A 142648-nucleotide genomic window follows, 5' to 3' on the forward strand; every position below is an offset into this window, starting at 1 on the left:
TTTGAATCCTCGGTTCCAAAGTGTGACAAAATATCTATCGCAAAACCTGCACGTTCCCTGGGGTTTTTCTCACTGCTGTTCATAAAGGTTATACGCGAAGACGGCGACATGTAAAGCGGTTGGCAGAATGGTACTTAAATCAGTCTTAGTCTCATTGAGTCTCAATAAACACTTGCGCACGGCCCTCACAAAGCTGTCATCAAACGCTTAAGCACATGACAAGGCAAAACATGCACTTTGTCCTTAAATGTGTTCATTTAGTTAGGCGGGAGTACTTCGTTGCGTTGAAAATGCATGTGAAGCACAGCCAACCAGCGCCCCCTAGTGTCAGGACTGACAAACTTACTATAATAAACGTGTCAGACGATTCACCAGAGGCTTGCAGAGGTCTCCCTAGGCAGTCCTGGCTTTTGAAAGCCAAAACCTATAGAGTCACATAATACTAACACAATTACCCCCAGCTAAACCTGCCATATGATCACAGTACGGTCACCATATGCGGGTCTTCCAGGCCTGTGGCCCAGTTGAAGTATCTGACCCACTTCACACCGGAATAGTGGCATTAAGGTCTTTCAGACAGAAAGATGAAGGTGTGTTGATGATTGATGAGGTTTCCTGCGGCTTTCTCTCTGCACAGCCTTCTCAAGAGAAGCAAAGCAGAATGACTTTGTCCTGATATCTCAGGGAGCATGGACTATCCTACTAATGCTGCTACACTAATATTAAGCAATCTAATAACGTGTTGATTTACCAATTGGTTATATAAAGCTATCGCCGCTATAGATCATAGTTGGCCATGCACATCTCTGCTGTCTAAGCAGGGCTGGAGGAAGGGGGTGTCCCTTACGGCTGTTTACACCCATTATCCAACATAACAGACTCTTTTTCTTCTTCTACTGCTGCAGGTCTCAGCAATTTAGCTGCCACGTGACGCTGGTAGTGCCCCCCTGGATTGGAGGTTGGACCCTGCTTTTAAATAAGCAAAAGCTGCATTTACAGCAATGCAATTACAATGGATGTCTATGGGGCATTATGTAATGTGTAATGTTGCATTGATAAAGCATAATTAATGCAGCCAAACTGCTATGAGAGAGTATTTAAACAGCTTCAAAGGTCAAATAATACATTATGACAATATGGTTTTTAAAGTGCCATAACAATTAAATATAACACATAGACTATCGTTCAAAAGTTTGGAGTAAGATATTTGGGATTTTTTTATAATAATAATGACATTATCAAGGATAGCTAACTTTTTTTTTACACCGTTACAAAACAATTCTATTTCGAATTAATTCTGTTATAAAATGAACCTTTTGTTGTTATTCAAAGACTCACAGAATCACAGTTACTGCAGAAATATGATGCAGCATAACCATTTCAACACTGATAATAATAATAATAATAATAAATATTTCTTGAGAAGCAAATCAGAGTTTTTTTTCTGAAGGATTATGTAACACTGAAGCCTGGACTAATGATGCTAAAACTTCAGCTTCAGCATCTTAGGAATAAAAATATATTCAAATATAAGTGTATTTATTTAACTTACATTTTAATAATATTTAAAATTGTTACTGCATCAAATAAATGCAGCCTTGGTGTCCTTAAAAGGCAATAAAACTTAAATATCCAAAAATTTTTACGTAATGTAACTGACATTAGCAGTTAACTATGTATTATTAATAGAACTAAGTAGACAGTAAATGAGATATCATGCATAAAAGTGACAAAATTAAATCTTATTGTACACCACCTTAAATCAAAATTCATAAAGCTCAGTACGATGTATGATGAGAAACACCACCTTTTCTCGTCCAAATGGACATAGTACAATCTTGAAATGGCTAAATTGCAGCCTATTAACAAGCCTGGTCAACATATACAAGTCTGTATTTTTAAACTGAGGTTTGAGGCAGAAGTAGTTTCAGTGATAATCAACAACAGGCGGTGTTGTGTTTGCATGTTTTAAACCTTAAAACCTACAGTAAAACCTATTTATTTCATAGCAAGAAGCTTTCACGTTAACTGACGTAATCATCGGATTTGTGGGCAACCTTAAGCATTCAGCTCAATTCATAATATATATATAAAAAATAAGAAACAAAAAAATAAGAAAAATGTTACAGCAGCAAATTGGTGCCATCAAGGCTAATAAAACAATTTCCAGTGAAAACAAAACACAAGCAGCCAACTTTATTTTATCTATTTAATAATCCTTGTCATTACTGTGAACAGCCAAGAATCGTGTGTCCTAAAACTCTTTGTATATAACAGCGAATATGCACTGTACATGAGAAGCTACTAAAATCTACCATCTGCCATGGGCTCTGGTTCTGCGTTCTTGGAATAACAGTGAACAGCAGCTTAAAACGCTTCAAGGAAAGATGGTATACAGTACAAGTTGAGGGAAACAAACATACAGAAAATGCAAAACTTGATTCGAATTTGGATTTTGTTCATAAATATAACACTGATGGCCTCGATCTCATCTTAAACCCACCTAAAAGCACGCCACTGAGTGATTCCATTCTGTACACTAATGCTGTAACAAATTCTCATTGTGAACCGACATTATGCAATGTAAAAAAAAAAACAGTCTTAAAGCATTGCTGAGGAAAAATACAAAAGGGTGCAAACACTGATTTAACGACAACCCGACTTTTCCAGCATAACGAGGTGAAAATAAAACGACAGGGACATATACTGGTTGGACTCACTTTGATATCGATGTGTGCAGGTCTCCGTTTGGGAACGCATGTACATGAGACCATCGGTTTGCGGGAGAACGTACACACATCCCTGAGCGGACTGAACGTCCTGAATGCGATATGTGAGGTCAGTCGATTATCTAAACTGTTAAAAGACACCGTCGGTCAGGGAAAACTCAAGGGGTGATGGTCATGCAGAGGTGACGGGCACGTAAGTGGTCAGAAGTGACCGGATCATGCTTTTGGCTAGCACATTAAAAATGACCATGTTTATGAAAGGCCCTGAACAAAACATTCAGATTTATGTTTTTTAGGAACACACACACACTCACACACAAATCATTTTATAAATAGACAGCATGGCATAAAAGAAAACAGCATTGATGTTTAAGAAATGTACAAAAAGAAAAGTTTATAATATCAATTTCTAAAGGGTCAGAGCTATTTTACTTTTTTTTTTTTTTTTTTTTAGTGTAAAGAAGGTTATCTGGTGTTTGGCACATGCTGTAACATAAAAGGTTAGCATTACACACACAATAACAGCTATTTCCTCGTGGCTTCCCTTTATTGGATGCGTTAACCGTTAATTATTATTACCGCACACCAACCAGTGCTGGTGTTTTAACTGTGTTTTATGTGAAATCAGCTCTGTGAGGAAGAGCGAACCATCGCTACACATTTCAAACCTAAAAATCACGTCTTCAGAAGGCTTTAGAAGTTCAGACGAAGCAAACAGAGAGGACTTAAAACCGAGAAAATGAATCAATAAGCTACATAGCAAAAGGCACACACAGAAGGAACGGGGGTTCAAAATAAAGGCATTAAAAATACGGCATGCTTTGAAAAGTGCTGATGAATAAAGTGGTATTAGGATTATCAAATAATTGAAAAACAAAATAAGTTGTTTAAAAATGTACAAGAAAGCTGAGATGAAGGGTTAGAACACATCTGAAAGCACCCAAATTGGTAGAAATTTAGAAAACCTCAATGTACGACCCGCCTGGCGAAACCCCCCCCAAAGTGACGTTTAGTCTCAGAAACAAACCCGCGAGGAGAACCGCTTGAAAACCTTCCCCAGACCCAACGAAAAAAAAAAAAAGAAAAAAAAAAAAGGTGAATAAGAGAGAGCAGATACACACAAAATGCTTTCTGTGAACTTCTCCCGGTTGCTTCTCTCAGGTTTTAGTGTCTCGTGTGGTGCGTACGCAGCGCTAACGTGAGTTTCAGGAGCAGGTTGGATCGCGTACCATTTACAGCCGCAGGATGTGGCCTTTTTTTAAAGTTGGAACAAGGTTATAAGTTTATTGCGGATGCACTCAGCAGTCTGGCACGTAGAGCTGTAAAGGTGCGGGGCATGCGGGGAGTCGTGGGGTCACCAGTAAAATGAGCGGGACAGGAAGTTGGCGGCCGTGCTCAGCCAGCTCACGCCATCCTGCATGGAGCCCAGTCGTGTGACGGCCTTGTGCTGCTCCTGAGACGGACTCTCGTCCTCAGGCAGATAATCCGGCAAATTTATGTTCTGCTCGACCACCACATCTGAGTCCTCTTGGAATGGGATTACAATCTGGATGGGAGGGAAAGAGAGCAATGGGAATAACCCATTTTGTTATCGTTTTTAAGCTTGCAAACAGAATTTAGTTATTTACAGGTTATATACGCATATTTTTTTTATTATTTAAACGAAAAAAAAAAACATTTGCTGCCAAAACAACAACCTAAGCATCTTTATGATACAGTAAAAAGGAACTATTAGGGCAAAGCAACATATCGGAGACATAAATTACTTACTTTTACTATTAGTCTAGCCCTACTAACTCTTTTGCTGTTTTTCTTAATACAGAGAATACAGTAATACAGTTTTCTTTATTTGTGTCTGTTCAATGCAAAACAGTGGTATCATTAAGACCATTAATCAATTGTGCCACCTGCTGGTTAAAGAAGAGAAGTGCACAGTAAAGACCTTCCGGCATGACCGCCACCGGAGGTCATGACTGTGCTGCTGCAAGTAGACATTGCCCTTCCAGAGAGGACTTGTCTTTCTTTAATTACCACATAGCGCCTATTTGCACTGCATGCAAAAGTGTGTGTGTGTGTGTGTGTGTGTGTGTGTGTGTGTGTGTCGGTCTCCAGGGTCCTCTGACACAAGGTTTCAGGGCAGAGGGACATCCTGAGTGATCATGTGATGAGAGAACATGAGTAAGTCTCTTGATGGGGCGGGTGTAGGAGGGTTCAGCCTCAAAATGCAGAACTGCATTTCTCTCTGCTTTGAGGACAGATGCAAATATCACACCACTGGAAACAAAATTAAACAGCACCTGATTTGAAATAATAGCTCACCTGGCCAGTTTGACAAGATTGAAATTCATAAGATTTTGCATGGAAAAAATAAAAAAATAAAAAAAATGACACGGAGTAGAAGACCATTTTCATGCTTGGTTCAACGGTCCGTTTATTGTGTGCATTCTGCTGATTTGATTTACTCACCTCACCTCCATCTTCCCCCTTCACTACTTGCTGTGCCTTCATGACTTTGGTTGAAGCTATAGCAGTCCCCAAGGCCTGAAGAAAAAGAATGAAGAAACGGTATCAAACCCCTGAAACAGATTCTTATCTCATATCTCTGATCTGTGTGATCGGCGTGATTCATTTCTTACGAATTTTTTAAATCTTTAAAAATCGTTTGTTTGGTGTTTTTTTTCTTCTTTTCACATCACTCAAAGATATTCAGGTGTCAAAACCTCACATTTTACATGTATTAATATTTTTCTTTTTGTACTACTCTTCAAAGGTTTGTGGTTAATATGATTTTTTTATGTTTTGGAGATAAGTCTATTATGCTCACCAAAGCTGTCTTTTTGCATGCACAGCTTAATTTTCTACAGCCATTACTATATACATTACTACTATATAGTCCTCAGTCTCACATGACCCCTACAGAAATAATTTTCACATGTAGATTTGGTGCTCATGAATGATTTTTTTTTATTATTATCAATGTTGAAAGCAGTTGTGTTGCTAACATTTTCGTGAAAACAGTGATACTTTTTTTTCCAGGATTCCATGACAAATAGAAAGTTAAAAATAACTGCATTTAATGAAAAAATATATATATTTTATAGGAACATAAATGCTGTTAGTGTCCCTTTTGAATGCATCCATCATAAAAATAACTACATACACACACTAACATACTAATCAGTGCACCATTAGCTAATGTTAACTCTATGGTCATATGGATTGTATTAAAATGTAAACTCACCTCAGCCTTCAAGTCTGAACGGATCCTCACCACACATCTCTTCACAGCCATCTGGAAGGTAAAGCTGATGACACCTTTGATCTTTAGCAGGGCTTCTTCACAAAGACTCCTCCGAGCCTGACATACACGGAGACAGAGTGTCAAATCGAGCAGAACCAAACATCTGAATCTCCATACGCTCCCATTAAACAGGTTCCATTACAAGCTGTTTGACTGCAGTTACCGAATCATCAAGCCCGTCGATCTGAAGCACCACTGTTTTGGCCCGTTTGTTCGTTGCGCCCAGGAAAAACTGGGCTTTTCTTCTGCAAGAGGCGGCTGCTTCCGCCTGTTCGGCCTCCGCGCTGCTGGAGTTCTGTAGGATCTCGTAGATCTCAGATGCTAACAGCTTGGTCTCGCCTGGCGACGTGCCCCTAGTGAAACACATCACAGATCACTGTACGATTCACAACAGATGACAAAACAAAAAAAAAAAAAAAAAAAAAAAAGGGACAATAACAGCCACTGTTGATGAACAAAGAAATAATTGAGCAAATATGCTCATCTAGTCTGATTAAAAGATTGTGTACTGTAAATTTCAGCACTGATATTTGAAAAGGTCATCTCTCCAGCAGACAACGGGAGACAACAAAGATCTGACAAGAGAGCTGGAGAAAAGTCAGCCTGATGGAGCTTGAACCAACTAACCTTTAGCACATACAATATTGTGATTCATCTAGTGTCGTATGCATATGCATATAAATGTGAATTAAAAAAAATGAAGAGTTTGTTGCATCATAGTACAAAAAAAAAAAAAAAAAAAAAAAAAGCACACACACATATACATAGATATGGGGAATAAAAACACACACATACACATACGATACGTATACGTGTGTGTGTGTGTGTGTGTATATATATATATATATATATATATATATATATATATATATATATATATATATATATATATATATATATATATATATATATATATATATATATATATATATATATACACACACACACGTGTATGTTTTTATTCCCCATACCTGTGCGTGTGTATGTGTGCATGTTTATATCACATACATACGTTTTTCTTCTAGCTTTATTGTGCAGCACATTTTCTAAAAGACATCCACGAACGCACTAGTAAACTGTCTTACTTATAAAATATTTAGTTTTTCTGTTTTTTTTTTTATACTCTAAATAAAATATACCAGGATATTGTCTTTAAAAAAGGCAAGTTTACTTGTGCATTTTACAATAACAGACAGGTGTAGATGACTGGCTCTTGCTAAATGCGATCACAAAACAAAAATTATGCACACAGGTTACCCACCAGCACATATAAAACCACTCTCCCATTCTGAAGGGGAAAAAAAGTCTGTAATCAGCTAATCAAAAGTTTGATTTAGCCAATAAGTGACCTGTTCATTTAATAGGGTTAAAAAAAGACAGCAGTTCATTGACATCAGCATTTGAGGTCAGGCGTGACATCAGGATCTTGATATGCCCTACAGGCGCTAATGGGGGAGATGCAACGCTGCCATCACTCATGCAGAGTTACAGGAACGGACATCTGCTCGCTGGCATATCTGAGCTGCCAGACCTCCGAGCTTCCCATGAACACCTGAGGGAATGCTGATGGCATCTATATCCTCCATTAACACAACAAAAAAATTATATAACAACCTAAGAAATTATATTAAAAATGCAATCTGAGAAAACACTGAACATTCATTTAAAAAAAATAAATAAAAAAAATTCCTAATTCGAGCCTTAGCACAGCTTATTTCCGAGCTCTACGGTGTCATAAGAGGTGATGAAGGATTCCTTCACTTCCTCTAGCCATATAATTTCACAGACTGGGGCAACACACGACCTCTACCCAAAGTCGTCGTGCCGGAAATAGTGACGGGCAGCTTGTGGAACTGCAGGGCACTCCTTGATGGCGTCTGTGCTAACTGAAGTGACTGGTGATTCGAAGGGGGCGGGCAGGGAGTCGCCCTGAGAGAAGGATACGCAGCTCTCTGCCAACCATTGGCACTTCTGTCTGTGAGGCTCCATGTAAACAGAAGGCACTCGCTGTCTAAAAGCCTGCAGACTTTCGCACTCAAAATAAGCTTCAACTGCAGCGAATACACACACATACGTGGATCCTTGATTCCTGCGCCTCTATACTTAGCCAAAGGGGTGTCAAAAACAAGCAGTTGTATGAATATTTAAAGAATCAGTTGGCATCTACAGTGCTGTCTGACATATGAGGTAAAAGAAACACGGTTCTATGTTTACTGAAGCACAAACAGGAGGCTCATCAATAAGTTTTTTTCCCCCCTGCAGTAAATCAGATTTGCGTTGAAACTATTTGCTCCACACAAAAAACGCCCCCAAAAATATATATTATTGTTAACGTATTATGTTATGTCAAACTGCTGTTAAAATTATTATTATTATTACTACTACATTTATTTAAATTGATGTTAGCGTTAATTTTGTTAGGTGGCTTATGCTAAGCTTCTACAAAATCTTCATTACCCGACTAAACATCATAATTTGTAATTTTTTTAAATAAGTTATTTTATCTCAAAAAAGAAATTTATACATGTACATATAAACAATTGTAAATCTTAATTTTTTTATTAATAATTATTTTTTCTTTTATTTATGAATTGTAATATTGTCACTCCAATATATTGATTTGGTTATTAATGTTGTTTAAAACAGTTAATGATTTAGAGCTTAATCATTTTGTGATTCATCAATCTTTGATGAACAAAAGAGCAAACAAATCTTTTTAACACAATGTAACATTATAAATGTCTTTACTGTCACTTTTAAATAATTGTATGTATCTTTGTATTTTCTTTACACACAAAAAATAAATAAAAATTAAATTTAAAAAAATTGAATTAAAATAAATTTCTTCCTTGTCATTGTATATGCATACAACCTTCACTGTACAAGCAAACAAAATTTCACATGCAACTTCCCTACTAGACGCAATTTATAAAAAAAACAAAAAAACAAAAACATTACTTTGGCTTGGCTTGGAATTAAATTAATTTTGAATACAAATTGTGAATATGAACTCTTCCATAGCTATACTGGTATGATATCCTCTCTGGCATCTTAGACTGACCTCTGCTGGACATTAACCCATGGCGAGCAAACAAACGCAATCGTGCACCACATCAGGTTGCTTGACAGTTCACATTATGCTTCAACAGCAAGCCTGCATCATCACTCCCATTTAGCTTCAAAACAGACAAATCTGCTTATGACAGGACGACCTTTGTCGTGCGCTTAAAATCTGCCCACCACACACATTCACTTCAACTAAAGCAGCAGGACGAGGTTTTCTGCAGGAAAGTGCAAAGCGAGCTCGTGCTGCCTTCATGTTTTGTGGCAGCGTGACGAGAACAACTTACTTCTGCATGACGTTCTGCAGGCTCAGCATCATTCCCAGCTCGTCCTTCATCTTCTCCCTGTTGGCGCGGCATTCTGCCAGGTAGCGCACCGCCTGGAAGGACACAATGCCATTAAGGGTCACGCAGGGCCATTACAGAGGCAAACCGCCAGGCACCGCTGTGATAACAAATCCACCAAGAACTACTCTGTGTGTGTGTGTGTGTGTGTGTGTGTGTGTGTGTGTGTGTGTGTGTGTGTGTGTGTGTGTGTGTGTGTGTGTGTGTGTGTGTGTGTGTGTGTGTGTGTGTGTGTGTGAGAGAAAGTGAGTTATTCCAGCATTGTCCAAATGTCTCCACAGGTGTGCTGTCCTTCTAAAGGAGATAAAAAATAAGGTTGGGACCTCTCTGAAGCAACATTCAAAATTTGGGGCTCAAAGTCTAATTTTAAAGTGGGATTATAGATTTAGGATTTAAAAACATTGACATTATAAAAAGTCACTATTTCTCATCAATCAAATAAGGACATTTGTGACATGACCATATCACAGGATGCCAGTTCTTGCTTCCACATTCTCAAAACATACTGGGGAACATAGATATCTGTGTCCAACTTACAGAAGAAGAGGAAAGACATCGGTCTGGACAGAAAAGGTTAGGATAAGCGTTGTTAAGATACTAGACAGCAGGTGGCAGTCATGTAATGTGTCTAAGGACAGCTGGGTAGGCAAAGAATGACCTGATTGGTTGAAACAAATGCCTCAATATCTAACAAATAATATCAAACAATTTAATAACAAAAACAAAGTAACAATAATTAAATATCAATAATAAGAAGAATGAGTTACAAATTACTATTAATAATAATAACAATAGCATTAAATATTTTTGCTATTATCATTTATCCGTATTATCACTATTATTTTATTATCTTTGTTATTATTTTTATATATTACCATTGAAACCTAATCAATAGTAATTAATAAAGAGGATTTATTACAAATGCAGTGGCTGGGTAGGCTTTGAGTGATATGGTTGGTTTATACGTTCGATATAAAACAACTTAGAAATGTAAAAATTTGACAGGCTGATGGCATAGCTTTTGAATCTCTTCTTGCTACAAGCACCTCCCCTCAACCCCCAGCTATACTAGTTTGGTTCAAAGATTTTTTTTTTTTTTTTTTATTAAGTACAAGAACAGAGTTTACAAGTCTTAGGAGTGGAGAGATATGTATACCTCTTCTTTTATTATTATTATTATTATTATTATATTTTTCTTAATTATTATATGTATGTACTTATGCATGTTCTAATTGGGGATTGCTTTGTTGGAGCTGGGTAGAATTGTATATGGTGGACGGGGTGGTAAAAAGTAAAAATGCAAATTGCAACAATAAAAATTCCATAACAGGAAATTTTTTAAATGTCTAAAAGGTATAACTTCAATTCAGAGTTTGTTAAAAAGAAAAATTGCTTACAGTAAACTGTAGACAAAAACCAAATAATCATGTTTGAGAAAATCAACATACACCACTGAATATTACAGCATAAATGTTCTTACTGGAACCCTAACATCATCTTCTATTTCTGAGTTAATAAAGGTTCCTAATTTGAATCCTTAACCAACACTATGCTAATATGCTAGTAAACAAATTTATAGGTCACTACAGAAAAACACGTCTGCACAAGTCTGACTGCAGATGTCTCACAAACAAAATCTTACCAATAGAGCAGAGTAAACGACTTGTGGGTTGGGATGGTCGAAAAAGAGAATGAGGCCTGACAAACAGCCTTGATCTTCAACAATAGCTCGCCTGTTGAGGGGGTCAGCAGCTAAGTCCCTCAGCTGATTCACCACAGCCAAGGCATCAGGCTCCCCGCTCATGGTGCTCCCACACCAAGGGCCATGCACATGAAATACACAGGTCTTAGCTGAGGGAAAATAAAAATAAGAACCAGATTACTTCTGATATCACAGAACGGGTTGTCAATAAAAGGAAACACTTTAAGGCTTATAATAAAAACAACATAAAAGTCGGTTTAAGCTTGATAATATTAAGCTGATTTAAAAAAATACCTCTGATATTAGTTGATATTTGTGTGTGTGTGTGTGTATATATATATATATATATATATATATATATATATATATATATATATATATATATATATATATAAACACGAACTTGAGGTTTATTGACTGACGTCACTCAGTCAATAGACATTGCCGTCGCGCGTGCGTCATTTTGCGTTGATTTATAGAAAATCTCTATACACGTGGCTTATTATTGGCTTTCATAGTGAACTGAATGACCCGTGATGGTCATGTCTGATTCACATAGCACAACATAGCATTGCGAGGCCTTTAAATGGGGCCTGTGCTAACCGGCTAGCACTAACACGGCATCACAAGGCAATGACAATCTGAATTCTCAAGCGAATCATAAAACTGCACGTAGAAGCAAACGTTTGGAGCTTATTTCTCATTCGTATTCAGCCTACATCAATACGTGCGAATCTTATTGCCTTTTGTGAACAAAACAATGCCAGCACGCAAAAAAGAGGAAGGCAGAATCTATTTCTATCAGGACGCGTAGAAACTGACGCCCGTATGAAGCCAAACAACAGTAATAAATGTGTAATCAGAGTTTTTGATTGTTATCCGTGTTGTATCTGTCTTGTTAACCTTGTGTGTGTTGTGGCACTGTTGTCCACGCATAACCTTACAGCAAACACGCCCAGGACGACTCCTCGCTTCTGATGATCCTGTCCAGTCAAAGAATCAAACCCGCCGACAAATGAACTGCTGATGGATACGCAACTGGATGTAGCTCGTGTAATAACGGCGACAGTAAATATGCTTAAAAGTCTCTATGACAGCTGTTCTGGTCAGGTATATTTGGCCATTATCTGCGGAGCTTTTAGCACCCTTTACAACACCTCCTGGATTTAGACCGACTGATTGGAAGATGTGGGTTATGACGCAATGCGTTCTTGGCCAATTAGAAAGGGTTTTACTAAGATACAGCGCGATACATACAAAATAAATGAGTATTAAAGCAAATGATAGAATTATTATTATAGAATAAATCAAGCACGAACCAAAACCCACTAAAATATTTTATTATTTTTTGCTATTGTTATTGTTTTGATTGTAACTCATACCAAAGGAAGCAAGTAAAATACTTTATTTAAAGTAGCCTTTATTATGTATTGGGTCCTTACTAAAATACAAGACAATACATGTATTGTCAATACATGAAAAACAAATGTAATTGATGTAGGCAGAGAAGAAACATTTTGCATTTTTCGTATACGAACTATGTAGTCTAGTATAGAAACGTGAGTTACAATTTCTTATAGTATATTATTATTTTCTTCAGACAGTACTATACATAAATTAATAAAAGGGCAAAACAAAAATAACTACATGCTGCATACTTTTTTTATTTAGACAAATATTTTAAATGATTTTCACATAACCAACGCTTTACATCTTTTTTGTTGTTGTAAGTGTGAGTATTCAGTAGCCTATTGTACATTATTATCTTTTATAAAACGTCGATTTTACGATGGAAAATTGTTATTTATGATTGTAAAACTAAACACAATTAAATTAATAACATAAAAATTGTCTTCTTTTAAAACCGGTCATAATCATCCAACTACCACTCATTACCGAAATCCAGTAAATTCATTCCTTGGATGCATTCCTGCTCGCCTCGTGTATGTGAGTCATGTGTCACTCATGACTGGACAGTTAAGTTGTCAATCAACTACTCAAAACCAGTGGTTGACTCCATACTCATAGAACCCACCCATTGTTGGAATATTCTCAAAATCCATTGGCCAATACGGCTAAGTCCCGCCCTTCTTCCCAAATGTCTGTTCCAACACTGTGGAAAAACACAGGTAACCGCTGGACAGCGTTAGCCTAGCACAACTAAGATCACAAGTCTATTACACTGCATTTTACACGGTAAGATAGCAATATTTTATTATTAGAAATCGCGACAACTTCTTTTAACAACTAACAGCGATTTCAGCACAACACTAAAAACAACGACTCTTGGGTTTTAACGACTTTAACCTTTGTGTAAAGTTTGTAGACAGTTCACTAACAGTTAACTGTATGCGGTATGCGGTATCTATTAGTGACAAACGCTCAGCGTTACGAAGCAACGACTAGAAAATGTTTAGTAGCCTACCTCAGACTTTTATGGTAAATGTCATGGTGAGCATCACGTTGACCAGTGGCTGTTTGAAATATAGTAAGTGTTTAGGAAAGTAGGAGTGGAGGAGACACGTTTGTACAAGATGCTCTTCTGGTATGTGAGAATGACAGTTTACAGGGATCATAGCTTTTTGATGTGGAAAACCAGGGTCCTCTAAAAGATTAAACGTTGAATAAAACATGTAAGCGTGAATGTGATTGTAACAAGTTTTTTAGGCTTTGATCTGAAGATGACTTAGCGCAGATCCTTCGTGATGATGAGACCGATCTTCTTCGAGTGAAGTTACAAGATGAGTGGAAATCATAGTCGGATAGAAATGGACCTGGTAAGTTCATATACAGAATTATATGTGCAGGTCATGCTGTGATTAGAAGAATGATTATCTTTCTTTCTCTCTTAGGCTGTAGGATCATCATCAAAGCCTTATGGATCATCTAGGAGTATTGTCAGAAGAATTGCCACAAGTCTTCCCTTAGCACCTTGCCCTCGTGTCCATTTTCAGGTACAATATTAGTCTTTGTTTATTCAAATGTGTCAAAAACATTTTGTATTTGCATTCATTTACTATATTAATATTTTCATGTAGTCTTCGTTGATTTTCATTCGATTATTATTATAGCGTTTTCCACTTTTATAGCATTTTCGTTTTTTACAGCATTTAACGTTCTCCATTTTGGCCTGTCATTATTCAGTTCTCCCTTATCATCATATTTCTGTCCTGTTCTGTTTTGATTCCATCGGTGTGATGACAATAAACAATCATAAATCACAGGGAGAGGTTTCATCTCACAATATCTAATCTAGCTTTTTCCTACTGTCTTAACTTTTAAAAACAAAACTGTGATGACATTATATTCACCTTGAAACTTTTATTACCGTCTCTGTTTTCTCTTCTCTGCCCTTCCTTCCAGCTGTCCTGTATGTCAGGAATGCAGCATGTCTGCTTTAGGTCAGTTCTTTGGTTCATTGTCGAAAAAATCTAGGCCAAAAAAAGGTTTTGCTTAAAAAGTACTTATTTTACTGGCGTTAATATTGATTTCCTCTTGATAAAGGAGCCGAATGCCGGCTGTAATTGCTTTATTAATCACTAGGCGATTTTAAACCGGTTTCCCTGGTGCTGTTTTCTTTGCCGTGGCTGTGAAAACATTTGGTGCTCGCTCCGCTGTTGTAGTTCTGACATTGTTTGAGTGCTTGAATGTCTGTGAGGGTTTGTTTGTTGTTGTTGTGAGACTTGTAAAGTGCCCCGAGCAGGTGCTGTATAATTATTAACTGTCCTTGTCTTTGGGTCGTGTAGCTTCATCCATTCTCCGCAGGAGCGAGTTTCCTCAACAATACAAATGGGCCAAATGGACCTGTGGCCACACTCGCAGATGTGGGCTGGATGGAAAGAGATGAGAGTGATGACACTGGCAGAAATAGGTCAAATATTAAAAAAATTATTTATAAAACAGAAAATTGAATATCGTAATTATCATACGTGTGTTCTTCAGGTTTGAGGCGGATTCCGGGTTGTTTTTCCGCACCCAGCAGTGCAGACCAATGAGACGTCGGCGGTCATTACCCAGTTTGCACCAGGCTGAACCTGCACCACAGAGTCAGACGATCATCAACGATGAAGCCATTCAGAAAATCAGCGTTCTGGAAACTGAGCTGGCCAAACTTAGAGCGCAGATTGCACAGATCGTTCAGGCACAGGAGCAGAGTGCTCAATCCACAGGTGTATATAATGCAATACAATTTTAGTATTTTGAAGTAGTTTTTCTTTTGATATTTGCAGTTTACAGTTCTGAAATCAGAGCTGAAAGGTCTGGTTTCACAGGTGGGGCTTAGACTAAAGCCAGGATTAGGCCATATAGGTAATATTTATAAACATGGAGGACTGGTGTTCCTCTTGAGACAAAACAAAGGCCTTGATATATTTTAAGATCGATCAGTTGAAATAGCCCAGACTTAGTTTTAGTCTGGGACTAGGTTTGAGCCTTGTCTGTGAAACCGGGGGAATATGATGCAGCATGCATTTAAAAAAAAAAAAATGTTTTCCAATATGGAAAATCTCAGCTTCCTTGAATCATGATACTTTTTTTGTGAGATGCAAAATTGACAGTTTCACAAAAATAAGTGGTTTTATGCTCAAAACAAGAACAAATGTCTATTAATGCATAAGAAAAATAAATAACTTTCCCTTAATACATTTTCCCTTTGGGGAAAAAAAACTAACTTTTTCTGATCCTACAGGCATATATCTGTTTTTATTATAGTCTCTAACTTTAATGATGTTCTAAGTGTCCTCTTCAATTCATTCCATAATTTTGTCTTTAGTTGGTTTTAAAAAGATTTAAAATTTACCTTCACAAAACCTGCAGAAACCCTTTTAGATATTTTATATATATATATTAATATATATATATATATATATATTTTTTTACTTTTTTTATTTTAAAACTCAGCTTGATTTCAATGAAAGAAAAAGTAGTTGTAATGGTTTTTAGTTTTATTTAACAGCAAAAATGAACGAATTCTACTTACCTTTAGTACATGCAAATGTTTCAAAACATCTACAACAATTAATTCTTGATTGATTTCTTTTATTTAACAACTAACAACCAGATTTTCAGTATTGGTTGCATTTTGCTTTGGTAATGGTTGTTTTTAGCCATTTAAACAATTTTTGTGTTGTTTCAGCTCCGGCACCAGGTGGTCCCCCTGTACCCCAAGCTCCACAAATGGCTCCAGTTCCACCTCCACCACCTCCTCCTCCTCCTCCACCTCCTCCGTGTCCTGCCCCTGGCTTGCAGAGAAGCTATTCTGCCATTGACCTCATCCGAGAGCGGCGTGGGAAAAAGGCGGAACAGAGTCCAGTACTGGACTTGGCACCTAAAAAGCCAGAGCTCCCCAACATGCTGGACGTACTGAAAGACATGGGGAAAGTGAAGCTGCGCTCAGTTAAGAGGTAAATGTTATAGCCGTGCCATACAAACCTCATCATAAACACTTACCAGTAAGTTTCAATTATCCTTTCGTTCCCAGTCATCAAGAGGACACGAAACCAAAAGCCGTGGAGCCCACAGACGCTGCAGCTTTAATCGCAGAGGCCCTGAAACGCAAGTTTGCGCACCGCTACCGGAGCGACAGCGAATGTGATGGCAACTTCAGCTTGCCGGCTCCTGAGAATAAGACCCACGTAGAAACACCACTGGTAAGGGAAATCGCTCAAAAATGTTCTCTTCGCATATTTCATTTTAGTGCCATCATGATTTTCTGCAACTTCTTTTTCAGTTTGGACAGCATATGTTAAAGTCAACTGGAAGGAGGAAACTCTGCTAGGACGGAGATACTCATCTGAGCAGGTTAATGTAGTTTTTTTCAACCGCTCAAAATGTTACTGTTATTTTAAGTGGCCATGCAAATGCCAAACATTATTCAGTCAGGCTGGTTTCTCTATTGTTTATCTATGTAACTTGCACTTTGAAAGGTTCCTCTTTATCAGTGCATCTTGTACCACAGCCAGTTCCATCGTTAATGCCAGTTACCTGAGAAACGTGTTCTTTTTGTTGGGTTTTTATGTATAATTTTATATGTGGATGTATTTGGATCTGTTGAAGGTCAACAGTGCAAGTATTTGACCTTATTGGATCCTCTCAATTGAAGGGATGACGTTAAACAATAACACCAAAGCGTACGGATTGTTCTGTCTCGTTGGTTTTAAGTGCATTTTTAACACACCGTTTGCACAAAAGTTATCTTATCAAAGGTACAATCCAAGTTGCTAGTAACTTTAGCTTTTCTGTCATGTGACCACTAGCAATTACGAAGCACACTTTTGTGATCATCGTGAAGTTGGCTTAGATGGCACTGTCAGTAGTGTTTGCTCAGTAATTTAATGAGAGCTAATTTAAAATCCTTTTAGGTTCTAATTTATTATTTTCAAACATTTCCATGATGTACTTAAGGAAGTAATTATTTAACCGGTTTAAAAGAAAATCACTTGAATAATGTAGTTTTGTTCGTCTGTGACATCAAGCTTGTTATCTCTAGTCAAGTGCCAGCTTCAGTCTACCAGCAGAACTTTTTTTTGACAGTGTTTGTACCTTGAAATGTTTGTATTTTTGCACATAACTACAATATCTGCTACATTTGCATAATATTACAGGACTTCTCATTTCAAATGTTTTCTAACTGGATTTAATGGCCAGCACATAGGAAGTGTACCTCAGAATTGAAGGGAAACTCCTAGCGGACACGTTTTTTCTGGTTTTGTTATGAATTGTGAAATTCTCTCAAAGGGATGATTTTTTTTATATTTCACACTACAGAACCGTTTTGAATGGACTGTAACTTCATTAATAAACCAAAACCTGTTAATGAGTGTTTCTCATTTCTGTTATGAGGTTATTACTTGGTTGCATTTGAACAGCATGAGCTCATGCCATCCAGTAGAGAAACATTTTGTGAAGTTTTATTCATCAAAAATGCAACTGCAACAAGTATGTATCAAAAGGTTATACGGCAAAGCCTTTACAAAATGGCTTGACACATAGGTCGTCTCCCCAAAATGGCTGTTACAACAAACTGTAAACAGTTTTTTTTTTTTTTTTTTTTCTTAAATCAACAGTCTTACAGCACTTACAACAAAAATACAAATCACCTAAAATAAAGCACCTCTTCTCTTTCCGAATATCAAGAGAAGCACAAAAGAAAAAAACGAAACAACTGTCCGTTCTGTACAGAATCCAAAACAATACACAGTAATGGAATGTTCAATGTTAAAAAAATCAAATCATTAAACCAATTCCTCCATATATAAAACAAAAGATTTCTCCACGACAAAAAGGCAAAGGGTCAGACAGTGCACTAAATGAACAATGTGATGAGTTTAAAATGAAAACAAAAGCTGGTTTGGTCACTTAGCTTTGTGCATAGTTTTAAGGCATTGTGTAGCAGTCTTCCGAAGAGACGAGAGTGGCTTCGAGACATTCTGAGAAGGACTTATCTTTCTTTACAAAATACAGAGGAGAGAGAGAAAGAGAGGGGTGGTGGCTACCTACAAAAGGCACCTTAACTTCCTTGTTTCTCCTAAATAAGCAGGCCGGTGAAACCCTGAGCAAAATCCATGGAGAGTCCGCTCAGCTACATGTCCCGTGACAAGATCCTTCTTCCATGGCCGAAAGGGTTCATCTCTGCCACCTTTCAGGGAGTGACGGTCCTTCAACACGTTGTCAGAAATACAGGGGAGAGAAAGATGCAATGGAGCACAAATGGCATTCGTATGGCATCTGATGCGTCACAGCGACGGGGTTGCAGTCCGACAGATTTCATTGATCATCAGCAGTAGGTTTCCCAAAAAAAAAAAAAAAAAAAAAAAAAAAATGTACAAGTGGTTCTTCACATCTGTGCTTAAAAGGCAATAATCACAGAACTCACATGATTCAGTTAGAAACAACATGTGTAAACAGTCTTCAGAGGCAGCAAAAGGACTGGGCTCTTCACATTTGTATTTTTGTACACGAGGAGGAAGATTGATTTGCAGAAGCACTGGCACACACACTCACACACACACACATACGCTCGCACGCATTCCGCTTCACACACATTGTCTCTTGGTGCGGTTGTAAAAACCTCTCCTTTAAATACTCGAGGTGTTTCAAATGACTTTCAGAGCAATTCGATGTTTCTAAATGGCACTTTAAAGCCACGTGAGGGGGTTCCTTCCTACCCCGCATTCCCTTACAGTCTTTAATCAAAGCATCGGAGTTGAATTAGTAACGCCCAAAACGAAAAACAAATAAGGTTAAATAAATATATCACAACAATTAAAAGAAACCAAAATTGCAGCAGTAGCCAAATGAGGTATCTATGTATTGCTCTATGTTGAAGGGTAAATGAGCTCTTAAAATTAATAAATTAAATCGATGAAAACGAAAACAAATCATCAGTGGTTGGTTGGAGATGGGTGGCGAGCAACTCAAAATGTCGTTGGCTAAGATGTTTGGCTGAGGGCAGTAGAGGTGTTCTGCGAGCGCTGGGGTGTCATGATTCTTGGCTTCCCTGAGATAAGGCTCTGGAACTGGGCTCTTCTGTGGCCCGGCCTGTTTCGGATTCCCCCTCCTCTGAGCTCCCCGACGCCTCGGGCTCCATGGCACTCCAACTGGCTTTGTTCAGGCCCAAATGGCCGAGCATGGTTTGAGAAAGCCGCGTGTCTGAAAAGCGAGCCCACTCGGCAAACAGAGGCTCCACCACGTAAGTCATGAAACCTGGTGGCAGAGAAAGAAAATCAGCCAGACCTTATAAAAATCATTGTTTTAATGAGAATTCTAAATGTCATTATAACATATTACATTGTAATATATACACTATATATAAAACTAACAAATACAAAAAGTGTAGATATAAAATTACACTTATATTGTAGTAATATTAATACATTATTACTATTATTATATACATTTTATATAATTATTTATTGTTATAATTTTAGATGTTAGAGATGTTAATAAAATTCATTTTAATTATAACAATTTTACAAACATTTTATACATGCATATGTAAACGATACGCTTTTTTAACATTTCTTTACAATTTTTATTCTTTAGGCAGTAATCAGTACTTTTTCTGAAATGTGCAATTATGTTTTGTGATTATTTTTTATATAATTTCTATAATATATAATAATATTCTTTTGCACAGCTTTTGTTGACACATTAAAGTTGAAGATTTAAAAAAAAGAATGTATTTTGGGTCTCTTTGTCATTCTGTAAATTAGGAAATATTTCTAATAGAAAAATAACACACTATAGAATTTGTTTAGTCCTCCACTTATTCACTTTTATTTGTAAATAAAAATGTTTCACTAAATTCTATATTATTGTGCACGCATGATTTTTCCAGAGTATTTTTTGCTGCTGAATTAACCACTAAATTCGTTTTATAATAGTATTTCTGTCATAGATTATTATTTTTCATTTTTTCATTTCATTTTTAAATGATGATGTCTATATGTAGTAGATTGTCTAAACACACTATAATAGTAATTAAGGGCAAGTAAGGAAATTATACATTTAAAAAAAAAAAACGTGCTGGTATCGGATTGAATCGTTATCAGAAGATACTCTAAATTTTCAGGATCGGATGAGTTCTGAAAAGAACTGATCTGTTCAGTTGCATTCCTAATCCAAATCTTTCATCAAAGTTGTCCTAAAACCTAAAACCGAAATGTATTCTAGGACAACCTTGATTAACTTTTGAAAAAACTTGTAGTGTCTTGCCTTAAGTTAATATACATACAATACGCAATATTTTTACTATTGTTCTTTTCGTCCCATATGCAATGTTCTGGTTCTTACCGATCTGAACACTGGCTATGGTGTTGGCTTCACTATCACACAGTGGACTGATTTCAAGTTTATGCTTCTTCTCAATGTCACCTGAATAAGACGACAACAAAGAGCAAAGATTAGCTTCTGAACACAGTGAACTCACAGCACACATGAGAACTGGCTACCTTGGTGGAAGAACTCCTCTGTGACCTTCTCACTCCACTGTTTGCTGAGCTCCCATGGTCTACACGGGTTACAGATATCTGCACACTTCAGGGCCATCTGAAACACACGCAAATTTAGTTTCAAGAGCCCAAAAGCGCCTGTTTTTATTTAAAAATACGGAATGTAGCCCTTCTGCTTCAAAAAAAGGGACACTGCAGATTTCAAGTAAATTATAGTGACTAAAAATTAACTAAAATTAAAATGTTAAAAAAAAAAAAATTGTTATTTATAACTTTTACATTTCCCCTCTTTTTTTAAAGCAAGCACCAAACTTAATATTTTATTTGTATTTTATTTGAAGTCAAAGCAGGCATGTAATATGTATATGAAGCAATATATAAATACATAATGTGTGTTTGTAGTAAATTTCCCACCTGCAGAACGAAATGTCGATGAGAAGGGTGTCCTAAACACAAGTCGTTCTCATCCAGATGTGTCCTGAACCGGGACAAGTACTCATTCTGTCGGCTGATATCAGTGGCCAGAATAAGCGACCCCAGCTGCCTCTCTATACTCAGACTGTTAAAGATATCAATTAAAAGTCATTTAAATAAAGAAGTATTAAGACAGTAGAAAAAAAAAGCACTTTCATTTTTATTTTTATAATCCCATTATACATTTAGAGTTCTTACAAACAAGTATTTCAATTTTGCAACAAAAATGAGTTGAAAAACACTATAATAACTTACAGATTATAATTAATAATTGTAATAAATTGATTATAAAATGTATAATTCTCATAAATAATAGAAATAAGCATTTCCTTTTGGCAAAAATAAAACTCTACCCTAAAAGTGAGTCAATGAACAAAACATATACATATATATATATATATATATATATATATATATATATATATATATATATAAAGAACTTTAGGCTACAAAGGAGTGGAGAGACTGACCTGTCTTCTGCAGGAAGATGGGAAAAGAGTTCGGTCTCTCTGAGCAGTCCCACTGCAGACCTCCAGTGATGGTTCTCCAGAACTGAGGTATTCTACACAGTGACACAAACACACATCAGTGCCAACTCACTTTGACGTGTTTACAAATACATTAATTTACTTAGAACATGAAGAGGATTGCGGAGCTAATGATGTGCTTAAATCCCATTGGATAGTGGTCTAACCCGGTACAAAGCTGCAAGGTAATGGTTGGTTTTAATGAGAAAAGGCTGGTTGACTCCAGGGTGGTCCAGATCGTGTGTGGCTGCAGCCAGCAACCCTAAGAGGATGTCAAATGATGTTAGGGACTGGGCGAGCTGTGGACACACACACAAAAAGACGACTGTAAGTCTATGTGCACTCATTCAAAGTCGATTACAGTACATCTAATACAGAGACAATCACCTTGGGTTCTCTCAGGTAACAGTGCATGGCCTGGGTGACATCAGCAGCATGGACTGCATTATGATAAGGGTTCTGATTGTGGTAGTCTTCTTGAACCAGAACTGAAACCAAGTGTACAACATTTAGAGCAATTCAGCAAGGCAGTATACTAGGGCTGCAGATAATGATTTCAGTATATATAATGACAATTAACAATTAATTTGATTATCAGTTAGCTGGTCAGTACACTGTGATGTGCAGAACCTGCATCAGTGTTCAAGGAATTATAATAAATATATCTTAATGAATAATACAACTAAATCAGATGAGATTATTAAATGTTTCAACTCATAACTAATAGTTTCATGTGGGCACTGATTCATTTTACTTTTACGTCTTTTTAATGTTCGCAGTTTAAAATAGTTCAGATGGTTTTCCAAACAACATTTACATTTTATTAATATGTTCACTGTGAAATATATACTTCTTGTAAATGTTACAAATTCTTGTAAATAAGAATTTTAGATTTTTGCAAAATACATCCTAAAAGTGGGATTTCCATTACTTTTCAAGTAATAAATAAAAAACTGAAATTTTGAAAGGTTTGAAATGAAATGTTACTGAAATGTTACATCATATGACTTTTTTGTAAAACAGTAACTAAAGTAATTATAATAGTGTCAACGTAAAAATAATATTTCAACTTATATTTAGTTCAAATATATTCATACTACATCCTATATTACATATATTCGCATTGTTTTAATCAAATGTATTTAATAAAACTATGTTTTTTAAAATAATGTTAATATAAGAAAATTCATTGTTAGTTTCAGCCATGAATATGAAAACACTTACCCAGAAATCGACGCACTTTAACCATGTCTAACTGGAAGAGCTCGATGAGGCCATACTGGTTCAGCAAATGAAATGTCAAGAAGACAAGACTGTTTCCTTCAAAATGAATATAAAAGAAAGGCAAAGCTTCATCCTCAATGCTGCACAGCTACGGTTCAACCAGCAGGTGGCAAAGTTGATCAAAACTGAATAAGAAGCGTTATATATATACAATGTGTCTTGATATAGTGAAGATAAAGTAAAAGAAATCTCGCACATTCACACACAGAAATAAAGTTTCGCTGAGTTAAAATATTTACCATTTGTTAGTCTGTCAAAGAGGAATATATCAAAATTCCAGCTTCCAACCTTTTCAAGCATACACTGTGAGAAAATGACAGTGAGAACAGATGGGAAATAAATAAATAAATAAATCGATAAATGCATGTGTTATGTATTTATACCGTAAATGTTGAATACTCAATACAACAGGTTTTTATCACAATGTGTGTGTTTGTGATTCCATACCTTGGCCTGACCGCAGTAGTCCTCGTCCAGGATGTGGAGGGGGTTGAGGTGCGGCGCTCCTCGCAGCAGACGGGACGAGAGCAGGTGTCGCTGGAAACTGAAGAGCCTCCGGATCCTCCGAGCTGGAATCGACCCTGCTGACTCAGCACGGGCTGAGCGCAAACACACACGTGAGAAAGAGGACTTGGAGATTTCAGGATGCAAAAACGGCATTGAAAATTAGCATCCTCAACAATTAAGCTTTCAAATTCGAAGCTTTTAGTGTCCTTGGCTTTCGTTTTTTGTTCTCCAAATCCACCCCTAGCCCCGCTGACTGGAGGCCCCTGCTGTTTAAAACTTTCGGTTACTATCGTTGCGATTGTGGCGCTCAGGCAGCCCGCGATGGGTCACGCCTGACTGAAGCACAAAAGACAAAACCAGTCCAGAGAGAGTCTTTAAAACAGAGTTTCATTTTACCACAACAAAAGAGCAATAAATCTTTTCATGTGCTAAATGTACGTTTTCTGAATTCAGCTCGCCCACATTGGTACATCAACACAGACAGAGACTATGAGAATTGGGTAAAATGTCTTTTATATAATTAGGTTAGAATATGTTAAAGAGATAACAGACATGAATGTTAATTATAAGCACCTCTTTTAAAAAAAAAGAGCCTTATAATAATTTTTTAATAATAAAAATGTAAATAGACATTACTTTCCAACTGACAAAAAAAACAGTTTAATTTAATTCATGTTTAATGTGTAGCTAAATAAATTAATAACTTTTTTCACTTTAAATAATTTCATATTTCTAAAATACTACATTTATAATTGAATTTTTTACTTATTATTAATTTAATTGACATTTCCGGCCCTCTGAAAGAGAAAATCCCATTAAATTCTCAGACACAATTCATTTTATATTTATATTTTAGTGCTTCCAAATACGTTTTTGTTTGCATAATGCCTGTGTGTGTACTGTGCATATATATTATGTATACATAAATGTGTATATTTCAGAAAAATATGTTTTTTCTTAAATATATTTGTATATAATATAAATTATATGAATGTAAATATATACAGTTACGTACAACAAGAAAAAAAAAACTTCCAAAACATAACTACCTGCAAATGTTTTTATGCATCTTAAAATTCTCACAAACTAGCTTAGTTGATGGTAGACACTGAATTCAAAAATAATTTGAAAACTAGTTTGAAAACCTGGTGGTGGTCAGTAAATTATGACAATTTTTTTTTTAATCATTAACCCCTTTAAGGTCACTCTGTTTTGTGTAACTGCAGAAAATTTCCTTGAGGCAAATTCCGCTTTTGACTTCAGTGTGAGATGTGCTTTATGCACCACAGTAACATTTACAGCATAAAAAAACGATAAAAGAATATACATTAAAATGAGCCAAATAGCACATCCCGAAATTGTCACATTTTTGATTTTCAAAAGTGTTTTTTTAAAACATACTGAATGGATAAAATACCTTGGGATCAAAGCTTCCCAGTTGCGCTAGACAGAGGTAGGAATGTGTTTGAGCGCTAATTTAGGTACTTACAGTGCAAAGTGCGGAAATCAACGCCCAGGTACGGGTGCGAGCCTCTTCGTTCAGGTTCAAAGCCTACCTGACTTCTCACTCTCACATCTCCTAGAAGGCATCAACACACAAGTCCTCAAGAGATTTGTTAGCAAACACAACATACAGCAGGTTACAGGCCTGGATACAGGAGGACAAAGAGACAGACAGACACACACACACACACACACAACACCGATGGATGGGGGGAAAGGGGAGGACAGGGAACAGACCATGCATCGCCATGCCAGAGGGACTTATGCATTAGTATTCAGACGGCTAGGAGCAAAGGAGGACGCATGGAAGAAAGACAAGCTTGTGCTTCAGCCCAGGACAGAATGGAGAGGAAATCAGAGGGACTTCAACGAGGCTGGCCAAAGCTCTAAAGTCACATCTGTTAAAAAGTCATTCAATAGGCCTTTTCATCAAACTCTGGCTGTGTGTGCATGTGTATTTGCATGGAGAGGGAGAAGGAGGGGAGGGGGGGGCGCATAAACTTTTACTGAGTAATGGCAGCCTCCAACATGTCAGTCACTACTGATTGGAGTTCATGTGCAGTAAAAAAAAAAGTAGTCAACGTGTAAATAAGTCAATAAACAAATAATAAAACAGCCTCCCACCAGTATATTTACTTACTTGAAAACAGCTGTTTGAATATTACACAAGCTCCTATCAAAATACCAAAACTGTGAATTACAATTACATAAAAAACACGATTTAAATTAATCCAAAAAGACAAGACATGAGTTTGAAACGAAACAACGACAACCAAAAAAAAAAAAAAAAAAGTCAGAATCGGAACGACCGTACAAGAGCACAAAGTCACACATGCAACAAGCAAATCAGAAAAAAAGAAAAAAAAAATTAAAAATAAAACAACGGACAGAAGCTATTCGGACATGCAGAAGAAAAGCCGCGGAGGTCGAGGAAGCAAGACCACATTATGGAAACCAAAAGTGCTCTGTCGTCTTCTGTTTTTGCGCCAAACCTCTCGTACGCATCTCCTGACCCACAAATATCATTAGAAGACATTTTAACGTGAGAAATGCCACTGATTAGACTGTGCCCACTGACGCAGGTCTTTAAGGAGGAATGGTGTGGAAAAGTTATTAAAGGGAAAGGCCGTGAAAGCGAGTGAGCGGGTTTGTCTCTCCTGGTGAGATGTGTTGGTTCATACCTGGTGTAAACACGAATGAGGGTTTGATTGTTTTGTTTGTCACAGCTTAAAAACAAAACAAAAAAAGAAATTACGATCAAATATTAGGTCAGGGTTAGCTTTACTAGGTTTTTGGCTACATGCTTGAGGAGGTGATGTTACTGAACGTGTAGAGACTCCAGGCTGTTACGATGTTCTAGCTCTTTGATAATTCATGGTACAGTCACAGAAAGCAAAGCAGTCAGTGTGATTCGGAAATGATGAATTGTAGTAAATGTCATAGAACATGTGGAACCGCAACATTTTTAGTGCGCTGTTGTTTAAAATTTCTAACAGCACAGATCACAGGCCTCATGTATAAAATTTACGTAGGTTTCATGCACTGATACGGAAATTCTGCACTATATGATGTACTGATAACTATGTTCATATTATAGCTGAGGCACGGCTGATATTATAAATCAATTCACATTGCATGCACAAGGCATCTTTTTGACATGCGCTCTTAAACACAAAGTGCTCTCAAAGGGTTACATTTTTGCTATGAACTATATAAACTGTCAACTACAGTGCAATAGTGCCTGCCAGTTTTTTAGCAGCGGTTCTGAAAGTATTTTTCCCATTCATTTTTCCCATAAGGATTTATTTAAAAGTCTTCGTTAAAGCCTCATAAGCCGTGAACCAAGCCAACCAGCTAAAACATTAAAAACTTTTATGTGTAGCAAAAAAAGATTATTAAGAAAAGAAAGGAAAGGAAAGACACGATTACAAAGATACAGGCAAAGATACAGATTAATGGCTTGTACTCAATGTCTTAAGTGAGGGAAACGGCTACTATCCCATGAAGCACTGCAAATGACCAAAATTATGGTGAAATGTAAAACTACTCATTTTAAGTTTTTTTTAATTAAATCTATAGAAACTTTTCTTTTTAAAATAAACAATTATTAACAAATATGTCCCTTCTGGTATGATTTGCTGGTCTCTGATTGGTGCAATTTTGCATCCTGGGTAATGTAGTTTTTTTTTATATACTGTATCGGTGCATGATTATTTTAACCTGACATCATCAAATGTCTTTAAAAGTTTTAAGTTATCATAAAAAAAATAAACAATTTATGTCCCTATGGATAAAAATCTGTTTTTTTTCCTAAACCAAACTTTTTGGAATTTAAAGAGATAAATATTCAATAATATATATATATATTTTTTTATTGCAACAGCTGTAAATTTCATTATCTGTGCTGATAAAAAGAGATCTCTTAATCTCACTCCAGTTTTTCCCATAAAACATCTAAATATACTTCTGAAATCCAAATTTCCCCAAAACAAAACAATGACTAAGCACAAACCTACAATGATTCCTAGTTAATCCAACATGAAATTGAATAACCGCTTCTCAATGTGCATTTTGTTCATACGCAACGTTTAAACATCAGGCCCTGTCAGATCTTTCAGTGCTGTAATATGAAGTCAAAAGGGGCACGGATAAAACTCTCGGAGGTCCCTGGGGTCAGCAATCAGGCCGAGTCGAGGCTTGATAAGTATTAAATCAAAGGAAAATTCACAGAAAAGCTAAGCAATTCCCAGCTGAGGAATGACTTAAGCTGTGGATGTAATGAAGAGATTATCAGAGGCTTTTTGACTGATGGTTGAGGCTCTCCATCCTCTCTGTTACACAATCTGTTGTATAATATGCTGCGCTTGGTAACTTCCAGTGCAGAGCGGTACATCTACCCTGTGTCTGAATTTGTTTACAGGTTGAGTGTGTGTGTGTTTGTGTGTGTGAGTGTGTGAGCATTAGGCAGAGAAGATGCTGCTTACCTAGCATGCGAATATACAGAGCGGTTTGATCAGAGCTGTCATAGGAGATTGCTCCGCGTCTCTGCGGGGGAAGAGATGCAGACAAACGTCAGTATTTGCATTTACTCAAACACGCGGGAAAAACTCATATACAAGCCAAATGCTCGGCAGTGTATATTCAAATAAGGCTAAACAACACCACCACAAATTCAAAAAAGCAAATCAGCTCATAGTTCTCTGTTGTGTATTTTCATTTATAAATCTTTTTCATATTTTGCTCTGTTATTTCGAACATTCTGATGAAAACCAATAACTGTGAATTGCTTTAATACTCAAAATTATTTAACAGAGTAAATGGGGAAAAACGGACTTGACAAGCAGAAGTGGCTTTTAAGTACAAAGAGAAACAATCCACACTAATCAAGCCAAAGATGAATGTACAATCCTGAAGACAACTTCTGAGAAGAGAAAGCATTTATTGAAGTAGCTTTGTGTGCAATACAAATATCACGGTAAATGCCAATCATTTACTAGCACTAGCATTTCTAGGGATGAACAGATATCAAGTTTCTCTGATATTAACTATTTCATATTTATATTATTTTATAAAAACCTGAAATTACTGATAATGAAATACTAGTAATAATTTTATCTTAAAATATAAAACCAGCATAATTTATACTTAATTTATTTAAACAAGGAATAGTCACTAAAGTAGTAAAAAAATTACAGAATGAAAAACACCAACATTAAATATCTATGAATGTACTAATAAACATTTATGGATGTACAGATATTAAGACAATCCTATAATTATTTTAGATTTAGATTATTTGATAAAAACTGACACATGACGTTAAAATATTCTCACTAAATAAATGACAAATAAATAAATTCAATTAAAATGTATGAATTAAAATCTAACTTGTATGACTTGTAACTTGTATAAAATGGAACTAATATATGCAGTATTAAAAAAAACATTCATTTTGATATTTGCTAATATTTTATTTGCTCAATTCCATTTAGCATAGGTACAACTGTTATTTTTTAAGATTAACTTTCAAGAAATGTTAGATGACAGAAAAGATCATCTGAATGTATAAATAGGGTAAACATACATACACACGCACATATATATATATACACATATATATATATATATACACACATATACATATATATATATATACACATATACATATATATATATATACACACATATACATATATATATATATATAAATAAATAAATTACATATATGTATTATGTGTATATATATATATATATATATATATATATATATATATATATATATATATATATATATACACATAATACATATATGTAATTTATTTATTTGAGTGACTGGTCAATCTGTGACTTAAAACATCGATCTCACAATAATCACGTGAGAGAAACACACATGCTGAAGGGCTGAACGTGAGCTCAACTCCCAGCCTCCAGTGCACTCACACTCCAATTTCCCAGCAGAGGAGGAAGCTGGAGTGGAGAAGCCTGCTTCACTGAATTAAACCTGCATCATCTGTCCAGTGTAATCTGCTCTCCTGTCCATTACGCTTCCACACTGGGCCATTCAGAGATTAATTCAAGAACAGACACTCGCACTGCTGCTCATTATGCAAATGGTAGTGTGATTGGCTGTCCCAGAAGAGTGGGCGGAGCTTTCTATGACCGCAGCACTCGAAAGAGGCCTTTGTGTGCCGAACACGTAGTTTCCGAACTCGTTGTTTCTTAAAGGTAGCACAGGCTTATTTTTTAAGATCTTACCGACACTGCTTGCACAAAACACAACTAGACGGCGGCATAAGGGCTGTTTTGTGAGAGGACTTGATGAACATCCACCTTTCGCCGTTGTATTTTCTTTGTTTCTGGCAAGTACTCATCCATGTGAACTTAAAATCACAAGGGGATCCTTTGGAGAAGATGAGGAGAAAGGTTCGGTGTGAAAATGCAAGCCCTGGCACATCTTGTGCCATTATAAAACCAAAAAGGACCTGTGCATATGCAGACAAAGACAAGCACTTGAGCGCAGCTTTTAGATGGCTGGTCAGGGTGTCCCCAGATGGCATACAATTCAGTCTCTGACGTCAATGGACTGAACCAATTTGCATACTTGATTTTTATCCATTAACAGCCCTCTCGCGCCTCAAGCCTCTGGCCAATAAAACTGCAAATGCACAAAACTAGGGCTGTCACTAAAGAAGGGCGATAATAGCCAAAGAACATCTCAGCCTTGTGACAATATCGCTGCATTTATGTTCTGGTTTTCCATACAGCAACTGTAACCATATTTAATGAGAGTAAAAAAAAACAAACAAAAAAAAAACAATATTACATAATTGATTATTTAATACCCTGAATGAATAATGCACACCTGCAGATATTTTTCTAAATGTATGTGTGTGTGTGTGTGTGTGTGTATACACACACAAGCATATGCATAAATATACACACACATATGGGGTGTAGTCTGTGAAAAAACCTCAAACTAACGTCATGAAATGTCTAATATGACGGGATCTATTATATACTTTAAAATATTATTTATGTCTGTGATACAAAGCTGAATTACTATCATTCATTATTTCAGTCTAAAGTGTCACATGATTCTTCAGAAATCATTCTAATGAATGCTGATTTATGTTTTGAATTATCAATATTGGCAAAGTTGTGATGGCAAATATTTTTTGGAAAATGCAATCTTTTTCTTTGATGAACAAATATTTAAAAAAAAATATGCCATCACTTATGAATTTAACAACCTAGGTGAATAAAAGTTTTAATTTTTCTTTTCAACTAAATGCAGCCTTGATAAAGGTAAGAAAAAAAGGTATCTTAAAAAAATTTCTAAACTTTTTACTGGTAGTATACATACACAGTAAAAAAATCTATAAACACACACATATACATAGACATAAATATCTATGGTGTGACAGCAAAAAGAAATATTAATAATATTGAAGATAAACCTCTCTCATGCAATTAGTAAATCTAAGAATTCAGATTCACATTCAATTTTTTTAAACATTTTTGCTGTCACATAATATGTATACACATTTATATACAGTACACATATTTGCAGGTAGGTTCTTATTAATACCACAGTAAAAAATATGCTAATGAGCATTTAATTGCAAAAAAGTTACAAATTACAATAAATATGAACCAAATCACACCAATGTCATTAATAGCCAGTGCTATGAACATCCCTAAGCACGACTGTGAGAAGCGACCACAAAGATGATTTTAGTACAATAAGCTCCTTTTTCATTTAATCCTGTGGCAAGTGGCTAAAAAATGAAAGACAGAGGGTTTGGTAATCTGCAGGCGAGCATTATTCGGTCAGGGCATTAATGTTGCTGGAGGCCAGTCTGCGGTTTAAGAACAGGCCTTGCAAACAGGTCTTAACTGATGGCAGTGCTTTGTGTTAAGTTAATAACCAGTGGAACAGATAAACTGTAAAACTGCTAAATGAATATACAGGCTACAAAAACAACTGCACCTTGCAATAACCCTCATATGACATTTTGACATCCCCTATCTGTAATAACTACCATCAAGCCGGTGAAAAATGAGACTCGAGTCATCCGCTATTGCCGCAGCAGTATTTTAGTATCAACAAACTCAGTGTTTACACACATTACTTGGTGTTTTTGCGTGTGAGTAATTTCTACCATGGGGCTGAGCGGGGCATGACAAACCACCCAGCCGTGCCCATATGGGCTCAGCACACGAGCGGCATCAGCGCAGCCGGACACGGAGCGGGAACGGAGGAGTTGAATTTCTTGGAGAGACCAACGCTGCTTTGCGCCAGCGAGGCGTGACGGTCTGTGCTGTTTTGCTGACTTACAGTGAGGTGGCTAGAGGCCCAAACAAAACAAAAAAAAAGTATAATAAAAAAAAAAAAAATAAAAAATTGGGAGTTCAGCAGAAATTATACCAAAAAAAATATTTAAAGTAAGCTGATTTTGAATTTATATCAAAACAGTTCCCTGAATTCAGCTCGCAATAGACAAAAACAAACGTCAGTCTTCACTCAGTCTTACATGGAAACTTTTATCCACAACAAACTGGTAATGTTTTTTTGACAAAAAAAAAAAAAACAAAACAAAAAAAGAAAGAAAGAAAAGTAAAACCATATACGTATATATATATATATATATATATATATATATATATATATATATATATATATATATATATATATATATATATATATATATATATTTTTTTTTTTTTTTTTTACCTAAAACAAGTAAATTTGACAATTAACAACAATAAAGTGTAAAAATACTCTAGGTCTACATTTAATTCCTCTGTAAAAAAAAAAAAGGTTTTTAAAGTATAAATTTAAAAAATATGTTCAAAATTGTAGCGGCCAAAATACTGAATAATACAAAGCATTACATACAGTAGAAGTAGCAGTAATACGATTAATTTGTAATACTGTTTCTCTAAAATATGTATTTAGCAACAAAAAAATATTTAATCGGATTAAGTTCTGTCTCATTTATAATTGGTCAAAAGTTTCTTAGTTGGCTAAACACTCTAAACACTCACAAGACTCTCCACAGCCTCAGGTGAACCCGAAACTCAAACCCAACCAGCTAGTTTGTTCGACAATTCATTCTTTTATGTGCTGTTGATTAATGTTTCTTAAATAATTCATTGAGACATACCATTCAGCTAAGTTATTTGGACTATCAACATCACACGTCTCAAAAATGCATGTAGTCACGCCTATTTCACCATGATACCAGGCATTTGCAACGCAAATGAATGGCTTCATCTACTCATAATAAAACACAACACATGCTCATGACCGGGAGAATCAGTCAAAAAAAAAAAAAAAAAAAGATATGAGAACATCTATAGACAATGACATAAAAGCAAAACATTCCATATTTTATCTCTAGAATAATTCCTGGGTGTGTTAACTCTGTTTACAAGATGGACCATTGTGATACATTTGGTTTCACAATGCGGACAAACAACTGCTGTCACCATTTACGTAGTTTTAATATGTAGCTGTCAAATGTTGGACATATGCCATTTTCTTAGGGGAGCTACATCTAGACTTTCAGCATTGTTTGGCTGTCACTGTAAAGATTTGTAATAGACCGTATCAGGTATGAGACATTTTGTAATTTAATGGTATTAGCTGATAATAGATATGTTATTGAAAACATATCAATTTAGTTTAGTAAATCATAAATAAATATAATTAATAAAACAAATGTTATTATAAATCAACTTTGTTGTATAGTATTGACTTTCTTCTGAAATACTGAACAAACATAAGACTTCTTTCTGGTGATTTATGCCATATTTCTCGTTTAAGGCTGTTTAAACCCCACCCCTTTTCTGTCACCTCTCAATCATTTTGGAGTGCAGTAATACCTCAAAATCCAATCAATATCCAATAGATAAAATTTGTTAATAACACCTTGAAAGTGAGAAGAAAGAATCTGTCGCAATTTCCATTTCATTCTGACTTACTCAAGGAGAATCCCAAATCCTCGAGGTTCAATCCCAAAGTCTACCTGCAGTACATAACCTTCAGGAACAACTCGACTTGGAAATCCTGATGCTCAGAGGAACTATGACCATCAAGACAAGCTTAGTGATTCCCAGTACTTGGAAGTTTTCATACAGCCTTCATGCCACCGACATCTGATTACCACTGTTTATCAAATGCTGATTAAATCTATGCATTTCTTGCTACAGCAAACCTAAGGACCGCTTTGATGGTGGTAAAGGCACGATTGTCACCTTTTACAAAGCTCTTGAGGAATTTTAGCAATGCTTTGAGGGGTCTATTTGAACAGGTTAGCAGGCCTACAAGCCAATTATTGACACAACGTTTGGATGCGAAACAAGTTAAGGGCTTGTGTGAAGAGGGATGGAGCCCAATCAATTCACCAAGAGACTTCACAGTAACGCGCCACAACCACAACCAGTCCATTCCACACCACCGTCCGCTGGAGGTTCGACTGAGGCCTTCAAACAGGAGAAAACACCATCACCACTTCCTTTAAACTAATCCAGGAAAAGGCAGTGGGAAAATTATTCAGCACTTCGTTCCTCTTTGTTTACCACACGGACTGCTTGACAAAAATCTTTTCAAGATGAACTTTTTCATTTATATTTGAATAATCAATGGGTCCAGAGCATTGGTGAATGTCTATAAATTGAGATGCAACTACGTGAGACTTAACTGTAAAAACTGAAATAGGTTCAAATACTTGCCATGTCTAAAGCAAGCCAAGATTTTCAATGGAATATAAAAATGGAAAATCACTTCAAATACGGTAACATGTAAAAACGGAGCAACTAGACTTTGTTTGCTAGTTAATTCTGTTGATTTCTTTCTTTTTCTTTTTTTACAGTTCATTAATGGTCTGTTAAAGTTGGTCTACGATACAGGAAAAAACAACTTCCGTTTTATGGCAAATGTAATCAAATTAAAAAACTCAAGCAAACATTTTTATCTCAAAGCCAAAGCAACAAACCGCAATCTTGCTTTCAGGTTTGCCTCCATCCACTCAAAAACCAACGTACAGAACTATACGATAATCGCTTTCATTAAGGTATCATAATACACAAGTACTTTGTTTGCATAGCAATGTTAAAGTCTTTAATAACTTTAATAAACCCGTTTCACAAAATGTATATTGTTTACATAAACCATTTGATTAGCCTACACCCAATGTTTGTGAAGCAGAATCAAGTGTAGGACGTTTTACGACTCAAATACTGAATTTAACCGAATGGAAAATTCATTCACTCTTCCAAGGTGACTGCTATGGTTTGAGCCATGGCGAGCGGGTCTGTATGCGGTTCGGTGGGGTTCCCTTGCTGACTCATACTCTCTACTAGATTAGCAAACCCCATGCGAGCAACTTTCCATCTGAAGTTATTTGTAAGTCACGATCTGTATCTGATCTTGATCGACGAAAAACTAAGCATTCGGCCTTTTAATGAAGTTAGTTTTCTCTCCAAAGCATACAGTGAATAGTTGTTAAGGGTTATCTTTTAATAAACGCCGAGCCAACTAGGAAATCCACCCGAAACCTACCTTAGAAAAAATCCATCTGACAAGAATCGTGATTATAGACCAAATCAGAGCTATTCCCATTGGACCTTGCGAAAACTGAGGATCATAGTCTCTGTGTCAGTTTGTGTGCAGGTGTTACAGTGTATGTCAGTATGTGGGTGTATGGATTTGGGTACGTGTGTTTGCGTGTGTGCGCGACTGTAGATTGACGGAGACCAGCTCAAGGCCCAGACAGAATGCGTGCTGAGCTTAGTGCAGCTGTCTTAGTTGTACACACAAACGCACACACGCTTAAACGAGCTGCCCGTGTTAGCCCTAAATGTCTCTCTCTTTTTCTCTCTCTCATACACACTCACACGCAGCCACCTAGCAACAGCCAACCAGACCAGCAGTGCTACTGACGCACATGGTGGGAGGGGCTGGCAGGAGGAGAGCATGTTAGAGTCTCCTTATCAGCAGTGCAGAGAGCAGACTGTATGCTTTATTTTCTAAATAAAACACTGTCAGGTTCTCTGCCGCCTTGTAATCAAAGATGTGTGCTTGCTATCATGGAGCATATTTATTTTTCATTTGCGGTTTTGTGACCTCAAGGACTCACTTCTCATAAGAATCTGATTCAAGGGTCTATTAGGAGCAGGATTTATTAGAAACATTTTTTTTTTACTTTTTTAAATACTTCAATAAAACATAATGTGCGTGTGTTTGTATGTGCAAAATAAAATATCTAGAATAATTCTAGATTTTATATCATTTATATAAAAATGTATAATGTAATTAAATATATTTTCATATATATATATATATATATATATATATATATATATATATATATATATATACACACACACACACACACACACACACACACACAATTAACATTTATTGCTGCATTAATTGAATTCACAGTAATGAGTGAAATTATCATTAAATTAGACATTTAACAAATGTTAATGGTTTAATGTGAATAATTCATCAGTGCACAATATTCAACAAATTCTCTAAAATTGTCCATCAAAACATGCAACTAAAAATTTTCAACCTCTTGCCATTTAAAACCAACTTTTTTTTCGCACAATTTTAACATTACACAAATAAAATATCATTCTGGCTAATACAATGCAATAATCAAATAATACAATAATCAAATAATTGAACAAAAACGAAGAAAATCTATTATTAAGAACAAGCCAAAAGCACAATGACTTCTGTTTTCAGGTTTTAAGCTTGGCTTAGACTCATTTTAGTAACAGGTGTAACAAGCTCCCTCTCTCAGACCAAAGTTGGCCTCTCTTTGCAGTGACATCACTGCATCTATCTGCGGAGAAGCATTTCCATAAATAGCAGAACGGCAAGTTGGATGAGCCGATCCCCCGCAAACCACAGTCACAGAAAACAGACTTTTCTCGCAACTCAAAGACACTAACGGCCCCGTTTCACAGAAACGGGCCACATCTGAACCTGCCAATAGCATGTGTGGAATGAGCGCCACAATCACATATCATTCCTATTTAAACATCTTCCTTTACAGTCCGGGAAAACCCCACCGCTGCGTCCAAAACCTAACATCCTCTCTGCTTTGAATGTTTCTCCCAGTACAGACTTACTGGCACTCATGTAAATGTGAGATCAATGACATGGGAGTTGCGCGCTGGGTCACGTGTCTAATAAACGGCACAGCTGATGATCTGCGTATTTGCATTCGAGAGGGGCCATCACAGCTGTGGATTCCTGAGTCAAACACAGGAAGTGTAATGATGGAGAGCATGACGTGGTCCTCATGAGGCTCCTGTTCCTGACCCCATGCTCTCGGCTCTCAGGCTCGGGTCCAAACAAAAATCCCTGACAGCACGTCATGAGGGGAGTCGGGGGCGTCAACTCTACCTCATTTTGACAATGTAGCACAGCCTGCTCTGACAGAAAATATCCATTCAACATGTTTAAGGGATCTTTTAAACGTCTGCCAATATGAAGTCTGATTACAGTTCTAACAGATCAGGGTATGGACCAAAACCCAGAATCAGCTCTTATCAGCACCACAGCTTGCAGTCAGAGATGATTTTTGGGTGGCCGGCTTTTGAATCTCAGCATAATTAAAGTATTGCCTGAGTCATATATAGCAAAAAAGTATTATATTTTACATTAAACATTAAAAATAGAGTTGTTTTTAGGATTTACTTTTTTATTGTCATGACATTTGGGAACACTGAAAATAGACTGTATATTCTCTTTACAAAAAAAAAAAAGAAGAAAAAAAAAGTTGCAGCTGATAAAAATTATTATTATTTTATGGATTTATGAATATTTAATTTAAACTCAAGTGAATATTAACATTAGCACATGTAATTCTATATAATGTTTACATTTTATGTAACCAATAAATTGATATTAATACAAAATCGCTATAACCTCAACAAATGACTTACACAAATCAATAGTGTTCAACAGTCGTAAATGAAGAACATAAATGTATGCATTAATAAAAGTCCATTTTAATTACACATGTGTCTTCTGCAAAAAACTTTATGACTCTTTGTGTTTTGTAAATAAAGCCTTTCAAGATTACAACTACAAGTAGTCTTATTTCTTGCTAAAATGTTTAAAAAAACTGAGAAAAAAAACAAACAGGAGCCATCATTTTTTTCATATTGATCCAACTTGACTCAGTATGAAATGCTACAAAGGCCAGCACAATGAGGTCATCTCAGGTCGGGTGTGCTGAAGGGTTGCAGCATTCATTTCTCTAAGCACGTATCTGTATTTTTTTTTTTCTTTAAAGCGATAACGGTCAGTTTATAGTCAAGCTCCAACTTACTTCTTCCTCTTGTCTAATTGCAGGCAAGAAAAAAAAAGGGAGTGGGTTCATGACAGAACAAGCAAACAAAGGAGGAAGCCAGACAGATTCCCATTAAACCTGTGCTTCTAAACTCACTCAGATTAAAGGAACAGGCCTCGGAGAGGGCTCATAAATTCAAAGCGTCCTCATGAGTTATAGCACCATGCTGTGAGATGCTGGATAACGGTAGTGCACATTCCTGTAAGTGCCAAGCCATAAACGCTGTTTTTACTGCACAGGTTATAGAGTCGGTCAGGTCGCAATATAAACTAACTTATTAGTTAAGTACACCTGCACTTTCTTTCCTTTCTTCATGTGATTCCAAAAACTACTTACTTTCTGATACAATGAATGTCAATGGGGTCCAAAGTTGTTTTGAACCCTAGGACATTCATTAAAAAAAAACCACTGAAAAAATTGTTCAACATAAGTTGTGTGTAACTTATTAGTTAAGTAAATTTCTTCAGATCGTTCCAAACCTGTATGTTGTACTTCATATATATTTTTTAAAAAATGTATATATATACATACACATATATAAAGGTTGATTTTTTGGTCAATACAATGAGAGTCAATGGAGTCTAAGATGTCTGGGGCCCACACATATTAATTGTACTGACAGAAACAATTCTTATTGTTCTGCTGAAGAAGTAAAAAGAGGTTTGGAACAACATACAGGTGAGTAAATGCTGACATTTCTGTATGAACTATTAAGCAATACCAGTAAACTGTGTTAAACCTCCGGCTGCTCCTGCAGTTAAACTCAACACGTTGTGTAACAGAACTCAGCGATCTCAATGGCAGATCCGGTAGCCTTACTGCGACACGGCAGCACAATTTGCTGATGGCTGTTTTGTAGTGCAACAAGGATTAATGTGACAGGAAGTGAATCAGTGTTATATTGTGACATGACATTCAACGGTCACTTCGTTGAGCCAACAATGGATTCGACAAACCAAACACAGCCCAAAGCAAGGGATCGTTTTTGCAGAAATGGTACAAAAATATCCACCCAAATCAAATTAAGCAATTAATACATTTATACCGACCATATACAAATATAAATCAAAATATATCTAGAAAAAAAAATATCCTTACACATTTGAGTAACATCATGAATAAGAAATACACAAAAAAGTACAATGTGTTTAATGTGCAAAGCTGCCACCCAAACAAAATATCTCAGAGGCCCATATGTAAGGGAAATGACATCAGGATGGTGCAAGAAAAACTTTCAAGTGAGATACTGAATGCCTGTCAACAAGGGTGGAGATTTGCGTCATTTCCAAACGAACGCAATACTTCAATGCACAAGTTCCGCCATCCCGATGTGCCTCCATTCAAACGGCTTCTTTAAAACCTATTGACCCGAAAGAAAAAAAAACTGCAAACATCAAGCACAAACTGAAACTTAATGTTGAACGTGAAAGCAGTCTTGGCGGTGCAAGGGTTACTCACACATTTACACACACCAGCAGCAAGTTGTGAAATACTGAAAACCGAACAGCTCCCTCCACATTCTTACCACATCCTGAAACTACGTCAGTCTAACAACACGGCACAAAAAAACCTTATCGCATGAGTGAGATAAACAAACTCCTTCAAAAAAAACCTCCTCCTCGCCCTGTCTGCACCACCAAACACGGCTGATATGACCTCCAACAAATGCAATTCAAGCAAGCATGTCGGCCTTCCATCCAAACACACACACACGATGTGCTATACCTTTGGCTCTCCACTCGCAAACTAGCTGCCAACGGTGTCAGCGAGAGCCCACAGATACAGCGGACACACCGGAGGACCGCAATGCTTCACATGCCGCTCGGGAACGGGCTGCTCTGCCTAAATGGCAAAACCACGCTGTCGGGCTGCTGATAAGTCATTGACGCACTAAAGTAATGCAGCACATGAATAAGCGTGTGAATCACATCAAAAACACGGCAACTGCCGTAACCTGCTAGAAAGCACGGCATAAACTGATTCTTGAAAGAACGTTGCAATTACTAAACACAACACCAGAGGAGTTTTTCGTTCCCTGGTCTTTGTTTTTTTTTTTGTTTTTTTATGAGTGTTTGGGCAGCGCTTATGTGTAACGCTGCAAAAATCATTAACTGTGACTGATATCGCAACACCCCTGTTTTTGGGAAGCCGCTCGTTGATTTACAAAAAGCATGTTTGAGAAAAACAAGTGTGGGAGAAGTTGAGAGGGGAAAAAGAGTGAAGAGAAGAATGACGAGAGAGAGCGAGAGATCCTGGCCATCTGTGATGTTGGCTGTGGCCCAAACCACTGCCCCCAGAGTCCAGGCACATGCTTAACTACCTCCCTCTGCAATGGTAGCCTAACAAACACAGCAGCGAGGGGCACCTACACACAAACACACACACACACACACACACACACAAGCGTTGCAACAGTCACTTATGTTTTATGACTGCACGAACACAAAAATTCAGTGTTTACAAAAAGATAATTGCCCTGCCTCTACGAGCCTGCAAAGTGTGTGTATAACCGTCTAAAACGCTACAGCACCAACTCTGAGGTGCTGTTTGTGACATACAGCAATCTGTTGAATGGTGTGCTTTACAGCTGATGCATGGAGATGTTAAAACACTTTCTCTTATTGACAACAGCGCAGAGACCATTGTTAATTTTAGCAAAACTGTAAAAACTGTGGTTCAACATATATGTTTTTTTTAATGACAACACATAGCATACTGCTTTAAAACCATGAAAAACTAAATTAGAGTTATCCAGTTGTCTGTTGTCTTTGGAGCCATTTATATGCTGGTATTCCCTAAAAAATTACTTCTAGCATATATAAATTTTTTTTAAATTTACAGTAATAGTAATACACTACATATATTTAATATTGTATAAAAATATACTTATAATGTTAATATTTTTATCATTATTGAGATAAAATCACATACCACTACTACTACTACTAATATAATAAAATCCCTATTTCTAATAGGAATAATAATAATAATAATAATAATAATAATAATAATAATAATAATAATAATGTTAATATTATAACAGTAAATGGCATTAGTGGTATTATTATACACGTTAATATATATATATATATATATATATATATATATATATATATATATATATATATATATATATATTGTATTAATGTCCTGAACACAGTATTAATATTGATTAATATTAACATTGTATGCTTGTAATTACTACTTCTAATAATAAATACTTATTATAGATATAAAATATACATATAAAAATAATACTGTCTTGCAAATGAGCAGAGTAAAAATACTGATGACTCATCTTGCACTATATTACTATCCTATCAAGTAAACCAAATTGCCAATGACTAGGAATAGCAACTTGCACAGTTCATGAATGTGACGTTACTAAAGCCTACATTAACACAGGGAAGAACACCTGAGGAAGAGATTCATTTAAACTGAATATACATATGACATGACTAGGAATGGTGACCATAACTTGGTGGAAAGCTGGGCCACACATACAAATTCAAAGACCTGGCTGATCTCATCTTTATGGATAGTAGCACTGCAAGCTGGGTCGGGCTGGCGAATGTGACCAGTTTATTTGTCACTACCGAAATCATGAATACACGGCCCTTCCATACAGACAGAGCACAAAGGCCTGGACTTGTCAAGACCGAGGGCCAAGAAGAGCTGCTCCGGGTCCATGCCACATTCCACCCACAGATGAAATTCCAGCGAAAATCCAGGCAGAGCTTTGGTGGGTTTCAGAGCAAGCTCTCTGGGAGGCACTTAGTCAGGCATTGTGTTTTTAGAGAAGGCGGTTGTAGCTGCTGGGCTTTCATGCATGCAGCATAACAGACAGAGATAAGGGACAAATGCTTTTTGCACAAAGCTTGCCAAAGCAATGCCATTAAGAGAGGCAAATAGGTCTCAATGCATTCTGGGTCAAACTCCCAATGGACCTCAAAATTGTATTAAAAACCAAGGGAAACAATTATTCTGCTGGCAGAACACCTGTTAGGATGGAGAACGAGTCAGAAAACCTATGATACAATGCTAATGCGGTTATTGTTGTTCTTTATAACAATTACAACCAATCAGCAATCGCTAGTTTGACTGGAAAAACAGTAACCAAATACATTTGCATATGATTGACTAAGAGATGCTGATAGCATCTGGTAGACTCAGACAACCAGGGGCAGTTGAGGCAATACACTGGATAGAAGGGTTATCTAATCTAACTCCCAATACAAGCGGTTGCTTGGTGACATGACCCTTATTATTGACTGACTACATCTTAAATTCTGGGACTCAAAGCCCTGCAGGGCTTCTTTCACTAGCTAAGCATGTTATCTCTCGCTGTGTGAGCTTGCCTCAAGACTAGTAAATTTATCATGTACTTTAATCAAGTACAGTGAGTGACAATCCTTTGACCTGGAGATATATGTTATCTCTCATTAAAGATTCAGTAGAGGCCGTCGATTCAATACAGTTCATCTTAAAAGCATACGCACCACCTTTATACTCAATATCTAGCACACAAAGCATCATATTACCTAATGTGCAAGCAACCGTTTTAATGCTTCATTACTTTATATTTATTTTAAAAAGCATGCAACACTTGATATCCATTTCAACGTGATTGCAAGAGATGCAATGCACCTCAACCCTTTAAAATGTATGAATTACTATAATAATCAAAACTTTGCTGACAAACCTGTTGCACACACATCTACGTTTTCTATATTGTTTTTTTTTTGTAGAATTATAAAAAATACACACATTTAGGTCATGTGGCATACTTGACCATCCCTATTTTTTTTTAGACAAATCGTGTTAAAATGCATTTGTGAAACATGATACAACAGGCTTTTCAGGAATGTTCTTTTGAACATCTTCATTGCTTCATAATTGTATTGCCCCACGCTAAAAACTACTAAATTTCAACCAAGCTGTATTCTCACTATATGAGCAATGAAAGCCCGATGCATCAAATGTTAGACAACACACATATACAAACTTGTTCAATAAACCCATTTTCTTTTAACTATTATATCACATGTCATGCTTACAGGGTTAAAAGCGCCACCCGAATCGTTTAGCTTGTTAGAGTAGCAGAGAAACACCTAAAATCTCCCCAAAGGACACAGAGTAACAAGTTGCAAGAGGGATGTCCAAGAGAATCCCCAACAAATTCAAACATGGTGTGTGTGAGGGGGAGAGTGACACACTTTCAGCCTGAAAAGACTGTCAGCATGTGGCCCAAAGGGACAACAAAACATATTTTGTGTTGCCAACACCGCAGTATGACAGCGACAACAGACAATTAGGGAAAATAACGCTGTCTCTTGTCAAGCCATGACACTTGGGGACTTCTGAGTAAATAAATCAAGACCCTGTACAAGCACAAGAATAATTGAGCGTGGATAGAAATTGGGCCTCGTCTCAAAACCTTGTGAGCTGCCCTCCTAGTAGGAATGAGAACCAAGAATCGGTTTCACTAAAAAAAATACCGGAACTGGAAGAATTTCAGAGGTTCGTTTTCGTCAACAGTTCACAAACAGGCTATGTATACTTCGCTAAAACAGACATCACGAAACATACAATACTCCGAACCCCCCCTTCAAAATGACTCTTACGATCCATCCGGTTCTTTTTAGTGAACCAAAAGCACTGATAAGTCTGAATGGCTGCTGAATTAAACAGAATCGCTTTGACACTAATGCTGCACTTACGATACCTGAGACTTGTGGTTACTATGAATATGGTGTTCTTTAAAATGAATTCACACATAAATGAAACGCGTTGTTCATTAAAAAGCAAAAGTAAAAGCAACTTTATATAACAAACTTACATTTCCTTTCTCCAAAAGCACAAAATCTACACAACAGTCTAGGGTTGATAAACCTTGCTAGTAATTCGGAACCAAAACTGTTCAATCTCTACAACAGGCAAAAAAAATTCTGATGAACATTCGCGCGTTCCGAACATTCGAATAGTTTAGATGCTCCGAAATGATTCGAACCGACGTTCGGAACGCGCGTCTGATTCTCTAGGTAGGCAGCTCGCTAGGTTTTGACACACAGCCAGAATGTTTTGTTCTTTACCTGTGACAGCTGCCTCGGGTCGGGGGCTCCGAATAAAGAGGAACTGGAGCTGAAACTAATGGCTCCCCTCCGGCTGAGAACATGTTTGGGAACCGGCCTGTCTAGAGGCAAAACCGGTAACTGATAACATAATTCCATTGAATAATATCAACGCTATGGATCCGGATCAAAAATAATTCAAACCCGCCGAAAAAAGTAGTAAAATAATCAAAGGAATCAAAAGAAGGCGGAGAGGAGAACTTGCATGGAACTTGAGCGCTGTTTGCAACTCTCAAAAAGCACGGGAATCCCCTCTCCTTTAAATTGCAAATAAAAAAATATCAGTTTAAATGCTCAAGAGGCGAAGTGCTTCATTTTGTTCGGATCGATCTGGTTCTCGCGCACACCGCCGTCATTATTGATATGGTCCATATTTCCCCACGCGCGTGTCTCGTGCTCCATTTCACTCGATTTTTATTCATCAGGCTCGTTTTTTCTTCCTTTCTTCTCCCTTTTCCCATGCAAAGACCACGGCCTGTGGGACGACGAGGCCTGTCCTCTATCTTTTTAGTATCTTTAGAAAAAAATGCTTCCTCATTTTTTAAACTCCGTCCAGTCGTGAATCATCATCATCGTGCAAATGGCTCCGCAGTCTCGTCTCCCAAATTAAAACAAAAGGCATGACCACTTCAAACCCCGATGCCGATGCTTAGAAGAGAAAACGGAGAAATCCGGCGAATATATAAATAAATGTAACGTTACGTGAACTTGTATCCGTTTAGCGACGGATTTCATTCAAGCTCTGCGCTGCATGAACATTTATTCTCCCTCTCTCATTTTTTTCTCAATGCAGACACACAGATAGCACCCGTAATTCAGCACACACTCAATGCAGCACTGTATATTAACAAGAAGAAAGTGGCCTTGGTGAAATAAAAACACGCCCCGCGACCACGCCGTGAGTGTGTTGGCACATGCTGTTCGGTCAGTGTCAAAAAGAAAACGCGAAACGGGAAATAAATTACGCTTATTACATACGACAGTCTCAGTTAGTCCTGAACATTGCAAGCTGTTTCCGAACATGCACCACCTGCGAAAGAGATGGGGTTGTACAGAAAGCGTTCGCAAACCGTCCTCGTCTCTCTGAGCCAATAGGCGCGCACCAGTTCATGTAACGCCCGTTCTCATTGGATGACACCGTAAAGCGATTTTGACACGGCGAATCTCATTGGCGATGCTTTCAAGACTGATTTATGCACTCGTTCACTGACTGTACGGACCTCAACAAGGGTATTCCACTACAACGGGGTTTGCCCTGCAGCCGGTCTACATCATTGCCAGTGATTACCTTTTCTCGGTATGAGTCATCCAGTTATTCGTGAGCAATGAGCCACTGTTAACTTCTCTCAATAATGAAACCCATGAGTAAACGTGTTTTTTTTGTTTGTTTTTTTTTTTAAAGAAGATTTTACTCATTTTAAGGACCCTGCAGAAAAACACATCTTCAGCTGTCTTAAATTGTTCTGCTGGTTAGCTTATTGACCACACCAATCTACTATAGGCTGCCTAAACCCTTCTAAAACCATGCTGAGAGACCATCTAAGACCACAAACATACGCTGTTTTAAACGTATTTATTTAGCATGGTAAAGAAACCTGGCAATCAAATTTATATATAATCGTAATGGTCGTTTTATCGTACTTGTAGGCCTATAGCAGACCCTATAGCATTTACATTTACACATTACGTTTTTATACAGAGACTTACAAAGGGGAAGCAAGCAATTTGTCAGTTCGTAATATGGAATGAGAGGTTTAAGAGGAGAAATGCACAAAAGAAAAGGTTTTTTTTTCTTTTGTGTGTGTGATTACACTTAGCATATAACACAATATATTACACATGAGCTCATTTCTTTCTTCCAGTTCTGCCTTTAGAGTGTTTGTTTGCTTAAGACATAAGCGTACCACAGAGAACTTAGTAAGTTTAAACAATAAGCATGTTGTCAGGCATTACCAGATAATTGCATGACAACACATAGTCAATAGCAGTCTCTAAGTATCACATGTGCTGAGGTACAATTTGCATGGAAATGCAAGTCATAATCATGAACTAAGGCTTATGGTCACACTTCCAACAAAAAAATTAATGTGAAAAAATATACACTTAGCTACCTTAGTTTGCTACCTAAAATTTGTCCTCGAGTTACTTGTGTGAGCCAATGAGTAAACACTTAGTTTTCTGTGGCTTCATAAATAACCTTTCACATAAAGAACTATTTTTTCAGTTCACCAAAGATCCTTTCAATGAACAGTTCTTAAAAAAACATTTTTTTTTTTACAGTTTGAAGAAAATTGTACTAATTGAAAGGACTTTTATTCCACTATAAAGAACCTTTTATGTAATGGCATGGTTTAATGAATGTTGACGATTCTTTATGTATTCATCAATTATTTTTATTTTTAAAAGTGTAAAACCGTACCTTTTTATTGCACAAAAGTTTCATTGTAGTGGATAATGTTTTTCAGATTATTATATAACTGTTCTTTACATTAAAGGAATAGTTCACCCAAAAATGAAAATTACCCCATATTTTACTCACCCTGAAGCCATCCTAGGTGTATATTACTTTCTTGTTTCAGACGAACACAGTCAGAGTTTTAAAAAAAATGTAATCCTGGCTCTTTCAAGCTTGCTGATGCTCGTGGATAGCGGCCATTATTCTCACGTGATACGTCGAGTCAGAAGTCTGCCAAGAAGCCGGAATTCAGAGTTTGTGGAAAATAAAAGGAGTCAGTTATTTATGTTATAATTATAAAACTAGAGCTTTTTTGTTATCGATCTGCTTCAGAGGACATGTGATAACCTGAATGTGTATAGGTTAGATTTACATTGCAGTACTTGTGGATATATACGATTTACAGAGCTTCAAAGTAAATGGCTGCTATCCACCTGCATTACCAATTTTGGAAGATCCAGAAATTTTTTTGTAAAAACTCCTGACTGTGTTTGTCTGAAAAAAGAAAGCCATATACACATAGGATGGCTTCATGGTGAAAATATGGGGTAATTAAAATTTTTGCGTGCACTGTTCCTTTAAGAAAAACAAAGTTCCTTTTAGAACGATTCACTGAAATGCTCTTTGAGGAACCAGAATGGTTAATCTATGGCATTGCTGCAACATTTTGAACCTTTATTTTTAACAGCATAGAGACATTTATTTACCATCATCCTTTCTTTTATCACTTAGGCAGATATTTACCTAGAAGCAAAATAATCAAATTCGACCCACTCTGTGCAAGTTCAACCCGCTCTTTGGGTCATTTTAATTCATCAATTCGTAAAGCTTTGCAATGTTAGCAAATGTTTTAACTCAAGTTGCTGGAGACCAGGGGACAATAGTGAACTGTGCCATGGCAACAGAGGCCATATGCCAGTAGTGAGTATAATTGCTCCGTCCCACCCCCTCCCCACTGCTCACAATACAATTCTGCACAACCAAACCCCAGACCATGCAGTCCTAATCCGTTTCTAGGCATCCTGAACATACACAGCCAAATCGCACAGATTACCCCAGTGCACACCAGAACTTCTTGGAAATATTATACAAAAGCTTTGATTACTTTTTGCTTGCATTGTTGATCTATGTCGCTATATTACTGGTTTTAGTGTGACTTAAACACTGGGACTAAACAGAGAAAGCAAACACAACACACTTAACAAGATAAGACGTCTGGCATCATGCCTATATCTGCCAGTGTAGTTATTAACGGATCTGTTCATTCATTTACTTTTACAATAACATTTAATCAGTGTCAAGGACCGCTTCCCGTCCACTACCGTTGGCCCCATGTGCTGCTCATTTGGGAGTCTCACATTTCCTGACTGAGGGGCAATCATCTCATTAATGGTTTGTTTCTGAGGCTTAGTTTGCCACAAATGCCATTCCCCAGGCAGACGTGCTTTGCCGGAACAGCCTCCTGAGGAGACAATGATGAGGGGTGGCGAGCAGCACACCTGCTAATTCCCCTCGAGACTCCATGTATCCACTTGCAATGCGACCCTGTGCTATGCAGCAGTCATCAGGAGACCATAAACAAGGGGAGCGCCGGTATAATTGATACTGCTGCTTGACGTCAACCAGTCCACTGGTGACTTCCTCGTTGTTTTGACTGCTGCATGTGGTTTTGAAAAAAAAAAGAAGATATGTGAACATGTGAGTTATGCTAATTTCAACAGATGCACTTGACTGACATTCCAAAAATGGTAAGAGAAAAGAGTATTGTAGGTTACAAAACTTTCTATACAAGTATGCAAGTTTTTCCATTAACTGCTTGTAGCATAAAATTTGTGCTCAGTTGCCATCTTGTGGTGATACAAGGCATGTGCTAGTTTGTTTTAGTTTTGGCCTGCTTTAGAAGTGTGTTTTTTTTAACTGGAGTCTGGGGAAAGGTTTCCAAAAGAAATGAAAGAAGAATGATATTTATTTGACTTCTAAATTCTACATCTAAAGGTACTATTGTAAATAGAACATATTTTCCAAACATATTTCACACAATTTATAATATTCCTTTTTTGTTGTATATACATATACATATATATATACACACACACACACATATATACATATATATATACACACACACACACATATATACATATATATATATATATATGTATATATATATATATATATATATATATATATATATACATATATATATATATATATATATATATATATATATATATATATATACATATATATATATATATATATATATATATATATATATATATATATATATATATATATATATATATATATATATATATATATATATATATATATATATATATATATATATATATATATATATATATATATATATATATATATATATAAAAGAAAATATTAAGCTGCCTCATAAACTGTAGCATAAGGGTCACTTGCACCAGCATGATAATATTTGGGGGTCTAACAAATAAAACATATGATTTAGAACATACAATATTTGTGAGAAGACAAACAAACAAAATATGTGGATAACATGTAGCTAAAATTGAACATGAATTATGTTTGATTACATCTCTGGTCACTTTCTCACCATACGATTCACATTACTATTGTACCCCTTTAGAGTTACTAAATAATTAATATTAAAACATAACTTTGTGCTAATTTTGTACTAGTATTCAAGCTTTATGCATTGTCTTGTATTCCTTTCGAATGTAATTATTGCCCAAAAGGCATCAAAAATAATTTTCCTTTGTTTTGTTCACAAATATCTTGAAAAAGAAATCAGTTTTTGGTTCCTTGCAACAAACAGCCGCAAAATATAATTAGCATTGTCCATATTAGCATACTTATATCTCTCACAACATGCGCAGATTTTCCGACGCGAGTTAATGTGGAGTTCACGCTGTTCGTTTTAAATATAATTAAATTTTTTTTAGACCGGACTCATTATAAGACTTTTATATTTTGCAGTTTTGGCACAAACAATCATTTAGACGTCACTACGTTTGTCACGGTATTGAACGCAGCAATTACAGAAGGACACCACAAGATGGCGGCCTCGCATCAGCAAGAAATGGCATCAAATCGAGGGCATTCATACAGGCAAACAATGAAGACTCTAGCTAAAACGTTATATAGACACAACAGCTAACCTTTCGTCCTCTCCAGTTCTCATCGTGCAGGTTTAAAAGTCAGTTTTAGCAGATAACATGGGCTCATCCTTAATCCACCAAACACCTTCCTTCAAAAGCTTCCACTTTCTGCTCAGGCACCAGGCACTGAAACCTAATGAACCTTGTTGGTAACCATGTTAAACTGGCCTAAAGTTACCTGAGCTCATGACTAGTTCCATGTATAATTCATCTCCTCAGTAATCTACTCACCTTCAGAAAGGAATCTGACTCCATTAGCCCGTCTACCTGCCCTGAAGAAGGACTTTAGTTTGGAGTCTGTTAACAGGTAAGAAAACTAATGATCTTCTGTGGGATTTGGAGCAGCATTGCACTGGCGATTGCAATTTTTTGCTTCTTACATCTGCAGTCAGCTATTGTAAAGCTCAACAGAGATATGAAGGCTGTATCATTTATAGAACTAGTTAATAATCTATGAAGGCTCATTAAAAAAGATGGAATTATTAAGAGGTGAGGGTTGGAGGTTATCAGAGAATCCATGTCAAACTCTTGTTTGGGCAAGTATTTATATATATTTGTCTGCAATAACCTTCCAGTGGATGTCCTTTCTTATAAACAGAGTTGCCTGTGAACTTATGTAAACACAAAGTCAATCAGGTCTGGGTTGATGTGGAAAGAGTGACGTTGTATCAAACCCAAACGTCATTTCCCTGCAAACACTATTTATTTATTTATTGTTTTTTTATTTTAGGAACTAAATAAGAATGTTCTAGTATTGATTTATTGCCTCTTCTACGCAGAACATTCCCTAATGGTTAGTTTTAGGTTTTAGATTTATAACCAATAGCTAATCTTTACAGAACGTTACAGGGAGTTGTTGTTTTTGTGGCAACCTAGAGAACATATACAGAACATCACAAACGGTTACTTTTTTAGGTTTTATTTTTTAAATAAATAAATAAGAGCATTCTCAAAATATTCTGTGAACCAAGCTATAGGTTTTATCTTGTTCGCCACCCAACTGAACCTACTGTCTGATCCAATTTACTAATGGTATCTTTGTTCTTTTGATGTTAAGGTAATGGTTTAAGATCATGGCTGAACAAAGGCAACGGGCCCTGTCCACATCAGGAGAGGCTCTGTACCAGATTCTCGGCCTTGACAAAAACTGCACTCATGATGACATCAAGAGGTCCTACAGGTAAGACGTGATCCGCAGCCTATTTGTCCCAAGATGCGTTTACTGTGTGGAGTTTAGGTTCTACTCGAGGTGAACGAGGTAGCAAAGGATAAAGAATGTGCCAAACTGCGACTCGTTCCTCTATAATCTCAGCCTTCAGTTGCAGTGGAGCTGCATGAATATAATATGACTTCCACAAAACTAAAATATTCATTATGCTGAACAGATGGCATCCCTTATTTTACTTGGATCGGGAATGATGGAGGAATCTTACATACAAGAGCATGTTCAGGGGGGTATGACGTGTACATGAATGATTCCGCACTATAATTTACATAGCTCCATGGAAACGTGCCAACCTTGCCTTTGGTGGTAATATCTTGACGTTTACGCCATAACGTGTTGGTTTAACAAAATGTTATGCTGCAGCAGAAGAGCAGGCATCCTGGGAAAACCTAGAGAAAAATATTTGTCATATAGGAGAATGTACATGTAAGAATGTACAATAGTTTTCTGCGCCGTATACACACATGCGCGCACACACATATATATACACACAATACACACACACAAATACATACTTACGTATGAGTGTGTGTGTGTGTATATATATATATATATATATATATATATATATATATATATAATATATAAATATTTTGGGTTTTTTTTGTTAGTTTTCCAAGGCTACTATTTATGCACAACCTGTTGTTTCTGTGTCTTGTATGCTAAAACACGAAGATGTCAGAGAGCTTCATTAGACAACTTCATTTCTATCACCATACTGATGTTCCAACAATTATAGTGTCTAATTGTTCTAATTTACACGTTGTTCAAGGAGGCATTTAAATGGTTAGCATTTTAACAGCACTTGTTTGCTGTTAATGAATATATAATCATCACAACCCTTGCAGACGCCATTGGCTTAATCAAAAATTAACAAGCAAGCGCGCTTAGAGCGTAATAAAATATAGATAAAATTTTGGGGTTTCGGTTCAGCAACAAAAAAAAAAAAAAAAAGATTTTTTTATGTAATGTTTGTAAGATTAAAATGATTTTTTGTAATAATAAATTTACACTACTCCACGCCTTTTACAAAAACCATAAATATTTATAGTTTGCCATCTGATCATCCACAACCATTTTGAGCTTAAGGATATTCCATTTCACAGCATTATAAAATGTCAAACTCTTCCTTATTGCTGCAGAGACTTTTGAAGAGTGTTTGCGCACGGAGTTTGGACGTGCTGGCATTCATTCAGAGCAGACCTGAACTGAGTCAGAGACAGAGACATTTGCAATGCACTGCTGGTTCTAATGGGAAAAATGTCAGACTTGGTGACGTTCCTCTCTTCACCACCCCTCATGTGCCGAGGAGCTTTTGGAGGCACTAATGGGGTCTGCGGTCTTGCCGACACATAGACAGGTCAAGCAGCGTGCGCATAAGACAGCTAGCTGCAAAAGATCACACCCTGCTGAGATCATCAAACAGACAGACAGCATTTTAAACTGGCACATGTTAATGAGTCTCCTCTTACCGTGTGTGACTACAAAAGTATTTGTGTTTCCTTTTTTAAGCTAATGGCTGTTTTATGTCACTCTCATTAAGGGAATACAAAGAAAAAAGTGCACATTCTCGCTGTATTTAAATATGCTTCCTGACATTTACATTGATCTTAGGGTCTTTCTGTTCTTTACATTTTCATTCCTAAGACTTCTATATGATCCTCAGGTCGGTGCAGCTCAGTTTCTCAAAGAAATTTCAGCGTTTTTAAATGTCTTGTTTTTTGGGGTTTTTTTTTTTTTTTTTTTTAGGAAGCTCGCTTTGAAATATCACCCTGACAAGAACCCAGAGAACCCAGATGCCACCGACAAATTTAAAGAGCTCAACAATGCTCATGCGGTGCTGTCTGACGTCACTAAGAGGAACATTTATGACAAGTATGGCTCCCTGGGTCTGTATGTGTCGCAGCAGTTTGGGGAGGAGAATGTGAACACATACTTTATGCTCTCCAGTTGGTGGGCAAAGGTGCGATATTCTTTTTTTGTTTGTTTACATTAAAAGTGAACATTGTAGGGAACAATTTTTGCCTGACCTGACCCTTGAAATATACTTCTATTGGTGTAACCTACACATTAAATAACATTAATAACATTATATATAAGTCTACCATATTTTATGGGTCATATTAAATTTTTTCATATTAAAAGTTTTTCTTCTCTCCATTTACTTGATTTTGTATGAACTTGGAACCATGTTTAAAGATTTTAATATTATTTTACAACAAAAATGTGTTTATCTATATGTGTTACGTTTCTATTTAAAGTTAACTACATTAGCTGCATGGATTAACAATATTACTTTTAAAGCTTTTATTTATCTTTGTAAAAGGAAAAAAATAATAATCAACATTTACAACATTTACACAGTATCTGTCACAGTATTTTCTACACAATGTCATGTTAACAAAGAATAATTGAACACTATAACAAATGATCAAAAAATATATAAAAAAGACATGATACAGAAGACTGAATATTATAATATTAACTCTGAACGATAAACCGTATAATTTTATTGCAAAATTCACAAGTCAGTAAAGCTTTATCCAATAAATTAATCTACTCACTAATTAGTCATATTTTATATTTATATTATAGTATTTATGTTAGTGTATTTATGAGAGTAATACTACTAAACTGTGTATTCAATTATCAATTTATTTTGCTAATACTGTGCTATTATAATAAATTACATATTATTATGCAGAAACCTCAGTGCTGACAAATGATTAATTGCATCCAAAATATGCTTACATAATGTGCCTGTGCTGTGTAGATTTTGTATATACAAATAAACACATGCATATATATATTTTGAATATTATCATGTATATTCATATCATTTATATTTAATATATATACTTATATACAAATGAATGTGTGTGTGTATTTATATATACATAATAAATATACACATTAAACATTATGTAACAAAAACTTTTTAGATGTGATTAATCACGATTCATTGTTTGACAGCACTAATCATTAATTTAAGGAAATTGTTTAACTTTCTAATGTAATATTATATAATACAGCTGTTGTAATGTCAGTATTCTGAATGCATTTTTTTATCTAAACTAAACCCTGACACTGTGTGCCTGTCTGATTTTGAACATTCTCATTTATAGGGTCTGTTTGCCATCTGTGGCTTGCTGACAGGTTGCTATTTCTGTTGTTGTCTGTGCTGCTGTTTCAACTGCTGTTGTGGGAAGTGCAAACCGCACACACCTGGAGAAGAGGACCCAGAGTTCTATGTGTCTCCCGAAGACCTGGAGGAGCAGATCCGTACGGACAACGAGAGAGGTAAACGGACATGCTGACGTGCTCTTTATGGGGGTTAAAATCAGTTTTGAAATAGCATATGAGCACAGAACACACCTCAGTCACTCCACAGTCAGAAAAAAAAGAATGAGCACATCCCAAAATTACCGCATCACATTTTGTTCCCGATAAAACAGCATCTTCTAAATGTCTTAAATGTTCTATGGGAAGCGGAACAACTAAATTTAACATATTGTGCAAAATATTACACATTGACTCGTTCTAAAATTAATTTCAAAATAGCTTTATATGATAATTTTCTAATTAAAAACATGTATTAAATACTTAAAACGAACAGCAAGCTTTGATGTAGCAGATCATGGCTTATCAGTTGAGGGAAGCGCTTTTAAGAAGGTTCAACTAACGTAATAACTCATCCTACTTACAAAAATAAATAGTTGATACTTCTGAGCCAGATGTTTGGATATAATACGTTGTTGTTCTGCCAGTGAGCTGTAGGAGGTTCTTGTGCTGCAGTCCCTCACAAAAGTGATAATTAGTCTGAGTCATTTCTCAAAGTGTGTTTGCATACTAGTTTTTTATAGCATTCTCACAATAAAAATAAACAATGTTTTTTCCCCTGCATTTGAAAAGCGGCACGCAAGATGGTACAGGCAAAAAAAAGCCTTGTTTTGTCTTCTATTAGATTCCAGCTACGTCTGTGTAAAAATACACTGTGGACAAATCAAAGTTGACTTGCACTTTCATTTTAGTTGACGTGTATTCACATATACAGGTTGACAACACGAGATCCCACTTTTTGTACTAATGAAGTATAGCAGGCACCTGTTTTATAGCGTTTATATTTGTGGTGCATGAGAAACAATTCTAGAAATGTTTCATAGACTGATACCCAAGTCATGCAATTTAAACAATATTGTTTATATTATATATTAACCTACCATATAAAAAAGAAAAGTATTATTTACATAAAACAATATTTAAATTAATTAAGGTAAAAATTTTGTGTATACAAACAGTGTATTTCAATGCATTTAGTGTAGTTATTCAGTGTAAATTGTATAAGTCATATTAAATAATACCTTCACAGCTAATTTAGGTTTTTTTTGGCTACCGAAAATATATTTTTACAGTGTATCTCTGTCTATTTGTCAAAAAGTAATTACAACGTTTCAGTGGCTCCTGATGATCATGATGAATGATTACAATGACTCCTGTTAAAGTCATATCTAAAAAAAAAAACTACTATTTTAGTGTTATCTACACTGTAAATGTTTTTATTAGGTTTTTTTTATTTTATTTTATTTTATTGATTCATTGAATTTATATTAGTGTAGCACACAAACAAAAAAATTATAAAATAAAACCATGTTTCATAGACTTCTGCTGAAGTCATAACTTGTTGAAATAGTCTCTAAAAGGGATAGTTCACCCAAAAATTATTAACTTAATATTAAATTAATAAGGTATTAGGGGTTTGGAGTGACATGAGGTTGAGTAATTAATGGCAGAATTTAAATTTTTTGGTGAACTAAGCCTTTAAATATATATTTATTAGTGTACCATGGGAAAAATATTTTGGCAGCTGACCTTTTAGGCTACCTAAAAATGTATTATTAATGTATTGTTTCATAGCAATCATATGAATGTTTCCTAGAATTACGTTTCCTAGACTTCATATCCTGCTGAAGTAATCTTTAAAAATCCACCCCTGTGGTCTTAGAATCAGAAAACTCTCAGCATTTGGTAAGTCAGTGGACAGTGGGCTGCCCTTCAAACTGGTGATACTGAGCCAGCTCAATGAGGTCAGAAAAGTGCAGCCAGCAGGGGCAGACTAACAGCAGATTGCTGGGACGTCCTTGGAGTGTACAAAACACTTTTCATTTCAGCAGGAAGTTCAATTAGGAGTGTGAAATGGCATGGCATTAGACGCTGTAACCTCTTGTATATTCCATATTGAACATATGTGACCTCTTTTACCTGTGATTTTGGTTTTCCAGATGGCGACGCTCCGATTGTGATGCAGCCAACCAATGCTAGTGAGAAGACCCAGCTGATCGGCGATGGACACAGAACATACACCTAAATGAAAAAAAGTCACGATAGATATTAATTTTAAAATTGTTTTTGAATATATTGGTGTCTTTTACAGTATACTGATTATGTTAGGACTGAGAAAGCTAAAAATACTCAACATCTTAAGCTTTGTTTAGCCATGCTGTCTGTAAATAACAGATATTATAATATTCTTATGCTTCATGTGGAATTAAAAGGGATAATGTGATAAAAAATATCATGGCCTAAATGTACGCTTTTTTTTTCTTAAAAGTCTGCTAGTACTAGTAACATTTATTAGTATTATTATAGAAAGCTTACCTGTTCCATTTACGCGTGACTGACAGATATGTAACACAGTAGGTTTATGAGTTTGTCTATGTTCAAAGTGTGTAGTGTGAAATCCCATATGCAAATCTAATTTATGAATTCTAAATTTAGACCAGTTTTTGGAGTGCATATCTTACAAAATTCTGATATAAGGGGCCACAATTAATACAGAAGGGTCAATGTTATGTTGTTTTTTAAATCATTTAAATAAAACATTTTATTTGATCTGTGAAAGTACTGTACGTGAATATTAACTGATAAAACAACAAAACAATAACTTGCTACCGCAAAACAAGTCTCCTTCGAGCCGGATTCGAACCAGCGACCTAAGGATTACAGTGTTTCCTCTACAGTCCTCCGCTCTACCAACTGAGCTATCGAAGGGACCCCTATACCGAACTCCGTACTTCAGCTTTTTACAGGGTGAAATGTACGAACACGCAACCAGAACTGAAGGAATACACTGATGCAGCACATAAAAAGTGTAAAAGCACGTAACAAGTATCCTTCTAGACTAAATGTGACATTTCTCTATTTAATGTTACGCCTATTTAATTAGAAAACAAAAACCTGCAACTTGTTAGTAATCAACACATTATCGGTTCATACTAGCAAAGCTGAAAAGCGAAAATAATGTAACACAATGTTATACATGAGCATGCAGATACGCTAACAAAGTGAAAAAACTCTAATGTGTATTGTCTTATGCGAACTCGGACTTATAACGCTAGCACGTTTCTCTTTTGAGCCTTCTAAAGCATCATTTCTCTAAATATTAGCATTAAGGGGAATTAGCTCAAATGGTAGAGCGCTCGCTTAGCATGCGAGAGGTAGCGGGATCGATGCCCGCATTCTCCAAAGCTTTTGCGGTTGTGACTTAGCATCTTACAACTTCCGGTTCTGGTCCCAGAGCCATAACCTGCGTCCTACTGTTCGTTCTATTATATGATATTAGTCATGTCTATATTACGCAATGCATATAGGTTGGAAAGCATACATATTTTATAATTGGGAAGCATACATGTTTTAATGGGATTTTGGTTAAATCCCTTAAATAAGGTCAGCGGTAAACACAAGCTCAAAACATTTTCACGTTTTATTTTACGACATAAAACACACCAGTTACACCACATTCTGTTCTGTCACGTTTGTTAACACCCTTTTAGTATTAAAAAGTAAATTAATAGAAAATGAACAAATATATGTAAGTTTGCACACAGTTTAAGAATCAAGATTGCTTTCATGCTTTACTCTTACTTCCATTTTGTATCTTGGGTTATATGTTAAAAGGTTAGTTCACCAAAAATGGTCGTGTTTTTTACTCACCTCTGAAGTATCCTCACTTCTGCGGAAACAGGAAGCAGTCTCGGCGGATGTCGTGGGACGTATGCGTTGTGCCTCAAAGAAATAGTTATGAAAGGAAATACCGTTTTCTTACTTTAGAAAAGGAAAATTTCCTTTGTTTCCCCTTGCCTTATCTTGAAATCCTCCAACATTTTTCTTTACAAATTCTCGGTTTGTGCTTTTAATTCATGACTGGCGTTTTGTTTTGTTCTTTCCCCGCGCTCCAGTTGCTTCCGGTTTCCAGTCAGCAGAAATGAGAGAAAAGAGTTTATTACGTTTTAAATAGGATAAATATTTAGCGTGTTTTCACGTCTTCCCAACTGGATGAATGGATGCATTTACAAGCGCAAAAAAAAACTTTGTTTCGAAAATAAAAAAGTCTGAATACTGATATTTGAAAAAGAGTAAAAAAATAAAATAAATAAATAGTCAATTTAAACCGCCAGTAGGTGGCAGCAAGTGACCATTAATGAGCGAGTCATCGACCTTCAAACAATTTATTCAAATGAGTCACTGATCAATGATTTGAATCATTCATTCATCTGATTCGTTCAAAAGCAGCGAAAGACACACATTGTCCAGAGACACAAAGCCGTGCTGTGATCTTTACGTCGTTTTCGTTGGCAACATTTAGCAAAAACAGGTAATGTCGTGTGTAAAATTTAAGTAACATAATGTGACTTACAATGCTAGCTTTAAATAGTATAAACAACACACACTTACCATAAAGCAGATGACATACTACCGAACACAACGCCAACCTCAAATTAAATCAACCGCAGTTTGCACGAGCAGCACATGATTGAAAAGAGTTTAACTTGCAATCGCCAAACCGCTGATTCGTCAAACCTGTTTAAATATTTCGTAGTCTGTGCCAGCGTCCCAATGTGCATACTATTAATCCTAAACTATTTCATATTAGCCCACTTCAATACTTTTTAGGGGGGACAGTATGCACGTTGAGACGCAGGGTGTGTAAGTAGCATTAAGTAACGAATATGCTTCGGGGAAATGTATTGGGGGTAAAAGTCTACACTTTAAATAGGAAATGTAGTGGAGTAAATTAAAAGTTGACAGAAATGTAAAAACTCATACAGACAAGTCCTAAATACTGCAACGAAGCATTATTACTTCGTTAAATGGCATTATTTAGTATAATTAATTGTAGAATACCAATTAATAGTTCTCCCGCATATTATATTAATAACAGTATATAATACAAATACGAATTAAACGTTGTTTTTTCCAAACAGCACAAATACTAAATTATATTTTTTAAATCGTATTTTTTATGTGCAATTTGTAATGTGTTTATTATCAAGCATTTAATTAATGCCTTTTTCTGTGTTTATTGATGTGCGTTGAGTCAACAGTATCATTTTCATATATGGGCAAGTAAACATGGCAACCTCTGACGTGCGGCTTTCTAAAAACAGCTCTCGCTGATAGTGGGCCTTGGCGTGGGGGAATGCCAAGCCTCATTATAGAGGGTACAGACAGGCGGTTGGGCAACGGATAGGGCCTGATTTCACCCTGTGTACAAGAACTGGGACAAATTAATTTTCTCAATCCCAAACGGTCTCATTCTCAACTTCAGTGAAGCCGTTGCCCGTCAAATCAGGATGGACAGCTTGGAGAAGCAGCTTATTTGTCCCATTTGTCTGGAAATGTTCACGAAGCCGGTTGTGATTCTTCCTTGTCAACACAATCTCTGCCGGAAATGTGCCAATGACATTTTCCAGGTACGGTTTCAATATTTTTTGTTTATCAACATAATTTGTCACGGAAATATTGATACTATATTTTTAGAAAATGAATTGTTTTGTAGCCTACCGTGTGGAGGTTATTTATTTATTTTTTTAGAAACTTTTCAGTTATTTGTTTTTATTTTAGTGTATAGCCTAATAATACATTTTAGTCTAATACATCGTGTTGGTTTACCTCAGTCGCTTTTTGAGTTTTCGGAAAGCTATGAATATTTCTAAAAACACATCCACTAATCTCTAAAAATATATTTGTGTGTGTTTATTTGCTGTCCCGCACTTCCTATCCAGTCCTCAAATCCATACCTTCCCACCAGAGGAGGCTCAGTGGCGTCAGGCGGCCGTTTCAGGTGTCCGTCCTGCAGGCATGAAGTTGTGCTCGACCGCCATGGGGTCTACGGTCTGCAGAGAAACCTTCTGGTGGAAAACATCATTGACATGTACAAACAGGAGTACATCAGGTTAGTGCTGAGAAACACACACCTCGGGAAGCTCAAGTTTGTCCTGTTTAACAAGATCCCTTGTGTGATGACAATGTTCAAGAGAAATTTAAGCTACAAATATAGTCCAGGGCTCCAGACTGTGAGTATGCTACCAGTTGTGACCCAAAATTGGCGACAGATTAAAAATATTGCTATTTTATATAATATTGCGACATTTCGAAAAACTTTGCTTTCCTGCGAGTGCTTACTAGGTGTTATGTTCTATTCATTAACAAATTATGTTTTTGTAAATCGTATGATTTTGGTAATTAAATGTTTTAAATTAATTTTTTTTTTTTTTACAAATAATGTATATATTTTTTGCTTTTGATATAATAATTATGATTTATTAAAGCATTATTCCTTGTGGTGGATTATAGGATGATATTTTATAATTACAGCAAGTAAAAAATTTAGATAACAAAGTGTCAAAATTATGACTTTTTATTATAATTACGATTTTCAAAGCATGACTTTTCTTATGTGTTGAAAATAGGACTCCATCGTTACCCCTATTGTAGAGGTAATAACCCTTCTGGCTTTTAGTAAAGTGCATGAAGAAACCTTTTTTCCTTTAAAAAAAAAAAAAAAAAAAAAACAGACATGCTTTTAAGAATGAAATTCCCCAAGGCTGAACGATTAAGTTCTCCACCGCCCTGTCACTTTGCATCCCACTTAAGCGTTTCAATTTATAAACTCAAAAAAAGCTTTTGAACGAGAGGTTCATCTTTTAAAGCTCAATAAATCAGTCTGTGTTTTGCACTGCAATAGACAGATCCCCTAGCGTCCATGTGGCTCCCAAGACCTGTGACTCAGACAGGTCAGAAGGCTAAGGATGACGGTCAGCTGGCAGCAAATTTATTTTTAGTTCCACCAGTCAGTGTTGAGTCTCCTAGTTGTCCTGACACACATAACAAACCCTCAATATGGCCTTGTGAACTCTATAGTTATTTCATTAAGCGTTAATTCGAAGTCCTGTCCGCATCTGATTCAAAAGCCAAAAGGCTTTGAACTTTAGAATCAGTTTTATTACACTGTTTAACCTCAGATGTCAGACTTTGATACTCATGGATCTGTTATTCTCCAAAGCAGCAGACCTTCTCCTGAACAGAAGGTTGACCAGCCTATGTGTGAAGTCCATGAGGATGAGAAAATCAACATTTACTGCCTGACCTGTGCCGTTCCCACTTGTTCTATGTGTAAAGTGTTTGGCGCCCATAAGGACTGCGAAGTGGCCCCTCTTAGCAGTATTTACCAGACGCAAAAGGTAAAAACTCTTGCGCCTTCCAGGCATAGTAATATTTTTTGTGCGCCGGAGTTTGCATCGGTGCTTATGCGCTTGTGTGTGCAGCATATATTTTTACAGTTGTGTGTTAATATGCTTACGCACGTCCTCATCTCCAGACAGAGCTCTCGGATAGAATAGCAATGATGGTGGGCAATAATGACAGAATCCAAGGCATCATCAGTCAGTTGGAGGAGACCTGCAGAAGCATAGAGGTTAGTCACCCTGTGTGGGGGCTTCTCCCTCCCCAAAGCCTGGCATAAGAGGGGGATTATTGATGAGGAACGTAAGAACGCTTCCTCTGACAAAAGATACACACGCTCTGGCATCGACGAGCCAGGCAGGCAGGAAGCTGGATTCTCTCCAGACCTCACAGTTGCCTTCACAGAGGCTCCATGATTGACAAGCAGGCAGAAATGAGCCGTCTCCGTTGAGCATATGGCTTTTCTGACAGAAAGTCATTGTGAGCAAGGTTGAGGGTTAGATACAGTCGAAGGAAAGAAGCAGGTAGTGAAACTGTTGGTTTAAGATTAAGCATAATCTTAAACTCTGATGGTCTGTAGTTAGCGATTTATAGCATACATTATGGTTGTGTTACAATTGCCCAATAGTAGCCTATAAGGTGGTATTCTATATTTGGTAATATATATATATATATAAAATTATATGTATTATATACCATACGTACGGCTTAAATAAAGAGAGAGTTTAATAATGATGTTTCTTATACTCACCTTGGCTGCATATATTTGAGGAAAAAACTGTAATATTGTGAAATGTTATTACAATTTAAAGCAACTATTTTCTATTTTCATATATTTTTCTAAATAAAATTGTATCATTCGGTATTCAGTGTCACATGATCCTTCAGTAAACATGCTTATTCTTTTTAATAATGTCGAATTTAATCGGTGACTTTGTTTATGATAAACAATTCAATCTGAATTTGAATAGAGTTGAAAAACGAACAGATTTATTTGAAATTTTGTAACATTATAAAGTTGTGTAACATTCTTATCAATTTTATTTATTACCCAATTAAACATTTATTTCTTAAAAAACAACGACAACTCTAATGGACCCCCAGAAAATTGAACAATAGAGTATATAATATGAATATATTTTTAGAAGATGTAATATAAATTAAAATGTAATATAACTGATTTGAATTGACATTTTTATATGTTTACAGGAAAATGGCAGGCGACAAAAATCCAAGGTGTGTGAAAAGTTTGACCATTTATACTCCATCCTGGAGGACAGGAAGAGAGAGATGAACGTGAAAGTGAACTCTGAACAGGAAGAAAAACTGAATTACATACGTCGCCTTACAAGGAAGTATGGAGATCATTTGGAGTCTATGACAAAAATCATGGAGACGGGAATCCAGACACTGGAAGAACCTGAGATGGCTGTTTTCTTACAGGTCCTTTATGCCTACAATAGATTATAGAAACAGGGTTAACAAATGAATGTGGGGGGAAAAAAGCACATTTTTATTTAAAAATATACAAATATTAATTGGAAAAGTTAGAAATCATGGAAATTCCTTTTGTAAGTATACTATTTTCTAGTTTGCTCTTCTATGAAATATTTAATCGTCTAGACATTCCGTTATGTAAACAGTGTAAAAGTAAAAATATTAGTCTGTAAACAATTATTTATTACAAATATTAATTATTTATTATTTACTATAATGGTTTAAATCCATGAACTGAAAATACTTACATGCAAATCCATGTCCGTGATGAATGACATTTATCAAATTTGTGGGAACCCTGTAGAAATACAGTATATTTTATACATGATTTGTATTATTTTATGAAATAAATTCTCTTTTTTTTTTCATACATCCCATACAGGATACCAAACCCCTCTTGCAAAAGTAAGTGTAGATCCTTTCTGCAACGTTAATGTATATTTTGAACAAACACGCATACTGATTTCTTGTTTGCTAGAATTGCAGAGGCATCGAATACCTCGCACCTGGAGAGAGTGGAGCGTGGCTATGAGAAAATGGATCATTACTCTGTCAGCTTCAAAAGAGAGGGCAGGGCTCTACGCAATATCGACTTCTCCAGAGGTACGTCTTACCTGAAACGCTCATTATCTTGATTCAACTTTGACTGTCAACATGTGTGGGTTTAAATCAAGTTATCTTGTTGAACTGATTGTGAATGTAACGTTTTCATGTGCCATTTAGAAGCCTCTTAAGCATGTTTTCAGATTGTGACTCAATGAGCAGCCAGTTGAAAAGCTAGCCTTGTTTTTCAGTATATTAAGCAGATTTCAGTCAATTTACTAAACTCCACCAGAAACGTAGTGCTAAAAGCTGCCGGTATTGTATATAATCAGTATGAGGTTGATGGTATCTTCATGTTCAGATTGGGTTGAGAAAATGCACCTTTTCATTTTACATGTAAAAACTGTAAATCTCCTGAAGGTTTTCTCACCCTCATGCCATCCAGTATGTAGATGAGTTTGTTTTTTCATCAGAACAGATGTGGAGAAATCTCTTGCTCATGAGTAATTCCTCTGCAGCGAATGGGTACCGTCAGAATGAGAGGCCAAACTGATAAAAATATCACTAATAAGTAAACCACAGGACTCCAGTTCATCAACATTAATGTCTGGTTTGTAGGAAACAATTCCAACAAGACATTTGTTTCCTAAAATCTTTGCTTCTGCCTAAAACACAAGTTCTCCTTTGATAATATTGCTTTCTCTAGTGAAAGTCTCAAAAGAAGAGAAATATTCAGAGCTAAATATTTAACAGTTCTAAACAAATGAAACTGTTAATCGCATCCAAAATCGCATCCATATCTTTGATATGTGTGTGCTTTGTGTATTTATTATGTATACATAATTAGTACACAAAAATGCATGTATATTTAAGAAAAATGTTAATCCATAATATATTGATATAATATGAAAAGGTTTTTTTGGATGTGATCAATCACGATTAATCATTTGATAGCACTAAAACAAATATGCCAGCAAATTTTGATGTGAGATGACAAGACGCAGTGAACTTTTTAACTGGATTAAGCGTTATTATGGATTATAGACTGTTTTTTTGGACAGTTTAATGTTAAAACACCTTAATAATTATTTCTTGCAAACAGGTTTTAACTTCACAAGATGCTAATCAATAGGCAAGAGTCATTTATGAATTATTGTAATGTTTTAATCAGCTATTAGGAATCTCATTCTGACGGCACCCATTCACTGCAGAGGATCTATTGGTGAGCAATTGATGTAATGCTAAATTTCTCCAAATCTGCTACGATGAAGCAGACGACTCATTTCGGTAGGGTGAGTAAATTTTCAGCAGATTAAGATTGTTGGGTGAACTATTCCTTTAAACTCTCATTGTTTGCAGATGACGACGAAGAGGAGGAGGACGACGATGAAGTGGCTGTCGATGCGGACGTCCGGGCAGAGCAAACAGCCTCGGGAGAAGTGGATTCACTAAATGAAGCTCTTCCTCCCCTTCTTCCCCCACAACCCCTGAGCACACGCAGACCCGCCACATCATCCTAACTTCACCAAGTGCATATGCCGACCCAAATATTGATCCAGCGATCATTTTGCAAGCTGTTCGAAACAATACGGACACCTACATTTCAAAAACAGACTATTTTACCAGTGGCCGGCACCATCTCTGTTTCAGTAACTGCTTAGAAAAAGTCACTAGATGACTAAATATAACTGGAGATGGCTTAAGAAATCCTTCCAAGATTTGTGGTGTTGTTTACTGCGTAGGGAGTGTTCGCGTGGTGTTTCATTGCAGTTGGCACGCCAGTGGTATTTGACTTATGAATGACATGATTGGCTTTAAATGTTCTCTGGATTTCGTATTTATATACGTCAACGTCAAATAAAAGGCTACCCTCATGCTGTGTAATCATTTGTAACAGATTTAATTCAAATCAGCATCCGGTTTAGTTCCAAAAGCATTGGTGTTTCACATATACAGCAGATGCCTAATCTACATGAAGAAACATCCGTGGAAACACGTCTTTTTGCTCGCAGGGTTGTCTTCCCCTGGTCTTGTAGGCGAAGAGTAAACAAGTGTTGTTCGCACATCTCGGTGGTCGAGCTGAAATAACGATGCCAGGACATTGCGTAATCCATATATTCTGGCCCAGTGGAGGGTGATCAGTGACAGGATGTGCTTCTGTTGCTGGCTTCACACAGAGAACGGCTACGACCAACTTAATGAGGTCCAGGGAGCACAACCCCAAAACAAAACACTCGGCTCACCATGTGTGGCTTCCACCTTCGCAGTGAATGAATCCTAGAGAAAGTGACGTGTGGCGCTACGTAAAAAAACAAGGTCGAAATGTTCTAAATGCCTTGTTGGTTCGCATTTGAGTTATTGATCGGATTCGGATGTGCTTCAGCCGTTCGCTTTGGGACGTTGTTCGGTGAAACTACACCCAAGATCTCCAGTTGCTGTAGAATGAGTCACCACTCATCAGTTACTGGGTTTGGTGTGAAACGTTTCAGTCAGCACCAGTGTTTAGACTGCATTTGATAATCACTTGCCTTTGTCATAATGGTCATGTTTACTCAAGTTTTTTTTTTCGCTATTATTATATTTTCAAAGAATGTGAATTACCTTTTCAAAGACATGCTGTCAAATCCAGGTAAAAGTCTTTTTATGTGTGTTTTTATTTTTAGAAAAAGTATTTTACTGTCATGAATTTTATTTATGATTTAGTTTATATGTGCAGTACACCCTGAGGTACCTTATGTGTTTATGCCTCGTTTTTAGGTTCCTTTTTAAAGGTAGGTAGTAAAAATTACTTTCTTGTGATATAAGATCATGTGTATCATTTTTATTGTACTTTATAAATTATAGATTAAATGTTTTATAAAAAGAATTGTTCCACCCCCGGTTAAACCACTCAGGAACAAGATGCCTTATCTGTCCATCGTTTCTGGATGACCCTCATTTATTGATCCTTACAGTTTGCAGCCACATTGAAAACATGTTCATGCATTGATAATTTTTTGCATAATAACAGATATAGGTAGAGGTATTTAAAATTATTTAATCACTTTTTTTCATGTCAATAATCTAGACAAGAGGTGTCAAACTGGCTTTCAAAGTTTTATTGAAAAATATAAATATAAGACATTCTCTTGCACAACAAAAATTAATGGTTGCTCATTAGTTTATTAACAAACTTAAACAATGTACTGTATGTTACAATGAAACTCTGTCAGATAAAATAATACAGTACTGGAAAATATTGTCTTTTTTTTTTTAAGAAACTCAAACGTTTTCTTCATCTACAGTTCTGAATGATCACTTATACAATAACATTGATGGAGAGTGATGACAGTTTTGCGTTTCATATACACCTACTGTACTCTATTCGCCTTCATTGAAATATCTACAAATAAATAAGTCACCGGTATAAATAGATCATGATGGAAAAGCAGCACTATGGTACAGAATATTCATGTTTGTGCTAAATGTAAAAATATCTTTGGCTGATGGGTTTGATCGTGGTTACTTCCCGAATATTTCCATCATTTTGCGGTTGCTGTGAGCTTGCTGGGCCATTTGCTCGGCTCTGGCCATCTCCAGTACTTCTCGTAGCAGATGAAAGGTCAGATCCAGGGAAATCGGCGGCTCCTCCGACCTGCGCTCTCTCTCCACTGAGTCGAGCGCCCGGAGCGCGTAATTGCCATCTAACCGGCCGATGTTTCCAACTTTCCCCTCCAACAGACGCTGCGTTAACTGGAGCTGCAGTGCTCTTTTGGAATACTGGGATGTCTCGGGGAAGCTGTCGGCTGGGGATCGGGGAGAATTCGGGTTTCTGTTACCGAGCCGGATGAAGTACTCCTCCCCTAAGCGCGCCAAAAGCGGCGGGGACTGTCGCTCTCCATCGGGGTCCGTGGCTGGCTGGTTGGAGCTGCCTTCGATGGCTCTACATTCATACGGTGGTGGAAAGGCAACGAGCAGAGCCACGGTGGTGACGAGAAAATTGAGCTTCATGTCAAAAAGTGGTGAGGAGAATCTGCGGGAGAAGTGAGTCAATTATGCGCACGATTTCAACTTCTCAGCAACTGTTTTGCGCACTCTGGGACGAAGCTCAAATCTTGACAGAGATTACTCGTTATTGCATTGCACAAACGTGCATTTCTAAGTCCACATGGGCATTTACGCGCGCTTTAAAGTTGGAGAGCTCGGTGCCTCATTGTGCGCAAAACACGAGGACGCATCCACAGCAATACAAACTAACCAGAATAAAGATTATCAATGATTATTACTACCTAACGTTTACTAGCCTACCTCAATATCAGCTGTATTATTCCAGATAAGATGTTGCGTACCTGTGCGTAATTGGTATATCCTTGGATGGGTTTTGAACTTTGCGAGGAGCGTCTGTCTTCCAGTTGTTGCCTATCAAGTTATTACTTTTAGGACTTCTTCAAAGGAAGGCTGGAGTTTGCATTTATATAGGCACGGTCAGCGACAAGTGTCACGCATTTAGTAGCTTGCGTCTGCGCAGAGGGGAGAGAGAGTTGACTTGAATGAACGTAAGTGAACAGTTTTCGGTTTGAATGAGTCATCGAGGTGTGTGTATGTGTGCGTCCTTGAGTGTGTATGTGCGTGAAAGAAGATGCATATAAAGCCAGGGGTATTTTAGGATCCTCTATATTGATCTTCTCCCATCTTTTTTTGAATATTTAGAGCACTGTCCTACATACCTAATATTTGAAAGCTTTGTGTCTTTAGAATATAAAACATAAAACAATACGAGGCTCCATAATTACGGCATGAAACACCTCAAAACAAAAGTTTAGGGAAAGGATCTTAAAAGTACATATTTTGTTTCACAAAAGTTCCGTAAAAGTTAATCAGACGTCCCCGAACCGAGGAAGTAACCATGGCAACCCGAGCGCTTTCCGTTAAGATCGCCATGGTATCATACGTCGACAACGCACGAGTATTGGTACAATTTATTAGTTTTTATAGATTTCCATGTCCGAAATATATTGCTAAACCCTGTAGTGTTCATCATAAATTGTCATTCAAACAGTTCAGACGGTTAACCGAGGGCGCCAAATTAGCTTGTGTTTGACGGTTAGCCGAGGGCGCCAAATTACGGAACAAACGTCAGCTGACGATTAAAATTACTGACAAAAAAAAAAAAAAAAAGTAAAAGCACTTGAATTTATAAAATAATTCTTACACACACTCAAATTCAAATTATACAACATGATACTTCTTTCTGCCATAAGTGTTTGACCAAATGTGACATTTCACTGACTTTGAATATCTGCTCGCTTTCTTAATCTTTGCTTAATTGCATATTCATCTTAGATGACTAAAGATGCATTTTAAAGTGGTGTGACCGCAATAATCAATCCCTTGGTCACATTCCAGGTTGTCTACCCCCCCCTCCACAAAAGCAATCAAATCCGTCACACTGCAGCGCAGGTTGTTCAGATGTTGCAGCCACAGGCACACAGGCGTGGTGAACTCCGGGGCAATGTTCTAGCGGGTGTCACTTATCCAGACAGCACAGACAGAGCTCTGGGTCCCTGTGATTACAGATGCACAGCGGCAGGACCACGTCACTCTCGCAGTCACTGCTGTCAAGTGCTGCCCTCCCCCTCGCTCTGCTCTGGCCATGAGGGAGGCTGGGAGATGGAACACTTGGCTCAAGCCCCTTTACACCTGCTTTCAGAATGCCAATCAGACAGCGTCCCAATCAGCTTCTAGACTATACATGCTAACAAGTGTGGAACAAATGAGGTTACATGTTTCCTAAAAGGTTTGACTCGAACATGTTATTGCTATGTCCTTTCATTCCGACGTGTGGGTTTCCGTAAAAAAAGTAATTGGTTTTGAACATTTTCACCATGCATACTCGCGCATTTTAAATGAATAGTATACAAAACAAGCTTTTTTTTTCAAAATTAAAAATTAATATAAAACACAGACCATAAAAAAGCAGTCATGAATTTTTTACTATTAATTAAATTGCATAGATTAAAAAAGGCTTAATTTGAAACATTTTAAACTTTTTGAATGTACACAATTCTTTTTAGTGTATGACGTTTTATATTTTATTATTTTATGTAAAGTAAAGTAAAATATTACAATAAATGGCAATTCAATATTATACTTTTGGGATTATAATTGGTGAATAAAATGTAAAAAATCCAGAAACATGGAGAGGCCAAAGGAGGGATACAGATATTTGATGTGTTTTGAACTATAGCATTTCATGGTTATCTAACATTTTTAGTTCTTACAATAAAAGCACGGAATCTGCGCCTGAAACGCTTTTTTAAAAAAAGTCATGGGGCAGCAATTTGCACCCTATTTGTGGAAAGTGCCATTACATTTATGATATGTGGGATGGGGAAAGCTCAGGGGAAAAAGGCTGACGGTTAACAAGAAGAGTGGATTCATCCCAAGAATAACGTTATTATGGATAATGACTGCATCCATCTACGATAAAGCTGACAGACGAAGAAGGCGGCAGACATCTTGGTTCTATTTCGAGCTCCTCAAAGCACCTAGTCCCTAATCCACTCAAATTTACGCCGGTGATTCACTCGGTAAATTAATTATTATTATATTCGCCCCACGTCTGTGTGATCCTAAAAGTTAGACAAAACACCTCTATGAAGCAGTTCCTGACATTCATTGACGTTTCAGACCGAATACTTTATCTGCTGCGTGGGAGTTCTCATTCTGATCGATTGTATGAAGCGTTCAAACAAATGATGAGGTCAAAAGCTTAAGCGTTTCTCCGCAAAATAACGCAGAGCAATTTTCCTCCTCCCTTTCGGGCCCGGTGTCAAGTCCCATCATGACATGCGGCTGCTTACTGACACAAATCCAACGTACCACCTCGCCGCAAAATTCACAAATGCGCTTGTGGTCATCGATGTCACTATGATTTCTAATCAACGTCTCGAAGTGGATCACAAAACAAACCACGTGATGAAACACAGGAAGTGCCATGGGCCTGGCGTATCGAATCTATTCAAGTACTTTGTGTGGTTTTCATTGGTGTATAAGGCATATGGTGCGTCACATATGTGACACATATGTGCGGCTAACATATGTGACAAAATCTGACACACTTCGGAAACATTACATCTTGCTCCACTCTAACCGAGTATCATTTGACTCTTCTTTTAAGTTCATCCGACTCTTTATCTCATTTGTTCCTCACGACGCCATAAGACACTTCACTTTCTTCCTTGTAATTGCATGGGATTACGGCAGCGCTGTTAACAATGACACCGTTAAGCTGCGCATCGTCGTCAACAGACATAGTCTATTCTGGTCAGCTATGGGGAGATATCAATAAAGGTTGTCAGTACTATAAATGAGTTTAAAGAGGCTCAGGGAGCCTGCTGATCTCCTTGCTCCAAATAGACTGGGGTCTGACTCAATAGAAGGGCTCATCTGTCTTCTCAATGGGGTGTTTGCCGATATGAATTGGTGTCTTTAATTGAATTCTGAAAACTCACAATATTGGCTCCCTCCTGGTTTTCAGCCGCATATTAATGGCACCCGGAGATGTTTTAAAAACAGCACACTCAGATGTTCAAAGACACCATGCTGTTGTTAAGTGAAAGACTTAACTGTATTACCCCATTTTTATAGGTTCTTTCCAAAATCCCATAACTTATGTACCGAATTTGGCAAAGAACTTAAATACTTTTTAAAATGTCAATATTAGAACTTTATTTATTACTTAAAACTGTTTTATATAAAACTTTAATATTTCATACAAAGTAATATTTAATATTTTTTTATTAATGTTTAAATATTTGCCAATGGCACTTTACTTATCCAAAGCAGATAAATTGGTCACTGGGGTTCCTCAGGGAACAGTTCTTGGACCCCTCCTCTTCTGCATATAATCAAAGTTATGACAAGTCATCTGGGGCATCCACATGCAGCTCCTATCTCTTTGAATGGGGAAACATCAAATTTTCCCAAATTGTTTACTAAGCTTACGATTTCATATTTGAAATCATCAGTGAAATCTAAGAAACAATGAACAAATTTAGTTTTTTTGCTCAAATAGCATCATTAAAAAGCTTATTTCTAAGGCGAGATCAGCCACTGGGCGTGCACAGTCCGAGGTGCATGTCTCAGACTGATGATACAGGAAGCAACTTTGCATAGAGCAACTCTGCTGGGCAATTTTGGTTAATGTTAGCATTAACAGGCAACTAGGTGAGACACAGCCTAGGAATGATTTAAAGTTTCAAGATAGCACTTTGTTAGCCACTCTCAGTGGGAAAGTGCCCAAGCAACATTGCTTAAAAAAGTTGCCTAGCAAAATTGCTCAGAAAGTTGCCATATGTATCATTAGCCTAAGGCTGATGATACACTGGGAAACTTTTAGAGCAATGTTGCTGGGCAATTTTAGGAAATGTTGCCGTAATAGATCAACCAGGTGAGACATAGGGCCCAAGACTGATCTAAATGATCTAGATAGAAATCTGTTACCCATTCTCTATTGAAAAGTACCCAAGCATTTTTTTTTTAAAGTTGCCCGGCAAAATTGCTCAAAAAGTTGCCCAGTGTATCATCAGCATTAGAATGCTGTTTCTATAGCAACTGGACCTTTTAATGGCAGATGCAGTGATGTGCTGACTTTAGAGATTTTTGGGCTATTTTATTCAGAAGGCAGGTCTTCCTGGGAACGATCGGCCATGTTAAGCGTTGCTTTTTTACCTATTCAAAACTATACAAGTGACAAATGTCTTCACTATTCTATAGTCTTTGATATAACATTTCAACCAGATGATCCAACGGTAGCTGCACGTATCTCAGGCTGCCTTTCAGTATAAATATGTCACTTTATATTATTTTTCTTCTTAGTATTAGTAATAATAACAATATATTTTATATAAAGCATTAATATATTACATAAATATTATAATAACAGACTTTTTTTTATTTAGGTATTTCAACTTCATGTTTTATATTTTTAATATCGTTTCTAATACATGTAACACTTGAAAAGAACTTCGTGGATCACAGTTGTCAACTTTTTTTTATATATCTGTTGGCCGCTGAGCTCTGGTGGGTTTATGTGATAACAAAGTGTCCAGTGGTTGCACTCTTTACTGCTGACACTACTAGTTTTTAATCTGAAATGAATTGAATCATAATGCAAATATGGCAGAGACTTTATTGTCTGACAGAGATGTCTAAATTCATAAGCTTTACCCTATAAGTTTTAATAAGCTTGTTAAAATCCAATTGCTCATGGGTAAGTAAATGTCATCCAGGATTATAGTCCAACCAGAGGAAAGTTATAAAAAAACCAGAGAGCTCCAAAATCATGTCACTGCAACCCCATAAGGCAACTGTCCTTTAGGTGCATACAAAATCTGCTCTATCTGAAAATTTCATTGAGAGCAGTGAGTCCATTAAGAGGTCTCTTAAAACACAAGGAGCTCTTGGCTGTCAGGGAGAGCAGATGAGGTCAGGGTTCCGTCTCACCCCTAAGGCCATGATACTTTAAATCCAATTGGATCAGCACGGATATGCTAAAGTCACACACAGTGTCAAACATGAGCAAAATATCATCTGGCTTAATTATTCATTCAGAGTGAGCGGTGATGGTCTCCTCTGCTCTGCATGCATCTTTGATTTGTTACTTTGAATATATTACATATCTGGGCCTAATTAAGTTTTCCACTGATAATTTGAAGCTTGTTGTCGTGCAATGGAAAGCTTTGTTATTTTGATGGATATTTTGGGAAGGCATGTCTAATTGTGAAGAAGCAACAAAGATTTTCCTGTGTATTACAAAAAAGCTGAAATGTATCTTTTGTTCTGCCACCCACAGGTCTGTTCATTAAGAAATGCATTAGTTTACGGCTAGTATGAATACAGTGTGCAGTCATGATTCATGAATGATAAGTTCTATTTTGCTATTTTAAGCCCTGCTCTTCCAAATTGCTTATACAGCAGGGATTTATGATTGTATCTTTTTAACAAGCATTCTTAGTTATTTCTTGGTCACAGTCTGTACAGACAATAGCCATCATTTTAATCTCAGCTACTTATATTGAAATGTCAAAAAAATTCGCCATTATCTTAAAACCGGTTGAGCTGACATTCAATATATTACTATAAAAAAATCAAACCCAGCTTGATTTTCCATCGATTATTTCAAAATGGCCACACTATATTTTAAGGTACAGTTCTCACTACCATACAATTCCAACCAAGAGACATTTGATTTCGATTTTTATTTTGTACCCTGTTTGTAGAATTACCTTTTTTGTTACACATGGATCATCCTCTACATGTTTGTAAATGCAGACTAGAAGGAGCTCATCAAATAAACTCACTCTGACTGAACAAAATCTTTTTCAAAGTCCAGGTTCCACTTTACCACATTCTTCATCGTTGGCGTTTGTTGTTGAATCACCTTGAGATGATGAGGAGGCACGGATATTCTGCCAGGAACACCATGCTCTATTGCACCCGTCCCTTTCTGATTTCATCTAACTCGTCCACTTTTGAGTACCTGTCACAGACAGTGTAGGATCCCTGTCTTTTGCCTTTTTCTGACACTTCTGGCTTTGTGATTTCCTGAGCCTGACAACACATTCTCTACTTTGTCTGTGACATGATTTGATATGACGTGACATGAGTAGCCCTCATGAGAAGACTTTGGGTCCGACATAAGAATCAATCATAAATTTCACTCCACCGCACTGACATCTTTATATAGCCAAGATAACCTGTAAACTAAAGTCCTGAGGTCCTCCTTGTCTTTCATACTAAAATCATTTTAGTATGAGACTATTATACTAGAAAACAATAATGTAGAGTACATAGAGATAAACAAAATGGGTTGATTCACTAAACAGCTGCACCATTTGCAAAAACCTGTGTCATATTCACAAAACACCCACTATCCAGTGTAAATGTGCTGGAATAGCGTTGAAATATCGTCATCACCATCGTTTAGAAAGCAAACATGCGTCTTTTCTATGCAAATGAGGGTTATTTTAGAATACTAGGTATTTGTTATTAAAGATGAACTTCACCTGAACAGCAGAATCCATTGAAATCTTCATGAAGAAACATCTGAAGACACTCTTCTGGGAACACTATAGAAGAAAACATGAATGTGAATAATATCCCTGATGACAATAACTGTGAATAACAATTTAACATTTGTTACAGGCAGAAATCGTGATTTACAACTCAATTGAACAACATATGGGATGAAGCGTCACTCTTTAAAAAAGTAAAAAAATACATCAGCTTTATGTTTCTTTGTACGTCAGGGTGCCTTTTTTCTTAAGAATACCTTTAGGGCTTGCTGCTGGCTTCTAGACCCACTGAATTTGTTATAAAGACTTTAAGATTTAAAGAAGGCCAGCAGTATTAAACATGTGTCTGTAAGCAACCCAATAAAAAGCGTACAATAAGTATATGTCATTTCAGTTGTATAATTTTTGAAGTATAACTTTGGTACTGCACAATATTTTTATATTAGTAAACCATAAATGAATGAACGTCATATCATGAAAATCATATCTGTGCAGTCAAATCTGGCACTGCACGCAATAATTGTTTACTGCCAAACCTTTCAGGCTTACACTACAAATCTTCGCCAACTAACTGCACTATACTAAGTGCAATTCCATGAATATTTTAACCAAAGTGTACTTAATTTTCTTTTGTGCAGCAGCTTTTAAACTAAAATGCTTTGGAGACACTGCATTGGACTATAAACATGTTTTGTTCAGGGCAGTTTTGTAAGAAAAAACGTCACATTTTTTGTTAGGTAACCTAAATGTATAAGCTTTGTTCAACTCAAATGCATTATTTAATACAACAGAATCAATCTCACAACATTAGGTAACCGCAATGAAAGCCATTTTAAGGGTCAGGTTGGGTAGAAGCAGTTTTGTTTCAGTAGTTGCGGATAACTTTGGATCTTTTACATATCTTAATAATTTTGAAGAGATATCTAAATGTTTTTTGTAAATCTTAATAAATGTTAAACAGAACATAAATGTAAAATATCTTGACTTCTCTTGATTTATCACAGAGCAAAAGTGACCAGCATTGCTCAACTCATTTGGTGTCTTCTCTAAATAGGGCATTCGATCCCGTGGGAATGTTTCTGGACGATCTTTGATCATGTTTCAGTGACAAAGAATCAATGATTTGTGGCCTTTTCCCTCCATGAGCACACAGTGAGTGCAGCTTTGCCCTGTCACTGCCCCTTCACACACACACACACACACACACACATGCAACTCTGTACTGATTAGGAGCATCATATTTACTCTGCTCCTTCATTCTGCTGTTCGTCTTTATCTCTGTGTGTTGCCTAACATGATTAAGCACATAATTTCCATACTGTTCCCAAACAATGCTGTGTTTGCAATTATGTACCATTGTGGCATATACAAGTCCTCATTGGAACATATTTTTCCATGAAGAACATCCATGGCACAGAAGATTCTTAATTGACCTCATGCATCAGAGAAATGAGTATGCAGCCATATTTAGAATTCTGCCTTTGAAATTCCATTTTTGCAGTAGCTCTGTGGCATCACTGTTGAAGAGTAATTAGCTGGTGAAGTGGATGTACATTTTGTAGTTAACATGATATCATGCATTCTAAGTGGATGTCACAACAGAAGATAGAAGGCAATGAGAACAGAGCAGAAACAGGGTAGAGCTACATAAGTTCTATAGGATAAAAGTGTTTTTAGAATTGTTTAATTAAATGTTCTTCACAAGATAAAAATTGCTATCTAGAGCTGTTCATATAAATGGTTCATCTACGGTAATGCCATGAAACCCCACTTTCGGAGCCATTATTTTTAAGAGTGCAAGCAAAAATCAAAAACCCAGTTCTTTTGCTAGGATACACTAGGTTAACACATTAATAGTTTTTCCTATAGCATCTTTTACAGTGGGGTCCAAAACAACATGAAATACAGGTTTGAATGACTTGAGGGCGAGTAAATAATGACCAAATTTTCATTTCCGGATGAACCATCCCTTTAATGGGCACATAAGCATATGGAGTCCAAGTGACAGATCAGAAAACACCTTTATGCTTCATTCGGCATTGTGTTATTTACATAATCTGCCACCAATTGCATCTCCCAATGGATGTGGAAGTGTGCATCCCTCAGAGCGGATAATCAATGGGCAATGCTACGGTGCACAGGCATGCCCTCCAAAAGCCATCTGAGAAGCATCTATTTAAATCGGTTTCATAAGAAGTCATATAGTACGCCTTCTAGGTTTAAAAATCTTAATTAATCTGGCCAAAACTTTCCCTTCCTATAGAAGATGGTGGAAGGCTAAAAAAAGGGATTCTTAGAATGATGCCATTAAAGAACTATCTAATTGGTGTGTGAAAAGGTCTCCTTGGTCTTCTCCATCTACATCATTATGTGGGTATTTCAACCCATGGTCGTACTTTTTTCATTAGGGACCGCGAGTGCGAGCCTAAACAAAGGCGTACCAAAGTCATCTCCTGCACTAATTGGCGTTCATTAGCTCCAAGGTTGATACTTTGAGCTCTCTCTGCAAATCTCAGACTGAATAGATCATCAGAGGATTGCACCCATCAATCAGTTTGATTTACACTGTTAATTAATCACCAACATTAAAGTTGCTAATTGTGCAAAAAGAACGACCGTAAAGCTCCGCTGTGCGTCAAACGACTCTTCGCCGTCAAATCAAAATCATTTGCGCACTCGATGCAGGGAGATGTATAAAAATGCCTTTATTTTGAATAACCCATTCCGACCCGAACCCAATGTTGAGACACCTGAATTTACTTAATGAAACATGGTGGATTTACAAAGACGCAGGGTCATGAATCAGTCAATTCCACGTGAGCGTAAATCGAAACGACACCTCTCAGCAAAACAAGCTTAATTTAGGCAAAGCAAAGAGTCGAAGATATTGAGACACTCTCATTGCAGTAAGTGTACTGTTTATTTTTCACTTGTTGAGAGCAGTCATCAGCGTAAGTGATTGCAGTCAACAAAGCTGACATCTCGTTTGGGAATGAATGACAACAGATGTCCGTGATCAATTAGAAGGAGATGCCAGCGATGGCGAATTGGCCGTGGAATTTATCGATATATGAGTTACAGGCTCTTGTCGCATGAGTCAGCCTCTCTCAAGGGAACGGCGCACGTAGCCTATCTTTATAGTCTAGGCTTAAAAAGTGTTCCCTCTCCAGGCCTCTTTCCAACTTTTAACATCAAGAAGGGAAAAGACACAGCTTGATGTTCTTTCTGAAATGAGGACAGAATATGGCACTGAATCAATAAAAATGTCGATCCGCTAAAAAGAATCTCCCCCGGTCTCTGAAAATGAAGGGAATAAATACAGTGGATTGAATTTTCCTTTGACGTCTCTAAAAATTGAGAAGGTCTCCAGAGTCTCAGGAGAGTCAGCGTTCTCTCTGAAGCGCACACTTAAAGCTTTATTATATCGGTTTATGTCATTACCGGGCGAGGACCGCTAGTTGCCGATGTAAAAACAACAAGCTCTGTTTTGTCCTAATTGTATTTTCACGCAGCACATTAGCAGTTCATTAGAGCAATTAATAACAATGTTGTTTATTGCATTTACTGCAAACATGTCACAACACACATTAATGAGCAATAATAATCTACTTGAATTAGAAGAACCTGAACTATTTATATATAGCGTTTATTAGACTATGATTTTAAATACTGAAAAGAGCTGGGCTAATTGTCACATGGGAAATGAAAGCTTGGAGCAGTTTTATGCACACATTTTCTTCATGCACAACTTTTTGCAAGATACTTGTTCTGGTCCAGTTCCCCTACTTAAAAAAATTTGAGTGCAAATTCTCAGCAGTTCAGTGTGTTCTTAGAGAACAGACGGGGGCTTTAAAATGTTTCCTCAAAGCTCTAAAAGACAGAAAAGTACACTTCGTGTGTCCTTGTTCTTACTGAAGAACTGTTCTTATATTCGGGTGAAGCTAGAACCTTCAGTAAAAGCACCCACATATTCAATGTCAAAAGAGATGCATTCATGATGGTTCAGTCTATAGGGACCGAATATGATTTGATGTTAAGAGAATTTAAATCAAGCTCACGTTCAAGATGGTTTTGTTTCTTATATCCATAAAGTGTGCTAGTCTCCTGTTTTATGAGTCAAAATATGTATGCCAAAGAATCGTGGCTTTATTCCCATGCTCATGGGACAAAAAAAACACATCTGCATTTTCTTGCCCTGAGGAAAAGCTGTACGTATGCTTCTGCATCATAATGCGGCATTTGTTTCACGTGCCATGTATGTACAAGAAAATTCCACACTCCAGCTTTCAGATCTGTCAACGTGATTGGCAAATCCACACCTCCCGGTTAATTGCGTCACATCTAAAAGCAGTCAAGCCTCGAAAGTTGTCTTAGAAGTTGAGTTTCCAGAGCTCTGCTACAATGTGCATCAAGTTTTATAGAGCTCCAGAGTAATTAAAGTGTAGGTTGTCGATTTCTCATGATTATCTCTGTTCAGTGAGCTGCAACATAAACGACTCCGTTGGCAATTCTGAGGGAAGACTAGAAAGAACAATAGCGGAAGTGAAGTCATGACTCATGAGCAAGAAACGCTCCGTGATTCACACTGCGAGCTGTATTATATTGCAAACAGTATATTGCCAAAGGACTGTTGCACTGTACATACACTGTTTTCCGATATAAAGCAGGTTCATTAAAGAAAGATTTAAATTTGCTGAAAATGCACCACCCATGATGCAGATGATTTGGAGACATTTTAGAATTACATCACTTGCTCCTCTGCAGTGAATGAGAGTTGAACAGTTGATAACATTACAATAATACACATGTATTGTAGGTGGAAGAAGGATAAATAACAGGTGTCATTCAAAATTTTAAAGGATGCTTTAATTACCTACCAGAATACTGTAAAAGAGGCTAAAATGAATTATTTTGCTGGGCTAATCTTAAGGTATAATGGGAATTCAAAAGTGTTGTTTAATACATTCAATTCTGCATTAAATCCCTCTGCCACCTGTTCTGCTCTTTCTACTATGGCTTGCAATGATTTGCCAAACTTTTTTTGTTCAGAAAGTTATTGATATTGCAGGTTGTGCCTGTTTTTTTATTCTCTTTTGAGTAGCTGCACATCTGCATTATTTAATAAATTTTCTCCTGTTTCTCTACAGGCTTTATCAAAGATAACTGGCCAGTTGAAACCTGCCATGATATTATCCCATCAAAAATTATTAAACAGACTTTTGAGATTATCGGCCCAAGCCTATTGACTTTTACATAAAAGTCTTTAGTCTTTAGTCAGGTTTTAAACGTGCCATTGTAAAAAAAAAAATGTAACCATGTGTTTAATCAAACCATCATTTCATTTGTAAATTACAGTTTGAAAGGTCAAATCACAGCACAGAGACAGTCCTGTTGAAAGTATTAAATTACATTTTATCTTTAATTGACTTTTGATTTTATTGGATCTAATTGTAGCCTTGGATATTATTGATCACACTATTCTTATTACTCACTTAGAAAAGACTGTGGGCATCCTCAGCACTGCTCTTAAATAGTTCTGATCTTTTCTTTTCAGTTTTTTATTAGTCAATCTTTTTCTAAATCTCCATTGAACTGTGGTGTTCCCCAAGGTTCAATTCTTGGTCCAATCTTGTTCCTACTGTATATGCTGCCCTTGGGTTCTATTTTCCCTTTCATTGTTTTTCTGATGATACTCAGGTATATTTTTCTTTACAGAACCACAACAAAAGTTCAATTACAACTCTACTAAAGTGCTTGCATGAAGTCAAACTATGGATGTGAACACATTTTTTAAATCTAAATGAAAGACAGAGTTAATTTGGTTTGGAAACTCTTAGTCTCAAGTACCTCTCTGATTTGGGGAACTTGGCTTCTTTCTGTAAATCGGCAATTAAGAATCTTGGCGTTCAGTTTGATGTCTCTCTGAAATTTAATAAACAGATCAACTGTCCTGTTTCTTTCATTTGAGATTATTAGCTAAGGTAAAACAATCAAAATCTGTCATCTAGCAATTTTGAAAAACTTATTAGTGCACTAAAAGTACAAAAGCTGTCACTGGGGCGGTACCTTTTCAAAAGGTATGCTTTTTTTACCTATTAGGTACCAAAATGGACCCTTTAGGTACAGTGTAAAAAACAAGAGTTTAGCCAACTTCACATTTTAAGGCAATCTGTTAGCAGAGTTTTCTCAGCTTATTTTTGAAGAAGTTTTCCACATTGAGAAAACTCAGAAATTTGCTGAAGCTGGTTGCCCAAAAATTTTAGGTTGGCTCAACTTTTTTTTTTACAGTGTACAAACATGTCCATTTTGAAAAGGTACCACCTGGGTGACAGCTTTTGTACCTTTATTTCTGAGTGTTTTTTTTTTTGCTAAGATTAATCATTGTTAACTCACCACTAGTGCAGAATGCTGCTGCTAGATTACTGATGGTGTCAATAACCATCATATAAGGCATATATGCCACCAGCATATAAGGTCTCCTTTTTATTAGTTGTCATTGTATAGCATATTGGTAAACCTAATTATTTTAAATTAAAAAAAACCTAACATACACATAATGTACAAAATGTCAGCACAACAATTAATGTTTTGTTAGGTGAAAAGTTGCGTGATTGTTTTAAACGAATTCATTAATTATGTTATTGACTTACAACCATTGCTTCAGGCCAAAACATGGGCACATAATCCATAATAATGCATCTTCTAGTGAAGTCTCCCACGTCGAAATCCACCCACATATTTTTTTTAAAAATTTTTCTTGTACTGCAAATGGTGCTTGATCTGTGCATATTTCTCCCCTGATTCAGACGAGATGACTGTTCCACTGGAGAGAGCTAAATTATGGCTAGGTAGTATCTTATTTTCTTTAATATGATTTTTATAAACCAGAAAATTTTTGATACAAGAGAAAAAACAAAGATGGACTGGAGTTGTGTGGATTATTGTGGTGCTTTTATCGAATGCTTGAACTCTTATCCGACAGCACACATTCACTGATCCGTTAATAGTAATGGTTGTCTTAAAGAGATACAGTAGTTCACCCAAAAATTAGGGTGAAAAGATTTTCAAAGAATTTTCATTTCTCAGAAAACTGTCCTTTCAGTTTTCACTTTTGGTTAAACTCTATCAGAGCTGATGTTTAGTTCAGTCTGAAGTTTAAAAGCAGTCAGCCCACAACCCTGAATAAAGAAAGCGAGAGAGAAATCAAGCATGCGTCGCCCCTGGCCATAGCTGCTAACCACCTCTAGAGCTGTGCTTCAATGTAAACGTGAATCCACCGCAGTGGCATTCCCAGGGGCTCATAATGATATCTATAAAGCACAACAGGAGTTGACACACGGAGCCTCTTAACACTCTTCAAAGCAATGACTCACCAGCTTTTATTTAGAGTAGATATGCAAATCAGATGCCGCAGCCATCACCACATTCTCTCCTGAACCCTTGACAGAGCATTAATCACACCATCCTCGAAACGTCGCCCGCCGCCCATCGTAACGTCACAGACACCTGGAGATCGGTTCATTGTCTTTTTGCAGATATGCCAAAGAATGTGTTACATGCGTCTACAGGCCGGTGTGGATGGACACAACAACATGATGCATCATGTGCGACTGCTGTTTTTAATACAAAGACGCATTTGGGTTGAAGAAAACTTTCACAGGTTGATCGTCAGAACGTTACGCAATGATACTCTAATTAACCGAGAACTGGGGCAGAATTAAGATGCATTGCTGCATTCACGTCAGAATGATCAAATTATGAGATGACTGGAGATTTTGGAGCTGGAGGCGTGTCAAATAAAGATTCTTGGTGGAAATTTGTATCGTTAATAAGTATAAATGTTAACCGTAGATTTTATTTTAATGGAAAATAAAAAATATGTTGCAGTGATACGATAGTTTAGAACAGCATCAAAACAACATTTCCCATCATTCCCTGTGGTAATAAGCTTCTATTTATCATTAAGTGAATAAGAATTCAAAATGTCCTTATTTTATTCTAACCAAAAGCATATCATTGTACATCACATAATTACAGCTTTCAGGCTCTTAAGGAGGAACCTCCCAAGAGAACTTGAACCAGAAGTGCAGAGATGTTTTAATTAAACGTTGAAATCCAGAGCAAAGAGTCTATAATAGTCAGGGAAGGGTCAAATGTAAAGTTCAGTTCAATGAGCAGCTCCAAATCACAATCGGAAAAGCCAAAAATGGTAAGATAAGAAAGGATAAAATTGAGAAAAAAAGAGAGAAACAAATAAGTCTGACTAATTAATTTACTCATGGGCACTCTGTTATGCACACTTAAGTTTTTGAGACAATCACTTGAACCATAATGGACATGTGACTAATCCCAGGCAACAGGGAAATGGCGTCATGTCCGCTGATTGGCTGATGGGACAACAAGAACGCTCAACCCTCCACAGACTATTCTGAGCTGTGACATCTGAAGCAGCAAAAAAAGGAAAGATATTAAGCCATTATAAATATATAAATTATTTTTAGGCTTATATATATATCATGCTTTTTATGAAATCATGCTTTTTCAGTGCATTCCCAATTTAATCCCAGTTAAACAGCAGTTGGGTTATCTTTTATTTAGGTTCAAAATAACAAGGAAATAAATAAAAATACAACTAACTCTCAATAAAATAACGCTCAATAAAAGATATAACATAATTAAGATGAAGATTTTTAGCTTTAGAGATAGAGTTATCTGTTTTTGCAAATAAACTCTTAATATATGTGAAGATGCCACTGAAGGGGAAAATTACAAGGAAAAAGTGAAGAAAAATTAGCAAATTGGCATAATGATTTCCGAAAGATCATGTGACACTGAATGATTACTGAAAATTCAACTTTGCATTCACCTAAATAAATTAGATTTTAAAAAATGTCATAAAAAAGTTTCATTTTTGATCAAATGTATTCTTGATGAGCATAAGAAACACACTGTATATATAATGCAAAAAAATGTCCAAACAACTTTTTTACTTTTACTATTATTCAAAACATAATTAACTAATTATAAAGTAGCAGATTTGATCATAGTCTGAAGGTAACTGAAGCAGCTATAATTTATTTTTTACTTATTTTTTGTTTATTTTTACTGAATCATAAGGTCATTTGCAACTGTGGAGACAGCCAGACCTTTTCAGCGCTTGACGTTATCTTCCTGCTGAAACTCTGATGACAATCTTCAAGTGCCTTTTTCTGAACTTGAGCTTAATTTTATTAGAAGCCAATTAAAAACAGAGCTATGGCAGGGGTCAGTCTGCTGTTCATCCAAAACTCTTCTTTAGCACTCACCATCCCATCAGAAAGTCCAATTTGAGACATATTCCAAATTATCCTAGTGACGTGCCCATATTATAATTGCAAGTCCGCCAGCAGACTCTCACTGAGGGGGTTAAGAAACCCCAGCGTTTCCCAAGCACTAATTGTATGGGCTTTGACCACTATTTAAAGCAGGAACAAACAAGTGCAGCCAGGCTGGAGACTTTTTAATGAGGCACGAATTTATAATTTTATATTACAAATGTATGTTATTAAAATAGATTTGTACATTTTCTTGGGGGAAAAATGCTAGGTTGGTTTTTAAGTTGTTCTAAGTGAAATGTAACAAGTGAAAATCATGGGTATGATTACTTACCAACAGTCTTGTTGTCAACTAAAACTAAAATTATACATAAACATTTTTTTTGTTTATATATAAACAGTTTTTTATATCTGGTATTACTAAAATAGCTTTAAAGTGTATTGTTGGAGTATAGCACAAGCAGTGGGGACATTATAAGCAACATTAATAATGATAATATTTATTACATATGCTGCACTTCCTATTCTTTGAGAGCTCCAGTGACCACTTTTTAAATCAATTACCACCTCAAAGCCACTGCTAATTGAATAATGTGCGATCTTTAACTATTCTTAGATTTCTGTGTGAGGCATAAACAGAAAAGTGAAGCTCACAGCGCCCGACTTCTGCTTTTAGCTCTGTAATCCAATTTTGAGATACGAATTAAGTTGAAGTTGTCATTTGCATAACAGGATGTCTTACATGCACATAATCTAAATTATTTATGGCAAACCAGAGTGGCACTGGATTTTGCATCGTTCGGGAGCTTTCATGCTCAATGAAAGTGACGGTTCAGCAAGTTAGCAAATGTGGCGGCTTGTCTGAGCCAAGAGCATTGCATCTTACATTAATCACTGCCAGCAACTGATCTGGAATATTTGGTGCCAGAATCTCGCAGGTGAACACCGAAGTGCGCGAATTCAGTGACATTCACTGAGGATAATTGCCTCGTTCTGCGAGCGCTTTGACTGACTTCTAAACTCTTGACGGGTATCGAACGCGCAACTGACAGCAGTTCAGTGGGACTTCTTTAAATGACTACACATACAGTAGCATATAATCGTGTTTGCATGCAGCCATGTGCGTGCCTGACGTGACAGAGAGACCAAAGCAGCTGAAAAAAGGTCAGGTTTGTCACATAGCATTGCATTTGCAGGGTTGTCGCCAGTCCATGCAGCCAAACTCCAGCTGTGTGGGAGTTTTGTGAAAAATATGCTGTTTAATTAGCTCAGTAAATGCTAAAATAGATCATTCTCGCTGTGAAGGGTTAAATTTCTTTGGGCTCAACTCCTTAGGGGCTCCTGTCTTAAAATTAGCTGCTGATGAGGTATCAACAGAGTCTTTCACACTTTGAGATTTTTTTTTTCTTGATATTAGTCACTTTGAAGTCACCACATAAATTAACAGATGGTCTAACAAGTGCAGAAATACAGCACTTTTTAAATCCTCAAAGGTTGTTCATACATGAAAAGAGTTGGGGTTTTTTTAGAGGACTGGAATGACTTAATGAAAAGTCGCAATCAAACTGTCTGCGCACTTGATGCAACTTTACACGAATTTGAATGTGGAGTGTAGGGTGAACGTCACTTTGTGAGCGGTCCCTGGGGATGCGAGAACCGCCGTAATGGCCTCAGAACATCTCTCAAAAGGCTAATTTGTCACTTGTCAAATGCAGATTTGGTGAGAAGTAATTTCTCGCAGATTTGCCTGTTCCCAGCGGTCCTACTCTGTCAGTTCACATAGTGTCAGAAGAGGGTGTGCTGACGACCAATTAGATGTTTAAAACTCTCAAACCACCCTCCCATCTAGATCGCTGAGCTAAAACGACATCTTCGCATGACTGCTCACAACTCAATCGAGTCTCTCTGGCCACTTTACACACCAACCAGGTGTTTAATATTAAGAGACTGGAACTAAAATGGCTTCTTGGAGGTACATGGGAGATTGTAGCAAGCGTAGTTTTTGCAGTCAAATAGTTTCAGCAAGTTTCCGATAGCTGAAAAATAGACAGAGATGGAAAAAAAAAAGGCATTAAGTTTAGTCACTGTTTCAGGAGCTGTTAGAAACTCCTCTAAATTCAATGCCTTTGAAATGTGGACTATAAATCATTTCTTAAATAAAAATGATAAAAATTTATATTTCAATTTACACTATATTTGAATTATTTCCCCTAAGCAGTCAGAAATAAATTTAAAATGTTTAGGTTAGCTTTCATTTTTCATTTTATTTCGTTTTTTGTAATATTGGACTTTATCTGCATGTTCACTCATCTTGTTATTTATTTATTTATGTTGTAATATGCCTTGAGAAGCTGCTTTTAAAGGTAATATTTAAAATAAGTTTTAAAACAAATATTTTTATTATTATACATATTTATACAAAACAGGGTGGTCTTTATATTGCAAAACTACTTCGGTTTATTAAATTTACCCACTAAAATGTCATTCAATGTAATAATGCAATAATATCTACAAGAAAAATCAATTTATGACACATTAAAAGATGAATTACTTTCCCCCCAAATCCTAATTAACTGCAATTTTACCTTCTTTTTTACCACTATAGGTTTTGCCCATTTGTCAGTTAATGTTTTTTTACTAATTAAAAGCACAGTGATATATATGCTTCCTTATTCTCTTATATATTTTGAATATGTAAGTCAGAATAAGCATGTTGTTTGACTTTTTTTACATACATATTGTGTTACACTGAATGACAATGTAACATTACTTCAACCATTTGAAATCTTAAAGAAATAGTTCACCCAAAAATAAAGATTCATCATGAATGAAATCATCTACTCACCCTCGAGTAGGTCCAAATCAGTATGAATTTCTTTGTTCTGCCGAACACAAAAGAAAGTATCTTGAAAAAGTTTGTAACCAGCCTGTTTTGGTTCACCGCTGACAATAGACTGGTTACAAACTTGCTTCAAAATGTCTTCTTTTGATCCAGACATTTTAACGTCTTTGACCCACATACTTCTAAAGAAATACACAACTATACACTTCATAGCAGGCTTCGGTTAGCACGGTGTGTTTAGCCACTGCTGGTACAGTACACAGTAGATGCCATAACTAAATCACTGTTTAATTAAACTTCACTGGCCAAATTACAACCTGACAATACTCCAATTAAACAGCCATTAATAATGAGAGTTTATGACCTCCTGCCTGGATCTTTAGTTTAGCATGCTAGGCGCTTCAAAGGGAATTTCTGTGGGCTCTCTTCCCAGAGGCAAACACTGAATATTTGCATGTGTGATATTTCCATTTTGTCTTGCACTCTGGCTGAGATTATGAGAATATAAAAAGAGTTTAGCCCCAAGCTTTTTGACAAGCTCGGGTAATAATAGTCTGATTTCTCAGCTTTATTGACACTGGTGAGATTAGTCACAGTGTTTGAGAACAGAGAAAAGTGGGGGGAAATGTGAAAATTTGTCTTGTGGCTAAAATATTGAGCTTGGTGAATGATGTCACTGATTTTTAATGAGGCCTTGAATGGCGGAGGGGTTAGGGATGACCTCTGTGATTAATGCAGCTTGCCTTTATAGTTAGTCCAGGCCACAGCATGGAAGCGCATGACTTCCTGCTGTAGCAGCATGTCCTAGATGGATGAAAAAATGTTAGAAAACCTTGGAATGTAATTTCAAGGACGCACGCTTACATGCTGGGATTTTCTAGGATACCGGCCAGATTGTGCAGGATTCTAGCCATGGCAAATGTGGCCAGAGACTCTTCCACTTTAGATATGATCATGTGAGAAGAAGCAGGTGTCGTAATACCCTACAAAACACATAACATCACCTATCATGTGAGATATTGACTGCAGTTTTTTTTTAGAAAGGATTCAGATGTTGTTATGATTGTCCCTGGAAAACCATTTAATATCATATGGTTTTCCCTATATATAGTTTCAAACCATTTTTAATTTTTAAAATAATGCTTATTTATTATATTACTTGAAAAAAATTGTTATAAGAAAAAAATTCATCAGATTTAAATAATTGTCCGATAGACAATAGATTATTGTTATATTGGTTAAAAGATTACCGCTGAATCATCTGAATCATGATATTACTTTTATGTTTTTTTAATGCTTATTTTAATCATGAATGTAAAAAATTCTACCACTCACTTAAATATGATGTCAGAAAGCCATTATTTTTTAAAAGGTGAAATTATTATTTTTAAAAAGTGAAATACTTTAGCACATCTTGGTTGGATTTCTTGTCGTCTCATGAAAAAAATATTTTAAAAGACTGCAGACGTTTTGGTTTTAATGAAAATAAATCTACCAAATTACTGTGATTAAGTTCAGTATCCTGTAACACATTATTAAGTCACGCGATACAAATCCACACTTCCTGACACCCTGATTCAATCCAGAGCACAATTCTCACAAAATAAATGTGCTTTTCTCAACAAATGAACAGAACAAAGCAACACATCAATTCAATGCAAAACTGCATTTATGAGCAGTTTACAGGCTCATGTTTGATAAAACATTGTGTGCGACTTTATTAAAATTATTCTTATTGTGACACCTTGAACTGGTTTCTCCAATGTTTCCTCTATAGTTAGCGTAACAAATACCAGATATAATGCAGTTGGAAATCACGATCTGTGGACTTCCTGACACAGTTTTTCCCTCCATGTCATTCCATCTAATTGGATGTCCCAGGCCAAGTGGGTCTGTTTAATTTACATAACACTGGACTAAAAATACAAGAACACATCCAACTGAGAGTCTTGTTATATGGTCACTTGGATTAAGTCAGACGGGCATGAAATCATTGCCCTTTTGTTTGCTTCCCTTCTCTGCTCATCATGCCCTCTGTTTGTGACAGGTCAACAGCAATCTCCCTGAGAAGTGAAAAGCCAACACAACAACACTTTACCTTCCATTTAGTCCCTACCGTTTCGTGATTCATGGATCACCTAGGGTGCATCCAGTCAGAAAGTGTTAAAGGGAGAGCCTGATCATTCCCACCAGGACACAGTGACAGCATGACCTTCAGGTATACGTGCATTCTCAAAAACTGATCATGTTCTGCTGTAGAAAATACCTCTTAAATAAATAGTCCCCCCACAACAATAACACCAACTAAAAATTACTCACTCTCAGGCCTTCAGAGATGTACATGTAGTGAATGGGTGCCGTCAAAAAGTCCAAACAGCTAATAACACACACAATTCAAAATTATAAGTTAATAAAGTGAAAAAGTGAATGTTTGTGGCATTTTAACTTTAAACCTCGTTTTCTGGCTTAAATACGAGTCCATCTGTGCATATTTCTCTCCTGATTCAGAAAAGATGACTGAGGGAAAGCAATTTATGTATAGAGGATTCGTATTACATCATTAAATCTATTTTATTTGTATTTTTATGCTGTTTTCAAATATCTTTAAATGAAGAAACAAACTCATCTACATTTTAGCAAACATTCAGCAAACTTTTTTTTTGTGTGAACTTGATACGTCCAATAAAACAATGCCTTGGGGAAATTAAAATAAAAGTGTGGCATCAGACCTTGGGAACTCCTAGACTGCAATAATATAAATTCACTAAACATTATACATGCACATGCACGCTCTGATTACAAAACTAGCACTCAATAACCCTGCATGCGTCATCGAATATCCGGTGGTGATGAAAACTTCTCAAACAACTGGGCATGGGACTTCACACGAGGACCTAAACAAAAACAGTTTGCAACTGTTAATATTGCATTCACCTCTCATTAAAATTCTCACCGTCACTCTACCTGCAGGCGTACACAAGAACGTCATTCCTATTCTCATTTCCATAGCTGTCAGTAGCTTCACTTTCACAGGAAGCGTTCAATACCGGGTGTAATTAGTGATACCTAAAATAAAACGGTGCCATTTGGTGATCTGTTGACATTGTTAAACGCAGAATGCAGCTTTGGGCGCTGTAAGAAGATTCTTCACATACCTGTAAGCTATCTATAGTAAACAATTAGATGCTCTTCAGCTTTGGGGTTCTCATCAAGCAAATGGCATGTGATGCTTCGCTTGTTGTTTTATCCTATGATAATGCTTAACCACAAAAGCCAGATGTCAGTCACAATTAAGCTACACATTCACACGGAGCATGTATGATTAGGCCCTTATAGTCAGGAAATTGCTCTTGCTGTGACATGAGTTTTATTTCAAAGGCTCTATATTGGGCATGTTGATGAATTTATTGCAGCTAGCTGTGATCTCTAACTACATCAATTGTCCCGTGCGTACTTCCCCACAGCGCTCTTCAAACTGAGACAGCCCTTGGATTTCATGGCTTTAATGCTCTCTCTAAAAAAAAAAAAATATATATATATATATATATATATATATATATATATATATATATATATATATATATATATATATATATATATATCCTGAACTGCTATACATAGGTCTGACAAAACAATGGGAATCAAGGCACTCTATAGTTGACAAGCATGTCAGCATGAATTCACATCATAATGCTCTGACATCAGCTTTCTCCTGATTTCTCCTGCAATGGTCTCCCATATAGGCACATTATTAAAAATGAGAAATTAAACTAATACAGTTACAAGTTAAGCTTTATAAACAGTATATGTGGGATGTTTTTGATTACCACAAGAAACAATTTCAACTTGTACATCGGGTTGAGGGAAAAAAATAAAAATAGGCAGAGAGGGTGACCGGTGACTATAGGGTAAAAGGTTATTTCCTTTAAATGCATATTAATGTGTGTGTATATATATATATATATATATATATATATATATATATATATATATATATATATATATATATATATATATATATATATATATACACATATATATGTAAATGAGTAAATGTAAATGTAAATGAGTCATATGCACTGATCTATAATAGAGAACATATTTAGATCAGTGGTCATATGTTGATTCATAGGCCGCCCATAAGTGAACCACTAATCTGATTCAAACCGGTATGATTCGTGAGTCTTTTGAACAATCCAAAGAAAAGATAAACAGGAGCGTTTGTAGACATAATATAATTTAGGCTTCCCTATACTTAAATATGTTTCCATATGTGCATACCCTTTTTTGGTATCGTTTAGGATATGTGGGTTTAAACTCTTTACTCGCAGTAACAGAGCATACAGAGTTTGGTCATTCGAGAACAGCAGACAGAAAGCGATTTACAGATGGGTAATCTCCGATATTAGACAAGGATTAATTAATACTTGTTATTTGACAGCCGTCGAAGAAATGGGTATAGAGTCCTTTCTCAGTTTGTTCGTGAATCGATGGGACACGTGCATGTTATTGCGTACAGCTGCTAGTGGAGAGGACCCCCTGTTCAATTGATCTTGAAATTTTATTTTATTTTTTTCAATTTCACGAACACTACGTTTGACTCTGGGAGTCGGCGCAACTCACCTGTTTCCAGTATATTACCCACCAGAGGCGAGTGTTATTTCACATACAACAGTTTATTGTTGAAAGTGCATTTTTAGCATCCCAGGTTCATTCTTGAGTGAACCGTCGCCCCTATGTAGGACAGATAGTGTGCACGTTGGGCTGCACATATATACGTTTATGCTTAAGAATAAAAGTTTTTGAGTGATACGTTCTTTGTATTTGGTCTGTAATATTCCTAAGATGTGTCTTGAATTAACTTTCTCGTTTAAGGATGCTACGGTGCTAATTAACACTTAGATTGATTAGCAAGCGTATGAGCACGCATTTTGCTTGCAGTATATTATGCTGCGCGTCTAAATGAAAAATTAATTAGTTTTGTTTTTAAATGTTTGCGACCAGAATGAAATGAATGCCACTTAAGCAGATTACGTCAAACAATACTCAGGAGAATCTCAGTATTCAAGAGAGATAAAAGAATATCCTTAACCTTGAATCAGCACACTTATGTCGCATTGCAATTGCCTCAAAAATAAGATGTTTTTTTTTTTTCTCTCTCTCTTTCCAGACCCTCTCGACGCCTTCGAGGGGAGAGTCTCTTCTCTTTGTAAATGATCTTCCTGTTTGTTCTCTATCTGATTATGACACAGACCGATAACCTTTTTGAGCTGGAGCTCAGCTGCTTCACAAGCCGTCGGAGGAGAATCTATTAACTACGGCCACACCGATGGAAATGTAATTCTCGGTACTGTTGCCCTCTGGGTCTCAGGGGATACAGCAGTCAAAAGTACATACCCCAAGTCTAAGAGGAAAATGAGACTCGGTCTTCATGCTGATGAGGAGAGGAGCTCGTAGGAATCGCATAAGAGGATATCAAATCTCTAGCCAGCTCTCCTGGACCACACCGTTCCTCTCTGAGGGTGGGGGTTACTCTTCAAAGCACTTCTGTTCTGTCCTGTGACTGAAATAATTACCTGTGCTGTATGAGCAGACTGAATGAAAGCAACAATGGAGACATGGTTCAGGGAAATGGCAGTCAAAGGAAAGTGTGTGTGTGTGTGTGTGTGTGTGTGTGTGTGTGGTGAATGAAACCACTGTCATTCATTTTGGTTTTTTATAAAATATTACTAGATACATTATATAATATTATGTAATACTAGATACATCATGTAAGATACGATATATAATTTAAATAAAAATTATTAGTTTTGTTAACAAAGTTAGCAAAGAACCAATGGATGGACGTTGTATGGAAAAATGTTAACAAGTATCGCAAACAGGCCTAGTATGCTTCTAAATTAATTTGAGCTATTAGATATCTTTGGAAGCTTTTTTATTTTGCAGCATCTTTTAACTTTGTTAAATGACCACTTGCTTGGTGTCACGTTCGAATGCACTAAAATTTTAATTTGAGCAATGGCGCCACCAAGTGGATAACAAGTGAACTTCTCAATGTTTTAGGAAACAAAAATAAATCTTAGTGGGGAAATAACTAAATTTAATATAATATGCATTAAGCTTTGTCAGATGGCGGCTTAACGAATGAATAGGCAAAAATGTGTTGTACGGGTCAAAATTATAATTTTCTTTTCTGACAAAAATCATTAGGAAGATATTTTGTAAATTTTCTACTGTAAATTTATAAAAACTAAATTTTTCATTAGTAAAATGCGTTGCGTACATCAATGGAGGGCTTATATATTCAGTGTATAAATATGATCTATAAATGTCAATTTAAAAAAAAAGATTACATTAATGCATTTTATGGTCCGGGGTCACATATTATCTTACGTAATTAGAACTTGTTATTTTAAATTATATAAAGTAATATAATAACAGGATATTGTTTATTAATATAATAATATCCTGTTATTATTACTAATATATTATAAATATATCTGAAATTAAATGTGAATATAAAACACTGTCAACACTGCCCAATAAACATAAAAAATATACATATATAATTACATTTTTAAATTACGCAAACCAGCAAAACTATTTTTGATCTTCCCTAAACCAATCAAATTCAAGTAGTAATAAATAGTAAATGTTTTCAAAATTTTTAAAAAGTTTACTTATGAATATGAATTATATTAGCATACATATATTTAGATAATTATTTTATGATATTGATTTAGAATATTGCTTGTAATACTTTGTAAATATTATAAATATTTATGTATACATATAACACATGTATGTGTGTGTGTGTGTGTGTGTGTGTGTATTATCAGCTATGGTCCTCGTTTTACTTGCTTTCTAAAGCTTAAAACTGAAACCCCACTAAAGTGAAAAGCTATTTACAGAGGCATAGCGAGTCTCAACACAAACCATAGTAAGGTTAAAACATACTGAAAAGCTCTTGTTAATAGAAACTGCCTTAGTTTATACCCTATTGTCATATCTAAATGTTTGTCCAATCTTAAAAACGGTATTGTCATCTCTTTCAGGAAGCCTTTGTGATGCACCACGATGATGAAGGAAGCTGAAAAACAATCAGAGATGCTCAGCAGCGGGTTCACAGTGATGGTGCTATAGCCTGCTCAGCCAATCACGCTCTGGTATGTAAATGAGACAGGGGAGCATGCCTGCTTATTGGTCCTCCCCTGACTTGCCATTGCCCTCATCAACAGGCTCTCTTCCTTGTTGTTGTTGTGCCTTCTCTGAGGTCTGGTGTGTGTGTGTGTGTGTGTGTGTGTGGGCACAGGGAGGAGCCAAACGCTTTTCTATAGGCAGCGAGGGGAGTCGAGGAGGAAGAGAAGAGCGAGTGGGCGGGATCTAGAGCCAGGCTGGAGTAGAGCATCCCTGACCGCGGCTCGGCTAACGGCTAGAAAAGCATCTCCAGACTGATGCTGAGTCAGGTACAGGTGGAGTCACATCCTGTTTGGTTTGGACCCTCCAGAAATCATGGAGGAGCTGGAACATACCTGTCCGCTGCCACGAACGGTGAGATATATGTTTTGTTGTCGTCGAAGGTATCTGTGAACCACCGAGGATCACTTTCTCTTTGTTTTCAGTCTGTGTTTATGTGGTTTTTGGCTGTCTGCGCTGCTGCCCGAGTGACGTTGAGCTTGTGAAAGTGAGCTGATTTTTGTACAGAGTGTCTGGCGTGCTTATTCATAATGCTGCTTTTAATCCTCTGCGTCCACCAGATGTTCTTTTTAAGTGCAAGAGCCAGCGCTTTTTTGTGGGGTGGTGCTGAGCTAATGTTACAGACACCATCCAGATTGCGTTTATCAGCAGGTTGCCTTTCTGTGATGTTGCTCCTCCTTCTCACCTTGTACAGAATTCTGGGAAAGGTCCCCAGCATCCTTTCGAAACACTGTCTCCGTTGCTATGGGAATGAATCATGCATCGCTCAGTGGAGATATTTCCTCCAATGAGTAATCAGATATCACACAATTGCATTTGCATTGGATATGTAAATGCACATGTGCCAGCTGGGTCTGTTTGCGAAGATGGTCTCACAGATGGTCACTTATGTCCCAAAGGTCACTGGAAGGTTAACAGAGAAATTATTTTTTAACATTTCTGTTATGTGTTTGGTCCAGAATGCATTTAAACTGCATCTGGTGCCTCCGCCCACATGTTTACTAAAACAGAACAGTAGTTCTCACATTATGAAGATGCCACAAGGGTGACTTAAGCAACTGTAAGGTTTTAAAGGGACAGTTCCTCCCAAAAATCATTTACTCACCCTCATGTTGTTCCAAACTGTATGAGTTTATTTGTTCTGCTGAACACAAACAAAGATATTTTGAATAATGCTAATAATCCAAAATGTCGGTTTCCGTAATATCTTTTTTCATATTGTGAAAGTCAATGGTTGCCATCAACTTTTGGCTTACTTTCTTCTAAATATCTTCTTTTTAAGTTAAGTTAATCATACAGATTTGGACAACATGAGTCAATGATAACAAATTAAAATTTTGAGCACAATAAAGGCAAAATTTTATTTGATAATTGTATTATCTTTTTTATTTTTGTTGTATATATATTTGTACATATTTAACACTTAACTCTTTTAATTCTATTAAGAAAATAGATTTTGGCTCAAGTGATAAAAGTAGTGCTGTCAAATGATTAATCACATCCAAAATAAGGTATTTTTTACATATGTGTATACTGTATATATTTATTATGTATATATAAATACAAGCATATACATGCATATATTTAAGAAAAATGTCATCTTATAAATGTATATATAAATGTAAATATTCTCAAAATATATTCTGTATGTGTGTGTGTGAATACATAATAAACACACTACACGTACATACATTATGGAAACAAAACCTTTTATTGAGAATGCAGTTAATCACTAATAATCGTTTGAGAGCACTAAAAAGTAAACATTTAAATATATATGGTATATTCTTATTACAAATCCTCATTCTCACCCATATAATAGAATGTGAATAGTGTCTCTGCACTTGTAAACTGAACAATTCACAAAAAATAAAATATCCCTGCTATACATTGATATGCTAATTTATTATTATGTGCTGTCACAGTGTCTGTAGACCTATTGTTCTCTGTTTGTTATAAGCCACAAAGAGGTTTCAATAGATTGAAATATCCATGTTACATATGTCTGTGTCTACCTCCCGCCCCGCGCTACCGTGGACGAAAGATTTGTCTCAAGTCAAGACATTAGAAAACCCTCTACTGGACAAATCAATATCCGCCGTAAAGAGGCTGTTACACAGATCGTCTTGAAATCAATACTTCAGATAATAACCTCTATTTGTACAAAAAGGAAAACATTTTTGAGAAGGGTAAATAGGATATCATGTCAGCAGGATCTAGGCTTGTTTAAACAGTATTTTATTTGGGAAGCTGCAATGTCTGTTTCTCATCGTTTCTCTCAAATCAATGCATTCTTCTACCTTTTCTCCGCAGACTCTTATAGAGCCAGCCATATTTACCCCGGAGACGAGTTGTGAGTGTCGGGCTCCACACGAGAAGCTGACGATAGAGCAAGCTCGACTCGGAACACCTGGTCAGTCTCTACTTCCTCTGTTCAGTTTTTATATAACAGAACACCATGTTAAAATATTACCTTCATAATAAGGCAATTCCTGTTAGGCTACAACCCCCCAAAAAAACAAGACGCTTGTTACATGAAGTTGCAGACGCTCAGAAACTCTTAAACATTAACTTAAACCTAACCTTAAAAAAAATTGTTCGTAATATAGTAAATAACCACAATATAATAAACAGGATCAAACCAAACCAGATACAACATTTTGATAGTTGATTTATTAAAGAGCGACTAAAACACACAATAAACTGACTTTGCATGCGTGTAAAATATTCAACACATGCAAGTACTTTTCTGGTAAAAAAAAAAAAAAAAAAAAGAGTTCATTTTAATCTTTTGGACCCATTTCATAAATCCCATCAAACAGTGTTGAGTTAAGCTACTTAAACTGATCCCGTATCATCGACAGAGGCGTACGCAGTGCTTGTAGGATAGTCCACCGTTGGGATCGGACCCGGCGAGACCAGATTCAGGGATTCCCTGTTCATTCTGTGGCCCAGTTTCTCACAGTCTCTGCTCACAAAGCTCTCGCATACCAGAGTTCTGCTGGCCAATGATTACTGAGCTCTGGAGAAGAGACAAAAGGAGAAAGGTTGAATGGTTTTTGATGTCCTTCAAGGACTTAAAAATAGACTACTTTAAGTTTGTGAATGTAAAACTATGAGGGGAAAAAGGGAAGGTGAAATATAATGGTGCTGGCAACTTTCACTTATTCACTTTATTCATATCTGTTGCTCTATTCTGGCCAGAATTTTGACTAAAAGTGTTAAGAATTTTTAAGAAAAAAAGTAACAATTGTATTATTGTGAAATATTACTTACAATTTAAAACAACTGTATATTATATTCTTTAGTAATATTTATACTGTAATATTAATATACTTGAAATAGTGCTGTCCATCGATTGAAATACTGAGTACTGTGTAAAATTTGTTATGTATATATAACTGCATGTTACGTTTATATATTAAATATATTTATGTGTGATATAATTATAAATATATACACGTGAATACATGTAATGTTTGTGCTTTTATATAGACATTATAAGTATACACAATACACACGTTATATAAACAAAAAATAATCATTTTGAATGCAATTGTTTGACAGTACTAATTTTAATACATAACTTATGCCTGTTATGGCAAAACTGTATTTTTCAGCATCATTACTCTAGTCTTCAGTGATCCTTCAGAAATCGTTCTAACATGCTGATTTATTATCATCAGTTTTGACAGTAGTGTTTCTTAATATTTTGTGAAAACGGAAGAAAAAGCGTTTATTTGAAATAGAATCTTTTGTAACATTCTAAATAACATTTGATCAGTTTCCTGAGCAAGTGCCCTTGCCGTAAAAAAAAGTATGAACGTCTTTCAAAACAATAAAAACAACTGAACCCGAACCTTTCAACATTATAAAGTTTACGTTTTCTAAAAGTGTCATGAATTTTTCCTTTCTCAGTGGACCGGCCGGTGCGAATCTATGCAGATGGCATCTTCGATCTTTTTCATTCTGGTCACGCTCGTGCCCTGATGCAGGCTAAGAATCTGTTCCCTAACGCCTACCTTATAGTTGGAGGTACAGACACGTTTAATTCACTGATCCAGACTTTACAATGTACTTGTAGATGCTGAATGCTAACTGATAAACATATGTGTGTGTGTGTGTTAAGTCTGCAGTGATGAACTCACTCACAAATACAAGGGCTTCACTGTCATGACAGAAGACGAGCGCTATGAGGCACTGAGACACTGCCGCTACGTGGATGAGGTTTTACGCGATGCGCCCTGGACACTGACCCAAGAGTTTTTAGAAAAACACAAGGTCAGTTATTTGGTGACATCTGAGCTCGATGCCATTCCCATAATTCCCTGCGGGTAACCCTGTGGTTTGAATTCTCTAGATCGACTTTGTGGCACATGACGACATCCCATACTCCTCTGCTGGATCTGAGGACGTGTACAAGCATATTAAGGAGGCAGGTAAAGAAAAGTGGCTTTCGCTTAAGAGCATGTGTGTGTTTGTGTTTCAGGCCAGATCTAACATGTGTGAGTGTCTCAGGTATGTTTGTGCCCACTAAAAGGACAGAAGGGATCTCAACGTCTGACCTCATCACCCGGATAGTGAGAGACTATGACGTGTACGCCAGACGCAACTTGCAGAGGGGCTACACCGCTAAAGAACTGAACGTCAGTTATATTAATGTAAGTAAATGAAGGAACTAAGGATCCTCAGATGTAAGCTAGACAAGCAGGTATTTTCTGACAGATTCTGGCGTGCAGGGCTGGATGCATGGAGGCATGATATAATATTAATTTACTTAAATGTTGGACTCATTTTCATTTTCTTTTTATATATTACATTTATTGTTCACATAGATCGATTAATAGAACTAAAACTGGAACTATAAAAATTATTACTTGAAGTAAAATAAACATTAACTGAATTAACAAAATATTAGCTAGTTATTTATTTTAATAGTTACTTATTTTAGCTATTTGTCAGTGCAACATTTCTAATGAAACGACTGAAATAGCTCAAATTAAAATGTAATAAATGTAGACATTTAATAAAAAAACTAATAAAAATGACAAAAACATAAAATATAAAAACTTATTTTTAACTTATTTTAACTAGTTGTCTGTACAAAACATATAATAATAAATTATATTAAAATAACACTTGCCTCTAAAAAAAAATAAAAATAAAAAAATAAAGCATATTTTACCCTACAATTATTTATAAAAAACTAAAAATTAATTAATACAAATATTTTATTTTTTACCTGAACAAAGATATAAGTATATTTTAATTCAGAAACAACACATGCTCGTCGTAGAGCTGATGTATTTAAGTCACTGTAAGTACAAGCTTAATTTTGTAAATGTAGTTTACACTGAACTCAATGTAGTTATAAATTGCTAGATTAAAAAACACAGACCAACAACATTAATGTTGCACCTGTAAATAAAATAACAGTTTTTTTAAACACGCTGTTTTTAAACAGGAAAAGAAGTATCGACTGCAGAATCAGGTGGACAGGATGAAAGAGAAGGTGCGGACGGTAGAAGAGAAGTCCAAGCACTTTGTGTATAGAGTGGAAGAAAAGAGCCATGATCTTATCCAGAAGTGGGAAGAAAAATCACGAGAGTTCATTGGGAACTTCCTGGAGCTCTTTGGTCCAGATGGGACATGGGTAAGCAAGGATATAGGGGTAGAGAGTATATATGTATACAAAAAGAAAAGGCATGTAGTCTGTGTAAAAACTGACCAACGTTAGAATGTGCCCTTTTCATTTTTCCAGAAGCAAATGTTTCAAGAACGTAGTGGACGAATGATCCAGGCGTTTTCTCCACGCTGCTCACCCAGCAGCAGCCCGCCAAGGGACTTTTCCCCATCCCGCTCTCCGTCACCTCCATCCCGCTGGGCCATGCCCCGAACCTCACCGCCCTCGTCCCCGAAGGGTGCCTCGGCCTCCATCAGCAGCATGAGCGAGGGCGACGAGGACGAGAAGTGAGGAATAAACCATCACACACATAATAGACTGCACTTTACCAACAAACACACACACATTAGCAGCGATGACAGGTCGACTACCCTTATGGGAAAATATTAAGTACTGTACACAGCACAGGGTTGTTGAGGTCCTGTTTAGTTATGCTGGTATTACAGCAAACGTTTGAAAGCCATCGCAGCCCTGAACAGATCCTGAGAGGAAGGGGATTCACTAAATCAATTGCGGCCACTGTTAAAAGTCTTTTTTCTTTGCACATACTATTCGTTTTTTCAGCACCGAAATCAAATAATAAGAAAAAAGAACATCAACAGGAATGAGCAATATCGGTATAATAATTATTAATAGTGTTTATGCTTGTTCAATTGTTTAGTTTACGTATTTTTACAATTACAATATGATTATCATCTTTAAAACCACTTGTAATTTAATAATAATATTTTTACCAAATTCCAAAATAATTTTCATAACATACATTATCATTTTGTGATTCGTTTTAATATTTAATTTTAATATCTGACATTTATCAATTATTGGTCATAACAAGAAAAAAAAACCAAAAGTACTGGTATCGGTGCAACCCACAAATTTGGTAATAACGCAAAAGTGGCCAATAAAAAATGTGGTTTGTTAAATAGACACGGAAGCGGCATGACTTCAAGTGAATTCGCCTAAAGTTTAAAGGATGAAGACTGATTCTGTAGTCTATTGCTCAGGTCTGACTGGAACATTGGGACTGTCCTACTGTATCATACTGTATGTACATCAATCCATGTTTATTGTTCTCAAAAAACGATGTCTGATCCACCTCATGAATGTGTATCCGCTAGCATTCACTGAGCTGTCCGTGCATGTGTTTCTCATTAATAGTCATTAATAGTCATTATCCTGTGTGGTACCGCATCCTTAACCTCAAGCTATTGTTTGCAAATATATATGACACAATCAAGAAATGTCAGATTTAATGTCTTAAGAATAATACGTCCAAAAGGTTTAGTGCCTTTTAGATAAAAGGTAATAAAATGAACTCGAACTAAGAGACTAAATTCAAGCAAATTAGAGGATATTACATTTAAGGAATAGTTCACCCCGCCAAAAAAAATAAAAATAAATTGCATTGCAAGTGATTTTGCTCCATTAGATTTCAAGAATTTAGCATCACATTACTTGTTTACCAGTGAATCCTCTGCAGTGAATGGGTGCCGTCAGAATGAGAGTCCAGCTGATATTATGTTTCTTATCAGCTGTTTAGACTCTCGTTCTGACGGCACCCATTTACTGCAGGTGACCCATTGGTGAGAAAGCGATGCAATGCTCAATTTCACCAGATCTTTTGCAATAAAGAAACAAACAAATCTACATTTTGGATCTGCGGGTGAATAAATACTTAGCAAAGTTTCATTTTTTTTGATGTGAACTATTCCTTAAAATCTTTGCTGCTCAATCTGCCAGTCCTACATCACGTATGTCCTCTTGTCTTGTCTAGGTATGTCATTATATGCCAGAGCCACGTCGATTTACATATCCCGCACTCTGTAAAAACTGTCTTTTTGTTTGTACGTTGTTTTCTTTACATTAAAACTTGCTTAAAATGTAAATAATTAATAAACTGAGAAACAAAACAATACTCACCTGCGAGATTCAGTACAAATTCACATGCACATATTCATGGTAGTACAGGAAGATATCTTTATTGTTCTTCTTTTGTATGTACTTCAGATGGAATGTCAATAGATCGATATTCATTATGATGATTTGTGTGTCAGTGTCAGCATAGCACAAAATCATCTAACACATTTTGTATGTTTGGAATAGCGTTTTTCTTTAAGCAGTGGTGTTTTTGTCATAACAAAAGGAAAAAAAACACTAATAGACTCACAAAAATTCCCATTTTGCAGCTATAAGATGGTCGCATGACAACACTTAAGTATCAGGTAAGAGTTTCACTGTAGGTTAACAGTTTCTTCTAATGTGCTGAACATTAACACACCGTATACATGCAAAAAATGAGAGTATACTGGCAAAATCAACGACTACTTGAGCTTGACAATGACACACGAGGCCATGAAGGCTTGTTTTCACAGGAAAATGCTTGCATACTTCAGTCTGCTCTTCTGAACGCTTGGAGTTCAAGGCATCAAAGTGCATTCTTCATCGACTTAACTGAACGTAAAAACTAATAAACCATATTACAAATATTTTAAAATAAATACTGAAATCTACACTTCAATAACATGAGAAACCGAAAGATACTATATATATATATGTCATCAAAATGTTCCCTTGAGGCGTCACGAGACCCCCAACACAACACAAACCAGCATTAAGACAGATGGAGACGCTTTTCTATGGAAAGATTCTAACTTGTGGAACAGTAACAGAACGTTAGCTGATAAATATACAATCAGTCTGTATTAAAAAACACACACAAAACAGCATGCCTGCAGAATTTAGATGGATGAATCTCATGAACGTGAAAATGTACAAGATCATATTTCAGCATCTCAAAATAAAAATTACTTAAAGAAAAATTCAACATTCTCTACGCCATTTAGATTTTTTTACTGACAATATGAGAATAAAATACATCTTATTCCTCGATATTTCAGTGCTGTGAAACATCGTTTCATTTATTCTTACGCAAAATATATATGAAATATGATTTAGACATGTTCTTGACAGGTTTCATGAAATTCATCCTGGAGTGTTGAAGTAAAAACACAAACTACTAAACAAATGTTCATCTTAAGGAGTTTCAAAAAAAGCAAACGTTCAAATAATAGGCTTGTGCGTACAAAAGAATCATTGAGTGAAACTATGACAGGGCGTTTTTTTTTTTGTTTTGTCTGTTTTTTAAATAGGTCACGGTGTAACAGAAACTAACTAGTCTGGGCAAAGTTAAGTTTGTAGTTTAACATTGTTTCCTTTAAACCAAATGAGCTGTTCCACATTTCATCTAACAACCTCTCTTCTTAGAATCATTGCAGTCAAACAGTCCCAAAACAGTATCTGTGTCAAGAATTATTTTAAGATGAGGTCCTCTGGAAAACATCCATCAAAACTCCATCAAAAGGAATGTCTGAGAAGTAGTAGTGGTATAATAAAAATAAATATTAAGCTAAATCTCAGACTCAAAAGTCAGCCAAGTTGCTTCTATGAGTTTATATCTAAGCATTTTCTCTTAATCAAATGTTACTGAAAAAATCTAAACAATTTTTTTTGTTTAAACAAAGTCTCCAAGCGAATATCTTTCTATTAACTCTATGTCACCATGCAGGGGCTATAATGTTAGAAAAGCTGTATCTCCTTTATATAATGAAAAAAAAAACCCTGTAATTAATGACTATAGCACTAATGCTATAATAGGAATAATGCATCTTCATTTACATTGGCAGAAAGCTCAGCATTGCTGACTTATATGTGAATGTAAGTAATGTACGGCTGTTACTCACACTGAGGCCCAGCTCAGAATCAGCACAGCCCTACACAAATGCTCTATTTGGGAGAAAAAAAATTAAAATTAACGGGGGTCAAATAAATAAATAAATATTAGCAACTACAAAGTGTATTTGATTTGTTTAAAAGTGCATTCCATCATGCTTTGAAATATCAGTTTATCAGCATTCTCCTCTGCTCCCCTGAAACATTTGTGTGTATCTAACAAACACACAGACATCTCACATTTCACCCAAAACATTCAAAGAAAAATACAATTTTGCATAAAGAAATGTATTTTTTAAGACTATTGAAATTATTTGCATTATGACATTTAATGGGAATTCCCACTCAAATTCCCATAACTGTAATACAGTAGTGAAAATAATCTTGTCTGGACATTTTTTTCTCTACTTAAAATCTGTATGAATTCAACTTACAAATATTGACACATTTTAAACAATGAAAATACATTAAATTAAATATTAATATTTATAAAATATTTTCACAAATAAAAAAATAAAATAAACGATTTTATATATAAATAAATAAAACAAAAATATTATTGTGTGTATTATTTTAATAATGCAATATAATAATTAATTTAGAACAATAAATGTTACTTAATTATACATAACCAATTAAATTACTTTTTAAAATCTAACATTTATTAAATAAATGTCATAATGCAAAAAACTAAGAGGCTAATTGTACTATAAAGTTTCATTTTCTTTATGCAAAATATAATTTAATATTTTTCTTTCAATTTTAGGGTGAAAAATAACCTTGACTTCTGAGTTTAACAAAATTGTTTTCATTTCTTCAGAGCCTTTTTAAATGATTTTTCCATTATTCCACTGCCAAGAAAACAGGAGTTGTAGCCACAGAAACAGTGTACAAACCCTCTCTCAAGTGCTTGTGAATGGCAGTAAAAGAAATGCTCTTTGTTTTGATCTTCTCAAACTCCAGGCGTCCTTCTCTGGCTATTAGAAAATGAAACAGGGAGGCTACTGTGTGACACAATTGAAAAAAAGAACCAAAGTTTCGGACACATCGGCCACAAACGTTCACTCTTTCCTCTAACCGCCCTGGAAGACACTAAAAGGAGGTTCTGTATCTTACATCTGTAGCTGCACAAAGGAGGAAGAAGCAGAGGCTTAATGACACTTACATCATTAGCTCTTCTGCGCTGGAAATGCTAACAAGTATAGAACACTCAGCATCGATGTGATGTTGCCATAGTAACTGAAGCTAGACTAAAGATGGTAGGTCTATAATGGGTGCAGTGGGACACGGATGGGGTGAGTGCAATTATCTTTTGGCCTTGTATTTTGAGGCATCTCGGGGCTCTTTGCTCGGGTTGCTCCAGTCATCCGCTCCCGGGCCTCCTTGATAGTGTCGCCAAGCAGATTTGTTGAAGACGGGCAGCCGCTCAAACGATTCACTGGAGAGAGCCTGGTCAGAGAGGATGACAAAGTGGATGTCACTGAAAACTCAGCGGTGGGACAATGAAATAAAGTGCAAATTGATAGCTGCTTTTACCTTCAGGTAGATGACTGCATCTGTCCCTACGCCCTCCATCGAGTACAGTTTCAGGTCACCTTGAAAGTAGCGGGCATACAGTCTGGATATCGGCAAACCATGTCCAAATCCAGCCTAGAGATGTGTGGAGATCAGGTTACAGAGGACAATGCTACATTTAGAACTGTTGTTCAAGGTTCATCCCTAAAACTGTGTTATTCTTTATGAAGAACACCCTCATGTTCTTCCAAAATGTTATGACTTTACTTCTTCCAGTGAATACAAACTAAGACGTTTGAGAAAAAGGTTAATTCTAAAAATGATTATTTTAGTAGTATTTAGAAACTAATATTTAATTATATTATAATTGGATTTAGCAATTGAAAATATAATATTGCATATTTCAGTTTTATTTTATTTGCCCATTTTTGCTACTCAAAAAAAAAATAAAGGTAATTTAGACTTTTTATCTCTTAGTTTTGACTTTTTTTGTAATTCTGACTTTTCTTCTCAGAACTGTGAGGTAAAGTGGCAATTAGCTTTTTTTTTTTTTTTTATTCCGTATCATATTAATTTTAGTTTTGCCAAGTCAGTTTTGACTAAATAATAATAACGTCATGGGTTTCATGATATTTTGAGTTTAACCAAATTATTTTAGTTTAACAGAAAATTATTTAAATTTGGGATTGTTTGGCTGTAGAAGACTGTAAAGTCTATTTTTCTATCCTTTCTGAACAAGCACAAAAGCAGTCTTAACATTCTTCTAAAGATCTCTTTTTGTGTTACACATTTTATAAAAAGTCATACACCAGTTTATAGCCACATGAGGGTCACTAAGTAACAGGAACATAGTTTTTGTTTTAAGAATATTGCAGGCACACTACTTTACCAATGGCACTCGTTTCGAGTCCAGACTGGGTGTTGGAGCAGTGGAGTAGGTGTAGTTGAACAGCCTGTCAATCTTCCGTAAAGCCACACCCCCTCCCCTGTCACTGATCTATGATGAACAACACAGGGTGTTTGAGATCAAGGCATGCCATCCGTTAAGTGTTTGCAAAGAAAACTAAATTGCAAACAAACTGACCTTCACAGAGAGATCTTCCTTCCCCAGGGTCACTTTTGCTTTTATAAGAGGAAGACCCTCCTTGCTACCCTCGTGGAGATCATTTGTAGCCCGCATGGCGTTCTGAAAACACAAACACAAGCTGTTACAGCAATACGTCAGGGCCTTGGGAAAAATACAAAGATAGAGGCTGATAAATACTGAAATGTTATAAACCATGCTGGTACTTTTATGTTGGTATCTTATTCAATATGCATCTGTCTTTTTTTAAAAACGTACCTTAAACAATTCAAACAGCATGTGGAACAAGTGTGAGGGCACGTACACAGCCTGGATGGGTTTCTGAGGAGCCTTTGCTACATAAAAAGTAAAAAATTAATACTCTTGGAGGTTTTACATGATTAGATGAAGTAATTTTGAAACAAATGTTATATATTGAGTTTTTTGAGAGAATAAGAACAACATTTACCATTGAATTCCTCTATCTTGAGTTCAGGGGCAGCTGAATAATACTGCTCACACACCATCTTGGCGGTCTCGTATGCATCTGAAAAAAAACATCACGCTGAATCAGTGGAGCAGAAATCCAAACAAAAGATAAGGATGGTTTTCCTACACTACCATTCAAAAGTTTGGAGTAGAAACATGTTATAATATTAATATGATAAACATTAAAATCGTCTTTACTATGACTTTGTACTATGTTCTTTTAAATAAAGTAAAAGTAAATTAAATCCAAACGTCTCGGTGGCAGTGTACGTGACAGAACAAAAAATAAAAAACTCGGGAACTTACCAGTCACCACCTCAGCAACATTACAGCTGGGATCAATACTGCCAATGTGTTTTGGATGGGCTGGGTTGATGTCATTGCCAAAAAGGAGAGCTGTAATAAGGAGAAAAGCAACTGCAATAAAACTATGAAAAGCTACGTTCCAGTAAGTGGTGTCTTTTTTTAGCGTGACATACTGTGCTGGTTGATGAGCATGCGAAAAGAGATTCGGTTGGTGTAGAAGCGGTCCAAAAAGTACTGGATGTTGGAGCTGACAAACGGATCGAAACCAAACTTCTCTTTATATTCAATTACGCCCTGGGCCATAGTCGGGACCACATCATTGTGTCTATTCCTGATCTCAATAAGAGTCTCCAGAAAGCTAGAAAAACGTTGACAGGGGAGGAAAAAAGGTTTATTAACAAATACATTTTAAAAAGTTATATATATAAAGTAGGGTTTTTAAAAAAACATTATAACAATATTGATAATATTGAAAATACCTGAGATTGCTGATGATTTTTCCCATATAATAGTCAATAACAAAATTCTATAGATTTTTGTCCAAATAAATTAAAAATAAAACACTTAAAAAGAATGCTAAACGTGAATTTAGGCAATTCAACATTTGAACTTACGATATGAAAAATGTAATGAGGTTTACTAAAGATTACATTCATCAGTGTTTCAGGACACTTTTAGTATTTTGTATAAATAATAAAGGCCATTGTATGTAGAAATGGTATGCGAGTAGGATTCTTCATTCTTCCTTTGTTTTAGCTGACCCAGCATGCATATTTGTTCTTTTCCACTGTCAGAGCAGCTTTCAGTCACTATCTGATTCCTCCGTTCTCAACTTTGGCCTAAATTCACGTCGCGTGAAAATATAATAGCATGCCGTTGCAACTGCCTTCAGAATAAGACCATCTCAAAGGCTCGGCATAAAATAAAGAGTCCTACTCACTCATTCAGGGCATGTGGGTCTTCTGGTTTCCTATTCTCAAACTCTAGAAGTTCAAAAAAACTTTGCATGTACCTGTGGAGAGATTTGGCACAGGTCAGGCTTCAGGGAACTCTTATCTGACGTCCTACTTTTTTAAACTTATTTACACTCACCATTTCTGCACCAGTTTGACTGAAGGTTGACTGAGGAGCTTGTCGGGCAGCAGATTGACCTCTCTCATAGTGTTAGCCAGACGCACCGGCAGCTCCTTGCGCAGGAACATGTAAGACGTCTTCTCACACGCATTATCCCTACCTGAAAATCAACCAGAAACATAAACAACTGGGAAAACACAAAGCGCTGTTAGTGTTTACAGATGGGAAAGTGCAGAAAAATGCTTTATCGTGCATACCTGAAACCTGAGACACCTGCAAAGCACTGAACACAAAACAAAAAAAGTAATTTAAACTACTATAGCCTATCTAAACTGCTTAAATGTGTAATTGTACAAAATCGGGCTACCTGACAAATGCAAGTATAAGCCACTAAAAATGGTAAAATATTATAAAGATTAACATTGTGCCTTTATGAAAATTTGCTTTGAAACTTTTGGGTGATGCAAATAAAAAAATGACTTAAATTATGACGTAAACATTCACTCTTACTTCAGGCCTACAGACCACACCAATGTTTTTTTTAGCTGAAACATCACAAGCAGGATTAACTATTACTATAATTTATTTAAGATTGTAACTAATATCATAATTAGCCTTGTTGCATAAGCCTTTCTTCTGACAGTCCTTTCTGTGCTATTAGTATTTTTGTTCCATGGACCATTTTTATACAATTAAATTAATTAAATCTATATTACTCCACAGCGATATGACTTAGGACATTGGGTGATTTAAAGGCAGAAATAATCATTTTAGGGTAAACTATAGACTTAAAAACCATTTTATTGTGACAAGCTTTTGTATTTGACCTCACCTAGGTGTAGCCTACATAGTGTTCGTATCACACACTTCATAATGTATTTACATAAAAAGCCTCTCCCTCTTATTAAAAGTACTTAGATGGAGACACAGTTAGATTAACGGGCAACTATTTTATGCTCATATTATAATATAGTTACATTTAACAGCATTATAATATGAAATAGTTCATATGCAGACAAATATATGACATCAACAAGTAAATAACAAACAAATTTCCTCAAAAAAACAAGACAGAAACGTCCTGTTTTCTGTCCCAAACGGACAAAGTTCTTGTTTACCAGATTTGTTGCATTTACAATCTGAACATTAAACGTACACTTAGTCAATGAGGGGTGATAAAACGGTTATTTTTGATGAGGCAAACAAAATAATCGTGCTGCATCAAAGTAACAAGTGCCGCTGTCAGTGACCGTCAGTCTTCACTGATGGATGCGCTCGTACTTACCGAATTCCAGAAACTGTTTTATTGACAGGGGCGATGGTGAAAACCTTGAATAATACTCTATCTTTGGCAAATGGTCCTTCAGAAGAAATGTGTACAGTCTCATTGTGGGGGAAAATGTAAAACGACTGAGGCCAGGCTGGTTATGAAAAAATAAATCCTTATATTGGGATCATGGCAGGGATCGTCCACCGAGTAGAGCTCACCGCATCTTCCGTATCCGAAAATTCACCTCATTTTCATATTATTTTCATATATATTTTACAACATAACACTGAATTATACGGTGTGTAGCTTGTGTTTTCCCGCACGGCCACTGTTGCGCTAAACAGCACGTACACAAGAGCGAACGCACAACCGACCATGATTTCAACAGCGAGCGCTGCGATTGGCCGAACAGAACACGGAAAAAAAACTCAGTGCTTTGTAATTGGTTCATCCAGTTACCTGAATGAAACGCCTCTGTGGGAAGTTAGGTTGCAGAACAGCGGTTCATTTTTTTATGTTTTTTTTTTATGGTATTTACAATTTGTGTATAACTTCCTGCAAAACCAACGTTTAATAATACACGTTAATTAATTATTCTGAGACCCACGTGACACGGCTGTAAGTCCATAAAAACATCCATGTGATGGAAACAGGAAAATTTCCTTGCTGAAAACAAACAAACATACTAAACCAGCCTGGTCTTAACTGATTTCGAATGGCCTCTCAGTCTTAATGCATTAAACATTAAATAAAAAGCCAGTTTGCAGATACATTTATATAAATAATTAATAAAATGTGTTGTTTCCCAGCGGGGTGCAGATAATGTTATTTTTGTATCATTTATATACTTTACAGCTGTAATTAATATTTAGAGTCAGCTTGTATTATTGTATTTATTATTACATTTTCAGTTAGACTACATTTTAAGTTTAGTTTGAATTTTTTATAGTAACTTGAATTTTTTATAGTAACTTGTTATTGTCACCAATAACAAGTTACTATAATTTTTTTTTTTTTTATGTAGCATTTTTAAATCCAATATTTATATTTTGCTTTTCAGTTTCAATTACCTATTTTAATAGTAACAACATCAATAGTAACATCAAACAAAATACACGATTACTGGAAAAATCTGTATTCAACAGTAGAAAGTGACAGATTTTATAGTACAAAGGGTAATATATCAACGTTATATATCAACACAAATGAATCCTGACCTTTATGCAGTTCCAAAAGACTTTTATGTACCCTACTACAGAGCCATAGAAGTGACTTTATCTCACTTAATCAGGAATGTGCACCATGACTCACTAAATCAACTGAAGCTTTGAGGTCCTGATTCCCCGGACTGACGCACCCTATACAAAGTGTAAACATCAATAGCAATCAGGGCCTTCTAAGCCATGGTTGACTCTACGGTCAAATTCTATAACTAAAAAACTTGCAATAACGTCAGTAAAAAAAAAAAAAAAAACAGATCTGGCAAAATTTTAGATACTCGCATGTACATACATATAGAAAATACATAGTAAATGACCATCGTTGTTACATTTTTTTTTTCAACGAGCCAACTGCACAAACATAAAATCGCAACCACACGCAACAGTCTGTTCTTTTCAGGCAATTTCTACGGCTTTCCTTGAGGTGAGGACAGTCTTTGTCTCCTCAACATCATCGTCCAGATCTGGTATGGGGTCATACTGCCGTCTATATAAAACGCGGGTCACTAGCGTGATGATGAACATCTCCACAATCAATAGCTGCTGGCTCATCACTGTGAAAAGAAATTGAGGGTGTTTTAAGGAACCATTAATATCTGATAGACTAGTGAAATTAAGCAAGAATTAAAGGGACAAAATTACATTTTGTTGCCTAATGTCTTTCAGAAACTGTAAGACTTTTTTTCTTCTGTAGAACAGTTTGGTGTAACACAAAAATATTACTTTTATGCTGCTATTTCAAGGTTGCTAGTCCCCATCCACTTCAATTATATGAAAAACAGCAGCTCATTCTGCTAAACCTCACGGTTTGTATTTCTGTTAAATTCATACGGGAATAACAATAATGACAGAACTTTAATTTTCAGATGAACTATCTATTTAAGCCCTGTGCTCTATGATAATTGAACAGGATTGTTATACTGCATTCTGCCACATGATGGTACTCACTGTTTCCACGGGCCTGGGACGTGTAGGGCGGCGCACAGGCAATAGTCCCATTCAAAGCTAGTATGTTGATGATTGCGGTTTGCAGCTGGCTGAGAATCAACACCAACTATGGGCAAATACATCCGTTGAAGCACTGGTAGCTCTCAATCCAGCAATACTAAACACTAACTATGTTAGTGATAAGTAATAAGTAAAAAAAACACACACAAACCTGATACATGGCATATTTAGGGACCATTTTAAGGGTGCGCAATGCCTCTCGCACATGCATGAACATAATCGCAACAGGCCAAAGAGCGATAATAGTGAGAACGCCTACAAAGCAGTTAATCCATAAGGATGCTCCATTGGCTGAAGCCTAAAGATCATAGAAAGAGACATTCTGCACTCCCGTCTTTCACAGTAAAATTAGGCATTGAAATAATTCCACAGTCTATACTTACATCACCTACGATGAAGTCGCCATTCGACCAGAGGACTATAGAAAGGATGGTTAAGACCACTTTCATCAGCGCAAACTGGTAGGACCCCAGTTTCAGTATGAACAGAGATCGTCTGAAAATGCAAAGCACAATATTTAAAGAAAATTACGGTATTTTGGTTTCTGTTTTCAGATTTGACATTCCAAGCCCAGCCAAAGGTATCGCATTCAACTGCTTGTGTTGGGTTTTGCAATGGGAGACTTACATAACACTGATATAAAGCCAATGGCTCCTAGGAGATACAAACTGCTCCTTTCGTCCAGATAGCAAAGGGTGCAATGGCCCTGAGGTGCCTATTTTAGGTTATGCACTAAGCATGATAAAGACCTCATGTTTGCAGAAGAGTTGAATGGCCAGAGGTGCATCATCCTGATGACATCCAGTCAAAGATATGGGTCATTAATTGCAAAGATTTCAGTTTCAGTTGTTTATTAGTAATATGCAGGTGCAGTTTAGTTAATAAGAGCAATTTGCAATCCGTTTATTTCACCACAGGCTGCTTTTTAGGATATTCATTTGGCATCCTGATTGAACCTGGCTTCTCTTAAAGTTTTTTTTTAATTTGTTCTCCATTAGTGTAACCTTGGATCCTCGCCACTGTTACCTTTGACTTGATTGCACAGATGTGAAGGAAAACTAAATCAAACTTTATAATGATAGTTATGTGTGATTAACTCTGAGTCGAATAATGCCAATATTACTCTTATATAGAGCTGCTTTGATAAATTTAGCACTTTTTTTTTAACTAAACTGAGTTGAATAGTTACACTATTGCCTTTTTTAGAGTTGCTTTAGCTAAAATTGTATATATTTAATTATTAAATATATATTGAATATATATTAAGATTTAAAAATACATACAAAACACAAAGTAAATAACTTTTATACCTTCTTTGTTCATTGAAAGCTGAACAATCAGTATGTTATTAAACATCAGTACAGCCCTCTGAATGCACCATATTTTATCCATCATTCCTGTGCAAAAAATTTAATATTGCTCTTCTCTGACTAGAGCCTATTATCCACATCTGTAATCCTGGAGGACACCTCGGATATTTGCTGAGGCCCCCAAGTGGGCCCTTTTTGAGCTTCATAGCAACAACCCACAACAGTCTAGCATTATGGCAGTAGGGATATTATCACAATATTGCAAATTTAATTGCAAAGAATTAGTATTGTCATAATAAAAGTATGGCAGATTTAATAACTTAGAAATATCGAACCATTTAAATATGATAAAGGAATTCACAAGACCAATTGTTATCACTTTACAATAAGTTAAACTTGATGCATTAACATTAACAATGAGCAAAGCTACATTTGCTACATAGGTTATCAAATAATGGAATTCGGCTAAATTTTTATTGGCTAAATGGTTATTTAAATAATTTAAATACGTTTTAGAAAGTAAGCCAGTTGATAAGAAAAGTATTTTTAAAATGTATTCAGAAATCAGAATAATTTGTAATAAATAATTATTCTTTGTATTTTGAAGTGCCCACGATAACAATACCGTGCATATTCATTATCGTGATATATATCGCATTACCGGCACATGGCAGTGATTAATGCCAAGACAAATCTTCTTGGGTCTGATAGCATATGACAAGCACACTTTAAGGTTTACTTACTTTGTGATGGGGACGTTTGGCAAACACGGACAACAGCAGCAGCAAGGTCCTGTGCTGATCTTAAACGACTTATTCTCTGAGCGCCCGAGAAATGCATTGTCTCCTCCTACCTCTTCAATCATGAGAATCAGGAATTTGAAGACCACAATTGCAAAGTATCTGCCAATTAAATCAGAAATCAGCTGCACACCCCCACAAATTCTTTCACTACAGTTCACTACATTAGAAAATATCTTGGGCATCTGGGACTGCTACTGAATTACATTTAATATATAATTTTTACCTTTCCATGCATTCCATTCAAATAGTATTAAGAGGGAACTCACGTGGCTGATGTCATATCAGTGAACATTGTAGCCCTTGGAATCCACATGCCCAAACAAGACATGGTAGCAATGACCTGAAAAAGATAAAGAGAAACATAACGCCTTAGAGGAAGATGAACTTGAGACTTATAATCACTCATCCAGGCAGTAATGCACTGGAAATGACTAACTGTACCATTGCCTTAGTTTCTGTCTGGGATACAGATAAAGCTTATATCTGACATGTCAGTTCTAATTAGGAGTGATGAATTATTAAAAACGTTTTCAAGTAATAGATTGTAAAATACCTGAAGGCAGGGATGGCACGTAAATGATAACATGAATAATAGAGGAGATAAAATGGACAAATGATCGACTGCTAGAACTCACCGGTGCTGCTCCGGTTACCCAGATAATGATACTTTTCTTATTTGGGGGTACTTTCTTATAGATGTAGATGCATTCTTCAATGAAAACCAGCATGGACACTGTGGCCATTAATGTCAGCACAGAGAAGAGGATAATGCCAAAGATATCCAGCTCTGAAAAACACAAACACCACCATCAGAAGATATATTAATTACTAAAATGAAAAATACGATAAAAATGGAAACTATTTTTGGGGCAATTAAAACATTGATTATAAAAAATATTAAATAATAAATAAATAAATGAAACTGGTAAAGGCACTAGCATGGAATAAAAAGAACAGCACTACAGAGGCAAACAATGTTAGAACTTATTTAAAAATAATATAAAACACACAGTATGCTGCCCATTTATCTATTTATTTATCATATTAACTGAAATAAACAGTTAAAAGGCATATTATGTGGAATAATGAGGACAATTCTAAATTTATGGCAAAAAGTTATACATTTCTAGATTTTTTTAAACCCCATTATGTATTTCATTTACATGAAAACCTATAAATCATTTTCTAACTATCCATGTGTTTGTAGTCAGAATAAAGTACTCTGGAAAAATCTAAACTCTGTGTTAAACTGAGAGTTTCAGGAATAATGGTTTCACAATCTTGCAAAGCCATATGTTGTGCTGAATCTATACCAACCCATGCATGCTGAAGCCATTTGAGATTACATCACTTGTTACCAATGTTATTTTAATGATACTTTATGTTTGACACAGTGTGCTGTTGTGTAGTTTTACACAATCCAGGTGTCCGGTGTTTCATCCTGTTCAATGATTTTATGCTTCCAAGCTTCATTTCCCAACTGCCTGCCAAAAGCCTTCGTCAATCATAGTACACACACTTGCTTGTAAGTCGCTTTAACAAGAACACATCTGCCTATCACGTCATTGTGCATGTACACAGTTCGTCTGTGGTCAAATCAAAACTTATGTTTGCAATTACACAATTTACACTCATCCTTCCCTCTAATCGAACTTTAAGTATAGGTAAGAACTATTAAAGCAAGAATGTGTTTTGACACACACACACACACACACACACACACACACACACACACACACACACACACACAGTCTACTACAATTCAGGAAAAAAACTACATTAGTGCCATTTAACATTATCATGAATGCAAACTGAACCACAGTGGGAAGCAGTATTATTAACTATTGCTTTTTTACAGTTATAGGTTTTTCTATTACTATAATAAAACATATGGTCATCCATTAATCAATCAAATATTTTATCTGAAAAATTAATGGTATGGCCATCAGGGTCAAAAACTGTAAATAATACTCAAGATATCTTAACATTAAAAAATGCCAATATTTGCCTACGAATGTACAACGGTACATTCACAGGAGTGTTTATTAACGTACAATGTCCCTGTTAACTAAAAAGAAAAAGAAAAGAAAATATATTCTGACCCTTTCGTTTGATTATACATCTCTGCATCATCACTGAAGAGTTTATGTAAATGCTGTTTATATTAAATAAACAAATAAATAAATGCAAAAAATCTGAATAGTACTTAAAATACAATATTCTATAAATCTGTTCAATTGTTAAAAATTGATAATGTCTCCTCAAAATATGAGGTTTTGTCTTTTGAGATTGTGCTATTACAATAGCATACGCTTTTAATATTTTTACTTATATACAGTAATAACAACAGAGACTCTACAATAAGAACAACTTCATGTTGTGACTGCCGTTTTAAACACAGATTTTACGGAAAGCGCCATTAGGGAACAATGCAGAAATAGCCTAAGAAATGAAAGATACTTACGCATAATAACATCAATAGAAAACGGAGCCTCTTGCCTGCATCGCGGATCAAAAAGTGTGAAATTAGACATTTCCATCTTGACACCCAGCGTTTATTTACGACATCCAGGGCAAACTTTAATCCGTGAAAACCCCACTGTCCTCACGATAGGTTAGTTTCAGCATGCATGAAACTAATCAACTGAGAGGAAAGACTTGGTGTGTAGAGGAATCCCTGCACTTGTTAAAGGGGCCGCCCATGCAAGGGGTAAATATTGATGGATCACTGACCAATGAAAATACTCTTTCAGCCGACTACACTGCGCCTGCGCAATAGCGTCACACTCTCACACCAGTCACGCTTTAGCACAAACAATTACCAAATACTATAATATTATTCGTTAAAGTAGAGAATACGCATTTTATTAACTTAAAAAGACATTATATTAATACAATCGTGTTAATAGTAGTCACTATAAACGTCAGTGTATATAAAAAATAAAGTATCAATAATTGTGGATTTTTTTTATTTTTTTTTAAGATTTGTTTCTTCTAATATTTCTAATGAAACTGCGGTTAAATCGGTTCAGAGAAGGAGTGATTAGATTAGACTGTTAGCTAGAAAGATCACACAATATATGCCAATGTGTAACTGAAAGTGAGACTTCTAAAGGCTTCTTCTAACTCAAGGTAGATCAAAGTTCACAAGACTGACAAATCATATGCACATTTAGACAAAGACTGTTAAAGGAGTATGAGAAAAGTATGTTTAACATGCTGAACTTGTGATTTGCAAGAGTTGAATGGCCTCAGTGCTAATGAGCTGGAAAGAGTTCAGGGTAAAGAACAGCCCTTGAAACACCCCTATACACACACACACACACACACACACACACACACACACACACACACACACACACACAGTGAGAGAGAGAGAGACAATGTATAATTGTTGCAATTATTTATTTATAAAAAAAAGACATTTATTGTTACTTGTTACATATAAGCATGTACTTCATTCACAAAATATCCATGTTAAAATTAAAAAATATGTCTTTGTTTTTACATTATCTGTAACATATGCACTTTAAAAGATGTAATTAAAATCTAATTCTAACCTCCGGGCTTGCACAACAGTAGATCAAATAAGTAACAATTCTTTACATGCATTTTTATTTGATTGTAACAGAAATAAAGAAAATCATACAAGGACACCAACACCAAATCTTTTATAACAATTTCATTATGGCTTCATGTTTACTTTTTCCTTATTAATAAAGTATAAAATGTAACGAATGCACAAAAAAAGAAGGAAAATAAGAACAATATTATAAAGGCTGTGTAATTCATAATGCATATCCAAAAGACTGAAGAAAAAAAACAAAACTAAAAAACCCCAAAAACATTAAAACATTCTTTACCAATATACGCATTCCTTAACACCACAAAAACAGTTACAACATTTCACATACAAAATTACTTCCTGCAATCTTTGTAAACACCAGCAAAGTCAAAATACGGTCAGTGATGGTAAAAGAGATAAACTGAGATTTTTGTCAGCACAGCAATAGTCAAAGATGTTTTAACTAACAGTAAAACCCATCTGGTAATACTTTAGCCATTCAAAGTCGGATCAGAGACGGTGACGTTACATAAAATGCTGTAGGTGTATAAACAGAACTATCCATCGATCTAGATTCATGAAAGACTTTGTTTTTCTGTATTGAGATATTTTGTCTATTTTCACTGGATAACTTACTTGTTTCACCCTCATTTACAACAAACACTCCAGAACAGCGACACTTGCACGCACGTATGTCTTGATTTGTCAAGGCATTTCTTTAGAAAAGTCTGAACACGAACAAAGCAATCACCGCAGTTCACTTTGTAGTACATAAACACATCTGAATTTCCACACATCAGTTCCACATAAGCTCAAGCTACAGTCACAGCTGACGGGCACAATTATTATTCCACACCTGACCAAAGTATACAAATAATATAAATACACAAAAAGAACATTTCACCGCTTCGCAAAAATGGCTTAAAAATAAGTACTCTGAATCTATAGAGCGATTCACAATGCTATGTATAAAATATAAAAAGGAAATAAAGGGTAAAAACATAATTTAAATCGAGGATTGGGACTACAATAAGTCTGGTGGTACAACACCAAAGACCATTGACCGCGTAATACAATATCAAGCAGTGTAAATGCCACCTGCTGGCCAGTTCTAATTCTGCAGGAGGAACCTACAAAGATTTCTGTTTGGTTTCCAAGATGACACTGGCTACACCGCACGAGCAGAGAGGTATTACTGACATTTTGTAAACACTCCTGTAGAGTTCAGAGCTCTGGTATTAAGCCCTTTATTTGGCATACGTAAAATGTACACAACATTTCACACCAGAATCATCTCAAACGAGAAAAAAGATAAAGTCACCGTATGTGGAGCAGCTTAAGAATACACGAAAAAGAAATTCAGTCATTTGCAGGCATTTTTCCTCTGCCTGGACACACTCGGTTGCACTTTGTGTATGTGTATGTGTATATATATATATATATATATATATATATATATATATATATATATATATATATATATATATATATATATATATATATATATATATATATATATATATATATATATATACACACACACACACAAGATGTTAAAAGAAAAAAAAAAAAAAAAAAAAAAAGTACAATATACATAAAAGTGCGAATGAGCTCCTTGCGCTCTGAGGTGTCTATTAACTCTGGAGCCATCAACTGTGGCACGTGGGTTTCCAGATGAGCTTAGTCACACCATGGACTTGGTACGGATCCAGAAAATAACACATTTCCCATCTTTCCCTCCAGTAAACAGCAGTGGTGGTACCATATGTGGTGCATTTCCTGGTAAACACTTCGGAGAACAGTTTCAAAATGTCTAGTGCCCGTATCAATTCACATGCACGTGAAATCTGCATGTCTCGTGGCGGCCTGAGCAACAAAACAGTTGGCTGTGCAAAAACATTGGATGTAAAAGAAACGCGTGCAAATCTCTTTGTTAAAAGAGTGCAGCTACTTTAGTTGAACGGGGACTGGGAGCATTTATGAGAGAACAGCGATGGGCAAAGGAACGTGTTCAAGAGCTTTCCGAGAAAAAGAGCTGTTTAAGGCATCAGCTTCGATGGCTGTGATTCTCCTCAACAGTCCCCAATACTGGGAGTCAAAGGCACAAGACCACTGAGGATTCATCCCTCTCCCGCTTCAGCCCTATAGAAGGAAATGACATTGTAACTGCAGTTCAAATGTTTGTGGTCAGTAAGATTGTTTTTTTTTGTATCGAGGGTGCATTTATTCTGTACTTATTTATTCTTTCATTACTTAAGGGTTCATTGTAACATGATCCTTGAGAAATCACCTTGCTGACCTTAAAACTTTTTAACTGTATATATTGCACATATTACAAACTGTGTGAAATCACTTTACCTGGCTATGACTCGCTCTCAATGGAGATAGTGATGGCCTCACTTTCATCTAAAAGGCAAGATTATGTCCTTAGAACTTATTTTCTGTCGTTCCTTGCTAGAATGGTGCAAAATGTGTAACCTACCAGACTTTAAGTTGTCTGTATCTTTGTGATCTTCTTCAATCTGGTAATCGTTGCCTAACAGACGGTTTTGGGACTCACTGAGAGGGGTGGTTTGCTCAGCAGACCCTTCTACAGCACTGAGGGAAAGAGCCACACTGAGAGTTACTGCTATTCATCTGGTTGTGGTTAGTGCCCACCCAATAGTGAAAGAAGAAACGGCTCCTCACCTTTTATCCAACCCGCCAGGCTGGAGACATTCAGTGGGCTGCTCTGGATCAACAGTAACCAACCGTGTAGGAAAAGAAAAGCCGTCTCCTTGACTATAGCAGGAAAAAAACGTATCTTTTAATAGATTTTTAGAGGGAAATGTTTTATTAGACCATGCAAAACTGGCTGCATTTATTTGGCTAAAACCATTCATATTGTGAAATAATATCACAATTCAAAATGTTCTATTTTTAGATATTTTCAAATGTAATTTATTCCATTAGTGGCAAATCTGGACTTTCAGCAGCCATTACTACATTGCTCAGTAGTGTATAAAAGCACCAAATTGTAAAACCCTATTAGCATTAACCTTGAGTATTAAAAAAAAAGACGTAAGCCACACTAATGAAAACAAGCTGAAGGGTTATTTCACCCCAAAATTAATATTTTCTCATTTATCATTTACAACCACTTTGTTCCAAATACGTAAAAGCTTCATTCATCTTCGGAACACAATTAAAGATATTTTTGATGAGAACCGGAGGCTTGTGACTGTCCAATTGTTACGGACATGCTACGATGCCAAATCTTTGAATAAAGTTTTCTTTTCTTCGCATGCAAAAAAGTATTCTTGTTGTTTCAGGACTGACAGGAAATGGATCATTCAGACGATGTCTTTCATACTTTTCAGCACCTGGACAGTCGTAATTGTCTGGCAGTCACAAGCCTCACAGTTTTCATCAAATATTACTTAAATTGTGTTCCTTAAGACAAACTAAGCTTTTACGGGTTTGGAACAACATGGGGGTAAGTGATTAATGATAAAGTTTTCATTTTGGGGTGGAGAAACCCTTTAATATTTAGACATACCTGGTAAAGACAGGAAGTAGCCAGTACAGCTTCTGGTCCCCAAACACCTGAGCAATGTTCTTGCTGAAGCCCAGGGAAAATCCATTTTTATCAGGGCCATTTCTGAAGACTGGGGCTCTGAACGCTTCTGAACATAAATAACAACACAGAAGCTTGTTAACATGCACACACTATTACCTTTTTAAAAGTCTGGGGTTAGTAGTTTTTTCCTGTTGTTTGTTTTAACTACTTTGATTTAGAAAGGCAGTATTAAAGTACATCAATACTGTTCTAAAAACATCAACATTAATTAAATGCTGTTTATTTGAACCTTATAGTGATCAAGGAATATTAAAAATGTGTCACGGTTTCTACAAAAATATTTTCAACCTTAATAAAAACATTTCTTGAGCACCAAAATCAGCAATATTAGAATGATTTTTGAAGACTGTAGTAATGATGAGAAACATTTTGCTTTGCCATTATAAAAAAAAAATAATTACATTTTAAAATATATTCAAACTGTAAATAGTTATTTTTATTAGTAATAATACTTTGACATTATTAAAGTTTTACTATATTTTAATGTACTCTTGGTGAGCATAAGCTTTTTCCAAAATCATTAAAAAAATAAAAAATAAATAATAATAATTATCTTACTGACCCCAAACTTTTCAATGGTAGTGTAGATGCATGGCAAACCACAACATGAAATCATGAGCTCTTGTGACCGAAGCGGACTGAGTGGATTTATGCTTTTGTAAAATAAAATTACAAGCAGGGAACTGCTTCAAAGACTGCTGGACTGATCTAGTCAACACAACGGAATCTGAATGACCAGTTTACCAAAATAAATCTGAGGTTTTTAGCCTGGGCACAGCAAGTCTACTGACGTTGCTATGGTAACAACACTGAGCAAGTTGTCTAGAGGCATGACAGCTTTGTTAGAAACATGAATCTATCTATACAGCACATGTAGACAAAGATACAGAGAAGGGAGTATGGTCAGGTGTGTTACCTATGGTGGACCTGTTTTTTCCCACAAGCCACAAGTGGTAAGTGAAGAGTGAAAGAATGCTGATGCAGAACATGGCCGCCACAAAAAAGAGAAACAAGACATGGAATTTGGCGTGAGACTCTGGCAGGTCACTCTGAGAGAGGGGGGAGAGAGAAAGGAGAGCCGTAAGACAAAGATTAACGACCAAATAGACATGGGCAACACGTCACTCTGACACAACTTGACAGGAACGTTAGGGTCACAGGGTTAAGGCGACAAAAAAACGGTCAACGCAAGTCACTGCGCTAACAACGACACATTTACTAAACACTGTGAGGGATTACCTTCGGACAATTCTCTGCCGATTTCCTCCGGCAAAGCTTAGTGCAAACAGAGACAGACTGTTAGACACAGGAAGAGCACAGCGGGAGAGCAAAAGCTTCAGATGCAGAGAGGGGATTACAACGGCAAACAAGTGCTTGTCGAAACATGTACACTACTGTTTAAAAGTTTGAGGTTAGTGAGATTTTTTAAAATGTTTTGAAAGACATCTCTTTTGCTGCATTTATTTGATCAAAAAAGGAATACTGTTAAATATTAGTTTTATTTTAATATACTTTAAAATGCAAATTTAAACTATATATGTTAAATTATATGTTTAAATTATCATGACTGCATTTTCAGCATCGTTACATCAGTCTTTAGTGTCAGAAGATCCTTCAGAAATCATTCTAATTCGCTGAAGAATCTCGACAAACGTTTCTCGTTTATATCAATGATCTGCTGTGCTCCTTAATATTTTTGTGGAAAACATTATACAATTTTTTTCCATGACTTTCTTAATTTCTAATATAAAAATATAAAAAGAACAGCATTTATTAGAATTTTTTCTGATCTTTAACTGTCACTTTTGCTTAATTTCTTAATTTATCATTGCTCAATAAATCTATTTATGTTATAACTCTACTGACTTTCGAATGTTAGTGTAAACAAACAATGAAGTGAAAAGGACAGCACGTATGAGGGTGGCAGATGGGACAAGACAGAAACCAATGCATGACTAGCACATGGAGGAAATGCAGACAGGAACCTGTTAAAATCCCATTTCTATCCACATAATGACCTACCTTCATGACACAATGCGGCAGTTAAAAAGTTAACAGGAATTTTCACGAATTAATAAGATGAAATGTGAGGGATATACTCACTGTCCAGAACTTTATGAAGTATTGGAGGACAGAGGCTGCAATGAATAAGCAGTAAACCAATGAGTAAGTCAGGAACAGGATGAAGAACTTGTAGTTGGAGAAACCCACACAGTTATTCACCCTGCAGAAGAGAGAGAGACAGAGATGTTAGCAGCTACACATTTATTTTTAACTAATTCAATTTTGGTGTCAACAACCTGCATCTCACTCACCACGGACAGTGATGATCCATCTTTAATACACACCTGTCAGTAACAAAAACAAGTACAGAGTTTAAAGGCCATTAAAAAAAAAAGACCAAAAATATGGTGTACTACCTATCTAAAATGACAAAATGTCAAAAGAACTATTCATGAGACGCTACAGTAACTTACATGTCACATGCAGAACAATGATGACATCTGTCTGGCTTGATGACCTGGCAGCGATCACAGTACCGGATAGCTAGAAGATGAGAGGGGAAAAAATATTCCAGTTTCTATGCCTATTTTCATGGCATTTTATGGCATTAAATCCAGATTAAAACAGACTAATAATGACTAATAATGAGTAACAATAAACTGATAATTACAAAAAATGTGTATGATTATAATAAAACAATATATAACTGTCAAAAATTGAGTTGCCTGTTTTTGCTAATGAACTTGTAAGGATGAAAGAACCCCAGATACTTTGATCTCCTGAGAAACAGACAATACAAACATAGGGGTATCCTTGAGACCTTCTTGGAGGTGCAATAAACCTCTTTCACTTCTGCATATTTGTTTCTTTTAAAACTCCCATCACCCATCCTTTCTTCTACTCAAAATGATTACTTAAAAACTGCCAATGCACGTGAAGTAACATTCATTGATGTTGAACACATTTAGAATGAGAACATTAGATACGCTAACAGTAGCGATATGCTTGAGCGACCCGAAGAACATGTACAATATTATTGAAGATCAAACAGAATGATGTTTAAATATATTATCAATAATAACTGGCATTGTAATTTAAATGCAAGGTAAAAAAAAGAAAGAAAATCAGATGGAGTCATGAAGTGTAACTTAAATAACTTTGTTGATCGAAAAAGACAGAACATGTAAAATGTTTTTCTAACAAATTCATGCCCTCGGTATTTAAATACAGATTATTTACACAGAACTTCATAATTAGGATGATCATCAACAAGAGGTTTGCGCACAATAGCAACCGAATTGCTTAAACACATCTCACGGTCTAAAATATCTAAACTTGTGTCTGCTTGAATCTGGTGCTCAGGCCCTTAAGGTACAATCCTGTGGGTAATGTCTTATTACATCTTATTTGACGTGTTTGAGCGAGTCTCTAACCTCCTGCCCCAGTGCGGGTGTAGAGGGGCAGACTGGTGGCCACTCTCTTCAGGATCTCCTGCTGATTTTCCGGACGCTGTTCTTTCTCATACTGCTCTTTCTCAGTTTTGGGTAGACAGAACTGACACATAATACAAAGCAATCAGATCACTGTGTGACAAATCAGCAGCAAGTTCCATTTGAACAACAAAAGTGTTGTAAAATGCAATGTATAAAACACTCAGACCACGGAAACAAATAAATATAGTGTGCATTTATTCATAATTCCTGGATTAACGTGTTAATATGCATATCACCTCTGCGTCATGTTACCATGGTCTGCATGTACAAAACAAATAAAACTGTTTGTTTTATATCCGCAGTACCTCTTTGGAAGGGGTGCTCGGTCTTGTAAAGATGGTTTTCCAGTACGACCAAACAAACATGATGAACGACACATGAAACACAGCCAGGTAGACAACTGCATGGAACATAGAGAGTAGTCATTAAAAACAAGACTGCATGAGCCGGCAGAGAAAAGCCTGCCAGAAGCAGTCCGAGTATAAATCAGTCACGTTTGTGATTGCTGATGCAGTCTGAGTGTGCTGGAAGGCCGAAGTCAGCACAAGCACGGACCAAATAAACCAGAAATAGCCCGACAACTGTGATTGTTTCTTTCTAAATATATACAAATATATTTAACTCTTAAAATAAACGATTTGTCTTGGTATAATACACTGTATAGTTATTTGGTTTGCGAATTTAGGATTTTTACAAGGGTCTCTTAAATAAATGATTCTGATTGGCAAGTTTGTCATTGTTCAAAAGTGTGGATTATATATAGTCAGTTTAAAGGTGATGCAACTTAATGTATGATGCATTTCCCTTAGTTGGCCTATTCCTGAAAAAAGTGAAGGTTTACTAACCTTTTTCAAGAGTGCTGGGAATAGTAACTGCAGAAAATTTGAAACAGAAAGAGAAAAGAAAGTGTTTATCAAACATGACTCATGGCTTTAACACTTCTTGCTTCTATGAACACTGAAATAATACATGTGACAGAAGACTTGAGGCTTGACTTTGTTGACATGTTTGCTGATAAACTTATAACAAGCATCTTTTCCATGGTGAAAATACAATTTGTGCTATTATTTTTCTCTAATTTCTAGACAAATCTGATTTGTAACGTACCTGGACGCATCACTAAACCTTTCACAGGTTTCCTACTGTAAATATTATTATATAATAATAATAATGCTACATGACTACATTTAAATGTGAATTTACATTACAATAAACAAATGCAGTTGTCACCACCCAGCTTATAAACACTTCATGATCATACGGTGTAAAGCACAACATATGCTCCAAAATCCTAATCGCTGTTGTTTTGCTTCCAGTTTAAAATACGCTAATTAACCTGCTCATGTAAACAAACCATTCACTGATGTTTCAGTTCAGTGACTTCCGGTAGGCGCGTGCCCCTCAGATATGATTAATAAAGCGCACTTACACAGACACAGCTCCACCACGTATGCATAATACGACCAGCACACCACTAAGGCAATAAATATCACCGGTATCCACGCCAGACCCCTCTGGCAGCATCTCAGTACATGTGTAGGCGCCATCTTTCCCCTTCCTTGACTATAAAAGACGGGAAGAGAGAGATGTGATCCGTCCATTCGTAACCCGCCGACTCCGCCGGTTTGGCTCCGCCTTTGCCCCGCCTCCCATTTGTTGTTCTACTGTGAAGGGCCGGTTATGAATATTTACGTTGTTGCGTGACGTTCACCCAGTAGACTTACCCGATTGGCTGAAAAGCAGACGTTACTAAGCCACCGCCAGTCAACTGGCGAATCAACGGCGCGGAAGTTCATATCTATTAGCTTACTCGCTTAAACGTCGGAAAGGTATATATATATATATATATATATATATATATATATATATATATATATATATATATATATATATATAAATCTTTATAACAGAATTCTTTATTTTGCTTCAGTCTACTACAGATATTTAGCACGAGTTACTTTCGGTGCTTTAAATAGTGATTCACATGCAACTTAGTACATTATACTATATAAAATATTTTAATAAATAACTGCATCTGTTGTACTTTCTACTAATTCGTTAGAAATTAAAATTAAAAACAAAATTGACCCAAGACATGATCGTTGTCTCTTCTTTTAATAACAAACACTTCTTTCAAGTCAAAAAAATACTTGTCTGCACAAAGTCTGCTTAAGTATAGAAATTTGTTTCACTATTTGGTAACAAAAGGAGACAGAAACAAAATGGGTATACAAATTGAACATTCTCATACAGGCTGACATCTATTTGGTACAAGTAACCAGAAAACCAATAAACAGGTCATCATAATGGGTTGGGATGAAACATTTACAATCACAGAACATGTGGTTTAAAATAAAGCCACTAAGACACAGGTAAACTTAGTTCATGAGTATCTTCAACATCAAGAGCATTTACATGAAATCCCTTCACGGGTATTCTGTGCATCACAAAATATGCTCCATTAGATCTTACGCAATTCAGACAACAAACACAGCATAGCCACAAGGGAAAAAGGGAGAACCGAACAGAATCTCAAAAATCCTTCAATGGCATCCAACAGAGAAAATATATATGTACACATACACATATATATATAAAAATAAAGATCTGAGACACACATCATCTTTACCTCGTGACATTTCCCTTTACCCCTATATAGACTTGCTGTTTTATCTCTTGCCCCTCTTATTTCCCGCTGGTGGCTTTTTAAGCTGCAGCAGTGGCCCTCCTGTCCCAAATCCAGGAGTTTGTGTGTTGGAAACGCCAAAGGTCAATCCAGCTGATGCATTGATACCGGGGTTACTGAAGTTGAAGCCAGAGGTGTTAGATGTTCCAAACCCTGAGAACCAAAAATGTAAAAACATGAGCAGTAAATACTTAAAATTTTCTCAACAAGCATTTAAGCATGTCACTTAAATAAACCATGCAAATTTTACTGCAGCGCTTGCCCTTAAGCAGCATGATGTTGCACTCCGGGGGAAAGGATGATTATAATTAAGAGGGGAACTGTTAGTAAGGGTTAGCATTAATGAAAGCAGGGAAGATGGAGGAGGGTGCTAACAAACACACCTGCGCTCAGGCTCCCTCCAGATGGCTTGCTAGAGGAAAACCCGAACGACAAACCTCCTGTTGCCACGCCCCCAAACCCAGGGCCGCTACCAAATGCTGCCGAGACACAGATGGGGGGGCATTTAGGTACATATTACGACTACAACTACATATTTTCCAGAGATAACTCTCAGTCACAGGGCAGGGACATGGGGGACAGGAATGAATGATGAGTTATATTTGAGATTAACTAGGAAAAACTGATGAAGGAAAAATATGGTTAGGGAAACGTGAAAAATACAAGTTCTATGCACAACCTAATCAATTAAACATTTATGCATTTTTTTTTTTTTAAACAAGTGTGCCAAAGCTTAGATCTACAGGAATTTGCCATCATACCATATCCTGTATTATTTACTTTCTGTATTGCAGTACAGCTATTTTATAGAGCACCAAAAAGCACCATGCAAGTAGTTTAAATGACTTCCACGTTATTTTAGGCTTTTTTTTTCAGGGGAAAACATTTAAGATTATTTTTCTCTCTAGTCATTTGTGAATTAATACAAATTGTGAACTGGTCATTCACTTGATCTGTTTGAAGGGGTTCTTGAGTTTGCCATAAAAGATAGGTTTCCACCATGGAATTAAAAAAAAATAACAATAAAGATAAAAGGTAATTGTAACTATTCATGTCACTTTTTCCACTCAGAAATGTGATACAAAGTCAATTCTAAGAAAATAATCAGAATTGCAAGGTTAACGTGATTCTGAAAAGAATCAATAAATGAGACAAGTCAGATTTTGAGAAATAAACTTACACGCTATGGTCACTATGAACCTTCATTAATATATCCTCAAAAAAAAATCTAGTTTTTTTAAAAAAGATTTGGTTTAAAGTTAAGATTGAGGCCGAAAAACTTAAGAGTGCAGAGACAGAAAAGGAGAGGAGAGGTTTATCACAGCAAGTACCTCCGAGGCTGGATGAGCCCATGCTAGTGCCAATACCCGAGGAAAAGGGAGTGCCAAAACTTGCCCCCAAGGGCGCCTGTGGTCCTGGGACAAAGAAAGAGAGCAGAGGAACTTACTCTCACGCACTCTCATATATAGATCCACATTATCAATATGCATACACTAAAATATATTTTTTTGATCAAACAGTCATGTGAGAGAACCACATGCTTTGAAACCATCTTTTGTCCTTTTTGAAATAGGCACAAGAGCTACATAAAGGCCATATCAGCCATTTTCTTTTTTTATATTGCTCATTATGATGGAGCAAATATTAACAAAAAAAGGCCCTGTTGGCTGCAAATAGATGTTTTTCTATTAATTGCACTAATCTGTTTCTAGTTACTTACCTTGGATCCATAACATCTTATTTTGTCGGATTTTCTAAATGATTTAATATGACAAAAGTTAATTGGTTCCTAAACGATATCTGCAAACTTACGGTTACTTAATACGTAACTAAATTATGCTCCTGTCTCGTTTCCTTTTAGCTGGTTTAAATTTGATTCGATTATTAATTTAGAGATGTGATAAATCAGCATCTCAAATGCAGTCTAATCCAATTAATTGAGAAAAAAAATCAATGATTTATCAGTCAAAAAGAAACAAAGACAAGGGCTTTATAATAAAAACTGATTTATTGTCAATTCAAATTACATTAAACATGACAAACAATTGAGGACAAACGATTCCTAGTAGTAGCTATGGCATTAACACTGTTTAAAACGATTAAAGCCAACCTGTGCCAAAAATGCATTTCAAACAATGTTTAAGACTAATGCTGTATCTAACTCAAAAAGGCACACCATTTCAAATGCATCAACAAGCATCATCTAAACATAAAAAATATATATATATATATAATAATAATTAAAAAAACAAAACACAATCGATTTATAAGTTAGATTAGATTATAGAATTCACTATGTTACTATTTGTAAACAACCAAAATAATAAGCCCCATTTGTGTTCCAAGGAATGGAAACGTATACCAAGAAACAGAAATGTCTATAAACAGACATCCTGGGTAAGAGCTTTGATAAAGTACCAACACGCAAGCGCCACAACTTCCTAAAAGCGTTTTTAAAAACATGACATGCATTAAGATCATTTGTGTGTGTAGTAGATTGGCAAATAAAAGCAAAAGAAGGCCTGCAAGATCTAAGACTGGCAACAGCTCATAGTGAAAGTTCTCTGACGATCTGATTCATAGCTTTCCAACAAAGCAGAAGGTGTGTTGCTTTCCTCTTTTGCAAGAAAAGCTTTTTATTAAATTTTTTTTTTTTTAAGATATCTGAAAAGCCATTACCACCTCCACTATCACTCATACCTTTGAGTTATGACAGCTATGGTAGAGAAATATGGATCTAAGCATGAAACAGCAGCTCTGGGCCACCAAAAGGCCAAGAATCACAAAAACTGCACTTCTGAATACTAAAATTTGGCACAATCCTTCACCGTGGACCCCCAACAGTCCAATAAAGCAGCATGTTCACTCAAACTGAAGGCCTGAACACTGTAGCCCTTAAATAAAGAAATGAATAACTAATGTCTGTGTAGGATATGCATCATTAACAGACTTTACTGCAGTGTGTTGTGGTTGGGCTGGTTCTGAAAGGAAATGCCAGCAATTGTATCTCACAACTTGTGTGTATATACACATACATATACTGTGCAACTAATTAAGCCATGCCGTTGGTTTAGCGCACTACATATTTACAGTTAATTTAATATGCAAAAGCACCCACAACAGCCTAGACTTTCTTAGGCACAAAGGCACAGTCCATTTCCAAAAAATATTAGAGTACTATTAATTGGGAAAACATGAAATGTGAAAGCAGAACAGTCAAGATTTTGATATATGGATCACACTGATAAAGCCCTTTTGTCGACTTATTTCCAGTAAAATCATGATTTTCTGTAATCTGATTCTTCTCTGTAGACTTGAGAACCCAGAAAAAGACAAGTGTAAATCGATTCTGTGCCATTGGAAGTGGAACATCTAGCACTCTCTCTCACACCTCCGACCTGCTATTATTGCCAGGAAATATCCATGGAAACCTCAAATGCAACCATGGTTACAGACGGACGGAGGGTGTCACCAAAGCAAAGAAACCTTTAATCAAGAAACAAAAATAAATAAATAAAACACACTGAAATTGTATCATGTTCACTGAACTATCCAATTAAATACAGTAAATGACCTTAATGCACCTCAGAATCAGTAGCTTACACACTCTCTTCTATACACGAATATGCAAATCCAATGGAAATCTGGTTAATTCAAATCATCACGACCACAAAGATATTATGGAATAAAACGGTCTTTCTGTAATTAAACCAAACAAACATGATTTTTGACACAAAAGGCTGAAAATACTTGGCAAAGCTACCAAGAGCCCACCTAAACAACTGATATACATGCGGTTCTGAATGATTAAAATATTAAAACTGATCTCAGATCAAATGTGGACACTCGTGCGAAAAAGCTTTAGACTTATGAAAAGTACTTAACAACAGCAATGGAATTTGTTTAGTATGCAGCTATCAAAATGCATGTTAGCAGTATGGTGCCACCAATTGAGAAAAACATGGAAAGAACCAAGTGCGTTTCTATCCTGAGGTACGGCTATCTCTTTCCTGCATAGCATGTTCATCCTTTATTAAATTACTCAACTTTTTACTGTCTATACCCATTGAAAACAAACATATTGCTCAAAAAGCTTGTACGGAAAGTGTTTGTTAACTTAAATATCAACTTTCAGATCTACTATGAAGAAATATGGGCTTAGTGGATTATGGGAACAGAGATAAATGTCAAAGCATTTCAGTTTGTGTGTAGCGAGTCTACCGTGTTTGGCTACTTTGTGTAGTGATGGCTACATTAGTGCTGTTGATTAAATCCTACAACCTTCTGCGCCACTCAAACCAGAAAACCTGTCCCACTAAATCAAAAACAGACAACCTCAAAATAAACCACTTTCTAAACCCTTTCTTGATTGGATTTGGAATGTTCCCATTTAACTTAAACATTAAAATAGCATTTGATGCTTACATTGTGTTTTTTTCTTGAGCGAGGAAAAGAAAGAGATGAAAGAAAACAGAAGTTGGGCAAGACAGTCGGCATCTAAAAATCTCACAGCACACTAGTTGGCACACATAGAATCACATGATGTATGTTAAAAGAACCCTGTTGCTCCATATGTCCAAAAGAGACAAGTTAAAAAAAACACAAAAACAAACAAAAAAAAAAACAGACATGGCACTGACTGAATTTAGGGTTTATTCTTGAATCCGTTTGCTCTATCTGCCCTTCTCTGTCATTCCCCCCTCTCTCGTTCTTTCTATTCATCCCTCCCAACATCATTCTATCAGTCTAGAGGTCAAGAGGTCTAGAACTTGAAGGCGGTCAGACCTGGAGCCGGCTGCTGCTGCTGAGTGAGAGTGGCAGCCATTGCAACAGCTGCTGCATTGGGAACGCTGCCGAAGGGGGCGGGGCCTGTAGTGACGTGCGGAGAGCTCTGCCATTTCTTGCCAGCAACACGTTTGGACTCGAATATGTCAGTGGAGTCATCAAGGAAGGCTCGTCTGTATCCCAGATACTGATGTTTGAGAGTCTACAAAGAACGTGAGAAGTCACTATTCAAATGCAATCATTCTGATACAAACAAATGCAAACATACACATGTACCTAATAATATTAGAGGAGTTTCCTAGACAAACTTACCTTAACATTTTCATGAACTCCCTGCAACTGTGCAGCAAGTGCAACAAACGTCTGGTAGAGTTTCTGCATGGCCAGAGACAAATCTGCATGATAGATGACATTGTACAGTCAAGTGGAAACCAGAGATATCGTTCTGTCATATGAATCATGGCTGTGCTTTATTTCGTTGACAGAGAGCACGGAGTAGATTAAAACCTTGAGGGGTGATGTGGGAGCCGCTGCTCTGGGTGGTCAGATGATTCTCCAGTTCTTCAATTTGCTGACGGTACTGCTGTAACTGCACCTCAAATTGCTCCACCAGAGCCCGGAAATAACTGGAGATGGACAGCGCATTGGCGGTCAACAATTCATAGTAAGCAACTTTAACTGCTTATCGTTGGACTTCGAGTAAAACCGCAGATTCACTCACTCTGAAGGTGCTGTGTTCTCATGTTGGAGTCCAGGAGGGATCTTCTGGGTGCGAAGTGCAATATCAGCATTCTTCAATTCCTGCATTAAGAAATAAAAAATGGATTACAAGCTTACACAATGCTGAGCTGAACTGTTTGCACTTTGGTCCAAAGGACATTTTTGTCTAACCTGAGAAGTTTCCAACTTCAGTTTGTCTATAGAGAGTGAATTTCTCTGCAGCCCACTGGCACAGATGGACAGGAGCTGTCTGAGCGTCTTAATGTCCTCTTGCACTTTGAGAATGGCTTTAGAAGACATCCTGCTGATCTCTTCCTGGACTTGCTTCTGTTCCTTGACAAACTTCCTGTAGAAAAACACATATTAAGCACTAAATCCACTAGATGAAACTACAAAAAAAATGGCGCACTTACTGAAAGTTGTCCACATCTTGACAAATTGGACCTGGAAGGTTTTCATCTTTGAGGGCTTTACTGTCCCTGTAGAGATAAAGAGCAAGGTAAGAGCTACTATAATAAACTAGAATGAGTCATAAGGTGACTGTAGGATGGTTCTTACTCTGGTCTATTGCTGGATAACTTGTCAGTACTCTTTTCAGAGGAAGTACTGAAGTCTACTCCTCCCAGACCGAGACTGGGCGCAGGGGCAGAGGTGGTTGCAACAGAGGTAGAGACTAAACCACCCAGACTCAGAGGTCCACCTAAATTGGACTGCCCCAAACCTGAAACGCATATTAAATGAACAAGAGAGCAAAACACCAGTTCACACTGAATATAACTTGATTTAAAAGGAAAAGGGCTGACCTGTCAATGAGGGGTTGGAAAAGAGACTGGAACCAAAAGAAAAACCCGAGGCAGGAGCAGAGGAAGTGGTGGCAGCTGCTCCTAAATTGAGGGAGAAGCCGGTGGAGCTGGTCTGAGGGGCTGTGGAGGTCAGGACGGATCCCAGAGTCAGGCCTGTGCCTGTTGCTGCAGAGGTTGTGGTTGTCAGGGAGAAAGGAGTAGCAGAGGCTGCTGGCTTTCCGAAGCCCAGGCTGAAACCAGTAGTACCAGGGGTCGAGGTGGTAAGACTTCCTACAAAAAGCAAAAACAAATGAAGGAAATCATTATAGCCAAACTATCCAGTGGTTCTCACATTCATAAAAAAAAAATTATATATATGGTCAACAGAGAAAAAAAAAAAAAAAAAAAAGAGACTTTTGGAACAATCTGAGGGCAAGTAAATGATCATTTACATTTTATTTATCTTTTATCCCATTAAACCTACATTTGCAGTTTAATAATGAATATGCATTTTCTTGCATTGAAAAACAATTTGTATAAGTGTTTTCAGTCAGAACTTTAACAAATGACAACTAAATGAAATAAAACATTTTTAACCTACAATAATCTCAATTTTATTTAAACATTTGGTAATTATTTTTTGACACGGTGCAATACAGGCAAAATGTTGGAAGCTAAAAACCAAACAAAGAGATAAAACATTTTTTTTGTTTTCTTGAATAAGTGCTTACCTAAAGTAAGGCCAGTTGTGGACGCAGCAGCTCCTGAGTGTTAAATAGTACATTAACAACGTGAATTAACAATGACGATGTTATTTATCATCAAAGCACCAAAACTAAAAAAACAATAAAAATAAAAAATAGTGTTTGTCATTAAAAGCAGTATAGAACCTGAGGCAGGTGTGTTAAAGGTGAATCCAGTTGCTGGTTTCTGTGCAAATAAACTGGACCCAAACCCCAGTGCGGAGGTGGTACTGGTAGCGGCCGGTGTGGATGTCGGTGTGCCAAACCCTCCGAATGCAGCTGCCGTACCTGCAGCAGGTGTGCTGAGAAAAAAATATCAGACATTAGAAGTCACCTCTGGATTACTAACATTATCCCTAAGGATGTTAAACAAATATGCACTTAAACTAAAGGTTAACTTACACACACAAAATGCAGTTTGCAGTAGCATAATATTTATTTCAAGAAAAACAACACGTATTAAGTGTAGGCAATCTTTTAGTAAACAATACTTTTTTAGTAACTTAGAAAATAAATGTGAAACTAAAACGTGAGCTTGAAACGTAAACAGCAAATTGTTATTTATCATCAAAAAATTAATTTTAAACTGTCATTTTATATGTTTGTTCACAGTATAGTTCTGCACAAGCAAAAAATTAGCACACAATTGAAAGCCGACATGATGTGTCCTCGTAACTTACCTGGTCGCAGCTCCGAACGAGAAACCCCCGCCGGTGCCGGTGCCTGTGCCGGTGGACCCGAGGGTTGTCGTGCCGAAGTTAAAGCTGGACATTCTGGGCCTAAATTTCCAAAACTCTTGACAATCAGAACCGCGCGGGATCGACCTCGTGGAGGCCTTAAAGCCACTTCTTACGACATAAGCTGGACAATAAAAGAAACCATTAAGAAATTCTGATGCGTATGAAGAAAATGTGGATAAAAGACTCTAAACAGTCAACCACAGGCAAGTTTGTTGTTTTTTTTTTTAAACGATTGTGTGTTTCTAAGTATTGAAAATGTTGCTGCTCCGCGTTTCCGCGCACAACCTCTTTTCTTCTGTCTCCTGGTTTTTGCGGCAAAATTCAAACATTATCTGTTTCGACGTATCGCCCCCTACTGACCTGGAGAATCCCTGCAGGCGCATCCGTTATTTGCACGCTGCTGTGTTTCTCTTGTTTCTATCGTTGGGATAATAATATTCTGTCCACATTACAGACATATTTCCGCTATTTATGAAATATCAACAACTTTTAAATTAATCCTTTGTCTTTATGCTATTTAGTGGTTTGTATTCGTGAATAAATCCGCGTTCATTTAAAGACATAGTTCGCAAAATAAATAAATAAAATAAATAAAATAAAATTCATCTTTTACCTTAAGCTGTTCCAAACCTAAATGAACTTCTCCTAAATACAAAAAAAAAAATTCTGATTATTTTGAAGAATTTTTTTTGGGTGCCCATTTATTTTTCATACTATGGAGAAATCACTTTTACATTTAACAGAAGAAAGAAACTTATACAGGCTTGGAACAACTTGAGTACATTTTCCGCTAACTTTAATTTTAATTATTCCTTTAAATAAACAATGAAAAATTATAATCACCATGTTAAACACGAATAAATAAATAAATAAATAAATTTGAAGTAGAAAAATACAATAGAATAATTTATCACATATGTTATTACTCAGTATCAGAGTATAAATATTACATAGTATCACAGTATAAATTATAAGTTAATACATATGTACCTGCATTATAACTGTAATAAACTTTAGTGTGTTTATATTTGGCAGTCTGGGGCACATAAATAATTGAAAACCCCTGATCTAATAATAGAGGACATTTTATAAATCCATGTTGAAAACCCCTGTTCAAATGAAAGGCTAAGAAAATATAATGGATAATTCACAATATACATAATATATGATTTATAGATTATGAAATAACTTATGTTAAATGCTTTACCAAATAAAGATTACACTAAAAAGCTAATAAATTACTAAAACGGTCCAAACGCTTCAGAAAACTACAGTTCCCAGAATGCACCCGTCTGTTTTTCACACAGACACGCCCCAAGTAGGAAGTGCTGAGTAGAGCAGCAGAAACTGCTAGCTGCTAGTAGAAGAGATGTTTTGAACGTGGCTTCAAACGGAGGCGGATTTATTCTTTACTTATTCATCCGATGTGTTTAGGATATTGTCATCCACTCCTTGTGCTGACCACGATAAAGCAGCGACATCATGGAGCACATCCGCACACCAAAGGTAGTATTTACTAAATAGGAATATTCTGGCACAATCAGTCATGACTTCAAAGTCACAAACACTTAAATGGAACTGAATATATGCATCTATAAATGTATCTAACCTGTGACATGGTGTCGCTATATAAATGTGTCACGCAGCTCTCATCAGTGTTTATGTTCATCTTTACCGTCTGGCCTTGTATAAATGAACCGAATGCAGTTGAACCTAGTCCCGGTGATCCGTTTGTGGATTTTCTGCCTTTGTGGCCATTTTGACAGATTCCAAAATCTTTGGGCGTTGGAGGCTGGTTCTGCATTGCATTTTTATGTTGTCTTAAGGTATTAGAGCAGTGATGTAATGAATAAGGCTCCCAAAACTGCCTTATGTTTACTGTAAATGCCGTATACTGTAAATCTCATTTGTTGTGACACCATGAAGCACTGTGACAGCAATTATTACAGTAACTGGAGTATACTAAACTTTATTTTTTTTCTATTTTCACCATCTCATCAGCTTCATGTCAGGGGTCCAGGGCACATAAAGGCACTCAAGTGGGTCTTAAAAAAAGAAAATGAACAAACATACACACACACACACACACACATATATGTATGTATATATGTGTATGCAGACTACATCTGACTTTTACTTTATTTTTTAATCCCTGAACTCCTGTATAAACTGTAAACTTCTGTAGAAAGTTTACATGCACTGTTGCTTTTATCAGTTTCCGTTAAAATTCGTACTCACTGTTTGTTTTGTGATGTCTGCTGATTTTATTGCAGTCACAGGAAGTATGTTGCTTAGCTGCAGGCCAGTTGCTGGGAAACAGAGGCAGATTTCATTGTAATATACAGTAGTTTTAGATAATATGAATGAATGTCTGTTTGGTGTAACAGTTTGATGTTTTGTTTTAACCAAATTGATCCTCTAATCATGGTTTCTGTCTTAGTATGTTCAACTAGGCATATATGATTAGATGGCTGCCAATATGATGCGCACAACCAATTAATGCAATGTTAGTTAATGTTATACAAAGCCATTTTGCTGTAATCTGAATCTGTTGTGTCTTATCAGCTCAAAAGTGACTCAGCAACGACACCAGTGAACACTTTTTCCTTCCTTCATATTTGTTTCTGAAACATTTAGAATATATACTATAATCTCCAAATAACAGTGTAGCTCCATTTAACTTATTTTCACCATGCTTAAATAAATTCCTCAGGTTTTGCCTTAAAATATCAGCATAAAACGTGAAAACATGAGTGGATTTTGCTTGGTACTGTCAGCGCAAATCATTTTATTGGATTATGCCTAGATTGCTCATGGTTAGGTTCCTGTTTACATAGTGGAAGATATATTTGGCTTGACTTGAGTTTCTCACAGTTTCATAGGTAATCCTAATACATTTAAAAAATGTTCTTTCCTCCACAGGTAGAACAAGTGAAGCTGCTAGATCGCTTTAGCAACAAGTCCGTCACAGGAACCCTCCATCTGACGGCCACACATCTGATCTTCGTGGAGAGTAATTCATCCAGTGCCCAGGAGATATGGGTATGAAGAGCCCCTCTTAACCACCTCTAAGTAATCTGTTATGACGTGATAAACAATTCCTGCGTGACCGACGGGGTAGCTTGGATCTACAGTACCACCCTTTTTGTTTACAGGATTATAGTGAATTAGATCATGGGAATGAGGTTACTAGTTCCTCACGTTGGCAGTAGGCATTGTTGCTGTGGAAACCTGTCGGTTGAGTTTGCCCTCGAGGCCAAGTGAATACGAGAGTGTAGGGGAGGCCAGGAGAGGACATGAATACCAATGACCCACATAGCTCAAGACGTGATCTGCCACGATTAGAGTCCACTGATCGCTCCGTCTCTGTGTGTATGGCAGATTATTAACTTTATCTTAACGTCTTCTCCACGCAGGAAGCCTATTGGAGGTCGATGTGCTGACTAATACTGACCAACAACATTTATCATATTAGTTGTGTTATACACTTGAGAGGTTTTAATGATATTAGGCTATCCATTTTCTAATTGATTGAACTATTTATGCCTGACAGACAGTAAAACTGGTAAAACAATCCCATAGACTTACTTTGAAGGCAATTAGAATTTGGGCCAGTTTAAATGGATTTAAATTGTTAGAAAAAACAAAACAAAAAACAAACAAAAAAATATAAATATATATATATTTTTATATATATATATATATATATATATATATATATATATATATATATATATATATATATATATATATATAAAACACCTGTTTAAATTCTGGGGCAAGTCGCTTAAAAATAATCAAAAAAATGCTTTTATTAGTCAAGGATGCTCATTAAATTGATTAAAAGTAACATTTGTAATGTTACAAAATATATATACGATGTAAATATTTCAAATATAAATTTCTGGAATCCTGAAAAGATCCACAAAAAATTAAGCAGCAATGTTTTCAACATTATAATAATAATAATTTGAATATTTCTTGAGCACCAGGTTTATAATTTTGATTAATAATGCTGAAAATTCAGCTTGTCCATAACATAGAAAATATATTAGCTCACAGTACAAAGTAAAAATGTGGTTTTATATATATATATATATATATATATATATATATATATATATATATATATATATATATATATATATATATATATAAGTTCTTTTATACTAGCAGTTTTAGCCTGTTTTTACAAATTGAAACCTTGATCTTATTTTAGTTTACAAGAGATCTGGCCTCAAGAGCACATTTTTGTGACTTTGTTCCAGCACTTTCTAAAGCTAGCTGGCTGGTTGGAGTAGCAGATGTTCACATGACAGTCTGGAACCCAACTGAAAGAAATTCTGCACTCTCATGTGTAGCTTCTTCACTCTCAGGACCGACTGGCACAAAACATCTCTGTCTGCCTGCAGCACTGCCCGCTGTTCCCTATGCATTATGCATTACTTATACACTTCAGTGATCAATGACAACAGCACACTGAGTCACGACGATCCAAATGAAAATGCAGATACATGCGCATTTCAATAACACCTCATATTTTGACCTTCCAAATGTGCCGTGTAGTTAATTGAATATGGAAATCATGTAAGTGTGAATTAGATTCTCCTTGTCATGTTCTTGCACATTACTTTTTTTTTTTTTTTTTTTTAAAGAGGAACACAAGAAGAGGAAGGAAGATAAAATGTTAAGATTTCAACACATCTTAAAAAAACCCTGATGCTTGTGTCTAGTCATTGGTTTATTGACTAGTATAATATACTTAAACTCAGATTATATTTTTTTGTTCATGATCATTATCCTATCTTTACATTAAAATTGTCTTTGATTAAGATTATTTAATGTAACACGTTTGATTATTTAAAAATATTCAGTGTTTAATCTGAACTTAAGCAGACAAAATAGTGTGGAATTTAAATATAGTTTGCAATGAATTGGCTTTCTGCCTTTTTTTTTATTGTCACTACACCCCTATTTTATGTGGAGTATCTGTACAAATGCACTTTAGTTGATTTCTGTAAACAAGTTTTGTACTTATGTGTTTGCATGTTCAGATCCTTCATCACCACATCACCTCCGTGGAGAAGCTGTCACTCACAACCAGCGGCTGCCCGCTCCTCATTCAGTGCCGAAATTTCCGGGTCGTCCACTTTGTGATCCCACGAGAGCGTGACTGCCATGACATCTACAGCTCTCTGCTCAGGCTACTGAGACCAGGTGGGTAAACACACACGTCAAGAAGTTTCCTGAAAGTCACAGGGGAGAGCCTTAGGTCCTGGCCACCCTCTGTTCTGTGACTGAACGACGGATATTGTGGTCATGCGTTGTTGGCTGGAGGTCAGGGACATGTGAGCGTCAGTAGTAGCTCCAGATGGTCGCCTTAATTCTTCGACTTTCATTTTCACCTTTTATAAAGTTTATTCATTCTGTACGCCAGTGACCTACGACGAGCTGTACGCGTTCTCCTACAACCCAAAGCAGAATGAACAACAGAGAGAGGAGGGCTGGCAACTCATAGACCTCGCAGCTGAGTTTGAAAGGATGGGTGTGCCATGTGACCAGTGGCAACTGACAGATGTTAACAGGGAGTACAAGGTATGATGGGAGGGCCAATGTGTGGAATGTGTTCAGCATCACTTTCTCTTTCTTTGACTCTTAATTTAGGACGGGTGTGACCTAAAATCCAGTGTCATGAGGCTGTCAAGCGACCTAAAATAAAGTGTAATGTCTCTCAAGACTAGTATTAGAATAATGTGGTTGGAATAAAAGTAAGTTTTAGTCAGCAAACTATGTATTGCATGTTCTAGTGGTGTCTTATTTCTGAATGAATCTGATATAGTATGTTTGTTAATGACTTAATTCATAATATAAAAAGAGGCTCTTGTCATCACCTATTTGAAAAACAGTATAATCTAGTATAAACAATTTTTAGATTTAATATTTACATTTGTCAATAAAAATACTATATTTAAATGATAATTATTTTCTTATGCTGGGTACTCATTTCTTTCACTGCCTGGCCTAAATGTACTTCCGTTAAAATATTTTCAATTTTATATTTTAGATTCCTTAAAGTAGTCACTCTTTTGTGAGATGCATCCTGGGATGCTTTTAACAGTTTTGAGGCAGTGTTGATATTATTAACTAAAATTAGTGCTGTCAAACGATTAATTACATCTAAAATAAGTTTTTGTTTACATTAAATGTATGTATGTGTACTGTGTATATTTATGTATATATAAATACATGCACACATACAGTATATAATTTACAAATATTTGCGTTTCTTTTTATATATTCATTAATACATGTATAAATATATTTAATATATAAACATTTTTCTTAAACTTTGTATTTAAATATACATAATAAATATACACAGTATATGCAAATTTATTATGTAAACTAAAACTTTTTTTTGGAATGCAATTAATCATGCTTAATTATATTCTTAAGCATATAAATAGTTTAATTAAAATTAAGTTGAAATCAATTAAAATAAAATAAGTATTAGGTGATGGATCTAAAAAAAAAAAAAAATAACTGAAATAAATAACTTTTATATAATAAATACATTTTAATATAAAGTACGTAATACTATTTTATGTGTGTGTGTAGCTCATGAGAAACTCAGTAACGTGATTCTGTGATTTCTTTTATTTTTATTTTTTTATTTATATATTTTTTTCTTTACTGATACTGCATGTTTTTATAATTGCCTTTACCGCAGTTATTGTTGTCTTTAGTGTATTGTTAATGTGTCTAAATCTATATTTTATGCTTAGGTGTGTGAGACATATCCAAGAGACTTATACGTACCCATTACGGCCAGTAAACCCATCATAGTCGGAAGCTCCAAGTTCAGAAGCAAAGGCAGATTTCCTGTTCTTACATACTTCTACCAGGAGAAGAAGGTAAGAATGGTTTAATCCGTCTGTACTAATAAGAAAAGAAAGCCAGCGATCGAAATGAACAATGTAGACCCTTTCTTTATCTTTAGGGTTCATTAAAACTATGTTATGTGGAGATGTCTGTTGACACAGTTAATGGGTGTTTGTTGTTTTTTTTCTGTGTGACGTTAGATAAACGGGGGGGAATGGTAAGCAGGTAATGGCTTGTCAACACACAGATGCTGATTATGTTAAACAGTAGTTTTACTGGCAGGTCAGGGCTGCATGCCAGCGGCTTCCTTCCAACATCTGCGTTGGTCTTGTTAAGTTCATTTACACTGCTTTTATAATGTACTTCAGGGTGGTGAACATTTATATGTGTTTGTGTCATGTCTCCAGGCGGCAGTGTGTCGGTGCAGTCAGCCTCTCTCTGGCTTCAGCGCTCGATGTTTAGAAGATGAACACATGCTTCAGGCCATCAGCAAGGCCAATCACAACAGCCGATATATATATGTGATGGACACACGGCCTAAGGTAGAACATCAAGTTTTTCATCTTCAAGCCTGTACAGTCATAAGGGGATGCTCAAGCACTTTTTTTGTTTTCATAGTTGAATGCCCTGGCAAATCGTGCGGCAGGGAAAGGCTATGAGAATGAGGACAACTACTCTAATATCCGCTTCCAGTTTGTGGGCATCGAGAACATTCATGTGATGAGAGGAAGTTTGCAGAAGCTTCTGGAAGGTTTGAGACCGCTGATGTGTGGGAATTTGGTTCATTCTCATTTCATTTTGTGGATTGTCAAAGTCTCTGTTTTTTATATCTCTAATAGTGGTGGGAACGCGCTCACTTTCTATGACTGATTACCTGGTTGGCCTGGAAAACAGCGGATGGTTGCGTCATATCAAAGCCGTCATGGATGCTTCTATATTCCTTGCTAAGGTAAAACTCGA

At 36.2% G+C, this 142648-nt stretch overlaps 12 protein-coding genes and 2 non-coding genes across 40 annotated transcripts in view; 6 read left to right on the plus strand and 8 right to left on the minus strand.

The window, feature by feature from the left end:
* Positions 1–2195: 2195 nt before the first annotated feature.
* On the minus strand, positions 2196–12314 carry armc1 (armadillo repeat containing 1). 2 transcript variants are annotated; one of them, XM_043226873.1, is made up of 7 exons: positions 12084–12314; positions 11080–11288; positions 9381–9472; positions 6194–6383; positions 5971–6087; positions 5196–5270; positions 2196–4275 (listed from the first exon to the last, which is right to left on the minus strand). In XM_043226873.1, exons 2-7 carry the CDS (start codon positions 11239–11241, stop codon positions 4084–4086), a joined length of 828 nt encoding a protein of 275 aa, XP_043082808.1. In that variant the 5' UTR covers positions 11242–11288; positions 12084–12314; the 3' UTR covers positions 2196–4083. The 2 variants fall into 2 exon arrangements, with proteins under 2 accessions (XP_043082808.1, XP_043082809.1); XM_043226874.1 differs by having other exon boundaries at positions 12043–12314.
* Positions 12315–12793: 479 nt separating this feature from the next.
* mtfr1 (mitochondrial fission regulator 1) lies at positions 12794–17953 on the plus strand. Its single transcript, XM_043225713.1, has 8 exons — positions 12794–13335; positions 13807–13916; positions 13992–14093; positions 14886–15010; positions 15082–15308; positions 16274–16541; positions 16619–16787; positions 16868–17953. The coding sequence occupies exons 2-8, from the start codon at positions 13881–13883 to the stop codon at positions 16913–16915; spliced, it is 975 nt and encodes a 324-aa protein (XP_043081648.1). The 5' UTR covers positions 12794–13335; positions 13807–13880; the 3' UTR covers positions 16916–17953.
* Positions 17954–18025: 72 nt separating this feature from the next.
* pde7a (phosphodiesterase 7A) lies at positions 18026–45418 on the minus strand. Of its 17 annotated transcripts, none has more exons than XM_043225696.1 (15): positions 44355–45418; positions 28369–28429; positions 26566–26610; positions 26025–26057; positions 25371–25457; positions 23822–23973; positions 23614–23677; positions 23315–23410; positions 22478–22578; positions 22258–22389; positions 22034–22125; positions 21504–21648; positions 21090–21186; positions 20932–21012; positions 18026–19842 (listed from the first exon to the last, which is right to left on the minus strand). In XM_043225696.1, the coding sequence occupies exons 1-15, from the start codon at positions 44490–44492 to the stop codon at positions 19619–19621; spliced, it is 1548 nt and encodes a 515-aa protein (XP_043081631.1). In that variant the 5' UTR covers positions 44493–45418; the 3' UTR covers positions 18026–19618. The 17 variants fall into 17 exon arrangements, with proteins under 17 accessions (XP_043081631.1, XP_043081630.1, XP_043081643.1 ...); XM_043225695.1 differs by having other exon boundaries at positions 25371–25460; XM_043225708.1 differs by lacking the exon at positions 44355–45418 and adding an exon at positions 39988–40131 and having other exon boundaries at positions 25371–25460.
* A 4172-nt stretch (positions 45419–49590) lies between these two features.
* dnajc5b (DnaJ (Hsp40) homolog, subfamily C, member 5 beta) lies at positions 49591–57058 on the plus strand. Its single transcript, XM_043226784.1, has 5 exons — positions 49591–50310; positions 51061–51183; positions 52978–53191; positions 54354–54528; positions 56508–57058. The coding sequence occupies exons 2-5, from the start codon at positions 51077–51079 to the stop codon at positions 56591–56593; spliced, it is 582 nt and encodes a 193-aa protein (XP_043082719.1). The 5' UTR covers positions 49591–50310; positions 51061–51076; the 3' UTR covers positions 56594–57058.
* Positions 57059–57190: 132 nt separating this feature from the next.
* On the minus strand, positions 57191–57276 carry trnay-gua. The gene is given in 2 exon segments: positions 57191–57226; positions 57240–57276. It is a non-coding gene; the product is annotated as a tRNA-Tyr (tRNA).
* Positions 57277–57677: 401 nt separating this feature from the next.
* On the plus strand, positions 57678–57750 carry trnaa-agc. Its single transcript has one exon. It is a non-coding gene; the product is annotated as a tRNA-Ala (tRNA).
* A 1959-nt stretch (positions 57751–59709) lies between these two features.
* trim55b (tripartite motif containing 55b) lies at positions 59710–65663 on the plus strand. 2 transcript variants are annotated; one of them, XM_043226949.1, is made up of 8 exons: positions 59710–59978; positions 60291–60460; positions 61574–61748; positions 61886–61981; positions 62959–63192; positions 63629–63651; positions 63725–63849; positions 65149–65663. In XM_043226949.1, the coding sequence occupies exons 1-8, from the start codon at positions 59859–59861 to the stop codon at positions 65307–65309; spliced, it is 1104 nt and encodes a 367-aa protein (XP_043082884.1). In that variant the 5' UTR covers positions 59710–59858; the 3' UTR covers positions 65310–65663. The 2 variants fall into 2 exon arrangements, with proteins under 2 accessions (XP_043082884.1, XP_043082883.1); XM_043226948.1 differs by having other exon boundaries at positions 59711–59978; positions 61571–61748.
* A 1268-nt stretch (positions 65664–66931) lies between these two features.
* Positions 66932–68285, minus strand: crhb (corticotropin releasing hormone b). The gene is made up of 2 exons (XM_043226950.1): positions 68118–68285; positions 66932–67801 (listed from the first exon to the last, which is right to left on the minus strand). The coding sequence occupies exon 2, from the start codon at positions 67777–67779 to the stop codon at positions 67291–67293; it is 489 nt and encodes a 162-aa protein (XP_043082885.1). The 5' UTR covers positions 67780–67801; positions 68118–68285; the 3' UTR covers positions 66932–67290.
* Positions 68286–94274: 25989 nt separating this feature from the next.
* On the plus strand, positions 94275–101797 carry pcyt1ba (phosphate cytidylyltransferase 1B, choline a). 2 transcript variants are annotated; one of them, XM_043226525.1, is made up of 8 exons: positions 94275–94553; positions 96513–96612; positions 98118–98234; positions 98329–98480; positions 98560–98638; positions 98745–98860; positions 99664–99852; positions 99961–101797. In XM_043226525.1, exons 1-8 carry the CDS (start codon positions 94515–94517, stop codon positions 100171–100173), a joined length of 1005 nt encoding a protein of 334 aa, XP_043082460.1. In that variant the 5' UTR covers positions 94275–94514; the 3' UTR covers positions 100174–101797. The 2 variants fall into 2 exon arrangements, with proteins under 2 accessions (XP_043082460.1, XP_043082459.1); XM_043226524.1 differs by having other exon boundaries at positions 94276–94553; positions 98718–98860.
* Positions 101798–101833: 36 nt separating this feature from the next.
* On the minus strand, positions 101834–109705 carry pdk3a (pyruvate dehydrogenase kinase, isozyme 3a). Of its 2 annotated transcripts, XM_043226523.1 has the most exons (12): positions 109344–109480; positions 108316–108341; positions 108077–108218; positions 107925–107996; positions 107158–107342; positions 106985–107074; positions 106659–106736; positions 106469–106545; positions 106211–106312; positions 106016–106123; positions 105148–105261; positions 101834–105060 (listed from the first exon to the last, which is right to left on the minus strand). In XM_043226523.1, the coding sequence occupies exons 3-12, from the start codon at positions 108184–108186 to the stop codon at positions 104917–104919; spliced, it is 1080 nt and encodes a 359-aa protein (XP_043082458.1). In that variant the 5' UTR covers positions 108187–108218; positions 108316–108341; positions 109344–109480; the 3' UTR covers positions 101834–104916. The 2 variants fall into 2 exon arrangements, with proteins under 2 accessions (XP_043082458.1, XP_043082457.1); XM_043226522.1 differs by lacking the exon at positions 108316–108341 and having other exon boundaries at positions 109344–109705.
* A 742-nt stretch (positions 109706–110447) lies between these two features.
* Positions 110448–116359, minus strand: slc51a (solute carrier family 51 subunit alpha). Its single transcript, XM_043226888.1, has 8 exons — positions 116134–116359; positions 114305–114456; positions 113936–114009; positions 113610–113768; positions 111940–112051; positions 111708–111854; positions 111497–111602; positions 110448–111102 (listed from the first exon to the last, which is right to left on the minus strand). Exons 1-8 carry the CDS (start codon positions 116207–116209, stop codon positions 110945–110947), a joined length of 984 nt encoding a protein of 327 aa, XP_043082823.1. The 5' UTR covers positions 116210–116359; the 3' UTR covers positions 110448–110944.
* Positions 116360–118778: 2419 nt separating this feature from the next.
* zdhhc20b (zinc finger DHHC-type palmitoyltransferase 20b) lies at positions 118779–125986 on the minus strand. Of its 3 annotated transcripts, XM_043226075.1 has the most exons (14): positions 125780–125986; positions 125196–125222; positions 124656–124750; positions 124291–124411; positions 123331–123400; positions 123169–123201; positions 122957–123077; positions 122093–122128; positions 121770–121902; positions 120773–120899; positions 119923–120015; positions 119717–119832; positions 119593–119640; positions 118779–119376 (listed from the first exon to the last, which is right to left on the minus strand). In XM_043226075.1, exons 1-13 carry the CDS (start codon positions 125949–125951, stop codon positions 119597–119599), a joined length of 1188 nt encoding a protein of 395 aa, XP_043082010.1. In that variant the 5' UTR covers positions 125952–125986; the 3' UTR covers positions 118779–119376; positions 119593–119596. The 3 variants fall into 3 exon arrangements, with proteins under 3 accessions (XP_043082010.1, XP_043082009.1, XP_043082011.1); XM_043226074.1 differs by lacking the exon at positions 119593–119640; XM_043226076.1 differs by lacking the exons at positions 119593–119640; positions 122093–122128 and having other exon boundaries at positions 118780–119376.
* Positions 125987–126446: 460 nt separating this feature from the next.
* nup58 (nucleoporin 58) lies at positions 126447–135113 on the minus strand. Of its 4 annotated transcripts, XM_043226070.1 has the most exons (14): positions 134747–135113; positions 134214–134368; positions 134055–134087; positions 133345–133614; positions 133100–133262; positions 132955–133020; positions 132713–132887; positions 132543–132622; positions 132329–132447; positions 132134–132216; positions 131822–132023; positions 128368–128451; positions 127420–127515; positions 126447–127189 (listed from the first exon to the last, which is right to left on the minus strand). In XM_043226070.1, exons 1-14 carry the CDS (start codon positions 134836–134838, stop codon positions 127020–127022), a joined length of 1788 nt encoding a protein of 595 aa, XP_043082005.1. In that variant the 5' UTR covers positions 134839–135113; the 3' UTR covers positions 126447–127019. The 4 variants fall into 4 exon arrangements, with proteins under 4 accessions (XP_043082005.1, XP_043082006.1, XP_043082007.1 ...); XM_043226071.1 differs by lacking the exon at positions 128368–128451; XM_043226072.1 differs by lacking the exon at positions 127420–127515.
* A 1007-nt stretch (positions 135114–136120) lies between these two features.
* The window catches only part of mtmr6 (myotubularin related protein 6), a 9590-nt gene continuing 3062 nt past the window's right edge, over positions 136121–142648 (plus strand). Inside the window, exons 1-9 of one of the 2 annotated variants that reach the window (XM_043227019.1) lie at positions 136121–136312; positions 136808–136845; positions 137729–137848; positions 139861–140023; positions 140244–140401; positions 141592–141720; positions 142096–142230; positions 142307–142439; positions 142528–142637. In XM_043227019.1, the coding sequence (XP_043082954.1) occupies positions 136231–136312; positions 136808–136845; positions 137729–137848; positions 139861–140023; positions 140244–140401; positions 141592–141720; positions 142096–142230; positions 142307–142439; positions 142528–142637 (1068 nt within the window). In that variant the 5' untranslated portion in view covers positions 136121–136230. The remainder of the gene's footprint in view (positions 136313–136807; positions 136846–137728; positions 137849–139860; positions 140024–140243; positions 140402–141591; positions 141721–142095; positions 142231–142306; positions 142440–142527; positions 142638–142648) is intronic. The other variant, XM_043227020.1, reaches the window with a different exon arrangement.

Source organism: Puntigrus tetrazona, chromosome 24, assembly GCF_018831695.1.
Source record: "Puntigrus tetrazona isolate hp1 chromosome 24, ASM1883169v1, whole genome shotgun sequence".
In the NCBI taxonomy this organism is placed as follows: Eukaryota; Metazoa; Chordata; class Actinopteri; order Cypriniformes; family Cyprinidae; genus Puntigrus; species Puntigrus tetrazona.

Excerpts from the sequence above, each read along its gene's own strand:
- armc1 (XM_043226873.1), bottom strand. The coding sequence starts at position 11,241 with ATGAGCGGGGAGCCTGATGCCTTGGCTGTGGTGAATCAGCTGAGGGAC. Across the intron at positions 6,088-6,193 it reads TCGACGGGCTTGATGATTCG|GCTCGGAGGAGTCTTTGTGA; the intron begins GTAACTGCAGTC and ends CGTGTATGTCAG. Across the intron at positions 4,276-5,195 it reads AGGGGGAAGATGGAGGTGAG|ATTGTAATCCCATTCCAAGA; the intron begins GTGAGTAAATCA and ends CCTCCCATCCAG.
- mtfr1 (XM_043225713.1), top strand. The coding sequence starts at position 13,881 with ATGAGTGGAAATCATAGTCGGATAGAAATGGACCTG. Across the intron at positions 13,917-13,991 it reads GTCGGATAGAAATGGACCTG|GCTGTAGGATCATCATCAAA; the intron begins GTAAGTTCATAT and ends TTTCTCTCTTAG. Across the intron at positions 15,011-15,081 it reads GATGACACTGGCAGAAATAG|GTTTGAGGCGGATTCCGGGT; the intron begins GTCAAATATTAA and ends TGTGTTCTTCAG.
- pde7a (XM_043225695.1), bottom strand. The coding sequence starts at position 44,492 with ATGGAATTATGTTATCAGTTACCGGTTTTGCCTCTAGACAGGCCGGTT. Across the intron at positions 22,126-22,257 it reads ACCTTGCAGCTTTGTACCGG|AATACCTCAGTTCTGGAGAA; the intron begins GTTAGACCACTA and ends GTCACTGTGTAG. Across the intron at positions 21,649-22,033 it reads CATCTTCCTGCAGAAGACAG|TCTGAGTATAGAGAGGCAGC; the intron begins GTCAGTCTCTCC and ends TATCTTTAACAG.
- dnajc5b (XM_043226784.1), top strand. The coding sequence starts at position 51,077 with ATGGCTGAACAAAGGCAACGGGCCCTGTCCACATCAGGAGAGGCTCTG. Across the intron at positions 51,184-52,977 it reads GACATCAAGAGGTCCTACAG|GAAGCTCGCTTTGAAATATC; the intron begins GTAAGACGTGAT and ends TTTTTTTTTTAG. Across the intron at positions 54,529-56,507 it reads CCGTACGGACAACGAGAGAG|ATGGCGACGCTCCGATTGTG; the intron begins GTAAACGGACAT and ends TTGGTTTTCCAG.
- trim55b (XM_043226948.1), top strand. The coding sequence starts at position 59,859 with ATGGACAGCTTGGAGAAGCAGCTTATTTGTCCCATTTGTCTGGAAATG. Across the intron at positions 59,979-60,290 it reads GTGCCAATGACATTTTCCAG|TCCTCAAATCCATACCTTCC; the intron begins GTACGGTTTCAA and ends CTTCCTATCCAG. Across the intron at positions 61,982-62,958 it reads AGACCTGCAGAAGCATAGAG|GAAAATGGCAGGCGACAAAA; the intron begins GTTAGTCACCCT and ends ATATGTTTACAG.
- crhb (XM_043226950.1), bottom strand. The coding sequence starts at position 67,779 with ATGAAGCTCAATTTTCTCGTCACCACCGTGGCTCTGCTCGTTGCCTTT.
- pcyt1ba (XM_043226524.1), top strand. The coding sequence starts at position 94,515 with ATGGAGGAGCTGGAACATACCTGTCCGCTGCCACGAACG. Across the intron at positions 96,613-98,117 it reads AGCTCGACTCGGAACACCTG|TGGACCGGCCGGTGCGAATC; the intron begins GTCAGTCTCTAC and ends TTCCTTTCTCAG. Across the intron at positions 98,481-98,559 it reads AGTTTTTAGAAAAACACAAG|ATCGACTTTGTGGCACATGA; the intron begins GTCAGTTATTTG and ends TGAATTCTCTAG.
- pdk3a (XM_043226522.1), bottom strand. The coding sequence starts at position 109,446 with ATGAGACTGTACACATTTCTTCTGAAGGACCATTTGCCAAAGATAGAG. Across the intron at positions 106,313-106,468 it reads TGCTGTTTGAATTGTTTAAG|AACGCCATGCGGGCTACAAA; the intron begins GTACGTTTTTAA and ends TTGTGTTTTCAG. Across the intron at positions 105,262-106,015 it reads ACTCGAAACGAGTGCCATTG|GCTGGATTTGGACATGGTTT; the intron begins GTAAAGTAGTGT and ends ACACATCTCTAG.
- slc51a (XM_043226888.1), bottom strand. The coding sequence starts at position 116,209 with ATGGAAATGTCTAATTTCACACTTTTTGATCCGCGATGCAGGCAAGAG. Across the intron at positions 113,769-113,935 it reads ACTGATATGACATCAGCCAC|ATACTTTGCAATTGTGGTCT; the intron begins GTGAGTTCCCTC and ends TTTAATTGGCAG. Across the intron at positions 111,603-111,707 it reads CTAAATATGCCATGTATCAG|TTGGTGTTGATTCTCAGCCA; the intron begins GTTTGTGTGTGT and ends ATTTGCCCATAG.
- zdhhc20b (XM_043226074.1), bottom strand. The coding sequence starts at position 125,951 with ATGGACGGATCACATCTCTCTCTTCCCGTCTTTTATAGTCAAGGAAGG. Across the intron at positions 121,903-122,092 it reads CGGCAGAGAATTGTCCGAAG|AGTGACCTGCCAGAGTCTCA; the intron begins GTAATCCCTCAC and ends CCCCTCTCTCAG. Across the intron at positions 119,833-119,922 it reads CCTGGCGGGTTGGATAAAAG|TGCTGTAGAAGGGTCTGCTG; the intron begins GTGAGGAGCCGT and ends TCTTTCCCTCAG.
- nup58 (XM_043226070.1), bottom strand. The coding sequence starts at position 134,838 with ATGTCCAGCTTTAACTTCGGCACGACAACCCTCGGGTCCACCGGCACA. Across the intron at positions 132,888-132,954 it reads CAAGATGTGGACAACTTTCA|GAAGTTTGTCAAGGAACAGA; the intron begins GTAAGTGCGCCA and ends GTTTTTCTACAG. Across the intron at positions 128,452-131,821 it reads GCAGCAGCAGCCGGCTCCAG|GACCACAGGCGCCCTTGGGG; the intron begins GTCTGACCGCCT and ends TCTTTGTCCCAG.